We start from the raw sequence: 143,213 nt of genomic DNA, 5'->3' as shown, positions 1-143,213 counted from the left end.
GCTCCGCCCACCCTTGATCCTGGTTCTGTTAACAGATGTTCTCCACCTCTGAGCCTGGTTCTGTTAACAGATGCTCCGCCCACCTCTGATCCTGGTTCTGTTAACAGATGCTCCGATCCTGATCCCTGGTTCTGTTAACAGATGCTCCGCCCACCCTTGATCCTGGTTCTGTTAACAGATGTTCTCCACCTCTGATCCTGGTTCTGTCGGAGGTTTCTTCCTGTTAAAGGGAGTTTTTCTTCCCTCTGTTGGAGGTTTTTCTCCCTTAAAGAGGAGTTTTTTCCCTCCTAGCTTATGTGGGAATTGTTGAATTGTTGGTTTCTCTGTTTAATGTTGTAAAGTCTTGCTGTAAGGACTTTAATGCGTTAAGTGCCATGAAATAACCTGTGTTGTGATTTGGCGTTATATAAATAAAGTTGAATTGAATTGACTTGAATATATTGCAGTTACAGAATTTGTCCACGAGAGGGCTCTGCTGTCCACTTATTTAAACTTTGGATTCTCCTTATTTCCTGTTGCAAACTCTTTCAGTCATAATCTATCAAAGTACACCTGCTGTCATGTTAGATCTTTTTTGTTATTTCTAATAACATTTCACATTTCGCATTTTTCTTTGAAACTTGCAGCTAGTTTTTAGGTTTCATTTAACTGATCCTAAACATATAACCTTTGATTAAAATATACATATTCATTAAGTTTTTTGACCACAATAAATATCAGAGGTATTTGGTGTTCACATGGCGTGGATGTAATGTGTTCAACCGACACCACGTTTTAAGGGATCATTTCATGTCACATAAACATATTTTTCATCAGTGAGTTTAATGTTACAAATGAAACTATCTCACAGAAATACGACTTCTTTTACATGGTTTTGGCGCATGATATCCCACATGACGTATCACCACCACATAATAGTTGTCATGTAAAGTGGTGAGAGGTCGATTCCACATATTTCTGTGTCGTCAGGTTGTTTGAGACGGTCCCTTTCATCTTTGAGATGTTTGATACTCTCTGTTTGAATACTTGCAGGTGGGATTTATATTTCTATCACAGAACGGAATTTATTGTATACGTTTCCCAAAAGATGAATTCTAGTCAGATCTACTGGTCCCTTTATCATTGTTTTTAGTGAACCATCATTTTTTGAACCTCAGTATTTGTGTTGTTTATTTTGGGTGGGTAACTGCAGGTGCAGCATGTGTCCACTGTTGATCCTTTTGAGGCTCAGATCTTAGTACGACTGTAAGTCACTTTCCACTCATTCTTACTTTGTACTACTGTAACACAGAGAACATCAAAAACAACAATCTAAATCATGTATTAATTCATTTTATACAGACTCCTCTAAATGTCACCCTGCTAGCTCAATGAAATCCTTTCCCCAAAAACGACATATCTCTAATACGTCACACAGCGGGTTTATAAGACAAAGACATCTTTATCAGCATGTTAATGTGGAAACTAAGGGGTTTTCTTCTTCTTATGCACTTTGATACTCATGTTAGTATTAATATTAATGACCCTTATGATGTTTATTCAGAATGAAGCTATTCCATGTCCAGCATTAGAGGAAAATATCATTATCAGAGTGTCTGAAGTGTTTGAATTTAGTTTCTTCTCTGTTTTCTCTGGTCAGGTTGAAAAGAGAACTTCAGACAAATGTGGAACTGAGGTGGAGCATGTATTCACACTCGCCTGCTGCTGTATGTGATATGCAGATCTTGAAGAGCAGATTACTGGTAACTGGAAACCACAGTGAGAATGTAAACGTCACACTGATGCTCGCAAGTTGGGAAATAAAGTGTTTCAATTTGGTCCCTTTTTTTTTTTTTTTTTTTTAATTTTCAGTTAATGAATACCTAAAACGAGCCACTGACAGCTCCAGTTATACAGTTATTTTAATTAATTCTGTCTTCTGGATGTAACATCCAGGCAGGATGAAGTATTCAGATCTTTTTGTTAGGATTCCTGTCTGATCCTCCTGTGTTTTCCTCTGTTTTTATCCCGGATCACCTCTCCTCGTGTCCTGTCATTCCCCTATCTGTTTGCTATTGTTTGCCATGTGCTTTTGTTTGTTTTCGTCTCTCCTGTAGTACCCTCCTCCTAGTTCCGTCATCTGCCACGCCCACCTCATGATCCAGCTGGATCGCATTCCACTGATCATCTCCAGCTGGATTAAATACCCCGGTTTCCTGTTTACTCACTGTCAGTCCGTCCGTCCGTCCAGCTACCCGACATCAGTCCCGTAAGTCTGTCTGTCTCTCTCTGCTCTCGGTTCGCTACGTCACCCTGCCGCCTTGCTGAGGAGGACCTCGGGATTCCCCCAGCTAAACCACGCCCCCGCTGCTTGCTGCCTTGTCCGTCCGTCAGCCTGCCAGCCGCACTCGCGGAGGATCCAACTTCCAGCTTGGAGTGGAATAGCGCCTACCCGCGCATTTGGACTCAGACATTTTGTGTGCCTCCTGTTGGTTTTCTATACCTTGGAGAAATAAAAGATTTGGTTCACCTGAGATTCCACTGTTGTGTCTGCATTTGGGTTCGTTTAAAGCACACCTCATAACACTTTTACTCAGTTCAAAATACCAACACTTAAATTTAAAGATACACCAAGTAAAAGTCATCTGATGATTTCTGGGAGAAGAAAGAAGAAAAACATAGTTCTGATGAACAAATCTGTTTTTAGGTTTTGGACTTCTCTAATTGTTGATGAGATTTTGGATTTGAACATTTATTGAAATGAAATCGTGAGAAATTTAGACGGAAAAATCATGATTTGATGGAGCCGTTAACGACTCGGACATTTGAAATGCTGCGATGATGACTGCACACTGCTTTATGTAAGACGTAAGAAGACAAATAGGTTGGAAACCACTGATTTAATTTTTAACTAAACTAACTTTAACAATTAAAAGCGATTGTTTTATTATCCATTGTGTCAAATCTTCTTCTTAAAAGTAATTAAAGTTTTTAAATAGATGAAGCAAAGTGGATTTATAAAGTAGCATCAAATGGAAATACTCCAGTAACGTACAAGTTCCTCAAAACTACACTTAAATCCAGAACTTGGATAAGTGTACTTAAACAAAGGATTATACAAAGAAAAATACATTTGAAAACCATTAAAACTCACACAATAGTTTTAGCTTGCTCTGAAAATCAAAGACATCAGGAAGTCATATTGCATCTTGAACTGGGAAAGAAATGTTAATTATGCAATTACAACCCCCATTTATGAAAAGGTTGGGATGCTGTGTAAAATGTAAATAAATTTAAAAAAAATGCAATGATTTGAAAATCTCATAAAACCATATTTAATTGCATATAGACCAAAGACAACATATCACATGTTGAAACGGAGAAGTTTTAGGTAGGTAGGTATTTACTTTATTAATCCCCGAGGGGAAATCTTTTTCGCTACAGCATCATACAGAAGCAATAAGATAATAATAGAAATAATAGAATAAAATAAAATAATAAAATAGAATAGAATAGAATAATAGAAAAGCAATAAAATAGCAGTAAATAGCAGTAAAAAAATATAGAATGCACAGTATATACAGTACATTATATATCTATATATATTATATACAAACAAACAAACCAAGAAACACAGTGAACAGTGTTATTGTACTGTGATGGATTTTGCCAGAGGTGAGTTATTGTAAAGTCTTATTGCAGTGGGCAGGAATGATCTCCTGTATCTGTCCTTGTGACAGCGGAGCTGGAGGAATCTTTTAGAGAAAGTCCTCTGCTGTCCCTGCAGCAGGTGGTGGAGAGGGTGGACAGGGTTATCCAATATGGACAATAGTTTGTTCAGCGTCCTCCTCTCCACCACCTTTTCCAGGCTGTCCAGATTGTAGCCAATGATGGAGCCGGCCTTCTTAACCAGTTTGTTAAGTCTGTTGGTGTCACCGGCTCCAATGCTGCTCCCCCAGCAGACCACAGAGAAGTACAGTTCACTGGCCACAACAGGCTGGTAGAACATCTCCAACATCTTGCTGCACACTTTGAAGGATCGAAGTTTCCTCAAGAAAAAGAGTCAACTCATCCCCTTCTTGTAGACAGCGTTGATGTTGGTCTTCCAGTTCAGTCTGTTGTCGATGGACACACCCAGGTACTTGTACTCCTCCACCATGTCCACCTCCTCTCCCAGAACTCTCAGCGGTTGTGGAGCCGTCGTCTTCCTCCTGAAGTCGACCACCATCTCTCTGGTCTTGGCCACGTTCAGGAGCAGGTGATTCCTTCCCGCCCACTCCACAAAGTCCTCCACTACTGCCCTGTACTCGTCCTCCTGTCCATCCCTTATACATCCGACCACTGCAGAGTCATCAGAGAACTTCTGCAGATGGCAGGACTCTGAGTTGTTCTGGAAGTCAGTGGTGTAGAAGGTGAACAGGAAGGAGACAGAACAGTTCCCTGAGGAGCTCCAGTACCACTGACCACCGTATCAGACAGCACACTGCCCAGACGGACAAACTGTGGTCTGCCTGTCAGATAGTCATTGATCCAGGAGACGGTGGACGTGTCCACCCCCACCACCCGCAGCTTCTCACTCAGCAGCAGTGGTTGGATGGTGTTGAATGCACTGGAGAAATCAAAGAAAGTGATTCTCACAGAGTCACCGGTTCCATCCAGGTGAGACTGAGCTCGTTGCAGCAGGTAGATGATGGCATCGTCCACTCCCACACGAGGCTGGTACGCGAATTGCAGAGGGTCCAGAGAAGATTTCACCAGCGGCCTGAGGTGGGCCAAGACCAGCCTCTCCAGCACCTTCATCACGAGATGTGAGGGTAACCGGTTGGTAGTCGTTGAGGCCAGATGGAGTCTTCTTCTTGGGGACAGGAACCAAGCAGGACGTCTTCCACAGCACCGGGACTTCCTCCTGCTTCAGGCTCAGGTTGAAGAGGTGTTATAGGACCTCAGCCAGCTGGACGGCGCAGGTCTTCAGGACCACGGGGCTGATGCCGTCAGGTCTTCAGGACCACGGGGCCGATGCCGTCAGGTCCTGCAGCCTTGCGTTGGTGGATTCTCTCCAGCTGTCTCCTAACCTGGTCAGTCGTCACAGAGAGGGGGTGTGTGTGTGTGTGTGGGGGGGGGGGGGGGGGGTCAAGGTGTCGATGGAGGAAGAGCCCTTTGAGATTGAGGGCTCTATGCAGTTCACCAGGGGGCGCAGAGGGGGAAGGGGGGGCAGCAGAGGTGTTTGGGAGGTGTGAGGTGTGGAGGAGACAGATGAGGGTGGTGAACTAAACCTGTTGAAGAAACAGTTTAGCTCATTGTTCCTCTCCAGGTTCCCCCTGGTTGTTCCTCTCCAGGTTCCCCCTGGTTGTTCCTCTCCAGGTTCCCCCTGGTTGTTCCTCTCCAGGTTCCCCCTGGTTGTCTCTCTCTCCCCTTGAACCCAGTAATCTCCTTCATACCTGTCCACACCTCCCTCATGTTGTTCTGCTGGAGTTTGGCCTCCACCTTCCTCCTGTTGGAGTCCTTGCACTCCCTCAGCTTCTCCTTCAGGTGGCGCTGCACTCTCCTGAGCTCCTCCCTGTCCCCAGACCTGAAGGCTGCTTTCTTCTTATTAAGAAGAACTTTCAGGTCCCTGGTGATCCACGGCTTGTTGTTGGGGAAGCATTTTACAGTCCGGGATGGGACGGTGGTGCGTTCACAGAATTTAATGTATTCTGTGATACAGTCCGTCCTGCTGTTGATGTCCTCCCCATGTGGTCCACACAGCACATCCCAGTCCGTGGACTCAAAGCAGTCCTGCAGGGCGTCTTTAGCCTCCTGTGTCCACCTCCTCACAGTCCTGGTGGTCACAGGCTGCCTCTGCACCAGGGGAACATACCTGGGGGTCAGCAGGACCAGGTTGTGGTCTGATCTATCAAGGGGGGGAAGGGCAGTAGTACTGTATGCATCCATGGCATTAGCATACAGTAGGTCCAGAGTTTTATTGTTCCGGGTGGGGCAGTTAACATACTGGTGCAAAGTTGGCAGGACTTTATCCAGACTGGTTAAAGTCTCCAGTAACTAACAAAAATGCACCGGGATGCTGAGTCTGTAGTTTAGCCACAGTGGAGTGGATGGTGTCCACTGCTGCCTCTACGTCAGCTGATGGAGGAACGTACACAGCGATAACAATGGCGGACGAGAACTCCCTCGGCAAATAATAAGGTTTTATTGTTTTATGTCAAATATATGCTTACTTTGAACATGTCTCAACAGTTCAGGGTCTCCATTGTCATGTTTTTCATGTCCTGATGCTCCAGGTGTTTTCAATGATTGACAGGTCTGGACTGCAGGAGGCCAGTTTATCAGCGGACTCTTCTACTAGAGAACCATGCTGTTGGAATACGTGCAGAATGTGGTTGGACGTTGTTCTGCTGAAATAAACAAGACCTTCCCTGAAAGAGACGTTGTCTGGATGGCAGCATATGTTGCTCCAAAACCTGAATATCTCATTCAGCATTAATGCTTCCTTCCAGATGTTCAAGCTACCCATGCCATGTGCACTAATGCATCCCTGTACCATCACAGATGCTGGCTTTAGAACTGAGCTGATAACAAGCTGGATGGTCCCTCTCCTCTTTAACCTGAAGGACGCCAAGTCCATGATTTCATTGCATTCTGTTTTTACTTACATTTTACAAAGCGCCCCAACTTTTTCAGAAACGAGGTTGAACATCTATCACTGGTGGTATTTTTTTTTTTTTTTATCACGTCATTACAGTGGCATTTATAGAAGTTTTGGGGCCACTTGGGGGCAGAAGCAGCAGAAGAAGCTGCAAACACAACACTGGAGATGTTATCACTTTATAAAGTGAATTTGTTACTAAACAGTTGCCCTCATCTAGCTGATTTTCTGGCTTTTTTTTGTCTACAGTTTGGTTATGAGCATGTAAATACCAGTTTCCTATCACGGCTGAGTACACAGTTAATTACTGCTGTGAGGCCGAACCAAACACTGAAGTTCATCACTAACACAGAGCCTTTAGTTTTATGTATTATCATTGTAAATATAAACATGCAGCAGGAATCTTGCGTACCACCAGGGGGAGCCTCGCGTGGTACGCACCATAGACTGGATATAAAAGTGGAAGTAGCTTCAGGGTCTAAAAAACGAGGCCGATTTCCAAACAGAATCTCAGATTGTGATCCATCAGACCTCAGGACAGTTGTCCACTTCACCTCAGTCCATCTTCAATGATCTCGGTCCAGAGAAGGCGGCGGTGTTTCTGGATCATGTTTCTATCTGGTTTCTTCTTTGGAGAGTTTTAACCAGCATTTGTGGACTCAGCGATGAACTGTGTTCACAGACGATGGTTTTCACAAGTGTTTCTTAGCCAAAACAATAATTTAAATTACAGAATTGTGTCAAAGCTGCAAGTGGTGTAGCAGGAATTCATTTCAAAGGACCAACTACAGTTTCGTTTAATGAACTTTAATACATTGTCTCAAACAAGCGGCTCATGTTCATAATTTATATCTCAGGTTGACTTTGCAATGAACAACATATATTTATTCCATTAAACACAGAAGTTTTTTATTGTGAGCTGTAAATTTGAATTGTTGTTATTGAACTCTGTCTGGTGTCATTTGCCTTTTTTAATGACTTAGACACTCTTTTCTTTCTCCTTCTTCATTTTAATTCCTGTTTTGATGATTCAGGGTGTTATGTTTTAAATTGTGCTTAATTTTTTCATAAAGTGCTTCTTGAATAACAAAAACATTGCATGGAGTACAATTATTGTAATTTGTATTTTCTGATTTGATAATTTAGTCTGCAGTCAGTCAGGTACCATGCCATCCCAAACAGAGGGTAGAAGATGATTAAAAGGGGATATTCTAATAGGATATAATCGATCAAAACTGTGAAATGATATTTGTAATGCGACATACAACGTTACAGACTCACAATGTTTGCAAAGCTCCAATCTAAAAGAGCAGAACATCAGAGGATTGAATAAAGTATACAACTAAAATGTCATTAGAATACAGACAAATAACTACTCCAAATACTGTGGAAACATTTCAATGAAACTTTATTTTTTGTTGAAAACAAACAGCGTATTATATTTGAACTGACTAAATGAATGGCATATACAATAGCACAGACAAGAATGAACTGACTTTCATGATTTCTGAAACATCAATCTTCGTATATGAGGGCACTGTGCTCGGATACATGACCGTGTGCAGAGATGTCTTCTATTGTGAAGTATTATCACATCTAGTTTTTACATTACGTTTGGTTATGTTTCATATCCTCCTGCAAGATTTTAAGAAACAACTATGAACTTTCCCTCCACTCCTCCACCCTTCTCTGCTCCTCCTAACTCTTCTGTTTCCTCCCTCCTCTGCTTCTCTTCGTCTTCTGCAGATGATTAATTCATTCATTCCTCCACCGGTCTACATTTGCTCCATCCTCTGTCTTCCCCTCTGCTCTGCTTTTTCTTTTTGTTACTTGCCTGCATCCTCCTCTCACTCTGTGACTCTACTCCCTACTTTTGCTTTTGCCAATGCCGCCTGTAATACTTTAATAACGCTTCTATTGCTGACTTTCAGGTCACCTTGTGAGGCGGAAACTCCTTCACTCTTATTGGCTTTTTTTTTTTAAATTTCTTTATGTTTTGCCTCTGGCGTACCTTCATCTGTCTTTGTGCTCTTTCCGGTCTCTGTTCACTCCATGTCATCTGCCACCCTGATGCCCCTCCCCTCCCCCTCCCCTCCTACTTCCTCTCCCTCTCTCCCTCCCCTCTTCCCCCCCCCCCCCCACCCTGTTGCTAATTATCTGAATAACAGTAAGGTGTAACCTTACCACGGGTGGAGCAGCTCATGCACGTCACTGTGCCTCTTTGTTCTTTGCACCGGAATATGTTGTGAAGACCGATCTGCTTCCCGAGTCTTTCGAGTGATTCCCTTTGGTTCTCCTCAGGTATGACTGGACCATTACGAGGTTTGAATACATCAGAAAACACAACAGCGTAATTCTTCCATTTCTTAATTTGCTTTATGCTTTTGAGAATGCTCCATTTATGATGTTCACTGGTGCATCTTTGATCACACGGGGAGGCCAGGATGTAGAAAAGCAACAAATCCTCTTGGTCCAGATTGTTGACTAAGGTGTTGAACTTCTGTAGGACACGATACTCTGCATGATCAGCTTGTCCATCGCAAACTTTATCAGAACAGTTATTCATCACGTCTGCCCATGTTTTCACCCCTCTTGGACATTTTTTCAGAACATGCGGCCACTTCACACTCTCATAAGGACACTGACTTAACACATCGGGCCACCGCAGGACTGTGGCAGCCACCACCGTCTGGCTAGTATACACTTCACATCTGAGAATGTCCTCCTTCACTGTGTTACCAGGGTCAGTGACTTTACTGATATCAAACTCTTTCTTGTCCCTGTTGTATGGGATGCTCACCGCCAGACTGAACATGGGCCATCTTCTATCAAAGGAAACCATTACACAGAATATTAGCCATTAAAAACATAGTAGCATCACAGTGCAGAAGATGTATGAAAGTATTGACTGATTAAACAAACCAAACTAGACTGTGGAATTCAGTCACATATCGTTCAGGGTATCTGTTATTTCTGCCCTTCATGATGTGCACCACAGGCTAAAGAGCACCTTCAGCACCAGATTCATCCGACCGCTGTTTCAGGGAGCGATACAGGAGGTCCTTCTTACCACGCAACCCCGTATCACGGCAAAACGTGAAATAGACACGCTTTGTGCTGTCCAGGCGTGAAAGTTACACGTTTTCCTGTCATGGACGAAAATAAAACCTACTGCAAGCTTAGAGCCATGTGATTGACCGGAAAATGAAACTTGTATCAAAGACACGTGGTTGAGGATAAAAAACAACCTAAGAAATACATCGTCACCTCCTGGATTTGAACCGTGTCAACCTGCATGACAGAGTGTGACCAATGCCAAGTATAAGTCTAAGTCTGTGTATTCCACACTTTGCCGTGATACTGGGTGGCACCAGGTGCCGTCAGACTCTCCAACTCGTTTGCTTTTGCTCGGCCTGCGGTCACAGAACTGGGCTGAACGTGTTTTTTCACGAACGACCTCTGAGATAATGAAGGTCATGGAGAGAGGTGGAGATTTAGTCCGTAACTTCCACCACTCTGCACTTGTGCGACAGAAGCCAGAACTGACCAGCCTGTACAAACACGCCCCTGTATTGTATTTTTACCTTGTATTTTACTGTGTTGTATTGTATGTACCTGACAGCTGCGACACTTTAATGTCCCTCAGGGGATGTCTGGATATCGTCCTATAAAAGTGAGAATGCTGTATATTCTAGCATCTGTTCCGTGAGTCACGTGTTTGCACAAATTTATCTGAGTGATCTTATCAGTTTATGTCTTTTTCTGTTTTTCCTCTTTATTTCTCAATGTTGTTATGAAAAGTGCTAAATGAGAGAAGTTAATCATCTACTGACCTTTTATCCGGGCCATCGTAGCTTGGTCTATACCTGCCAAAGGAAACAGAAAGACATGTTCCTGCTGTGTCTGCTCATTTACACCGATCCTATAATTTGTCAGCAACAGGATTAATATAAACAGACATTCAATGCGTAATAGTTCGGTGTAATATACTGAAATCTATGAAAATAATTGATTTCTTCTGCAAAGCCAGTTATCGCAACACAAAATGAGATGAAAGATAAATTACTCGTCACACTGGGACTGCTGTTTTAAATAAAAACTCACTTGTTCAACATTTGTTTTACAATCGGTCCAAGTTTGTTCTGGTCCAAAACAGCCGAACTGTTTCCAGCAGACATCCACAAAGTCACCAACACAGCGAGCCACCACAGGACAGACATCTGATTTGTTTTAGTTTTTTGAAACAGCATCAGTGTAGAAGATTAAAGTCAGTTTGCAAAAAAACAAACGTGTCAAACAACATGATGAGAGTGCTCACCTTCACCGCTGCAGCTCACAGGACCGACAACCTGAAAGTTAAAGACCCAAAACCAACAGTCATGAAGAGCGTGCTGAAATCCTTCCTTCTGTTCATGCTGTCTTTCTAATGTGCTTCCATCGAAGATCACTGATCAAAACTAACAACCTTTGTTCTGTGCAGAAAGGTTTTCTAATCTATTATCACAAACTGAAAGTCTCAAAAGTAGTTTAAAAATATTGTGAAACTCACCTACAGTGTCACTAAACACCCTGACTTATCCTGGAGATCATGTTAAAGATGTACATAATAATAATGTTGCTCAAAGTGCATTTATAAGCATTTTCAATCTTGGACTTCAACTGTCCATTATTTTGTATCATAGATTCTTGATTAATCTTTTGCCAATATTAAATTATTTGAAAAAAACCTTCAAATATCAGTTCCTGGAAGCTCACGGTGACGAGTTCAGACGTGCTGCTCTGAATGAGGAACGGCCTGAAACCTAAAATAAAAGCACACAGTTGAGAAACTGAACATAGAAAATGTTCAAATTTTTGACTGATTAACTGATTATCAAATCAATTTCATAAAAGATATACAAATATTAGTCAGTACATGACTAACCTCGTAAAAAGCTCAGCAAGTAAACATATCAAACTTGGAGACAGCTGTTGTCTTACAAGGATGTTTTCAAAGTAAACAACTCGTGACAGTTTTGGGAAACTCAGGAGAATTCATGGTGCTGTTGAGCTCTACAGCTGCTTCTGTTGAGCAACAATGATAGTTTCACTTCAATGTGGCTTAATAACCTTCATATTTATAAAACGAATACGTTTTTAAATATTTGAAAGATGACAGTCTTTATGAAAACAATTGTCTTTCATTCAAACTTTTTTGCCCGTTCAAAATCATTATTTGCCAAATTTGAACCTTTTGAACAAGAAACTGACAAATTCAAATTCCAAAACCGGATTATTTTCTATTTCTTCTGCTCCTTGCTGAGAGATGTTGAGGAGAACAAGTTTTATAATGTTAAGAGCTGAAGTCAGCCAAGTGAAAATCTTTTACCTGCTGGTGGAGAACGACGTCTACCAGAGAGCTGCTGTCGAAGTGAACGCAGTCACAAGGAAGAGAGGTTTTTATAGAGGAGCGCTCAAACAGGTTTCAACCCTCTGGTGGCTCTATGTCCATATTTAAACACCTCACTAAACATATGAGGAAGAAGAGGAGCGAGATATTCTTCAATTTGATCACTTGATCTCAGACTGACTCGTGTTGTCACTTTGCTCCGAACCTCTGCAGACCTGCTGTTGGCTGCTTTGAGCTGAAGGAGGCACTTTGAGTGCTCACAGTTGGAGGCCTTTCACTGATTAGTGACTTTCATTTTTTCATTTGAAATGAACAAACAGCACGATCATTTTGACAATAAGAAAAAAAAACTGTCCTCTGTTTCTGAGATCTGAAGACACATATTGAACTTCACCTACTTGCGCTCTGATTATTTGATTAGTTTGTTAGTTATTTGTCTATTTTCTTTACTCGACCTTTTTTCCTCATATTTCACCCGAACAGTAAGGGCTGCTGTCCTGGAAGTCTTTGCTTCATCTCGGTCCTCCTTCTCTGTTCCCCGATGCTACAGCCTCATCCACATTCAAACTCTTTCTTCTTTATCCTTCTGGTACCTCCCTACTTCCATTTACTTCCATTTATCACTCCCTTACTCGCGTCCATACACCTCCTCCTCACTCAGCTCAGTCCGGAGTCCTTTGCAGCTATAAATCAGCTCCAGTTTGAAACAGTCCATTTATCTGCTGAAATCAAGTCTTTGTTTCAGTGTCACCAAAACTGAAATGAATATAAATAAACAGACCAGATGTAAATGCAAGTTTGATGAACATTAGAGAGAGAGAGAGAGAAAAAAAAGGAAAGTTTTGAACATTGTTTATTCCAGCTGCTCAAAAAGCTGGATTGTCTTGTTTTTGTTTTTCAAACATTGGCTTGGATGTGTTTTTATGACATTTACACTAATATACGACATCATGAAATATGAATGATTGATTTTCTAGGTAACAATGACAAGGAGGTGATGAGGACATGGGCCTGTTAAAACCTCTAAGATGGAATCAGTCACATATTGAAGATGAATATGCCTTGTTTGGTCATCAGACATAATACATGCTTCAGATGAAACACAGCCTGACTGTTCTCAGACCGGGTATGAAGGGTTCTGCGTCTTCTGTCATATAGAACAACTCGGGGAGGAACAAAGGAGAAGTCACGTAAAACATAAATCAATCCATCAAAATCAAAAACTGCTACTCCCACAATGCCACGCGGTCCCAGGATTTCACGTGATGCGGCGTCATGTGATCAGAAGGACGAGCGAACATGGCGGACGTGGAGGCGACGAAGTCTCTGAGCGGTCTGTTGAACGGAATCGCTCAGAAAGTGTATTACAGCAACGGAGAGATCACCGAGGAGCTGCTGAAGGACGAACTTTACCCCGAACTGTCGCAGGACGAGTTCACGGCTCTGCACGAGAAGATGAGAGGCCTGCTGAAGGTGATGAAGCTCTCATGACCTGCTGCTGCGGGATAACATCCCGTTTGAATTCATCCCTGGAATCACTAAGGACTGTTTATACAAATGTGTGGAACTAACAGAACACTTCCAATAATCACTTGAGAGTTTGGACAGTCGTGAAAACGCATCGATGTGGAGAACAGGAGCTGACAGTCAGCTGGTGAAATGGTGTTTTGTGTTGGTGTGTTTTGTGAAGTTTCCAGGGAGGTAAGGTGAATAAATCCTGATTGTCTGTGTACATGTTGATGTTTAGTGGGGACACTCTTCAAACTGCTCCTGCACGTCCCACCTGCGGCCAGCAGGGGGCAGCACGAACTATCCTGTTGACAGTGGAGGAGCTCCAAACAGTCACGTTGCACTTTCTCTTTAGTTCATCCAGTTAATCTTTCGAGTTAAAATGCACACAAAGACCAATCATTTATCGAAGGTCACTTGTTTTTTTACATGCATCAGTTTAGGATAAATATAATCATTTTAAAGATGAATCCTGACAGTGGTATATCCCGCTTCATGTCCTCCTCCATGTCTCAGTCCATCGCCACAGCAGACATGGACCTCGCCCAGCTGGAGATCTTCCTCACGGCTCCAACTGTCTGCTGCTCCACAAACCACAAGGCTCTTTTCAGAGCCACCTTCATCTCCACTAAACAGCTTCTTCGTCTCAACATCTTTCCGTTCAATTAACAGATTCATATTAAATTATTTGATTTATTGACAGTAAGGCCAAATTTGTGTTTACACAGATTTTTGAGCTGCTGTGCCATTAATTCACGTGAAGCACCAGCAGTAATGAATTAATTATTAATAATTACAGTTGCTGTTGTTCCTCACAGATGAGTTCTGCTCCGAGGAAGAAGAAGCAGTGAGTTTATTTTTTAACGTGTTAAATGTGTTGTAGAAATGATTTGCATGGTGTGTGTGTGTGTGTGTGTGTGTGTGTGTGTGTGTGTGTGTGTGTGTGTGTGTGTGTGTGTGTCATAAATCATTGCTACACTGTACCAGTTGAGATTTTAAAAGATTAAAACATGACTAGTGTATAAACAGGCCAAGAGACCACTAGATTTCTACCAAATTAATCCAGAATTGTTTTCATTTTGAGTGACAGAAACCTCGATGTGATGCACATGAAGCCAATACTCTTCCCTTAAAGACGAATACATGGCGACGGGCTGACAGGTGGCAGCAGCTCCTGAAAAGATCAAACAACCGGTATTCTTTACTCACCTGGATTTGAAGAGAACATGTTTCTCTGCTTTCTTCTCTGTACTTGTGCTCTCGTGGATTTCTGAAACATCGTCAGTTGCAGCTCGAGAACTTTTCCATTCAGCATCCAGCAGGTACAGTCCAAGTGCCCACGTGTTCTTGCTCTGCCCATGTGACAATTTATCCCAGAATGCATCTCTCACCATTTTCAGTGGTCATGGCGGAGGAGAAGACCCACAACTGTCGGTCGATTTTTACTACTAGTACGACTGTACTGGACTGAAGTTTAAGATTTTTTTTAAGGCAATGATTTCATTGTCTACATTTTAAATCTGTGGTCAATTTATCAGAAGAGCAGAGTTGAAATGTTTCTCCAATTCTTTTGGAGCTGCTAACATGAACTGCTATCTTTCAAAATGACCGGGCCGTCAATGCTTATTGTTGCCTGCTGAGAACAGCTTCATCTTGAAAAGTCCTTTTGAAATTTGGCTCTGATGTCTCGGCAGTCTTTAAACATGAGACAATTAGTTTTGTGTTTATGGGATGTTTAACTTTGACATTGTACTTGTGAATACATTATTTGCTCGTCTTTATTCTCTGTTGTACAAACCTTTTGTACACATGTGGCCAATCTTAACACTGAGATCAGAAATTATAACAAGAAGAACAGTACAATACAAAACAAAAACAAAAAACAAAACAAAGCAAAACAAAAACAAAAATCAAAGTTCCACTTCATAAATTAGATTATTTACATTTTGGATTTGACTCAAGTTTTGTGTGAAATATAAGTTTTCCCACAGTCCAAACAGTCCAAACAGTCCAAAGACGTGCGTGCCTGGTTAACGTCCCTGTGCTCGGCTTTGCAGGAGCTCCATTAGCAACATGAGAAGATATCACATGCTGTTGCTCTCCTTATTGAATTAGCTTTCTTTTCTCCACATCATCCGCTTAATCTGTTGGAGGTTTTCCTGTCTCGTCCATCTCCCCGTTCCTCTATTTCTAATCCTCTTTACCATCTTAAAACCTCATTCAATTTATGTGTCATCTGAATGATTTCAATTTACCAACAGTCAAACTACTCAAGTAAAATCAAGCAGACAAGTAAAGAGAGCATCCACTGATATGGATCAGTTCTGATGTTGCAGAGCTTTTAATGCTTAAATCCATTTCTTAATGATCTGATAGGAATAAAGCCACATGCTGATTCAGCCTTCATTACAAAAGCAATACAGTGCTATTATGCTAAATAATTTCTGCCATGCACAGATACAGAAATGTATAACCACACACACACACACACACACACACACACACACACACACACACACACACAAGTATCAGATGAGAAACCACAGCAGAGTTATTAAAGAGTCAGTAAACCGCTTCATGCCAGCTGTCTCGTTTATTGCTGGTTTCGCATGAAAGAAGCTGCGTTGCTGTCAGGTCTAATTCTCTACGCTATATGTCACCATGCAAACACACTCATGCTATTTTTATATTTACTCATACATGTATCTGTCCTTGTCTGTAGCTGTTTTGAATTAGTTTGGTGCACTATAGCAACAATTGGAGGTTCTTCAGATGCTGTTTGACATTGACATATATATACATGGGTTTTACTGAGCACTATACAAACAGAGTCACACTGACACAACTTAAAATATGGTTGTTGCTTCTGTCCATTCAGGTGTAATGTTCAATAGAAAAGGCCCCTGAGTCACTGGACCTCATGATGGTCTGTCTGAGTGACAGCTGGGAGCGATACAAGCTGTGGTTTGGAGAGTCCAGCGGGTTGTCTGACACCTACAGAAGAGAGAAGTTACACTTTTTAGGATCATTAAACTTGTCTGCAGGCGTAAGTGGGCAGCTGTGATGAAGCTCTCATAAACCCAAGCAGACAGACTCCAGCTGTATGCAATTCAGCATAATTCAGGTTGTTAATCTGTTTTGGGAGCCAAATCAGAGCCACTAGCCTCCCTTACATGAACACTGTAAAGGCTGTATGTGTTGCTTGATGTCTGTGTGTGCAACTGCTTCCTAACATGTTAACTATAACAACTTACACGAGTGATGATTCGTCAGTGTTGCGTTTTTCTACTTGTTCTGGCCCATATTTTATGCAGATGACTCCCTCATCAATTCCTTCTTGACTCCAACAACACAACACAACTGGGCAAATAGTAAAAAACAACTTTTCCTTAAAGCCTCCTTCAGTCCAATTAATAATTAAGTTATTATCCAGACCCAGAATCTGGCTCTATTTGACCCTTTTAAAAAAAAAAGGTATGCTTTTACTCAGCATGCGTAGGTCCAAATCTGTATTACTGGCGGATGCACAGTTGTAGAAGACAGAATACTGGAACTCTCAGACCAATCATCTTAAATTTTAATGTTTTTGCCAACAATGAATCGAAGATGATTGATCTGTGAGTGCCAATATTTTGTCTGATTTGAACGTTGTGACTACTAACATCAGATCTAGTGAGGTGCAGATTACATTTATTGTAAGAAGCAGGTATTTTACCTCTTCAAATTTCTTGGCCTTGTACTGCTCCGCCCCTTTCAGGAAGTTCAGCAGTATGATGTCACACAGCACTGTACCCTAATAATGAAAGCAATTAGGACAAAACTCTTTAGTTTATAAGAGTAGACGTTCAACTCTAAAAGGATTTGTCTGTAGGCTGCAGCACAAAGAAGGAAATGACAGAAATGACGGACAAAAAAAGAAGCCGTTTAACAACGTTTACCTGCGATAGAAGCACAGAAATCAAGGAAACATGGCCAAACAGGAAGTAACATAAAACAGGCAAACAAAATGCTTCTGAAACGCTCCTGGTGGGATGTGAAGCCGTGACGGACACGTGTTCAGTGGAATATGCGGGAAAGGGTACACGTCATGAATTTCTTGTAGAGCCCAAAAGAAGCCCAAAATACCCTGAAAGCGTGTTAACCATGTTTTAAAACTGAGTCAAATTCAGGTAAGTTTCAGCAAGAAAAGGTGAATTATTTTAAATTTAAGTCCAGCAAAGATCAAATTGTACTTGAGCAAATTCTTAGACATTGACATTAAAGAAAACATTTCTGTTCAATTAATCACTTCTGAAAAAGAAAGCAAAGCCACTAAATGAAAAATAATGAATACAAAATGAACCTTTATGCTGGTTTTGCCAAGTATGTAAGTAAAACTCACCACTCCCACCGACGTGAAGGCTGCCACCATGTTAATGAGTGTCGGGATCATGTTGAACTTCCCTGCCTTCACAGAAAGAGCAGTCGTTTATAACAGCAGGTTTCAGTCTCCTGGAAGCAGCGCTCTATCAGTGTAAAAATTATTTATTTAAAGTATCTGAAATTGTCAAAAAGCGTAAATACAGATCCACGTCCTTGTGGATTTATTCATAATGGATTTGCCAGTAGACACATTTAAAGCTTAGTCATATTGTACTTCTCTCTGAGTGAACAGGTTTAATTCTGTTTGAACTGATTATTAACGACTGTCCGAATCTCACAACCTGACACACACTAAAATATATACTCACATTTCCATTGACCAGAACATCAAACCTAATAGCGTAGGCTTTAACCAAAGTGCGGTAGTCCGTCCCATTTTCCATCTTGTAGTATTTGGCAAACCTATACAGTCACACAAATCACACCACCAGTCAATTTGGACGTAATAGGAAAAACAATGATAAGTAATCACACTATTACCACATGTTTATCTAATATTGAACATGTTGGAGCCCCACGTGGAGTCTTTGCTGTCAATAAATTCAGCAATGAAATCATTTTCACCTTTTTATATCATAAAAACATTTTCATAGAAAAGGATTTTCCTTTTATGTAACTATATTTTTTTGTCATGACACTATTTCATGTCGGTTTCTATTTCGTATCACTTTTCAAAACATCATTGCCTTCCCACCTGCCAGTCAGACAGGCTGCTCAACAACTGCTATCAGTTAGCATCTGTTAGCTGGAGCAATAAGAAAAGGCAACTAGAAGTAAATAAACACAATACAGACAGAAACATCTTTAGTAACCCTCTTTGTAAAGGTTATGTATGGATTTCATTATGAGCACATTCAAGGTTGTTTTTTTGAAACGCTTTATAAATGGTGATAATCATGCTTGGCAACTTATAACAAAGTTTCTAAAGTATTTTAATGGTTGACATTGTGTATTTAGAATTAACAATGCTTTATACGTCATGCAGAAGTATAATACACAATTATATGTAGTTGTATAATCCTTTATTACTATTATTTTGCCTATTTTTTTATCTATTATTAGGCAAACAAAGTTGACATAAGCCGATATAGAAGTTTTCTACCTGTTAGTTACATGAAGTACTGTTGTCATAACATTAAATAAAGTAGTGCTGGAATAAAGTTCAAGTGCTTCTGTAACTCATTCTTCATTTCCTTCATTGGTGTATTTGAAACAAGTACCTGAGGTTTAATTTTCACATTTTAAGACAAATCACCATCCATTTCTCGTTGGAATTTCTGCTGCATGACAACTTCTACATTGTTCTGTTATTACAGACATATCACGTCGATCCTGAACTTGCTCAATGACTCACTTCCGCTTGTATCCTTATAATAGGGCAGCAGTTGTAATTATGGCTGGGAAGGTCACATTTTTCTGAAAGCTCCAGTGTTTTCAACAGGCAGATTCCTAGTTATCTTATAGACTGTGTATTTCTTGTGTAAAAGTGGAAGTTGGGGGATTAAATGTTGTTGCTAGAGCTGCGATCATAAGTGTCTGCCCTGACTTTCATGGCAGTCCAATCTGTAATTGTCCGCTAAATACCTGAAGTTGTAGCCAGGTGAGACGGCGTTCTTCTGCGACATGGCGTCCAGTCGGGTGAAGGAGTACGAGGGATTACAGTGGTCATCTGACTTGTCCAGATCGCACATCCAGCCGATCTTTATTCCGATCACTCCCCCCTCACGCAGTAATCAGGAGAAGAGGCACATGGATGAGTGTGTTTGAGCTCGACCCGAATTCAGATTTATTTATTGAAGTTATATTTACATTTATTTGTCCTTTCTTTGCCCACTTCTTCCCTATCGTCTTGCTTTCCCCCATCGTATCTGCATTATAACTAATCAGTATTTTACTGGTAACTGATTCATTCACCTGAAGTCCAGCGTAGATCACGGGTTGGCTTTTAAGGACGGGACGCATCTTTGCCCCCAAAACCCTTAAAAACATCCGTTGTCTTTACCTTGTCTGCCAGTTTGGTGAAGTTCTGCTGCGCGTAGCGGACGACGTCTCCCACCCTGAAGATGGGGCAGTACGTGTTGTTCACCATGTCGAAGTTACATCTTTTGATGTAGGCGTCGGTGATCGTCGGAAGGAAGTTCCCTCTGCACACATACATCATCAGCGTGTCAGACTCCATCGTGACAGTCATCACCACCGTCATGTTTAACTGTAAGTGTGTCGTACTTAGTGTAGTTGAAGGTTGGGAAACGGATGCTATTCTTAATGAAGATGGTGAAATTTTCCACTTCCATCATCGGGGTACTGAGGAGATGAGAAAAGAACCATAATTATTCTACAGCAAGTCTTCTATTTTCAACATACTATCAATGTACTTAGTATACTAATGATATATTATTATTGTAAGTAAAAAATATGCTGTACGGTTCTGGGTAGATTATAATTCCCTTTCTGAGACCACCGATAAAATAATTTGAGTAATATACAATATAAATACACAAAATTACAATTCAAGTGTTTTAAATTCAAAATATACTGAAGTACTACTGGGAGTATTTTTAATGAGTGCATTTGTAATACACTTTTGTTGCACTTATATACATCACAAAATACAACAATGTGCTCGAAGTGTATTCATTTGTTTCTCCAAATAATCACAATTCTGATCATCTTCCCTGAAGTGGGCTGAAGGCAGAAATCACAGGTGCCTTAAAGTCCAACGAGAACAATCTGCAGTATAGATATGTATCACCATGGATACGTGAGTCTGGGTTGAAGTACATATTATGAGCTGCTGTTAGGATGAACCTGTATGCAGTCATTTGGATTTGCCTACCAGCAGTGTTGGCAAGGTCACTTTTGAAATGAAATGGGTCACATTACTAGTTGCCCCATGAAAAATGTAAGTAATTGGTTTATCAAGGTATTGTAACTTTGGATTACTTTCCGAGTCCTTTCTAACAAATGTTTTCAACTGGAAAATCGAGCTAAAAAGTCCTAAAAATATATATTTATTAAACTCTGCTGTGTAAACCTGCCCGGATGGGCAACAAATATGAAGCTACATGATGTGTCGAGAGGTATTTTATTTTATTATAATTAGTTTACCTGCACAGACGTTTTCTCAGGTTTGACGTTGATTATTTCGATGTAAACAAGCTTTACACCGTACAGTGATTTGAATGAAAATATTTTCGGAAGTGAAAATCGGTGTGGTTGCTCAGAGCAATGAATGTGGATTATACAGCAGACAAGAGACGATGAGAATTCAAAAAAGAATCTGAATGCAAACTGCCAAATGGATGAAAACTGTCCAGACGTAGACAGAGACGAATCTTAACACTTCTGTTGCAAGATGCAAAGCAAGAGAATTCATGTTTTACATTCTATATTTTACCAAAAAGAATCTATTTGGATGTAACCTCTTTGTTCTCACCAGCATTTTGAATAGCAACTGTATTTTAATAACAGTAAATATAATAGATTACATTTACTTCTTTTTTTTTTAACTTCATTAATAACTAAACTCTGAACATCTTCCACCACAAACTAAAAACACACCTCTCCAGACTTCACCTTGAACAGGAGAACTTTAGTATCTTAAAATGACACTTACTGATAGAACTTTGTAGTTCGGCTTTCTGGAAGAAATGATATTTTCTTGATTCTTGTTGTTCTGGTTTTGTACCCTCATGGTTGAAATGCACTTATTGTAAGTCGCTTTGGATAAAAGCGTCAGCTAAATGTAATGTAATGTAATTGCATGACTTTGTTTCATGGCTGACTAGTTACTCCCCAACACTTCCCAACAGTACAGAGCCATTTAGCAGCGCCTCACAGAAGGTCTTTATCTCACACACGGTCTCAGCTTACGTCTTGATGGTGTCGATCTCGGCGGGACACCAGCCCTTAATCTCACACATCTTGATGGTGGTGTTGAAAGGAACACATCTCCCAGTGAGAATTCCTGAGCAGGAACGCAAACAGGAAAACCAAAAGGTAAATGTGAGGGTCAGAAGTAATAAAACAGTTTGATCTAAATAATAATAATAATAATAATTATCACAAAATGTTTCACATCACATACTCTGAAGCAGAACTGAGAAGAGAGGAAAAGAGACAGACGGGAGGTCTCACCATAACTTCCTGGCTTTTTGAAGTACTTGCTGCAGTTGCTGTCCTGGGTACAAATAAACTTCTTCTCACTCTGGGTAACACACAACCCCACACACACATTAAAGCTGCATCGTACTTATTTTATGATAACAAAGCATCAAGTGAACGTGTGTAATTAGAACGAAGGCACTTTGAATGACTGACCCACAGCAGTTTCTTTCACCTCAATGTTTTACATCCCTCAAATTCCCCCAAAAGGCTCACAGCTACATTTGCGTTCCCTCGATGTAAATGTTGTGCTTCTCTCAATACTTTTCTTCTTCCATTTCTTCCGAGCCACATCTCTATTTCCACTCAGCTGCTTCGGTCCATGTGAACAGTTGAGGCTTTGTTCACTTTGACATTTCATTTAAAGCCAATGTTTGGTGTCTATAATATGCAGGTTTTGGTGTTATATCATTGAAGGGCTTCCTACACTGGTCAGCAGTTCTCTTGATACCAGGGGAGGATTTATTAATAATATCGTTATGTCTTCCAAAGGCCGTGATCACCCCGTGCAGGCCGACTCATAAGTACCATAAATTGGGTGATTAGAGCCTGAACCTCCAGACAAGTCTGTCACTGTCCTCCAGCGTACAGCTTGGATGTCGGTGTCGGTCTGCTCCTTCTTCATTCATAAGAAACTGACAGTCTGCTGCGTCACAGCGGTCTTAAAGGGAGTGAGAGGAGCTGGTTTGATTGGCCACGATTACACCTTGTAATAATTTATTTCGTATCCCCCTCGGTGCAAAGAAAAGGGCTTTTAGTGTGTTCAGCTATAAAACGCTGCCAGTTTAAGTCAACACTCTGAAGATACTTCGGGAAAGAGATGATGTGACACTTCACGTGATGCATTTAAATAAATGTTAAATAGTCTGCACTTATATACTGCTTCATCCCCTTAGTGGTCTCCAAGCGCTTCCCACTGTTTCTCATTCACACACCAACGTAGCTACCGTGGAGCCGTGACTATTTGGATCTGCGGTGCCTCTATGACAGTATGTGTTAAAACCATTCAAAAAGATTGTGTCCCAGCTGTAACGGTAACAATCACATGACAGAAATAGTTACAACCACAGTACAGTTGTGACACTTCAAGACTGGAGTCATAATTAAAGCTACAATCTGTCTCAAGTGAGCAACTAGCTTGTGAAGCATTTATCAGCCAAAGACACTGATGTTTTTCCTCAGAAGTTGGTGGAGACCAAACCAAAGGTTAAAGCAGAGTGAACTAGCGTTCATCAGGCCAATAGAAAATAACCTCGATTGAATACTGATGCTCGCTGGCTGCATGAAAACACTGTTAGTGGCAGACTCTGACCTCAGGGCAGTGTCCTTGGACTTGATTCTCTGTGGTGATCAGTTTCGTGATGATGCAGAAGACCGAAGCTCCCTGCAGAAAACACACATTTATCCCATCACCACGTCTGCATGCTACTGTCAATCATTTATCCGTCCACCCGTACATCCATTGATCCATACGTACCTGTGTAGGGGTGACGTAGTCGGCAACATCCATCACCTTGTCATTGTACACTCCAAATCCTTTGACTTTGGTCATCACCGAGGATTCAATCGCTGTGTCTCTCACCTGGTAGGCCTTCTCATAGACGAACACCCACCTGAAGGACACACACAGCGCTGAATGTAGCTGAAGTGTTTTTTTTTATGGTTTGTGGAAGCCGCTCCCACACTTTGGTCGTGCTTCTTTTTTTGTTTTGGAAATGTTTTTATTAATCTGATTAGATCCTTGTTCTTTTTCCCCACAAATTGTACAACGCAGCCAGTAAAGTCAAATAATCAACACATGTACCGTTTTCTCAGGAATGATGGCATGTTTATTTCAACATACAAACTTCTAATCCCGTCATGTGTCCATAAAACCAGTCTATCACATGTCTGCTTGACGTGAGGCAATGTACTTTTCCGTTAGAAATAACCACGCGGAAACTAACGTGTAGGAATGTGGTGTTTGATCACGGCCTCTACGGCGGCGCTGCACTTCTTAAGGTTTATAAGGCTGTTGGAGGGCTGAATGACCCACGAACACTTCAGGGCAGTTGGTGTGCAACGTAACTTGATGTGGCGGACCCTCGGGACCCTCAGCGGAGGGAGTGTGTCCGGACCGGTTGGTTAATCGGGCCACACCCTCCTCACCTGCTTTCAGGTTTCCTCGGTGCTCCAGCTTTCTGCCGGCTCCCTTCAGGGGGTTTTCAGTTCGCTCCTGAGTACGTTTATTTGTACCGGCATGTTTGATTTTCTTCTGTTGAACTTTTTATCCTTCTTCGATTAACCCGAGTTGGGTTTGCTTCTTGTTGTTTGTTCTGTTACAGCCCTGTTTTTAAATTTTAAATTTTACACTAAATAATTAGTGTGCCTTGTGTTTGGGTCCAACCAGCTCCTGAAACCTCACAGTGTGATTGTAAATACATAAGTACAACTTTTTTAAATGCTCAGGTAATTATAAAACAATGTAACTTCAAATTTTGGGGGGGATTCGCTTTTTATTTATAAGTATTTGAACCCATTTTTTCCCAGGTTCAATCTGAACAAGAGGTACAGCTAATGTTAAAATACCTCGTGACCTGACATTGTTACCACAAATGTAAAACCAGAGAGAAGGTAATGTAATTCAACTCTTAAGTTGAATGAACTCAGACTTCCCAGCATGCTTTGTTTGAGAGATTGAACACTCTAGATCAACCGTGCGTTCCAACATCCAAGCTACCAGACTATTTAGTATGCCAGAAAAAGATTTAGTATGTCTCAGTACATAGCATGTTAGACGTAGGATGCCAAAAGTACCAGGATGTTCTACCACACGCGCTCGTACTTTGCAGACTGCAGGTCAGCGTGATACGCTGGCTGTTCTGACCCACAATCCTTTGTGCAGCGGAAGAAGAAGAAGAGTCATTAAAATGAAGCGTACTCGTTCCAAATTTCATCCTTTTTCTTTTTACTTCAAACGTCGCACTACGGATCGCGACGGATATGACAAAGTGGGTCAAAGGTCAAGGCGCATTTTGTACTCATACTACATGCAACAGTACATACAGTACTTTTTAAGGTAAGCTGCAGTCTGTACTAAAAGCAAAAAGAAATAGTATGCATTTTGGAAAGCAGTTTTTTTTGTATTTGATGGAAACACGCACCACTGAAAGCTGCTTGTCTTGAATTCAAGTTCTATCTGTTTCATTTCATAATAATGAACATCTTGTAATTTATGACTATAAATATAGAAACCATATTTTACAGAAAACATGAATCTATCTGATGTTCTTTTTTGTGGCAGTCATCAGCTGGTTGGGAGATCTTATCTTACAGGCCTCATAGTCTGAGTCATCCCATCAAATCATTGGAAGGCGATCTGTCTGTTGTGAGGGACGTAAAGGACAACGGTCCTTGCTCTTCACATGTTGCCAGTTTACTGTCAGATGAAACTCAGTTAAAACGAGTCCATTAACAGCTAGTAGAGCCACGAATAAAGACCAGAGCAGCGTGTACTACAATATTCACTTTTGTATGTAAATATATAATAGAGCACCAAAAAAAATACATAGTATAATACATGTAAACACACATATAAGGCAACCTGATCTTCAATTTATGATATGAATCCTAATTTGAATGCACACACTACTAATTAATATTATGATGTGTAACCAGACGTACTAATACAAACAAGCCTCTTTATTATCACATTTATATATATATTTTTTTTTAAAACACTATGCCAGCATAACGTGATCAGTTGACAAATTATATGTATTTAAGGGCGTGCTAATGAAATAAGGTTATTCTATGGAAAAAAGAAAACAAGAATTAGTCTAATCTGCTCTATATTTCTTGACATATTGAGCTTTTAGCTCATAACACAACACTTTAACTATAGTTGGTGAATAAATTTCATGAACTTCAATATTTCTAAATAAAATATAACTCAGTATTTTAATACTAAACACACAACACTTTGCAAATCACAAACATCATATCACTTACTTAGTATTCGGTAATCAGGGTGTGTAATTTATGATATTTAATGCCCAATCTATTACTTTAGATTTAAATATCATTTAAATATACTTTTCTGGAACAGGCAGCTGCTGTCATTTCATTTAACCTGACTAATGTAACTACTCTATCATACCAAACACATACTCACCCGATGAAGTAGGAGATGATCAGAAGCTGGACGACGCGGTTGATGATGCCGATGGTCCAGCTCTTCACCACCACCGACTTGGTGGTCTCATAGGTGAAGAAGTTTTTTATACAAGACCACATCCTAGTAGTGTGCAGGGGTGAGGAAATACATACAAGATGTCGTTTCAGTGTCTTCTGTGTGTGATGTTAATTATAGAAATTGAAAGAAAATGCTGGAACTGAAGTCCAAATGAAGCAGCTGTTAGTCTATGTCCCCGTATGTGGCTGACATCTTAATTATTATTCAGTTCTGAAGAAAGGAAAAAGAAAAATATTTGTAGTCCAGTGTGGAGAGCCGTCACCACAGATCCAGAAGTTCTCACTGTGAAGCGGTTTATAAAATCCCCAAAGCTCAATCAGTCCAATTTTCAGCTAATGGCCTCCTCATGTCACTCCAGGCTTCATGTGTAATGATAAGTAATGATTCAACCAACAAAAAGCTTTCTGTCTTCACTCCCTGTCCTTCCTCTTCTGTCTTCACCCATTCTGCCCATCTCTCTCTCTCTCTCTCTCTCTCTCTCTCTCTCTCTCTCTCCTCTGACCCTGCGGTCCATCCTTGTTCATCTGAATACTTCCTGAAAGCCGTCCTCCTTCCTCCTGCTCTGTGCCAGAAGGACGTTTGTGGTGAAATTTGTGTGTGCCAATGTCTGAGAAAAAAACTCATTCAAGACAAAGCTGTAAATGTTTCAAGTCTACAATTATATATTTTAGCTTTCTCTCTGTGTATTTTAATTATTTTTAATAAGTATGTGTAACCGGGGAATCATATTGTTGTTAAAATGTATTTAATTTCATTTAGATCCAATAAAGGGTAACTCACCTGCATTTTCCACCGAACACGGCCCGTCACGGCTTCACATCCCACCACGAGCGTGTCACAAGTGTTTTGTCTTACTTGATAATTTGTTCATGTTTGCATGATTCCTGTTCTTGTTAAACAGCTTCTTTTTTGTCTGTTGTCTGTTTATTGTTGTCATTTCCTACTTTGTGCTGCAGACAAAGTTAATACAGCCGGCTGTGTTTTAGTCATTAACAACATTAATCCTATTTATTGCGTAACTATGTCACATACCGGGTTGGTAGCGGCGAGCCGCTTCTGGGACGCTGACAGCTGGTGGGAGATGAAGCATCGACTTTAATGACGGAGATTCAGTTCGGCAGCCGCGTTGGAGACGGAACCGGTGGAAAACATCCTTCAGACTGTCTGAGGCGCTGTGTCGATCAGATATTACAAGCTATTCATTGACTGTTTCTTATGAACTCCTGAGTTCATATGAGGTAGTGGCTGAAGTTGCCATTGGTCAGCTGAATACTGCAACTTCCTCTGTCAGTTTCAAATTAAAAGCCTCATTTTAAATTAAAAGCCTTCTCGGTCCATACAAGAGAAATAGGTTCTGACCAAGTATTGTCACTCTTGATTAATGAAATAGTTGTGAAGCCTTGATAAAATAAATTCATGTTGTCAACTTCAGCAGTATCTCCAATAGGATCTTTTTTTCCAATACAGAAATTCTGAATGTGATTCTTATTGATTTCCTGATATTGGCCAGTCAGACATGTGAATAAACGGAGTACTGGAACTTATTTTTTTTACCTCAAACACTTTTATCATTACCCACAATTGTGTTCAGCAATTACTCACAATAACAAGGATCTTAATATGAACTCAGTATTAGCAGGAGTTTCTCCTACATAGTCAATATAATGCAGTTGATCAATTCTGTATTAAATATTTAATCATTCAAACTACGTTATATACACCATGTCAAAGGTGAACCACAGTGAGTGGAACAGAACTCATTTAGCAAGAAAGGCTACTGGCAGCCCCGATGGTCAGTCTGCACATCCGAAGACACACCGCAAACCATATCAGGGATATAATGTTTCATACTGATTCAATCATATGCCTTCAGTCTAATGCCATCCAGACTCCCGGACAGCCTCCATTAAACAGCAGTCACTTATGACGAGTTGATAATGGACTGTCATTGGACGAGAACCAGGGAGTTGTAAAATACCACTAATCCCTTCTTTCTCGAGTTAGATGGGGGGAAGAAACATATAATTCGGGGTAAAAGGAAAAACAAGATGAAAAAAAAGGGGACAAATAGAGGGATGGGAAGTTTTCTAAAAGGAAGAAGAGAAGGAGGAAGCAGTTCAGGGAAAACTGAAAGAGGAAAACAGATGGGATGGGGAAAGGATGGAAGTCAATAGAAGGTAAAGGAAACGAGGGGCTGTGACAGGTTAAGAAAACAAGAGAGCAAAGAGATGGATGGAGAGCCTGTTTACACATGAAATAAAATTGGAGCTGAACAAGACATTATCGACATCTTGAAGTTTTAGGTGGAACAAGGCAAGAAACTCTTGGTGACCAGAGGATCCCCCTGAGAGATGAATCATATCTGAGTGTTTTGATAGGACTGCTGTTTGTGATCCACTATTCTACATTCAACTTTCAGTATTAAGAAGAGGCATCCTGTACTCTGGAATTCATTCAGAGGTAAGAAATCTTTCATTTCCTTGTTTTCATTATCTGTGTTTCATTATTATTATTATTATTATTATTTTATTGTCTGTTTTTGTTCTTGTTTTAGACAGTTTTACTTTTTGAAACCTTGATAACCAATAATAACTATTTTGCAGACTTAAAGGGATAGTTTGAATTTTTTTGCATACAGTGATATTAGTTACTTATTGGTAATAGCACAGACATAAAGTCTGTTAGTCAACTAATTATTACTTGTTTGTTGTTGTTTTTCAGTGGCGACACTGGATTAAATCTAAGGGGACGAAAAATGAGCAGCCAGGTGACGATCATCTCTGACTGACCGGTAAAGAAAAACACATGCCTACCTCACTCCTATAAAAGGTAAAACACATGCCTACCTCACTCCTATAAAAGGTAAAACACACGCCTACCTTACTCCTATAAAAAGGTAAAACACACGCCTACCTCACTCCTATAAAAGGTAAAACACATGCTTACATCACTCCTATAAAAGGTAAAACACACGCCTACCTCACTCCTATAAAAAGGTAAAACACACGCCTATCTCACTCCTATAAAAGTTAAAACACACGCCTATCTCACTCCTATAAAAGGTAAAACACACGCCTACCTCACTCCTATAAAAGGTAAAACACATGCTTACATCACTCCTATAAAAGGTAAAACACACGCCTACCTCACTCCTATAAAAAGGTAAAACACACGCCTATCTCACTCCTATAAAAGTTAAAACACACACCTATCTCACTCCTATAAAAGTTAAAACACACACTTATCTCACTCCTATAAAAGTTAAAACACACGCCTATCTCACTCCTATAAAAGTTAAAACACACGCCTATCTCACTCCTATAAAAGGTAAAACACACGCCTACCTCACTCCTATAAAAGGTAAAACACATGCCTATCTCACTCCTATAAAAGGTAAAACACACACCTACCTCACTCCTATAAAAGGTAAAACACACGCCTTCCTCACTCCTATAAAAGTTAAAACACATGCCTATCTCACTCCTATAAAAGGTAAAACACACGCCTACCTCACTCCTATAAAAGGTAAAACACACGCCTTCCTCACTCCTATAAAAGTTAAAACACATGCCTATCTCACTCCTATAAAAGGTAAAACATACGCCTACCTCACTCCTATAAAAGGTAAAACACACGCCTACCTCACTCCTATAAAAGGTAAAACACATGCTTACATCACTCCTATAAAAGGTAAAACACACGCCTATCTCACTCCTATAAAAGGTAAAACACACACCTACCTCACTCCTATAAAAGGTAAAACACACACCTACCTCACTCCTATAAAAGGTAAAACACACGCCTACCTCACTCCTATAAAAAGGTAAAACACATGCCTATCTCACTCCTATAAAAGTTAAAACACACGCCTATCTCACTCCTATAAAAGGTAAAACACACACCTACCTCACTCCTATAAAAGGTAAAACACATGCCTATCTCACTCCTATAAAAGTTAAAACACATGCCTATCTCACTCCTATAAAAGTTAAAACACACGCCTATCTCACTCCTATAAAAGGTAAAACACACGCCTATCTCACTCCTATAAAAGGTAAAACACACACCTACCTCACTCCTATAAAAGGTAAAACACATGCCTATCTCACTCCTATAAAAGTTAAAACACATGCCTATCTCACTCCTATAAAAGGTAAAACACACGCCTATCTCACTCCTATAAAAGGTAAAACACACGCCTATCTCACTCCTATAAAAGGTAAAACACACGCCTATCTCACTCCTATAAAAGGTAAAACACACGCCTACCTCACTCCTATAAAAGGTAAAACACACGCCTATCTCACTCCTATAAAAGGTAAAACACACGCCTACCTCACTCCTATAAAAAGGTAAAACACATGCCTATCTCACTCCTATAAAAGTTAAAATACACGCCTATCTCACTCCTATAAAAGGTAAAACACACACCTACCTCACTCCTATAAAAGGTAAAACACATGCCTATCTCACTCCTATAAAAGTTAAAACACACGCCTATCTCACTCCTATAAAAGGTAAAACACACACCTACCTCACTCCTATAAAAGGTAAAACACATGCCTATCTCACTCCTATAAAAGTTAAAACACACGCCTATCTCACTCCTATAAAAGGTAAAACACACACCTACCTCACTCCTATAAAAGGCCTATCTCAAACACACGCCTATCTCACTCCTATAAAAGGTAAAACACACGCCTACTCCTCTCCTATCTCACTCCTATAAAAGGTAAAACACACGCCTACCTCACTCCTATAAAAGGTAAAACACACGCCTTCCTCACTCCTATAAAAGTTAAAACACATGCCTATCTCACTCCTATAAAAGGTAAAACATACGCCTACCTCACTCCTATAAAAGGTAAAACACACGCCTACCTCACTCCTATAAAAGGTAAAACACATGCTTACATCACTCCTATAAAAGGTAAAACACACGCCTATCTCACTCCTATAAAAGGTAAAACACACGCCTACCTCACTCCTATAAAAGGTAAAACACACACCTACCTCACTCCTATAAAAGGTAAAACACACACCTACCTCACTCCTATAAAAAGGTAAAACACATGCCTATCTCACTCCTATAAAAGTTAAAACACACGCCTATCTCACTCCTATAAAAGGTAAAACACACACCTACCTCACTCCTATAAAAGGTAAAACACATGCCTATCTCACTCCTATAAAAGTTAAAACACATGCCTATCTCACTCCTATAAAAGTTAAAACACACGCCTATCTCACTCCTATAAAAGGTAAAACACACGCCTATCTCACTCCTATAAAAGGTAAAACACACACCTACCTCACTCCTATAAAAGGTAAAACACATGCCTATCTCACTCCTATAAAAGTTAAAACACATGCCTATCTCACTCCTATAAAAGTTAAAACACACGCCTATCTCACTCCTATAAAAGTTAAAACACACGCCTATCTCACTCCTATAAAAGGTAAAACACACGCCTATCTCACTCCTATAAAAGGTAAAACACACGCCTACCTCACTCCTATAAAAGTTAAAACACACACCTACCTCACTCCTATAAAAGGTAAAACACACGCCTACCTCACTCCTATAAAAAGGTAAAACACATGCCTATCTCACTCCTATAAAAGTTAAAACACACGCCTATCTCACTCCTATAAAAGGTAAAACACACACCTACCTCACTCCTATAAAAGGTAAAACACATGCCTATCTCACTCCTATAAAAGTTAAAACACACGCCTATCTCACTCCTATAAAAGGTAAAACACACACCTACCTCACTCCTATAAAAGGTAAAACACATGCCTATCTCACTCCTATAAAAGTTAAAACACACGCCTATCTCACTCCTATAAAAGGTAAAACACACACCTACCTCACTCCTATAAAAGGTAAAACACATGCCTACCTCACTCCTATAAAAGGTAAAACACACGCCTATCTCACTCCTATAAAAGGTAAAACACACGCCTACCTCACTCCTATAAAAGTTAAAACACACGCCTACCTCACTCCTATAAAAGTTAAAACACACTTCTTTAAATCTGCTCTACTGTATAAGCAGAACGTTAATTATTCATAAGACACCATCCACATAATGTTTCCAGAATACAAAGTGACCACAGAATGGATTATATGGGAGACTTGGTACTGACCATACGTCACATTGCTTAGCAGGAAGACTATTTTGAAACCTATCAAAGTTCTTGGTCGGACAATCTTAGCTCCTCCTTTCACACAGGGTGCACTTGGTGATATCTGAGGGGCTTTTTGTGAGTAAAACATGTCGAAAAACAGTCAACTTTGTGCACTTTGTGACCATACAAGAGTCTTTGATTAAATCATCCACTGTCTTTATGATTCATGTCATTTCTGGGAGGTAACTTTTTTTTTAAAAAGGTGCATTGACAAGACACTTGTGAATTTTTGTTGCAATAAAAAATAGCACCAGTATGAGATGTATGTAGGGACGCTGACTTACACTGAGATCCTGAAGACTGAACCTAATCATATTGTAACTGCTACATGACCAGAATCCTTAAACCTAATGTTTCCCCGACCCTAAACCAAGTATTCACCATAAAATGGATAGATTTACATAAAACGGCTACTTACAATTACAATCCTACAAATGTGGCAGGTCCCCACAACATGAGTAATTCCAATACACACACACACTTTACAGATGAAATTATATGGTAAGTGATCTGTCAGAATGGAGAGATAATGGAGACAGAGAGGGAAATACCAAAGAAGAATGGCCAAAAGGATTTGTATTGATTTTGATATTTACAACCAGAAAGAGAGAAGCTGCTTTTGTCCTCTGCATCCCATCATCATTAGGTCAACATCCAACATCATCCCCATCATTTTCACTGAAAGCATCGTCGCCTTCCATATGTTTGAGCCACAAAGATCACGTCAGGACACTTTTATCTGGGCTCAGCAACCACTTTGTGGGAGCTGATGGGAATTTGACTTAGAATAAAGTACAGGAAATGTCTGATGGGCTGAGGTTTGTGTGGAGTGCCATCTCCTCTGATGAAAATAAAGAACAGGTATAGTTTATAATGCACACTGTGACTTATTCACATCGTTTATAGTGCTAAGTTTCTCTGAAGGGAACGAGGCATCAGAAGCAGAGTGCTGCTGGAACAACAAGGAAGTGAAGATGTATTCTGTTTAGCCCTTCACTTCACATGTTCAACTGTAATATTAAAGTAAGCATTAGTTTTTAACAATAACATTAACAGCATCTCTACTCCTTATAACATCCCAGCTATACTGCATTTATGCGACTTAATGGGACCTTTTAAATACCATTTACTTCAAGAAAAACATCAGCTCATGTTCATGAGGAGCTATCAGAGGAAAAAAGGTTGGAGACTACTGGTTTAAACTCTGAGACCATCAGAACCCCAATCCAACATTTAATCCCATGAATCTATATCCATCTACACTATTCCCCTTCAAATATTGAACATTTTTCATCCATCTTATTTGATGGCACGATAGCCAGTTTTAAGTGTTGGGGGCCTTGAACCAGAGCTGAGAGGGAAGAGGTCATGATTTCTGTGGTGAGTGGTGAGGTGACAGGGAGATTTGATGGGATGAGATCAAGAACCCAGGCTTGTTGGAACCGGACTGTGTGAGGTGGACTTGGCTGTGGTGAGAGCATCTTTGTACTGTTATGCCAGTTTTCTTGTAGAGTCCTTAAGGGATTTCAATTAGTTGAAGGAGGTGTTCTGACTTACAACAATATGCACAAAGGACCCAAATATAATTCCCTCCTTTATGATGTAATTTACCTCTGTGATATAAACCTACAAAGTAATGATGTCCAGTGCCTTCTTACTGACCTGTAGTTCACAAAGCAAACAGCAGATGGCAGTCGAGCAGATGAGTAGGCTCAAGTTTACCCCGCAGACAGAGGAAGAAGAAGAAGAAAGCTTCTCCGCCCATTGTTTTTGTCCGTCGCCTCTGTTGCAGACTGAAAGGAGAGAAATATATTCATCTCATAAAGCTTTTATTGTGTAAATAACCAGGTACGTTCACAGCATATCTATCTACCTATATATATGTGCAGTGTATGATCCGGATACGGCTTAAAGTCCGAGCTGGACATGAAGTTGATGGTGAAGCACGTCAGTGTCCTGTTCGGGTGTTCTTGTGAAACGTCGATTATCGACAAACAGACACACTGCAGCTCTTCTGTCGGTCATCAGGAGGTTCGTCGTCCTCAATGTAATCCGGTAAAGTGAAGTGGTCTCTGCACGACCGTCCGGCCACATGACGGCGTGTTTCCGTGGAAGTGGAAACAAGTAGAGGCTCAAATGTTCGTAAAGCAGAATTTAAAACCGTCATTGAAGTTTATTTTATTAGTTTGAGCCGAGTTTAAAAGGCTTGTAGGCTGTAATAAAATCATGGTGGGTAAAATCAAATCCTTGCCAATGAGAGACTGCTCTGTTGGGGTGCAATCAACAGATTTGACAGGTGTGACTATGACGAGGCTGCAGCAGTGATGTAACTGGATTCAGGGGTTTCCTGTACAGTTCATGTGAAATCAGGGATTTGGCACACAGACTCTTACTGGAGCTGCAAAGGGACTACACTTTATTATAATATGGAAGGACATATCACCAGTTGATTGCATTTTCTTCTTAGAAACTCCCTCACTCGTGTTCATCACACATATCAGAACATATACAGTAGACAGATATTGCACAGTTGACAAAGAGATTATAAAGTTTTAGGTGACTTTAGATTTTCTCATTTAAACTCCTGGACATCCTTTCAAAATAACATTATTTGTATTATCATTATTTAAAGAAAAGGAAAGCTCAACCTCTTTGTTATTAGGGCTGCATTATCATATAACTTAAAGCATGCACTAACGTCTAGCCATGTGTATGTATGTTCTAGATTTGTCACCATGACAACCAAGCGCGGACTGATAACAGATTCATTCAAGGTGGTGAAGAAAGCCAAGAGAGGGGGGAAACGAGAGAAGAGGCCGAGCCCTCCTTCACCACCGAGAGGTGAGCAGCTATGTGAGCAGTTGGTGTTTGCTGTGTGGTTCAGTGTTTGTTTGCAACATTGAAAAACGGTACAAGATACAAGATATGTATTTGAAATCAGAAAAAGGCTCAGATAGATTTTTCATATTGTGTTTGTTTCATATTCTAACATACTCTAAAAGTATGTGCTGAAATATTTTCACATTTATTTATTTTGTTAAAACTTTAGAGATGAATACTATAGTTTATAATTTAAATGTAGTTTTGTTAATCTTGATGTCTGTGTTGGATCTCTGATTCTTTGTTGTGATTCAGCAGTGACTTCAATTCTCTCTGAATCTTTGATTCGATCAGATGTCGAAACCGAAACCATCCGAGAGGAGGAGCTAAAGAAACTCAGACAGTTTGATCTGAACTGGAGATTTGGTCCCTGCACAGGTAACACACCTGCTTCTGTTGAACCAAGCAGCAACCAGCAGTGAAGTCACCTGTTGGTTTGTGATTGGCCATTATTAAGCCTTGAGTTCGGAATTTGTCCGGCGCCATCTTGCCAGTCCTGAGCAGAGCAGGAAGTGACTATATTTGGGCGAGCTGGGGGAGGAGCCAGCAGTGGATCTGACCGATCTGATAGGAAACCTGACGGTACTACGTCCCGCCCACCGATAGCTGTAACCTGACTGCACCACAGGCCTGTCAATCAAACAGACACGCCCCCAAAAACAGGTCTTCTTGAATCTTCTTTTCTAATGAATGAGGGATTATTTTCAGATGGACCTCCAGAAAACTAATAAGAAGGAGTGACTTTAGCTAACAACACCGAGATAACTGATGGACACATTTGATTCACTTTGGATTTGATGAGAGAAGTTGAATGGGAGTCTATGGAGCCGGAGGCTTTTTGGAGCCGACCTCTAGTGGCACTCGCTGGTATTGCAGCTCAAGGCTCTTCTGCATTGGCCTCATTTTTTAGACCCTGAAGCTACTTCCACTTTTATATCTAGTCTATGGTGCGTACCACGCGAGGCTCCCCTGGTGGTACGCAAGATTCCTGCTGCATGTTTATATTTACAATGGACCAAATGATAATACATAAAACTAAAGGCTCTGTGTTAGTGATGAACTTCAGTGTTTGGTTCGGCCTCACAGCTGTCATTAACTGTGTTCTCAGCCGTGATAGGAAACTGGTATTTACATGCTCATAACCAAACTGTAGACCAAAAAAAAGCCAGAAAATCAGCTAGATGAGGGCAACTGTTTAGTAACAAATTCACTTTATAAAGTGATAACATCTCCAGTGTTGTGTTTGCAGCTTCTTCTGCTGCTTCTGCCCCCAAGTGGCCCCAAAACTTCTATAAATGCCACTGTAATGACGTGATAAAAAAAAAAAAAATACCACCAGTGATAGATGTTCAACCTCGTTTCTGAAAAAGTTGGGGCGCTTTGTAAAATGTAAGTAAAAACAGAATGCAATGAAATCATGGACTTGGCGTCCTTCAGGTTAAAGAGGAGAGGGACCATCCAGCTTGTTATCAGCTCAGTTCTAAAGCCAGCATCTGTGGTGGTACAGGATGCATTAGTGCACATGGCATGGGTAGCTTGAACATCTGGAAGGAAGCATTAATGCTGAATGAGATATTCAGGTTTTGGAGCAACATATGCTGCCATCCAGACAACGTCTCTTTCAGGGAAGGTCTTGTTTATTTCAGCAGAACAACATCCAACCACATTCTGCACGTATTCCAACAGCATGGTTCTCTAGTAGAAGAGTCTGCTGATAAACTGGCCTCCTGCAGTCCAGACCTGTCAATCATTGAAAACACCTGGAGCATCAGGACATGAACAATACAACAAAGGAGACCCTGAACTGTTGAGCAGCTGAAATCCTCTATCAGGCCAGAATGGGACCACATTTCACTTTCAAAACTCCAGAAACTGGTATCCTCAGTTCCCAAATGTTTACAGAGTGTTGTTAAAAGAAGAGTTGATGCAGGTCAGTGGTGAACATGACCCTGTCCCAACTTTTTTGAGACATGTTGCTGGCATCAAGTTAGAAATACGCAGATTTTTTTTTTTATAAAACAATACACTTCTCAGTTTCAACATTTGATATGTTGTCTTTAGTCTAATATTGGTTCATGGGATTTGCAAATCATTACATTCTGTTTTTATTTACATTTCACACAGCGTCCCAATGTTTTGGGAATTGGGGTTGTATGTTTGCCATTAATGTTGGAAGTTGCTGCAAAGCTCAGGCTGTAAAATATGGCAGCTCCATGTCTGTGGGGACTCTGCATTCATGTGTGTCCTCCACTGATGTTCAAAGCATTTTTGTATCTGTATTCTGCTTTATTTTTGGATCCACGCTTGTGGAAAAGTAAAGCTGTTGTGCTGTAAAAACAGGTTTTAATCACACAAATGTCTCCTTTCATCTCCGTCTGTCCAGGAATCAGCCGGCTGCAGAGGTGGGAGAGGGCAGAGCTGCACGGTCTGAACCCCCCCGAGGAGATCAAATACCTGCTGCTGCAAACACACTCTGACCCAGCGGATAACCTGAGGTAACACACACACACACGTGTCCCTGGAGCAGCAGGAGGTTTGTGGGTTTCACAGAATATTTGAAAAGACCACATGAGCATCCACATAAAAACTTCCTGGGAGAAATCCGATTATGGCAGAAAATATACCACATTTGTGGCATCTAACACCACTGCGTTAAATAATACCTCCTTTTATCCTGCTTGTATACACGGCCAGGTTATTTTCTGATTATGGAAATCAGATTTTATAAATCATTTTTGTGCAGAAAACTGTGAATAAGCTGGTTGAGTGACACTCGGATGCCGTGTAGCAGGCGAGAAAACTTTGAGTGTCATTCGAAGTTTGGAGAGAAATTACACGGCAGCTGATCTTTGGAACGGAATTCTGATTTGAATAAAAAGCTAAGAATCAGGCTCGCAATTTACACAAAAACAAACACATATTCTCATTTTAACAGAAAAAAATCAAACATGTTTATCTTGAATATGATTTTATACATGTAATATTAACACAGCATTTCGATGACGTCATAACCACAAATATAATCCAGTGGACTCTTCATTACATTGGTACCTCAAATAAAGCAAGGAAGTGCTAAGGTTTAGAGGTTAACTGTATATAAGTATTTAAAGAAAGAAAAAATAACATTTATTAAATAAAAGTTCATTTTGTTTGTTTCTGGAATTGAAAATGGAGAGTTTTTCCTTCTTGACGCCTTAATTGGTTATGGAGATAAATTAATTTGTCCTTAAATGTTATATTTTTCTTTACATTTCTTTATCTAAGACAAAATAAAGTACTTTGGAAAAGTTTTATTTTTTTAAGATGATGGTTATGTTGCTTTGTATAAATGGTTTGAGCACCTCGGGTCGAATTATTTCTTTGAACCCTTTAGGCAGATCTCAGCTTGAAAACTCTTTTTGTTCTGTTCTTCAGTTTTATGACACTTTTAATAAATATTCTGACTGTAATTCTGCATATTTTTAAATTTTCAATCGATTCTGCCATAGTTTGTGTCCTGCTCAGTGTGTAGGAATGATGTCCAGCACTCACTCACCCACATTCATACTGATAAAGCGGACATGCGGTTCAGTAATGATATCATTCTTTTCCTTTCAGCCTATGGAGCGAATATCCTCTCTGAGGAAGATCTTGTGAGAAAGAAGACAAACTCCAAGGAAGGTCTGTTTTAAAAAAAATTGTATTTGTATGATAAAAACATCAGAGGAAAAAAATTCTAAAGAGAAACTTCTGCAAGAGCAACCATCTTCTTCTAGGACAGAGATAGTTGTGTCTTTTGTATTATTTTGTTTTATACACTAAATGGTTGATTATTATTTTTAATAAACACATTTTATTCAAACACTCTTCCGTCTTGTGATGAATATTGTGATAAACAGATCTCTGTAAACAGTGTAGAAATGAAATAGTGACAGAGACACCCCCATACTTCGCCCCCTCTGGTATCTCCTGTGTGGTTTGCACACTGACATACATTTTCTCCAGTCTTTTTTTAACTGACCTAACAACACCGTCTCTGTTTTACTCTCAAATACATGAAATACACGAGGGACAGAATGAGTGTCTGAAAACGCTGCTCAGTTCTGCGTTCATGAAAGGTTCAGATGAATGTGTGCTGGAGGTTAAAGCGACATGAATACAGCTGCTGGAACATGATAACACACATTCATGTCGGAGATGTCTGTTTCTTTGTAAACTGTATATTCACAGAGAAAGCAGTCATGAAAAGCAATGCTGCGTTTAATATATTTCATTAGATATGCTGCTGATTGTGAACTTGAAAGCAGTTTTAATTTACACCTCTGATATTCACAGTTGGATGCGTTACGTTTTTTGTTTGTGCGTCCGTCCATCTGTCCCCTTTCATGTGACGTGAACGTGATATCTCATGAACTCCTGAAGATAATTTCTTTAAACTTGGCCAAACTTGGTCCCACGGTTGACCCAGTTAGATTTTGGGGGTCAAAGGTCGAGGTAACTGTGACATCAGGTCCCCCATCAGTCTGTACCGTTCTCATCAACAAATTTTCTCAGGAACCCATCGAGGGACTTTCTTTAAATTTGGCACAAATGTTCAATTGGACTTGATAAGATTGTGGTCGTCAGAGGTCAAAGGTCAAGGTCATTGTGACGTCACGTCCACCCAGTACTGTAAATGTGATATTTCACAAACACCTTGAGGGAATTTCACCAAATGTGGCACGAACATTTACTTGGATCAAATAATGAACTGATTGGGAATTTAGGGGTCAAAGGTCACTGACCTCATCAAGCATGTTTGTGGCCATGACTCCAGAACTCATGCACTAATTATGACAACATTTGACAGAAATGTCTAAAGCATAAAATGGTGAAGTGATGACATTTGAGGTCAACTTCATTGTGACATCACAATGTTCTCCATTATTCAGGCCCATAATAACTCAGGGACAGGAGGGGAGATTGAGGCCATATTTTTGCATTAGACAGATATTTAATTGGTGACACTAATCTTAGGCGTCCAGCTCGAAACACTGTTGATTGTGTAGTTCTTAAGTGCTGTCAGGTTTAAGATGAGTGTGAAGCATGTACGTTTTAAAATGTGTAGTTTCTTTGCAGCAATATTCAAATTTGAAGCTCTGTCTCCTACCAAGCAGCTTCATTGACTTACTTGTTACTTTTTGAGTCAGATGTCAGGTACTCGTATATATTTCTGTTATATCATATTTAATAGAATATTGTTACTATTTATTGATATGTATATAAATATATACCTCATGCATTTTATTTTACACTATTTTATTGTTTATTTTTTCTGTACAGTTATATTGTACTATACTGTATATAATAATATATACCCTATGCACATTACTCATAACGTAATCCATATCATTAATGCTCAATTTCCATGTAATATACAATAAATCCTGGAAATTTCCAATTAACAATAAATAATATAAATAATGTTAACACTTACGTGAAATAATGATCCATTTTTCTTTACATTTATTTGTACATATCAAGGTGTATTTATTCATTCACTTTGTGTATATAGCTTGTGTGTGTGTATTTATACATGTTTTTCAGTTTTCTAAAAAATTATTTGTTTTTATTCTATTATTTTTTATAGATAGATAGATAGATAGATAGATAGATAGATAGATAGATAGATAGATAGATAGATAGATAGATAGATAGATAGATAGATAGATAGATAGATAGATAGATAGATAGATAGATAGATAGATAGATAGATAGATAATAGATAGATCAGGAATGATCTCCTGTATCTGTAATGATCTCCTGTATCAGGAATGATCTCCTGTATCTGGAATGATCTCCTGTATCAGGAATGACATCCTGTATCTGGAATGATCTCCTGTATCGGGAATGATCTCCTGTATCTGGAATGATCTTCTGTATCAGGAATGACATCCTGTATCTGGAATGATCTCCTGTATCTGGAATGATCTCCTGTATCTGGAATGATCTCCCATATCTGGAATGATCTCCTGTATCTGGAATGATCTCCCGTATCAGGAATGATCGCCCGTATCAGGAATGATCTCCCGTATCTGGAATGATCTCCTGTATCAGGAATGATCTCCCGTATCTGGAATGATCTCCCGGATCAGGAATGATCTCCTGTATCTGGAATGATCTCCCGGATCAGAAATGATCTCCTGTATCGGAAATGATCTCCTGTATCTGGAATGATCTCCTGTATCTGGAATGATCTCCTGGATCAGGAATGATCTCCTGTATCGGGAATGATCTCCTGTATCTGGAATGATCTCCTGTATCTGGAATGATCTCCTGTATCTGGAATGATCTCCTGGATCAGGAATGATCTCCTGTATCGGGAATGATCTCCTGTATCTGGAATGATCTCCTGTATCGGGAATGATCTCCTGTATCTGGAATGATCTCCTGTATCTGGAATGATCTCCCGTATCTGGAATGATCTCCTGTATCTGGAATGATCTCCCGTATCAGAAATGATCTCCTGTATCGGGAATGATCTCCTGTATCTGGAATGATCTCCTGTATCTGGAATGATCTCCTGTATCAGGAATGACATCCTGTATCTGGAATGATCTCCTGTATCAGGAATGATCTCCCGTATCAGGAATGATCTCCCGTATCTGGAATGATCTCCCGTATCAGGAATGATCTCCCGTATCTGGAATGATCTCCCGTATCTGGAATGATCTCCTGTATCTGGAATGATCTCCCGTATCTGGAATGATCTCCTGTATCTGGAATGATCTCCTGTATCTGGAATGATCTCCTGTATCAGCAATGATTTCATGTATCAGGAATGATCTCCTGTATCAGGAATGATCTCCTGTATCAGGAATGATCTCCTGTATCTGGAATGATCTCCTGTATCTGGAATGATCTCCCGTATCAGGAATGATCTCCTGTATCTGGAATGATCTCCTGTATCTAGAATGATCTCCTGTATCTGGAATGATCTCCTGTATCTAGAATGATCTCCTGTATCTGGAATGATCTCCCATATCTGGAATGATCTCCTGTATCTGGAATGATCTCCCATATCAGGAATGATCGCCCGTATCAGGAATGATCTCCCGTATCTGGAATGATCTCCTGTATCAGGAATGATCTCCCGTATCTGGAATGATCTCCCGGATCAGGAATGATCTCCTGTATCTGGAATGATCTCCCGGATCAGAAATGATCTCCTGTATCGGAAATGATCTCCTGTATCTGGAATGATCTCCTGGATCAGGAATGATCTCCTGTATCGGGAATGATCTCCTGTATCTGGAATGATCTCCTGTATCTGGAATGATCTCCTGTATCGGGAATGATCTCCCGTATCAGGAATGATCTCCCGTATCTGGAATGATCTCCTGTATCTGGAATGATCTCCTGTATCTGGAATGATCTCCCGGATCAGAAATGATCTCCTGTATCGGAAATGATCTCCTGTATCTGGAATGATCTCCTGTATCTGGAATGATCTCCTGTATCAGGAATGACATCCTGTATCTGGAATGATCTCCCGTATCAGGAATGATCTCCTGTATCGGGAATGATCTCCCGTATCAGGAATGATCTCCCGTATCTGGAATGATCTCCCGTATCAGGAATGATCTCCCGTATCTGGAATGATCTCCCGTATCTGGAATGATCTCCCGTATCTGGAATGATCTCCCGTATCTGGAATGATCTCCCGTATCTGGAATGATCTCCTGTATCGGGAATGATCTCCCGTATCTGGAATGATCTCCTGTATCAGGAATGATCTCCCGTATCAGGAATGATCTCCCGGATCAGGAATGATCTCCTGTATCAGGAATGATCTCCCGTATCAGGAATGATCTCCTGTATCTGGAATGATCTCCCGGATCAGGAATGATCTCCTGTATCAGGAATGATCTCCCGGATCAGGAATGATCTCCCGTATCTGGAATGATCTCCTGTATCAGGAATGATCTCCTGTATCTGGAATGATCTCCCGTATCAGGAATGATCTCCTGTATCTGGAATGATCTCCTGGATCAGGAATGATCTCCCGTATCAGGAATGATCTCCTGTATCTGGAATGATCTCCTGTATCTGGAATGATCTCCTGTATCAGCAATGATTTCATGTATCAGGAATGATCTCCTGTATCAGGAATGATCTCCTGTATCAGGAATGATCTCCTGTATCTGGAATGATCTCCTGTATCTGGAATGATCTCCTGTATCAGGAATGATCTCCTGTATCTGGAATGATCTCCTGTATCTAGAATGATCTCCTGTATCTGGAATGATCTCCTGTATCTGGAATGATCTCCTGTATCTAGAATGATCTCCTGTATCTGGAATGATCTCCTGTATCTGGAATGATCTCCTGTATCTGGAATAATCTCCTGTATCTGGAATGATCTCCTGTATCTGGAATAATCTCCTGTATCTGTCCTTGTGACAGCAGCTGGAGGAGTCTATTGGAGAACGTCCTCCTCTGTCCCTGCAGCAGGTGGAGAGGGTGGTCAGGATTATCCAATATGGATAATAGTTTCTTCATTGCATGCATATTTGCAATTTTGTCTCCCTGTGTACTTATCTTTTTCCTACCTGTCTTCTTAAACTGTTGTGACAGCTAAATTTCCCCCTAGCGGGATTAATAAAGTCTTATTTTATCTTATCTTATCTTATTGGCCAAGGTGTGAACACATGTAAGGATTCCTTGATATTCTTCGCAACATACATTAGATTATAAGTATATTATATGAGTGTGGGCAGATATGAACGTGAACTGCGATTTGACTGGTTGGCATCTAGCCTATGGTTGGCATACAGCCCCGACGCGGTGATGCAGCCGGTTACACTTTATTCCGCCCCCGGCACCGTCCGATTGGTTGGCAGTGTCGTCAAACACTCAGCGCTCAACGCTGATTGGATGTCACGTCCATCAGTTGAGCGACAGCAGACGCACTGGCCGCTGATTGGTCGAAAGGTCCAGGCTGTAATAAGGCGGATCCATCGTGTAGTTAAAGCTCCCAAAAGGGCGGAACTGCAACGGATTCTCGACTGTGATTCGCCACGGTGCTGCGTCAGTCTGATTCATGCACCTCTCATTGGTTCATTTCAGCTTCGTTGGGTTTCTGCGTCGGTAAGAACCGTTAATCACGTCCGTCACTGTGCAGCAGCGTCAAGCTCAGCAGAGTTAGTTGCGCTAACACCCCGAAGTGAGACGACTTTTATTTCATATAAAAGATTAAAATATACTAGTGATGGTTGTGCACAACACGAGGTAGTCTCAAAATGTCGTTATAACAACACTTGTTCTCAAAAAAATACGTTTAGATTACGTAATAAAATGTGGTGTTTCTGACGGAGATGATTTTATTTTGAAAGTCGTCCCCGGATGTTGTATTTCCTGACGGGTCTGTCTTGATATTATGGGATGCTGTAGCTCGTAGGCTGGCTACTGCGAACCCACAGAGACAGAGACAGCCAGGTTAGGAGACACCAGGTTAGGAGACACCAGGTTAGGAGACACCACCGTGTCTGTTTAAACTGGGCTTGAACCGCATTCAGACACGACATCTGCGCCGTGTGTGTTTGTAACGGCCGGCCGGAGACGGACACCGTGTCCCGGAGACATCTCACCAATGAGCGGGTCTCAGTAGGACCAGCCAGCCGCTTCTCACAGCCTTTCACACGGTTTAATTTCCGCCGCTTCCGTTTGCTGTGAGCAGTTGAAGCCGAGGCGCATGGTGCCGTGATCCATCTGGGTCTTTCTCAAACTGTCGGGTCACCGGACAGACGACTCACGGGCACGCGGACTGCTCCGGTAGGCAACCTGTTCATCTCCGGGAGGATTACCGGCGGGGTCCCGCCACGGCTAACCGAGCGTCCTCGGCTCGTCCCGTCCTGGTCATCGGCTAGCTGGTCGCGCGGAGGCTTTCACCTTGTGGTGACGGTTCACCTGGTTCACCTGTCGTGTGACGGTTCACCTGTCGTGTGACGTAACGTGGCACCAGCGGGTTGCGGCCGTGACCGAATGGCCTCATCGGTCGCGTGCGTCCGGTATCCGTGCCATCCTCTCTGCCGTTATACCCTGCAGGTCAGGCGAGGCTGCTCCGGAGTGTCTGCGGGCCGACGGCTCACACCGCGTGTCGAAACGTTGAAGAGATGGCCGGAAGTGTCGGTGATCACGGACGGTGTTGGGCTCACGGTGGCGGGTTCAGGCGCTCAATGCTGAACATTAGCATCAGGGATTTCAGGGCGATCTTAAAGAGTTAAATGTCGAGCACGCAGGCCTGCTCCGTTCAACCCGACTTATAAGGGCCTTGATACGAGTCCTGTGACATCATGCGGGACTTGAACGCCGTTGAAAGTTTGTAAAATAATGCCGAGCTGCTTTTCTTGCAGCCGGCTGTGGAGGATGGAGGTCCCGGTATCACGATCACCCTTCCTCTTAATGGGGGAGCCTCCTTGGTGCTCTGATGTGCGCAGAAATGACGGCTGGCCGCGACCTGTTTCTAAAAGGCCTTTTAACCCGTTTCAATCGGTACTTTTCGTTTCTCAGGACGTAACAGAGCGTTAAATTGTCCAGATTTGCTCCGTTGTTTGGTGCAATGTGTCTGAGGGCCAAGAAGCCTTTCTGTGAAGAGCGGACTAATACAACCCAGAAATACACATCATCCAATGTGATGCAGCACAGGGAGCTATCCCACCGCCCTTTACTCCTGTCTGTTGGGGATGTCTCTCTGTGGGTTGACACGAGCACGGTTGCTTGGTTGTATTTGATTCCCCAGACAACTATTGCAGTTGCAACACATTCACACCACTGAAATACTGTATTTATTTATTTTATTTTTTTTGGATTGATAATCAGATCAGCTTCAGGCAGTGTGCACCATCTCTCATATACACTATGGGACTAAAAATAACATAACTCTGATGGAAAACGCAAATTTATATTTTTCATAATCGAATCTATAAATGTAAAAAAAAAAAAAAAGTATCTAAAATCCAAGAAATGGAAAGCCATAGTTTTTGTTCTCAGAGGGTTATTATTTAATGTACATACTCGGCACTGAAAATGTTCGAACATTTCTTTCCCGCTTTATTGCCATCAGTATTGTGATATATATTTGCACTGAAAAAGCTTATTGTCCATATTGACTGATTGATCGCCCCCTGTTCTCCACCTCTCTCCTCAGTGATGGATAATGCTCATACCAAGACGGTGGAGGAGGTTTTGGGCTTCTTTGGTGTGAATGAATCTACAGGTCTGAGCTGTGAGCAGCTGAAGAAGAACAGGGAGAGATGGGGACCCAACGGTACAAATGGAAATCTGTTTCTCTTTTCTTTTTTAAACTGTCATAACATTTCCTCAGAACATGTTGACTAATCTTGTGTATATTAAATTACTACATGTATTACCACTACTGTCCCATAACCATCAATATAATTAAATAAAAATAGCTTCTCTGACGCTATACATTTGTATCTATGAAGTGTTTTCTGAAAATGTGCACACAGTTATTGGACAGTGCTTTTAACCTGAATTAAATGTATTATATTTTCAAGATGTCCTTTTTTTGTTGCCTTGTTCCCGTCTTTCTTTTTTCTAACTCCTTATCAACTGCTTTACTTGCAGAATTGCCAGCTGAAGAAGGTGAGTGTCGATCTCCATTCATGCGTATACACTGTGTGTGTGTGTATGTGTGTGTTTTATTATCCTATTTTTGTCATCTTTTTTCTTATTACATCAGCTTCATCACTGTATCACTACTTCATCTCCATCACAGTAGGTCTCTGTTTGTTTCCTCCTTCTGCTCCTCACTGTGTTCCTTGGTGTCCCCCCCTTGCAGGGAAGTCACTCTGGGAGCTGGTCCTGGAACAGTTTGAGGATCTGTTGGTTCGAATCTTGCTGTTGGCTGCATGTATTTCCTTTGTAAGGAATCACAAACACACCCACACCCACAAACACAACACGAGTTGTGTGTTTGTGTGAGCCGCAGACTGTCGATCAGTTTGACCTCGCTGTGTGCACTAGGGGTGTAAAGCTACACGTAATTCACTGTTCGGAATGAGCCTCGGTTTTTGGAGTCACGGTTCCATATGTATTCAAACTTCAAACATTTAAAAAAAATGTATTTTCATAAAATTTAAATATTTGTAAGTGCCTGTTTGGCACAATTATTGCTGCAACACTTGAGGCACTCAAATAGTGTATACTGTCAATAAGAAAAGACTCTGAGCTGTTTCCTCTCTAGTATGAAAGTAAGACAATAAAAAACATTGGTTAAGACAAATACAACTTTCATAATGAACTTTAAAGCCAGCGGTGCAAATTCTGCTGTAAAATTTACACAAAGTAACCTGCCTCGGCCATCTTGTTTGAAAACAGTTATTCTAACTTGTTAAAGCTGATGGACAACAACCTGTGCTGCCAAAACGTCCTTGATGGAGTTATGCTCTTGAATTTTACCTGTGCGAGTGTGTAGAAATCAATCAAGCTGTTTTGACTCACAGGGCGCAACAAACCGAGGGAATTTCACACCCCACTGAATTATTATTATTAATAATAATAATAATAATAATACCGCTGAACCCCTAGTGTACACACAAGATGGATTAAATGGTTAATGGTTACAAATGGATCGAGTACAACATTGTACACGAGCTCTCTCTCAGGCTCGCCTCTTGTGTCGTAGACCCTCGCATGGTTCGAAGAAGGGGAGGGGACGATCACAGCCTTCGTTGAACCCTTCGTCATCCTCCTCATCCTCATCGCCAACGCAATTGTTGGAGTATGGCAGGTAAAGTAAGTGTGTGTGTGTGTGTGTGTGTGTGTGTGTGTGTGTGTGTGTGTGTGTGTGTGTGTGTGTGTGTGTGTGTGTGTGTGGATTGGTTTCTCATACCATGTTGATATTTTAAATGACACTTTTCAGGCAATTTTGCTTCGAAAGAACAATCCTTCTAATTTCATGAATAATGTCGTGTTTAAAAAAATAAGTCCAACCCAATGAAACCAGTTGCTTTTTTGTCAAATGTCAACAAGTACACAGTTGTTCTGCATCGGCGTTGATTCAGTGCATTCAGATAAAAGTGGGGAATTTATTCAGCATCGATGCTCATAACTTCCCTAATTGGCATTCACATGATTGCCTAAGATGATTGTCCGCCGAGTTATTGTTTGGTCATCATCATATTTTGAGGTTGAGTCCAATGAGTTTGTCTTAATTGACACACGCCATCCTGCGCGTTCATCTTAACTAGCTTCAACAAGTTTCTTCAACCAGTCCTCACGTGGGTTGTCACGATACCAAAATTTGTTTGTCGATACCAACACCATCTAAAATCCTCAATTCTCAACAACAATTCTTGATACCAATAAAATTAGTCAGCCCTGATCTCTTTTATTTGAAATGAACCTTTCAGGCACGAGAGTAGGATGAGGGTGGATCAAAACGTGTCTGTGATTTCTTCATGCACCTAAAACTTGAGCAGCGAACAATTTTTGGGCAACAGAAGAAACCCCAGGGTGCCAAATCCAGGCAGGAAGGGAAGCAGGGAGCAAAAGTTGTGAGAAACGTATGCGTTTTCAACGTGCTGTGAGCGGGCGCGTTGTCATTTTGAGAAACTCAAGTACCAGAGTTTAGGTCATTTCCACTGAATGTTTTCCCTCAGACGCCTCCGAACATCACAGCAGAGCTCGATGTTCACAGTCTGACCCTGAGGGAACAAACTAATTGTGCAACACCCTGCAAATGTCAAAGAAAACCCACCTGGTGTCTCCTGACCTGATGCACCTTCTACGGTCTTGGACGGTGACGTTCTGCCGCTCTGAAACAGAAATATAACGTAGAACACCTCGCCCGGCTCGTTGCCTCATCACCGGAGGCTTTCTGAAGCATTTCAAGGGTCTCCCAAGTTTGACACAGAAATCGCAGACGTACTCGGACCGGTGGTCCCAGAAACATGTGCAACTCGGGTGCTGATGTTGATCAAGTGCCGAAACTTGTAATATATTTTTATGGAAGTTGTAGCTTCTCAATGCACACCACGACTCAACAAGAGCAGTCTCAGAACGTTTTGATCCACCCTCATATGGAGCCTTAAACTCATCAAAAAACAACAACATTACTGTTATGTTAAACAATAAAATAACTTAAAAAATAATCAACTTTTATGGTGGCGGAACATTTCTGTCACTAATTGTTATTGTTAAATTCCCATGACATGTCAGAAAAATACAGGGATTGCAGTTTTAGTCCAAATCCCCAAATTCTAGAAGACGCAGGCCAGATGTGGGACAACATGAGGTTCATCCTGTGTTTGTTTCTTTTTTGGTCTTGTGTTTCCTGTTGACCTAGTTTGGGATTTAACAAAGGGCCAATCAGGGCAGCTGCAGGTTTTTAAAGCCATTTGGATGTGCTTCTGTTTCCTGGATTCAGCCTCTGTGTTTGTCATGGTCTCTGCTCGCTGGTTTAATTGCTCACATACACAGTGAGGTTGAAACTGAACGTTTTGATCTTTGCAGATGGATTTTCTGTATTCTTCAGTTTTGTTTCTGTCTCTTTTTAGAAATGATTACCATCTTATGAAACTAAATTTTCTGCACAATCCACTGACACTTTGTCTTAAAATGAACTGAGGAACCTGTTCGTTAGTGGCAAAATGGGCTTAGGTGTCACTATATCTTTAGTTTTAGGTGTAATTGTTAACTGCTTAAACCCTTGGCTATTTCTTTTTTCACAGATTTCTGCCTAAAAACAATCCCAGATGCAGTCAGTAACAGCTGCACAACTGAAAGTGAATAGCTGTGAGCTCTATGGATGATTTTCCTCTTGTGCTTGTCACCTGGCCAGATTTACAGTTTTACATCCGCTTCATCAAAAATACATTAGAGTAAATAACAGCTTACAACAATGAGACAGTAGACACTGACGTTATTAAACCTAAAATTCATCAAATGCAAAAGAAAGTAAACGCTGCAATGCTGCTGCTATTTCAATCATCAGCGTCCTAGCTGACCGTGCTTCCCTCTGCAACCTTGGAAAAATGGTGGCAGGTTATGATTTAATAACCATTCAGGCTCCAAAGTGGAAAAAGGTTTACACAATATGCACCTATCAAATGCTGACATGCTGTTGTGTCCTCCAGGAACGTAATGCAGAGAACGCCATCGAGGCCCTGAAGGAGTACGAACCCGAGATGGGCAAAGTGTACCGACAGGACAAGAAGAGCGTCCAGAGGGTCCGAGCCCGAGACATTGTTCCTGGAGACATCGTGGAAGTCGCAGGTAAGGAGAAGAATTAGATTAAAAGAAGCATCTGGCACAATTTCACAAGGAAGGAGGAGACGAATACTCATTACAGGAGGAAGAAAGTTGGAAGCATAAAACAAACTTTACCCACCATAAGAAAAACCAGGCAGGCAGACAGGAAGACAAGGAACAGTCTGGAATGAACAACTAGCAAAGGAAAGGGGCCCTGCCATGCTGAGGCCTGGGACACACTGCCTGTGTGCGTGGCGTGTGCGTGGTGGTCGCTGAACGTCTTGACTCTAATTTCCGTGGCCATGTTAACAGGTGACAGCAGCCACACAGCCTGTGCCCTGCTCACCAGTCATGCCTTGCGTCTGCGGTGCATCATCTAGACAGGAAACGCTTATTTGATCACATGCACAATAAAATCATAGCAGGAACCCGATGTAGGCTGGAATCATATCACCGTGGTAACTGAACAGGTTTTCCTGGCGCCCTCTCAATAGATCAATAGATCACACGACTGCTTTTTGGTTCCAAACTTTTACTTGTCGGACCTCAGAAGACTCTGGAGCAAAGAAGTGAAGCAGGAAAACAGACTGAAGGTAGAATCAGAGCGCTGCGTCACCTTGTGGTTACTTCAGATTCTGAATGTGCCGGTTTTACAGTTTCATCATTTACAGTGATTCACTCAACATGTCTGGGATGTCAGATACTCACAGTCCCTGTTTACTCTTTAAATGTGACTTGAAAAAGTTTGTTCCCCTCTTCCAAGAAAAAAAACACTTTAGATTTATGCACACAGAGAATCCTCCAGTAATATTTCATCGAGTTTAGTGCAGGGCTGTCCTTATTGTTAATATCTGTATCAAAAGAGCTTCCAAAGCTGCACTGATTGATCTTCTTGGGCACGACAGGATGAGCAGCACAAGTTGACGGACACACGCCTGGTGTTGGTTTTGTTTTTGTGAAGTTGCTTTAGCAAACTAACGGGTCGTCATCAGCACGGGGCTGTACGAACAGAAAATAAATAAAAGACTGCTGACAGTAGAGATGGGTTTCAGTGGTTATTCAATCTTCATTTCAGGAATATAATTCGATTTTTTGTTCTGAATTACAAAATTTAAATACAATACATTTTTCTTTTCTATGGTCAAAAAGGGAAGTGCGAAATAAAAAAGTTTGTTAATCACAATTGTCTTGATTTGGCGGATACATTTGTAAGAAAAGATTCATTTGAACTCCTAAAACTGACACTGTGGAGCCCTGAAGGGGTTTCCAGCGCACGGTTGTTTAGACGTGGTTGAAATAACATTGCGAGATCTGTGTTTAGTCGTTCCTTAGCAAACATCTCGAGCTGCATGCCTGCCGCCTCTGCCCTCTGCGTTGGCTCATATCGTCATGGAAACCCTGCAAGAGGCTCACAGCCTTTTATGGCAAATATTGGATCGGTGTGCATCTCAATGCCAAAATCTCTGAATATCTACTCCAAAACCTTCAAAGGCGTTGTTAAATACAAGACCAGACTAGGATTACATTTCTGTTATGACCTTGTGTATAAATCTTGTTGAGTGGTTTTTTTTTTTAGTGTCACCGCCATTTTTAAGTGCCCTGGAGTGTTTGAGAGCATCGAGAGTTTGAAGGTGCTTGTCTGTGTGTGCCCACATTTTCATTCAATGCGGTGGCTTTTTCAGTGAGAGCGCTTGTATGGAACTGATTTGAGAGATGAAAAACTTAACCAGGTCAACAGCACGGCTTTTCACATCGCTCAGTGACTCTCAGCGTGTTTTCAGGTGGTTTCCCAACATTTTCTTGAGCTTTTCTCTTTTCTGAGACAGAAACGGACAGATGTGGTCAGTTGGGACCTCAACCCGTTGACCCGCTGTGTTTTTGAACATTTAATGGCTGAAATGAGTCTTGATAAGATACAAATAGATTCTATTTAAGTAAACACATTCAGTTGCATCCACAGAAACCTTTCTATAGTTGTGTGGATGATTGATGTAATTCACCAAATCTTAACTATCACAGCTAAGGGCTTAACCCCAACGTTAACCCCAACTTTAATCTTAACCCCAACCTTAACCTCAACTTTACTCTTAACCCCAACGTTAACCCCAACTTTAATCTTAACCCCAACCTTAACCCCAACTTTAATCTTAACCCCAACGTTAACCCCAACTTTACTCTTAACCCCAACGTTAACCCCAACTTTAATCTTAACCCCAACCTTAACCTCAACTTTACTCTTAACCCCAACATTAACCTCAACTTTACTCTTAACCCCAACGTTAACCTCAACTTTAATCTTAACCCCAACGTTAACCCCAACTTTAATCTTAACCCCAACCTTAACATTAACATTAATCTAATTCTAACCTGAATCCTAAAGCCTGAAGTCTTTACCCTCAAAATGACCACTTTGTTGTTGTGAAGAGCAGCCAAAATGTCCTCACAACGTATTTGTCCTAATAAAATGTTTGCACAACTATTGAAAGACACACACACACACACACACACACACACACACACACACACACACACACACACACACACACACACACACACACACACACACACACACACACACACACACGATTTTATCTTGACCCAGTAAGACAACTAATCCTCTCGACACCCACTGATATTTCAGGCTGCTCGGAGAGAGGAAATAGGGTTACTGGTGTGTGTGTGTGTGTGTGTGTGTGTGTGTGTGTGTGTGTGTGTGTATATATATATATATATATATATCAGTGGTCCAGTGCCCTTATGACTGTAGTAAAAGTGTTTTTCTTCCAGAGCCTGGGAACTCTGACACGTCTCAGCAGGAAGGAGCTGTGACCGTGTATTTGGACCTATGAGGCTTTTTTTGAGTGCATGTTTGGATTGTTAGCTTGTGATAGTAATTTGGGTCGATAACTGCTTTTAATCCATGTTCTTTTTTTTTTTGTTTAAACCAACACTTCTTTATCCCATATCTTTTTTGGGTAGTTTCACTGAGAGGTTTTACACACAGTGGTGTTGATGGGGGACAGAAAAGAGGTGCTTTGTCACTTTCTCCCTTTTGATTACTCGCTTGCTTCCTTTCGGCCATGACTGCCCTCTCATTATCACACTGTATTATTATTATCAACCTAAGAGCTGCCAGCAGATTTAAACTGGTACAACATTTCTGTGTGTGCTCTCTGAGAAACACTTGTTGGCTTTTCTCCTCAGAATAAGTAGGTCTGGTTTTGTGCTCATCAGCAGCATTTTAAGGATCCTCCTCTCTGGAAACCGTTAACACAAAGTTCAGGGTTTGTGGGGGAGAAAAATGCTTTTAAAGTTGCCGTCGTTGCCAGCTTGATGCGGACCTACTCTAATGATCCATCATATTGCACACATCCCACAGCCCAGATGTTGAACAAATGAAAAACATCAGCAACAGCAAAACACATTCGAGACTCTTACAAAGAACTGAAATGAAATGGGTGCACATAAAGGAAGTTGGTAAATAACAATATTTTGCTTCTCTGGGCAACTGAGTAAAATATGTCTGTATTCTGGATTATCAGGAAATATCCACATTATATTCACAGTATCCTTTTTTCTTTTATTTCACTTTATTAATCCCGAGGGGAAATGTCTTCACTACAGCAGGGGGTCTCTCAGGGGGGAGCTGCTGCAACAGACTGCCACTAGCGCGGCGCCAGGTAACCTGACCTGAGGTGCATGTTTTTGGATGATGGGAGGAAGCCGGAGAACCCGGAGAGAACCCACGCAAGCACAGGGAGAACATGCAAACTCCGCACAGAAAGGCCCAGGACCGGATTTGAACCCGGAACCTTTTTGCTGTGAGGCGACAATGCTAACCACTGCACCACCGTGCCGCCCCATCCTTGTTAAGTCCTCTGTCATTTGATCTGTCATTTGAAGTGAATGGCATCACATCAGCTGTTTTTGACAGCCACCAGATCTAGTTAACGAGGTCACTCTGTGGATTTTACCAGTTGTTTGCCAGGTGGTTGAACCTCATGGAGAAGCAGGTTTGCAAATTTCAAAACTAGTTGTGCTTTATGTTTTTAAAGCACAGAGTCTGTGGAGATTTAAACCTGTTGTTTTGATGTTTGAGCGCCTTCATTAGACGATTGTAGTCTTTAGTTTGATAAAACGGTGACAAACATGACCAGAATTAAGCAGCTGGTATAATAAGTGAATTAGGAGGATTCTCTGTCCTCGTCTGATTTACAACCTACAGTCTCGTCTGGCTGAACGGGTTCGGTTGGAGTGGTGATGATCTTAAATGGAGAGTGGCTGTTTCAACACTGCGTGCTTTTTAATGTCAACTTATGTGTGTACAATCTCACAATCCTCAGGGAGAGTAGCAGGAGAAACTGAAGCCAGACCTTTTATTCTATATAAAAATATGTTTAAATCAAAATTCGGAATGGAAAAAAACTGATTGTATTTACCGACTTTCAGAAACTGTTTATTGGTGGTGGAGGAGGTGAAACCATTGTAAATAAACAAACATGGACACCATCACCTTCATTCTAATTTAAGATGAATACACTAAGAAAAAGTCAAATTTAGGATGGTTTTTTTTGTCTCTCGACCCCCAGTCGGTGATAAGGTCCCGGCTGACATCAGGCTGACGTCCATCTGCTCCACTACGCTCCGGGTGGACCAGTCCATTCTGACGGGGGAGTCCGTGTCCGTGCTCAAACACACAGATCCTGTACCGGATCCCAGAGCTGTCAACCAGGACAAGAAGAACATGCTGTTCTCCGTGAGTGTCAACAACCACATTTGTATTTTTGTTTCCATAAATTCACTTCCTGACATGTTTTCCTCATCGTTGTGGGAACACGCCTCGAGTTGGGGAGTGCATTGGGGATGTTTGAGTTGGGGGCCGGGTTACACTCCAACCCCCTCTGAAAAAGATCTGTAGAAACAAAATGTGCTGTAAAATATACTTTGGTTGTGGATTTTTGTCTTGCATACCTGTACATGATAATGGCCTTGACAAAATAAGTTGCATACTTTGATGAAGGAAAACATTGACAGAATAAAAGCCACATACACATACATCAGCTCCTGGGCACGATCTCACACCAAAAACAGCTTTACACGAGAAACATGAACTACCAACACTGTTATTTACTTGTAACACAAAGTGTACACAAACAGTGAACTGGTTTCATACAAAAAACGGATTTAAAAAATACCTGATGATAAGAACATCGATCACAGACATTTATTAGTAATGTATTATTGTTATTAACAGGCAAAGCAACGACATCTACTATGACATGTTCCCTGAGTCCAAACAAAACACAGTCAATGAGCCATAATTCACTTTGAATGTAACTTTGAATTCAATTCAATTTGATTTATATAGCGCCAAATCACAACACAGGTTATTTCATGGCACTTAACACATTAAAGTCCTTACAGCAAGACTTTACAATATTATACAGAGAAACCCAACAATTCAACAATTCAACAATTCCCACATAAGTTAGGAGGGAAAAAACTCCTCTTTAAGGGAGAAAAACCTCCAACAGAGGGAAGAAAAACTCCCTTTAACAGGAAGAAACCTCCGACAGAACCAGGATCAGAGGTGGGCGGAGCCTCTGGTTCTGTTAACAGATGCTCCGCCCACCTGGAAGACTAATTTGAGATGCAGCTCAGCATTTTCTATCAAGTTTAGTTCCTTCTCGACGAGGTAGGAGGAGGTACGAGGTTGTTTTATTTGACACCTGCATCTCCACTGCAGCTCTAAAACGGAGCCCTCTGCAGCCTCTGACTGTTAAATGTCCTCGTAAACCTGATGAATTGCTGTTGTGTACGAGTTGAACTATAGAAATAAGCTTGCTTTGCCTTTTTAGCCAAATCTTCATCTTTGACAACTGAGAACTTTGTCTCTGTCTGTCTTTAAACATAACTTTCAATAGGACTCAAAGTTTGAATATTTATGCTGTTGAAGATGTCCACCTTCAGTAGGAGCCAGTGGGCTGAGAGCCACAGACGGGTCATAGAAATATATGGAATAATGTCTGTCCCATAAAGGGATGGTTTGGATAGTCTGGTTTGGCGTTGTATGAGGTACTTGTCCAGAGTTGATGTTACGATGCGATACGATACGATACGATATGATACGATATACTTTATTGTTCCGATGGGGACATTTTTCTTGGGCAAGTGTTGCTGCATTTGATAGCAGCTGCATTTTCTGCCTTTTCGGACATATCATAACACTTAAGACATGTTGCACAAATGGGACTACATTTCATAGCTTAAAGAACGGCAGTGTCCACCAGCTTCAAAGCAAAATATCAGTGTATGTATGATACGACATGTTGCATATTCTAAAAACACATTCACCATCTTAGGCTCCACTTAGATCACACAACCAGTCCGTCCTAGCAGGAAGCCTTGTTTAACATGTTGATTGAAAAGGGCACAAATGAGTTTTTTAAAACGATCCAGTTCAGATTCAGTTTGTCTCACATGGGATGGAGCAACTAAAATGCTCCTCTGAACACAGACTGCTCATACAAGAGCTGAAGGGACTGGTAATCTTTCTCACCTATGATCTTCACTGCAGTCTGGATAAGTCTGGGTTTTAACCGTGCTGATTTCACGCCTGTATTACAAACCTCATCAGACTCTCCAGAACTGCTTGATGAATGAGGAAACATCCTTTTTTTCATTGAACCCGTACACACTGATCCTTCTCAGAAAGTACATCCTTTGATGTAACCTGGAGCATGTAGACCGTCAACATGCTTATTCCAGGTAAACATGTTATCAATGTACACACCGAGAGGAGCAGACAGGACGAAGATGAAGGTCAGCACGTCACCAGTTTGGTGTAAATTAAATGAAATGATTTGGAATGATTTAAATTACATTTAAACACGATTTCATTGCTTTATGTCATTTATGATGTCATTCGCACTCTTCAAAACCAACAGACCCTTTTAGTTTTTACCTCGTGTAACACGGGAGTTGCTCGTCTGCTGTCGCCTCAATTAGTGAGTTATTGTGTTACTATGGCGTTGGATCAGAGATGGGATCCAAACTGGTGTTGAAACACCTCTTCTCTGCTTTCTGTGTGATTCACAAAGGGCAGAGCTCCATCTCTCACACACACACACACACACACACACACACACACACACACACACACACACACACACACACACACACACACACACACACACACACACACACACACACACACACACACACACACACACGCGGTGCAGAGTGGATATGACGCGACTCAAATCAAAGACTGGAAGTGCAATTAAGTCCTCTAAAGGACGATAAGATGAATTTATTAATGCAGAGATGCCAAATGTTCTTGGGCTTCCATTAATATACCGTACCTGGTAAAGTGTGTGTGGGAGCCGCCGCGGTACACTGGGATGACATGCAGTGTGTGTCCTGGTAGTGTAGTGGACAAAGCGTCCGCGGTGATATCTCAGTCACACCTCAAAGGCAGCTGAGTCAGCAGGTGGTCTGTGGTCAAAGAACAACGGCCATTGATGTTTTATTTAGCAGCATCTCTCTGACAGACTGCAGACCTGCAGGTTGTCTTTGGTGCCGTGGTTATCGGAGCACCGCAGGACTGTGTGACTTCAAACGGCGATGTGGACAGATGCAGTTAGAAGCAGCTATTACAGGAGAGGAATCAACACAGTGAGATGACACATTTTAATTGTTGTGATTAAAAACAAGTGAACAGTTGGGCTTTGTTCACACCTGTGCGTCTTGTTTCATGTGATCGTAGTTGGACAGCTCCACCTACATGTGTGAACGTACCCAAGATGCTTTGAGTTCCGATCGTCTGGGTCGCCTTGTTCCAGCAGTGTGTGTGGCGCTGCGTCGACACTCTGCTGTTCTGAAGAATATAGCAAAACGAGCTGGGCTGAGAATGTGTGGGTCTCTTCATAGACAATCGTTTGCAGTTGTTCCTACTGGGCGTAGACCTCAGGTTCATTTGAACCAATCGGCACCTCTGAAACCGACCGGCACTCTGTCGTCCACCGAAGCGTTTTTCCCGAGTGCAGCACGTTTCAGTCGTTTCCAGGTGTTTTAATGCATGAAGAGGTGCTGAGTGTTTATTCTGTGCCGAGCGCTAAACGTTCGGTGACTTCAAATATTAACGTCGCGCTCGTCACTGTCCCCAGCCATCCAACCAGTGAAGGAGAGGCGGGACAAACGTGGTTAACCACCGACACCGCTTGCTGATTGGTCGGCCCTTCAGAGTGGCCGTGGAGACGCTAATACGAGTTCACAGATTGTATTCAGAGAAGAAAACTGAAGCTGTGAGCGACGGTCGGAGCAGCCAGGCGACAAAACAGAAACACCAGCAACGCTTACTGACGCACGTCACAAACAAAGACCTATTTATATTTAATATAGACTATTTAAATGATATGACTTTGAAGATACATGTCTTGCAGCTAAAAAATTTCAAACGGGGAAGGAAACCATGTCTTTGCATTTTACTGTTTTAATGCAAGTGCTGATACCATCTCACATACGGCTTTTAGCTCGCGTGTAAAATACTAACATTGGCATTCAGCATAAAAATACTGAGATATGATATTTCGGTGATATTGAAGCAGCTGTTTAGTGAGTAAAAAACACAGGATGTCTACCTGATGCTTGTTTTACTGAAGCCTCTTCTGTTTTTTTTGTGGTTTACCTTTTCTGTCATTTCTGACACACAACAGAGCCCCAGTTGAAAAGGAACCACCACAGCACAGCAGCGCTGGAATAATCCCATAATTTCAGCCTGAGCCGACGTGATTGGGTCGAGCCAGACCGGGTTTGAATTAGAGAATTACAAACTGGTGTTTACAGAAATGCACGTTTTCCCACAGAACACGTTTTAGACGGAGTTTCAGCTTTTGTTGCACAAAATGAAGGAAGGCAAACAGTCAGGACCTGATGTTCTATTATATAAAGGAATACATCAGACAGATCTGCATCATCATAAACACAAGTATTTATAACAAGTGGCATGCACATCAAAGAAAAGAAGTGCAGTTGTGATACGCAACGGTTTATTGTATTTCTTGAAGAGCACATCAAAGATGCTCTGATGTGATCAGATGTGATCGGATCACCGAGCTGCACGTTGATACCGGATGTGAACGCCGCCTCGGGCAGTGAATTAATCCCCGTCGTGACTTTTGCCCAGGGTACCAACATCGCAGCAGGTCGAGCCATCGGGGTTGTCGTGGCAACGGGGGTGCAGACGGAAATAGGGAAAATCCGAGATGAGATGGCGTCCACTGACCCCGAGAGGACCCCGCTGCAAAAGAAACTGGACCAGTTTGGAGAACAGCTGTCAAAGGCGAGGACCTGTGTGCATTTTAGAATAACTTTGGACTTCAAACTTGTTACTGCTTGGGACAGTTTATGAGTTTAAGTCTGATCATCTATGTGTTCCTTGTTGTGACCTGCAGGTCATCAGTTTGATCTGTGTGGCGGTGTGGGCCATCAACGTGGGACATTTCAACGACCCGGTGCACGGAGGCAGCTGGCTGAGAGGAGCCGTCTACTACTTCAAGATCGCTGTTGCACTGGCTGTAGCTGCCATACCAGAAGGTCAAACATCATACCTGCCTGTGACACACACACACACATGCATACACACATGCATATTTTCAGTTTTTACAATTGGTGGTGCTTTTGTGTTTTTGCAAGGACAACAAAACAGGTGACTTTTTTTTTTTTAAACAGAAAGCTGGCAAAATGTTGGCATAGGAAATGAAATTAAAAAAAACCCTCTAAAGGTGCCCTTGAGCAAGGCACATGAAACCAGCTGCTCTTGTTGGATCATCAGGAAAAAAAACTGGTAAAGGCGATGAAGCGTCACCAGATATAGACATGGTAAAACAACGTTGCTCTCCCATTGTTTCCTCTTCCAGGTCTTCCGGCAGTCATCACCACCTGCCTGGCTCTGGGCACCAGGAGGATGGCCAGGAAGAACGCCATTGTCCGCAGCCTGCCGTCCGTGGAGACGCTGGGCTGCACCTCCGTCATCTGCTCCGACAAAACGGGAACGCTGACCACCAACCAGATGTCGGTCTGCAGGGTGAGACGAGGCAGGAGTGTCACATCACACTGATAAATAAGCAGCTGACGCCCACTTCATTTCAAAGTTACTCTAATGGACTTTTACTGATTATAAACTAACAGCTAACGTGTTGTCGTATTAACGTCAGATTAAGAAAGGGTTGAGATAACAAACATTCAGTCTAACAAATACATAACTAGATAACCAGAAAGTTGTCTTCATTGTAGCATAATATAAAAAAGCTTCCATTAAACTAATAATCAACTGCTGTGATGTGTGTGTGTGTGTGTGTGTGTGTGTGTGTGTGTGTGTGTGTGTGTGTGTGTGTGTGTGTGTGTGTGTGTGTGTGTGTGTGTGTGTGTGTGTGTGTGTGTCTGTGTGTCTGTGTGTGTGTGTGTGTGTGTGCGTGTGCATGTGTTTAGTTGTTTGTGGTAGACAGTGTGTCAGGAGAGCGCTGCAGCCTGAGTGGCTTCTCAGTCACTGGATCTACTTATGCCCCTGAAGGGGAAGTGTGAGTGTCTTTAACCTTTAACCCTTAACCTCAACCTTTAACAATTTATGGATTATTAATAATTCATCTTTTTTGTTGTTGTCACCATTTGAATACATTTGCTCCACTTTCCCTTTTGATTCTTCTCATCTCCGTCCTCATGCTTCCAGCTACAAGGACGGTTCGTTGGTGAAGTGCAGTCAGTATGAAGGGCTGGTGGAGATGGCCTCCATCTGTGCTCTGTGCAATGACTCATCACTGGACTTTAATGAGGTACGAGATACAAACAATGCAGCAGCAGCAGCTCAGACTACCAGAGATTACCGTATATGGTTCGGAAACATTTACAACTGGAGTCTGATTCCAGGATTTTTTTTTTTTATTTTTTTTTTTTACTGAACTGGTCGGTAAAAAGCACAGTCAGCATCTCTGAATCTTTCCTCTGTCCGTCCGATCCAGTCCAAGGGTGTATTTGAGAAGGTTGGCGAGGCGACGGAGACTGCCCTCTGCTGTCTGGTGGAGAAGATGAACGTGTTCGACACCGACCTGCTGGGACTGAGTCCGGTGGAGAGAGCTACAGCCTGCTGCTCTGTAAGTGTAGGACGGCCTGATGGCTGCGTGTGCACGAGTGTGTGTGTGTGTGTGTGTGTGTGTGTGTGTGTGTGTGTGTGTGTGTGTGTGTGTGTGTGTGTGTGTGTGTGTGTGTGTGTGTGTGAGAGAGAGAGAGAGAAAGAAATACAGGAAGTTAAAGAGAGACTTCTGTGAAACAGATGATTCACTGGTCGTTCTGTCTGACCTGCTGAATCCTTCTCCACGTTTGTTCTTGCTCTTATGTCTCGTTACCTAAGTGACCACCAAGCTGCTGGGTTTTACACTCCATAAGTCTGTTCGTGAATGTCCTTTCTATTTTTATATCCGTTTCCTGCCAATAAAGCTCACTGGGCCGCGCTAAAGATGAACTGTACATATGATATTTGTTTCCAGGTGATTAAGCAGCTGATGAGGAAAGAGCTGACGCTGGAGTTTTCCCGAGACAGGAAGTCCATGTCTGTCTTCTGTTCATCTAATAAACTCACCAGGTCTTCGTCTGGAGCCAAAATGTTTGTCAAGGTCCGTTACACGCCGCTCGCCATCACACGTTTGGTTTTCCGGTCGCTGTTGAGAGACGACGTTGTCACCGTGTTGTGGTTCCTCCTCAGGGCGCTCCGGAGACCGTGCTGGAGCGCTGTAATTACATCCGGGTCAGCAGTTCCGCTCGTGTGCCGATAAGCCCGGCGGTTCGGGAACAGCTCCTGTCGACTGTGCGGGAGTGGGGGTCCGGCCGAGACACGCTGCGCTGCCTCGCCATGGCAACCAGGGACACGCCCCCTGACATCCATTCCCTCAACCTGGAGAACTCGGCGACCTTTGCTGACTATGAGGTGATGACGACGATATAAAAACAAATGTCCACATCTTTTTTTTTTAAAGTCTGACATGAGGTTTTTTTTAGGTTTCAGGAAAGGAAACTGGAAAATCGCCTCATGTCGGTTGTTACCAGTGTCTCTCAATACAAAATGAACTGTTTGTGATGCCATATAGAGAGAAATTGAACAAGCTCTCTTCGCCTTCCCTCCACCTCTTTTATTGTGCCCAGTCGGACCTGACCTTTGTGGGCTGTGTGGGCATGTTGGACCCCCCCAGGAAAGAGGTGCTCGGCGCGGTCCGAATGTGTCGGCAAGCTGGCATTCGAGTCATCATGATCACAGGTGATATTTCAGACACACAACAAAATGGACGTCCCGCCCCCCCCTGAAAGGAACTAAATACTAACTGGAGTTATGTCCACTATCTGCTTGTTATTTACTCTGTTTCTGTGCATCCGTTTCCTTTCAGCTCCGTGTGAAAGTCGCTCGGGTCAATTAAGGTCGCGCTAATCTGTCTGTTTCCCAGCTCTGCTGCGTGTCTGTGTTTCATGAAGGCAGGGCCCATTATTTATTAGATATTAGGCCTCACAAACAGTATTTTTGGGGCATGTCTGTTTGATTGACAGGCCTGTGGAGCAGTCGGTTTCTGCTATAGGTGGGCGGGGCATAATGTCCTCAGGTTTCCAATCGGATCGAGTCAGAGTCACTTGCTCCTCCCCAGCTCAACCAAATATGGTCACTTCTGTTGGACTTGGGCTCCTGCTAGTACAAAGCCAACATGTGTCAGCCCCCAGTCCTGCGTGTTCTTTAATGAGGCAATAGGAGAAGATGTCAGGCTTCACGGTGTTTATTTAACAGCCGCAGAATAATCAGTTTACAGAGCTCTGGGTCCAGACTATGTTTCCCTGACTGCAACAAAGTATGTGTCAGTTCACGAAGTCTGACTGACTGTCTCTCCCTGACCATCTTTTTGTAGTAAAAAACACAGTGCCATCTGCAGTTGAGCTGTCCTCTGTTGATTTGTTGAGGGGAGTCGTCTTTAGCAGCTTGGTCCTGTTTTATGACTCAGAAGAGATCAGAAAAATAGGAGGTGAAACTAACGGTTGTAAATCAACCGTTCCATACCGTACCTGGTGGCCTTATTGTTTTGCACAGCAGTATGCTGACCACATCAGTATCGCTGACCTATATAGGCACAGCCTGTTGCATACGCCTGAGGAGTAATAATTGATTAATATGAGATTGCATATAAGAAATATAATATGGCATACATATATTGTATTATTGTAAGCAAAGACTAGCTTATAATAGCACACTTCCTGCTCCAGAATAGCAAGATGGCGACGGGTGAAACGCCGAAGTGGAGGCTCAGTTATCGTGACCGACCCGTCTCGACTATTCACGTCGCAAACTCAATTTCAGAGTACGTAGATGGGTTGTTAGCAAGCGGCATCCATCAGTGATGTCATCGTTGGTTTGTGAACATTATGAATCCTCCAGTTCAGATTCTGTCCGTCACCATCTTGATAGTTCGGAGCGGTTTGGAGCAGGAAGTGACCATATTTGGACGAGCTGGGGGAGGAGCCAGCTGTGGATCTGACTGATCTGATTTTTGAATCTTCTTTTCTATTGAATGAGGGATCATTTTCAGACGTGGAAGCTACATAAACATAAACAGTCTGTGGTTGCTAGACTGGGAAATCAATCGATATCACGGCAGGTTTCGTCGCTTCTTTCAGTTGTTTGAAATTAAAAGCTCCTGTCCAGTGGCCCTGTTTTTAGGAGCATTACCGCCACACAGAGTGGATCTGAACGTCTGCAGTGCTGTTATTATATTCTCCTAACAGTACTGAGTTTTCAATTCATTTCAATTGAGTTTTATTTATGACAAAACACCACATTTACCCTCTCATGGCACAAATCTGAGATTTTACAATATCGTAGCGAGAAACCCAACAGTTCCCACGACAGAGAGTGGAAAGGAAAAACTCTGAGGCTGGAAGCCATCGGCCTCAACCTGCAGAGGTGAGAGGACAGCGTAGAGAGAAAAGAACAGCATAGAGAGACAAAAAATAAACACAAATCAGAAACACGAAGCTCCGGAGAGACCTGCAGAAAAAGACACAACGCTAATGACATGCAAAGGTGGCATATGAGTGTATGGAGAGCTCAGTGCTCAGCCTGGGCCTGTAGCAGGAGGTCTAAAGGATCTCAGGGTCCCCTGAGTCAGTCCAAACTGTAACCTTCATCCAAGAAGAAAGTTTAAAACCTAATTGTGAAAGTAGAGACGATGTCTGCCTCCCAAACCCACGCTGGTTCCACAGGAAACTCTCACTCTACGTTCCTCATCCTCACTCACTCAACACACATCCTGTTGTATGTAGAAAGTTCACGTGCAAGACTTAAAATGAGCTGAACTCTGTTTGGAAACTTTATCAGAAAGCCTTGTTTTTAAAAAGCTCTCGTTTCTTCAGCTGGTTGAAGCATTCATGACTCATCGGTCTTCGCTCTCCTCCAGGTGACAACAAAGGGACGGCCCTGTCCATCTGCAGGAGGGTGGGCATCATCACGGAGCAGGAGGAGCAGGAAGGGACGGCGTTCAGCGGGGGCCTGACAGGGCGGGAGTTCGACGAGCTGCCCCCTCACCTCCAGCGTCAGGCCTGCCGGACGGGGCGCTGCTTCGCCCGCGTGGAACCGGCCCACAAGAGTCGTATCGTGGAGTACCTGCAGAGCCTGAATGACATCACTGCCATGGTGAGACCTCGTAGAGCAGCATCACAGGCGGTTTGATAACCAGTACAGCAGCACTCCTCTAATCTCTTATTCTCCTGCGTCCCGCCGCTGCTTCCCCGGTCCAGACGGGTGACGGCGTGAACGACGCCCCCGCCCTGAAGAAGGCGGAGATCGGTATTGCGATGGGCAGCGGCACAGCGGTGGCCAAGTCGGCGTCGGAGATGATCCTGGCTGACGACAACTTCTCCACCATCGTGGCTGCTGTGGAGGAGGGCCGAGCCATTTACAACAACATGAAGCAGTTCATCAGATACCTGATATCCTCCAACATCGGAGAGGTGGTTTGGTTAGTAGGTTTAAAAAACACTGAGTTCACACAGGTGGCTGCAGAAGACTTATTTCTAAATTCAATTTCTCAGTACTTTTTTGGAACAGAGAGGAAGATTTATTTGAATGGATAATCCAAACATCTTCAACCTGTCCCTCCTCCTCCTCCTCCTCAGTATTTTCCTCACAGCGGCGCTGGGCATGCCCGAAGCTCTGATCCCAGTCCAGCTGCTCTGGGTCAACCTGGTGACCGACGGTTTCCCAGCAACCGCTCTGGGTTTCAACCCTCCAGACCTGGACATCATGTCTCGTCCTCCCCGCTCCCCCAAAGAGCCGCTCATCTCCAGCTGGTTGTTCTGTCGCTACCTCATCATCGGATGTGAGTCGTGAGCTGGGTGACATCATCGCATAACAACATAGAACTGGGATCAGCATAATCATCAATAACATCAGCATCGCAGCTATTAGATCAACACTCAGAACAACAGGGTCTAAATGGATCATTGTAGATCAAGTACACCCCAAAACACCTGTTTGGCTAAAAATGAATGAAATCCTAAAAAGGTATGCCATAAAGATCCAAAGATTAGTGTGTACCTCCTGACCCTGGTGGTTTTGTCTGCAGGTTATGTGGGAGCCGCCACCGTAGGAGCTGCAGCCTGGTGGTTCATGGCAGCTCACGATGGACCCAAACTGACCTTCTATCAGCTGGTAACGCTCTTTATTTCTTCTACACAGATCTCAAATGTTAAAGGATATCTTCTGTCAAAGAGCTGTTGCTTATGGATTAACATTTTAACGGTACCACAACTCTTACCAATACCGCTTACTGACCCGGAACTGTCACAATACACTTTAACCAATAATACTCTTATTGTTTATTTTTGTTAAGCTTTAAGAAAAAGAAAAAAATAATAATAATCAGAATGAAATTACAATATGACTAGAAAGTGTGTCCTTGTCTGTCTGTCTGTCTGTCTGTCTGTCTGTCTGTCTGTGTGTGTGTGTGTGTGTGTGTGTGTGTGTGTGTGTCTGTGTGTGTGTGTGTGTGTGTGTGTGTGTGTGTGTGTGTCTGTCTGTCTGTCTGCGTGTGCGTTCATGTTATTTACACGCGTGTTTCCTCCACAGTCTCACTACTTGCAATGCAGTGAAGGCCACGCTGAATTTGCTGGCGTGCAGTGTTCCGTCTTTGAGTCCCCGTATCCCATGACGATGGCTCTGTCCGTCCTGGTTACCATAGAGATGTGCAACGCCTTGAACAGGTGCGACCAAAACAAACACACACCAAACTGCAGTCTGTTAAAGAGCCAAAGTGCCGCGGAGGATCCAAACAGCTAAAATCCAAAATAAGTGGAAAAACATAAAAAAGTCACGAAATGAATTAAACTGCAATTAAATGCACCAAAAATAATATTAAAAATGAAGTTAGCCATTAATATTTGATCAAATGTGTCATAACTTGATGTCTCTGTATCGATTTGCTTCTTTATTTCGATACGTTTTTACTGATCGCCGATCTTATTTCCTTATTTAGCATTTCATTAATGTATTCAGTTTTTGTGTTTATGTAAAACAGCAATATCAATGTCACATTAGTTCATTCATATATTTACGCCTTCAGTGGTGATTTTTGCAGTTTCAGCCCTGCAGACAGGAACGCTCCCGTTTTATTCAACATGTGATCAGAGTTGAACTTCAGCAGAACGTAACTTGTTCTCTTGTTGCTGTCCAGTCTGTCGGAGAACCAGTCGCTGCTGAAGATGCCGCCGTGGTCGAACCCCTGGCTGGTGGGGGCCATCTGTCTGTCCATGGCCCTGCACTTCCTCATCCTCTACGTGGACCCGCTGCCGGTAAGGACGCCCGCACCGCTGCGTCTTCCTGAAGGGTTCGATTCCTAATCAGGTCAGAAACGTCATTCGGTCACGTCTTTGTGTCTCCAGGTGGTCTTCCAGATCCGCCCTCTGTCGTGGGTCCAGTGGGTGGTGGTGCTGAAGATGTCGCTTCCCGTCATCTTCATGGACGAGGCCCTCAAGTTCTTGGCCCGCAACTACATCGAGCCGGGAAGCCAGGTCCAGGTCGGAGGAAGCCGCCTCGCTGGTTCTGTTGATGATCTCAGTGACGTGTTTTATCTGACGCTTGTCGTGTTCCCTCTTCCAGACACTCGAAGAGGAGGAGGAGGAGCTTCAGAGGTCGGGGGCCGGCGAGGGATTCGTCGACGCCGTGATGTCGAAGCTGCGCCGCTCGCTGAGGGGCGTGTCCTGGTCCTTCGTCTTCATCGCCGCGCCGCTCGTGATCTGGATCTTCAGCCTGGACTCTGACATCACCAACATCTTCTGGGAGTGATGGGAGGGGGGGAGGGGGGGATACCGAGAGGGCTGCGTGAGGAAACAGTGAGACAGGTGGAGTGTGGGGGAGAGGCGAGGTAAGACGAAGACACCAAACACAGAGATGGTCATTATTTTTGGAGTGAAACATTTAGCAGACAATCAGAGAATAATTAGAATAAATTGCGAGGCAGGTTTCAAATGGACGCTTCCTCAGTCACAACGGTGCTACGAGCAGCTGTTTAGATCACATTTCCCTTCAAATCTCTCCGATAACTTTAACTGCACTCGCACCTACTTCGTCCTTCTGCGGCTGCAAAGGCAGTCGGTTTCGTCTGTCCGACACTTTGCACACAATAGCACCACAGACCAGACTGAAATTAACGTGTTTATTCAAAACAAGCAAGAAGAATAGAAGCCAATTAAAACCATGAAATTAAAATATAGACTGCTATCCAAATAGTTTTTACTTTAGACTCTTCGCCAAATCGGAGCCAGGAGACACGCGATGTGAAATCCAACGCAGGTCATCGGAGGTTTCTGGTCGCGTTTAACTTCCAGAGAGTTATTTCTTATTTCCGTACGTCGTTCCCAGGAACTACGACTGTAGCTACGTAGCTTCAAACATTCGCTAACTGAGGTTGCACCGGTGGAAGTTCACTCGTATGTAAATCTGTTGCTAGGAAACATCTGTATCTCGTCATCGTAGCATCACGAGCTGCGAGCTTGAAAATATTCTAGTTTTAAGGAGGAGAAAACAATCCGAGCTCGCCGGAAAAATCGTTTGGAAATGTTGGCTTGAATATGTGTTTAAAAGTTAGTAATATTTAGGTAGTTTAGAGCGAGAGGGAAACGTCCGACTAATGTAGCCTACCAGGTGGGGATTATCGTTAAGATTATTAGCAAAGCAGCTCGTCATTCAAGATGTGCTGCTCAGTATACAGCCTCACTTCACAGACTCTTCTTTTTCTTTTTTGCTTGTCAGTGTGAACAGTTCAAATATCAGCAGGCTCTCTGAGCAGCGGTTCCAGCCGGCGCTCGCACCGCGCCAACATTTAGAGACGGCTGGTTTGTGTGGTGCAGTTTCAACCCGGTCCGAGTAGAAACGCGCCGAGCACGTAGTCGCTCACCGAGTTTGTCGTGTCGGGATTTTGTGTACAAGAAAACGCTAAAGATACTCGTCACTCTGAGAAGAATCGGCCCGGCCAATCAGAAGAGAGGACGATCGATATCGATGTGCTTTAAAAAAAAAAAAAGACACAAAACAGCCTGCTCTTGCTTTAAGTTCCAAAAAAAGAACCCTAAAAGGAAATGAAGAAGTATATTTTTGGGTTTTTTTGGTGACTAAAACTACAAAATAAGTGTAAAATACGGGAGCTGTATGTTTATTACCTTCTTACTCTGAACACGGCAGTGCTTCTGTTGTCATGTTCTTCGCTTCCTTTCTCTCCCACGAGCTGCCTCTCTGTCAGTGTGGTGGAAACCATTCAATCTCACGGCCGACGCTTCGACACAGAAATAATCTAAACAGAGCGACTGACAGCCGGCAGGTGTTTCACTGAAACGATCGGTGATTCGTCTGCCGTCCTTTTCCTGTGATGTCACCGTGACATCACGCTGTGTTTGCCATTGAAAGGATTTCTTTAATTTAATTTAGACTTCGGTAACTGTCGGTGTGTGTTTCATGATGACAGGAGTGTCGGGGTCACTACAAGGAGGGAAAAACAGATGTGGAGAAAAGGTCGTAATTTGTATTTACATTCAGTTTTGATTTTATGAAAAGGAAAAAGTGATGACGAGGAGAATAAAGTCACTGCGTCTGATGTTCGGTCACTTCCCTCTGCAGCATGTGCCTGTCGGACAGCGTGTACACTCATCTTCTTTTTAATTCTCACATTTCTCACATAATTGCAGTTTTTATTCCTATGACTCGACACTTACTGATTTTCTTTTTTTTTCTTGTAAAATTGCGACCATCTTGTAATGTGGTTTTTTGTTTTTAACTTCTAGTTGCAACTTAATTCTTGTAATTCAGTGAATTTTTCTTGAAAATGACCTCTTTATTGAGATGTTATTCCATTACAGCTTATTATTATCATTATTATTATTATTATTTTCAAAATCGTCTATTTTTTCCTAAATGTGGCCCAAACAGCAAGTCAAACACTTTTTATACCGTTAAATAACAGAAAAGTTTTTGTTTGTTTTGTTTTGTTTTGGTCACTATGACTCCTTATTATTTGTTATTTGTCCAAAACCATAGATTCAGTCTTTGTTTGTTTGTTTTTGCTCAATTTTCAGTTTTTACACATGATAGCCTGAAAATTGCAAAAATGACTGAGGACATTTGTTGCAATAAATTTTTGTTTTGTTTTAGTTTTTTGGGCCTGCACTAAAGCAGAAGAAACACATGTCGATGGCGTTGTAGCAAGTATTTATTTGTACTATTTATTGATACTTAATTTTTTCCGCACTGTCCTGCTGTGACCGCCAGATTAAACACTAATGTTCCATGTTTGTTTACACTCTTTGTTCTTTTGTATTATAATTGTCATCAGCTGACGTCCATGTTTTGTGGAGTAGAAGGGAAGCGTTTCAACATCCTCACCAGTTTAAATCAAGTTTGAGCTGAAGAACTTCATAACTAGTGAGACTGTTTTAAAATACGTCTCTCGCACTCTTCCTTCCTGTTTCCTCACCTCCAAAACTTTTTGCTGATTTTTTTTCCACTTTTGTTCTTTGGTCATCCTGCTGTCGAGGGGTGTGATGTCATGGAAACGATGTAACAGGATGAAAACAACAACAAACAATAAAGTTAAAAATTTCAAATTGAAGCGTGTCGTGCTTGTTTACACGTGACGGACGTCGGTTCCATGAAGGATTCAGCACTTTGTGGTTTGTTGATCAAGTAAAAAACGCAGCTTTTCATTTTCTCAATGTGATATCTTTGAGTTTTGGACTGTTGAATATGATCCAAATACACTTTCATGTTCAGTGTGTTGCTGAGATTTCTCCACTGATGTTTTTATCCTTGCATCTCGATCGCTGCAGGACGTGAAGGCGGCGGAGAACGTGAACTTCACGCTTCAGTATCTGACGGCCTCTTGGTGGAGACATCATCACACCGAGTTACTGCCCGCGTCCCGTGGAAGCATCTTCACGCACCACAAGCCAGGTCAGTGAATCTGTCACGGAGAGGTCAGACCTCGTAAAGTGCAGCAAACTCATCTTGTGCAAAATAAATGAGTGAACAGGACGCGAGCGACTGAATCCTCCGTGAACGATGTGACGGTGTGTAACGTGATGACTCACGTCGCTCTCTGCCCGACGCCAGCCGGCCGCCTGACAGGCTGGCAAGGTTGTTGGAAAATGCCAAAGGTGTGAAAGTTCACCACACGATGGAGCCAGAGAGCAGCTGTCAGGACGTCACACTGACACACTTCACTCTCAAATTTTAAAATCCTCAACTTCTTTTCCCCCCAAAATATTGAAATCACAGAAACTGGAGAAAATAAACAATCGTTCTCATTTCTGTTAAAGAACACGTCGAGTCTGGGCGTGTGTGTGTGTGTGTGTGTGTGTGTGTGTGTGTGTGTGTGTGTGTGTGTGTGTGTGTGTGTGTTCGGGGGAGGTTAAGGGGAGAAGGGGGTGTGTGTGTTAAGGGGGAAGGGGGTGTGTTAAGGGCACCGGCCGCCTGACAGGCTGGCAAGGTTGTTGGAAAATGCCAAAGGTGTGAAAGTTCACCACACGATGGAGCCAGAGAGCAGCTGTCAGGACGTCACACTGACACACTTCACTCTCAAATTTTAAAATCCTCAACTTCTTTTCCCCCCAAAATATTGAAATCACAGAAACTGGAGAAAATAAACAATCGTTCTCATTTCTGTCAAAGAACACGTCGAGTCTGGGTGTGTGTGTGTGTGTGTGTGTGTGTGTGTGTGTGTGTGTTCGGGGGAGGTTAAGGGGAGAAGGGGGTGTGTGTGTTAAGGGGGAAGGGGGTGTGTTAAGGGGGAAGGGGGTGTGTTAAGGGGGGGGTGGGCAAGACTAGAGCTCCATTTATAGACATACTGTACATAGAGAGAGGGGTAGAGTCAACGTGTCGCCGCACCAGAGGGAAGGATTTCATACATTCACACTGCAGGACCGAAAAAGAAAAAGTCAAGTTTAAAACAAGAGTTTCCTCCTGTTGGGACGCAGAAACAGATTTAAGTCGTCACCTTTTTAAGGACAGTTCAGCTTCTGGTGGAGAAGTTCTCGTGAGGTGAGTCATCTTTAAAACGCTGGCTCAGGATTTAGGAGTTCCTCCTCACTTTGCCCACAAACATGAAGTTGTGTGTCTGAGCGGGAACTCTGGAGGTGAAGTTGGGTTCATGTTCAACACAGGAGACATATGACATGTGATTATACATACTAACATTTATTCAGAGGGGAAAGCCATCAGTGAATGGTGGTATTCACAGACCTGTGTAGGTATATAACACCTACAGTCTCTAAGCTCAGGTTTACTCATTTGTCCACTTTAACCAAAACATTTTAAATGTACATAACAAGAAAATCCTTCAGTCTTAAATAAAGGAAGGAAGTAGCAGCTGCTGTCGCGTCTCAGGATTTAAATCACTTCAGACAACGTGTCTCACAACGCTGAGAAATGTCTTCAATGCGTCATAACCACTAACATTATGTAAATGTTTCTTGGCGTCTGGATGATGCAAATGTAAATATTAGTTTATTGATTGAATCTTGTTTCCTGTCAGTGAGGGAGGGGGAGAGGTGGGGGACTTATTGGGATCCTTATAACCGACGTTTTGGCTGATGAGTTAGTGTTGAACATGATCGGTTTAATATCCTGTGTGTGTGTGTGTGTGTGTGTGTGTGTGTGTGTGTGTGAGAGAGAGAGAGAGAGAGAGAGAGAGAGATTATCCACAGGTATTTTGCTGACTGACTTCAAAGGACACTGCTTTGACTTCCATTTGTGTTTCTGACTCTTCGTTTCCCCCGACAACCAAACGTCACCCAGATTTACACAAATGTTTGCGTCGCTGTTCTCTGTGAGGACATTAATTGACATAGTGCGCGCTGGCCCGTTGCCATGGCGATCACCATCACAGGTGAATGCTGAACTCCCCAACCCTCATCTTAATCCAGATTTAACCCTAAAACCCTCAAACATGCCCAGCGTGTCGGAGACGTGTCCTCACGTTCAGGGTTTAAAACTCAGTCTCACAAACATAACAAAGAAGTACACACACACGCACACACACACACACACACACACACACACACACACACACAAAACACAACACTTCCTGTACTTACTTCAAAGTACAACAACAAACAGCAGTGCGTGCTCAGTCCCTCCAGGAGTGTTTTTTGTGATCTTTGCATTCACGAAAACTTGATTTAACAGATTTATCAAAGACAACGATGCAGTTTGTGGAGTTTTATTGAACTATTTTTAGGTTTTTTTTGTGTTTTTTTGTGCAAAACTGTGGGAATATTCAATTTAAGGAAAAATAATGCAATGTTTTCACTTCCCGTGGTAACAATCATACCACACAGAACAGAAGTTTTCATTTTCTGGATTTAAAGAATCATGGAGCTCAAAGTTACAAAAAAGTTCAGAGTCAGAAAACTGATGGAAAGTTTGCAACATCTTCGGTAATATTTAATGCTTTTAATGCTTTTTAAATAATCCTAATTCAACACATGCTGTCGGCACTAAAACGAAGTGCAACCTCTTCCAGTCGCAAGTGTGTATATAATGTAATTAACACATATTCTCTATGAACCTGGTCACCTGATCAGCAGACGCTCAACCAGCAGCTGGTTTGTTTTGATGATTGGAGGATTGAAGACGTTATTTTTGTTGATGAAGTCAGTTTTGGTTGGAAAGAACGACTTTGTGCCGTTCAGCAGAACTTATGTTGAGAACTTTTATTTTGAAAAAATTTGATTCAATTTTGCAAATTGCAAGCTGCCACAAGTTATTACTGCGATTGCAACATGATGATGTCCTCGAGGGACTGCAGACTGTCTGTAACCTCGTGAGGACCAGGAGAGGACTTCCTTTCAGTGGAATAAGAACATTCAGGATGAAATGAAGCACAAATCTACAGACGACTGACGGCCTTTAAGGTTATCTCCATTTTAGAGCTTTGCGCTTCGGTTTGTGACTTTGACTTTGGTGGCACTGCTGTGTGTGTGTGTGTGTGTGTGTGTGTGTGTGTGTGTGTGTGTGTGTGTGTGTGTGTGTGTGTGTGTGTGTGTGTGTGTGTGTGTGTGTGTGTGTGTGTGTGTGTGTGTGTGTGTGTGTGTGTGTGTGTGCGCGCGCGCGCTGCTATTTCAGTGATCAGCAGGACTCTGGGTGTTCAAATGTGGTTTACACACATTGACTAACTGCTTTCTAAAGCTACACACACACACACACACACACACACACACACACACACACACACACACACACACACACACACACACACACACACAGTTACCACATAGAACTTAATTTCAGCCCCACAAATATTTACACACTCATAACGGAGAACACTGGTTCCACTGATTTGAAGTTCAGCCCTCATGTTTCAGTGATCGTGTGTGTGTGTGTGTGTGTGTGTGTGTGTGTGTGTGTGTGTGTGTGTGTGTGTGTGTGTGTGTGTGTGTGTGTGTGTGTGTGTGTGTGTGTGTGTGTGTGTGTGTGTGTGTGTGTTTGTGTATTATTCATGTACATGAACATAATTTTGATTTTTCATTGGCAAAGCTAACTTTGGTCAAATGATCAGAGGGAAAACTCTATTTTCTAACAACTGGAGTTTTGAATTTTCAGCCCCGGCGATGAAATTTATCAGTAATAACTCTACTAAATAAGTAACGGCTGAGATCAGGCCGACAAGCAACAGCAGTCAGACCATCACACGTTGCTCAGAAAGTAAAGGAAAGCAGAACAACTCCCTGCTTTCGTTCTGAGCAGCCAGCCTGCTTCCTCTCTCAGTTTAACCTCTAGTGTCGACTTGTTTACAACCAGCAGGATCACATGACTGATATTTTCTCTGTTGGACCTGTTTTTTAGCGGTGAAGCCACATTTGTAGGTTTTATGTCATTAGTGATACAACTGAGTTATAATAAACTGTAATTCTCTTTTACGCAGTACGGTTTGTATCATCGCCCTCTACTGTCTGACTGTGAAACCCTGCTGTACAACAATAAAACAATGAAATAGTAAAACAATTTGTTTGCAGCTGAAAGTTACGTCCCTGAAACCGTCCTGCAGTTTGGTGAACCGGTGTGTGCCTCCTATCTGCAGCTGTCATGGCTCCCAGCCTGGCGCAGGCCTACCGGAGGAGGTGGTGGATGGCGGTGACGGCCATCATAGAGAACCTGCTCTTCTCTGCCGTCCTGCTGGGCTGGGGCTCGCTGCTCATCATGCTGAAGAACGAAGGCTTCTACTCTCACGTTTGCGTGGGTAAGACAAACACACGTCTCCCTCACATCATTTAGATTTTTGCATTTCAGGTCCACGTTTTCATTTAGGATCTCAGATTGTTTTCAATTCAAAACATAAACTCTTTCATGAGTACGTTACCAAACGGAAATGTAGTACATGTGTTGTGTATCGTTTGAACAACATGCAGCTCGAAGTATTTTGAACCTTTTGAAATGTTGTTCTCTTTGAACAGAGTGTGGATACGCAGCATACATTTGTAGTGATGAATCTCAGCTGACACAAATATCAGACAGAATATCCTCTGGTTTCTGTGCGGCTGTGAGAGCGCTGCTTTATTAGGAGGATACAACTCAATGATGTCTGAGCTTTACTACCATGAATAATGATAAATAAATGGTCGATGCCTCTAAAACCTCGACACCAGCGATCCATCACAGAAACAAAGGTCTGTCGAGTGAGCCGCTACAAACGGGACTATTTCTTCAGTTGAAAGTAGTTTCAGTGATTCAGTGCAACAATAAAATACTAAATAAACAAGGAAATGATGCATGAATGAAAGGATGACGTCGCATTTATAAAAACACGACACAAAAACTTCTTTCATAGAAACAGAAGCAGTTGGCCATATTCTTCACATCTTGTTTTTACCTCTTGCATTGACCTCTGACCTCCCACCTAGATGCAGTGTAACGAGCTTGTGTTTTGGATTCTCTACTTCCTGACTCGTTTCTCCGTCGACCCAGAAAATGCGACCGTCCACGCCAACGTGACTCCCGTGGAGGCCGGTGAATGGCGGAGCTGCGTGGAGCAGGAAGAGATCTTAAATCTGGGCTTCACCATCGGCTCCTTCCTGTTGAGCGCCGCCACGTTGCCCCTGGGGATCCTGATGGACAGATACGGGCCACGCCCACTCAGGCTGACTGGCAGGTATTACCCACAATCCTCTGAGAATTTGGTTTGGATCATATACACATAACATATTACACTCTTCAGCACGTGGTGTCACTTCACCTCCCACCGTATTCTGCGTTTCCTCGACTCTGCCGAGGAATTATTTTTGTGGAACACTTGTATGTCTGGATCAGTTAGCAGAAATATACTTTATTATATGTACTGAGGAGAGAGGAGAGTCAGAGACAGTCTGCACTCCTTCGTCTTCTCTGGTCTCATTGTCCTGCTGCAGGATGAATCCTTCTCCCCCAAGATAAACAGCAGAGCGTGATGAATGGAGTTACTCCTCGTTGCTCAGTCAGTCTGCTCACATTTCACTGTGGGTTTGATGAAAGCTGCACGCTTGTGGATAAAATGAGAATCTGAACGGAGATAACGATTCTCTGTCATCATTTAGTTTCACTGTAAATGATTTTTGCACTCATTTAGGAAAACACAACATAAAAATATGATGGTGCCGTTTGTAGGACAGCACATTAACTTTGGACAACAGAAAGGGAACACTTTTGTTTTTAGCTTTAATGCAGCAGCTTTGTGAATGTGACACTGAACATGAACACAATCACCTTCAGTCTCTTTTCTGTTTTTACTGACAAACTGAACACGACATTTTTTCTGTTTCTTTACTTTAACACTGGTGTCTCTCTCTAACTTTAACTCGCTGGGTTTCCTCACTTCTTCCAGTTTCTGCTGCTTCGCATCACGTAGTGCGATTCTGTATTGTCACTGGTTGAAGAAGAAAGTAGGAGCACTTGTTTTGATGCACTGGATGTCCCTATTAAACATGCGACAACGATCGCACAGAGCAGAGGTCTCCAACCGTGTGCTGAGTATCAATTTGTCATTGTTAACATTAAATAAGCTCATTCGGCTGGTTTGGTGGAGCTCAGCTGTGTGAATAACTGTTACAGTGTCTGAGAGCTACATGAGGCATAGAGGTATGAAGAGATGACGTTTTTAATACGACTAATCGAGTCATGTGATTTACAGGAAGATGAAACTTCGCAAAAGCGTGTGGTTGGGGTTACTAGATAAGCACAAGGTTAGTGACAAAAAACAAGGTTAGGGAAAATTAATAACAGTAACTCAATAAAGACGTCGTCCCACATGACAGTTCACTATAACAAAACGTGAGATAGCCACGCTTTGCACTGTCTAGGTGTGAAAGTTACACATTTTCCTGTAGTGGATGAAAATGAAACCTCTGTTGGTCACATGATCCCACGTCACGTGACATTTACGCTCTAAAAATGTGTAACTTTCACGCTTTGACCGCCCAACGTGTCTATTTCACGCTTTGCCGTGATACTGAGTTGGGGACTGATGTGCTCTTGACATCCTGTGTCTTTGTGTATTTCAGTTTCTGTTTTGCAGCTTCCTGTTCGATGATCGCCGCTGCTGCGTACGACCCTGAAGGTGAGACAACACGCCGCATCGTCAAAACACACCATCGCTCTGTTTGGTCACGGTGACGTTTTGCTCTCCTGCTTCACCGTGAGACCGAGGGACGCTGAGACATCTTCACAAAAGACTTCGAACAGGACGAAGAAAGCGAGCAGTCAAGTGATGAAACACAGTTTAACAAAGTAACCTGTAAGAAAAAAAAATGTCACTCAATCTGCTGTGAAAAGAAGTGACAGCTGACATCTCTCGGTGTTCTTGTTCTCATTTGGTCAGAAAACGTTCAAAAGTAAAAATTAATTAAAGTTTCATTATAGCTGATGGTGTTTTTCATTTGTTCCGTCAGCGCTCTCCGTCCTCATCTTCTTCGCCGTCTCCTTCAACGGCTTCGGAGGAATCTGCCTGACTTTCACCTCTCTCACGGTACGATTAACACACACACACACACACACACACACACACACACACACACACACACACACACACACACACACACACCTGGGAGACACCTGTACAGTGAACCCTCGTTTTTCGCGGGGGTTACGTTCCAAATAGAAACCGTGATAGGCGAAATCCGTGAAGTAGTAACCTTTATTTTACAATTGAAATAGATAGAACTGGACATTAAATATATCTACGTTACATATAGTTGTAATGTGATTTCAATGCACGATGCAAATCCGTGAAGCAGCGAGACCGTGAAAGGTGAACCGCGTTATAGCGAGGGTTCACTGTATAACCACAGATACCAACTCACCCTGAAGGAGCTCCTTTCACCATGAAGGACCAGGAGTTCGACTCTCGGCTCCTTCCACAAAAAACACCTCTTTTTTTTTGTTGAAAACTGCTCCACACCTTCACTCACATCTTTACATTATTTGCCTCCACCTCATCCAATATTTTCATATATATGGGAACCTTGTTTATTGCTGACCTGTCAAGTCAACTCAACTTGGCGTTATTTGTAAGGCATCTTTCATAAGAAGAAGAAAACACCAGGGATAAAAACAATAATTAAAATTTTAAATCAGAATGTTAAACATCAGCCAGATAAAAAAAAAAAAAAATGACAGGTGTTTAGATTTCTAGATACCACAGTTTAGGGCAGAGAAAGAGAAGGCGCTCTCACCAGACTAATTGTGGGACACATGAGGAATATTTAAAATAAAAGCAGAGGAAGTCAGGTTGATGTGAATCAGCCAGATCACATACTAGATGTGTCAGTGGGTTTTGGAGCCAACAACAGTAAAAATCCCAAAAATCAGATCCAGCTCGTACAAATAAAACCTCTAGTTATCTTTTGTAATCCATTAATCACATTAATCTGTAACTGGTTCTTCACCTGACACATATCAAACTCCAACATCTCATCTCTGTTCATCAACATACATATCTAGAAGTTTTGTCTTGCAGTGGCTTCCATGTAACTTTACTTCATTGAGTATACACTGAACCATAAATACGCAAATAGACCCCCTCCATCCCCGCCCACTCCCACGCCGCCTGCCTGCAGCCTGAACTGGCAGGTCAATTATATGGAAAGATTCACCCCACATGTTGAAGGGTTTGGTTCCTTCCTGGTGTGTGATGTCAGAAACCCTGGCTGCTCTTCTAAAACAGAAAGTCTGAGCTAAAAGGGGAGAAAATGGACTTAAGTTCACCACATGAACACAAACACGACTCCAAATGGAGGCCGGTGTCGTCCTGTGTCTGATGTATGTGTGAACAGAAAAATGTTTGCTAACAATACTTCACACCAACTCTCTTAAAGAGATTGTTTGTCAATGCTGTCTTTGCAGCTTCATGCCTCCACTGGCCAAAAAAATCGGTTACTGCACTCTGACATTGTATAACGGAGGGTGATCAAACTCAGCACAAGAACAAAAGATGTAAAGCGTCTCCGTGTCTCACCAGACACAGCGGACAAGTTGTCAGTATAGCGTACATACATGATCAGTCCAGGGGGAGCTCATCAGTTTAGACCAAGCGGCAACCGGCAGTGACGTCGCCCGTTGGTTCTGAATGGCCATGATGAAGCCTCCGGTTCCAAATTTGGCCTGCACCATTCTGCTAGTTCGGAGCGGTTTGGAGCAGGAAGTGACCATATTTGGATGAGCTGGAGATCTGACTGGAAATAACTGGTGGAGACCAGTATTTGATGAGAGAAGTTGAATGGGAGTCTATGGAGCCGGAGGCTTTTTGGAGCCGACCTCTAGTGGCACTTGGTGGTATTGCAGCTGAAGACACTTCTGGATCGGAACCATTCTTCAGACCTGGAAGCTACAAACACTTTTATATCCAGTCTTTGTTTTAAACCTCCTGAACTGCAGTCAGCAATAGAGAGAGACAGGAAACAGGGATAGTGACATGGGACAAAGTTCTCTGCTGTCTGGATGTGAACCAGGGACTTCACAGCAGCATGATGCACTGCGTCGTTCACCAGGATGCCCCAAATCCTCACGTTTCCATCTGTCTCGCGGTCAAAGTTCAAACACCTAAACGGTCCTCCTGACTTCTGTGATTTAGGGTGAAATTTGTTTCTTTATTTTGAGTCCGCAACGTCTACCGGACTGCTTCGCCAGTTGTGTATCAGTGACACAAAAGCACATGTTTGGCAGTGTGTGTCTGTGTGTGTCTGTGTGTATTTTTGAAAGCTGCACATGCTGTTCTAAATTCTGCTGCAGCCTCTCAGCCAATCCAAAGCCTGGGAGGGTGTCACACCCCCCCGCAGCCTGTCCTCTGGTCAACCCAATGTCTCTCTGACTCTTTCTCGGGATCCCCCCCCCGCCTCCACACACACACACACGTCCTGACCCGGACCATGTCCTGAACTTGACATAGTCACTGTGCCGTCATTCCTGCTCAGTTGTTTAGTGTTGCGTGTGTCGTGAGCGCGTACATCTGTCACGTTGTCGGGGCCCACCGCTCATCCTGGGGCCAAAATGTCAATCATTACATTCTCGTACAAGGACTCGGTTTGAGGTTACAGCAGGTTCAGATCACTTCAGGTTGAGCTGATGGTTCGGTTTAGAGTCAGCGAGTTGATGTAATGTCCTCTGAAGTGGCGGAGACATGACGGCATGTCGAGTGTTATCTGGTTGATAAGTTCTTGTTGTAACTACCTGATGTAGACGGTGGCCATTCCCAGTTCATCTACAACCTGTTTAGTGCTGTCGACTCTGATAAAGCAGTTTATCCTCTAAGAAATTTATAGGTATTTTTATCTTCAGACCTATTTTCATACCCAGCGGGAGAGGCGGGGGGGGGGGGGGGTGTTGTTGTTGTTGTTGAAGAGGCGCTGATGCAGTGTGACCTCGGTGCCAATATTAAGGTGAATGTTCACCTTCTCCGGGCTTACAGCTGGTCTGAAGAATAAACCTCATCCAAAACTCCAGATAGGTTTTGGTGGATGTTTTACATATTTATTCCCACTTAACATAAATAACTTAAACAATGTTTTTTTTTTAATTGCAACCATCTGATTCAGTTAAACATATGAAAAATGAAGCTGTTGAATTGGATGTGAATCAGGCTGTTGGTGCGCGTCGTGACGCAGCAGCCGATCTATAAAACGTCAACTCAGGTTCACTATAAATCAAATCAATCAGAATTAAATGACACATAAAAAGGTAACAATTCAAAAGCCATTTCATCGACTCATCTGGTTTAGTAACAGAGTAAAATACCAAACTACCTCAGCCACGCACGTTTGTGCTGAGCTGGACGGAAATAGACAAAAGTGGGTTTTTTTAAACCCAAAATCTCCAGCTGGGTTCTGATCAAGAGGTCAGATTGTCCTTATTTATTTATTTATCTCAACAGAGAGTCTACAGTGTACTGAAAACATTCTCACAAAGACAAAGTTTATCCTGGTCAAAATATTTGATGAGCATGTTCAGGTGATGACGGTGCTACAAAGAAAAAGTAAAGAATCAGCAATTTTCTTTTTTTTTTTACAATTAAGCACATTGTTGAACATGAAACTCAAATTTTAAGACAGCCCAACTAATACATAAAATATTCTCTGTAAAGAGCTCATGGAGGTCAGGAGGGTTCATCCTCTGGAGACCACCAATGTTCCAAATTTAACAGCCGTCCATCGGATAGTCGTTGAGGTATTTCAGTCCGGTCCACCTCGGTGTCCTAATATGAGTCCACACTCTTTGATTGACAGCCAACGTCAACGTTCACTGCGACAGCAGGAAGCGCTGCGCTCGCTCTACGCCGAGGTACAAAGTCAGAGTACGTGAGGCGGCGAGACAAAATACCGACCTGTGAATATTTCACGTCAAAACTGGACTTACTGGCAGTGATGTGACTTCACTTCAGTTGTAAAAAAAAAATAGGTCGCCTCATTCTTCAGAAGAAAGAGAGACGAACAACACACGATGTCAGCAGGAGCTGTTTGTGACGTCCGCTCAGAAGAACCAACCACCTTGGGAATGGTGTCTTTATTTCTCTCCTCCGTGTCCGAGCACTTCTCTTGACCAGCTGTGTGGATGGAAACAGAGCCAGGAGCTGTAACTCTCTCTTTAGCTCCCTTTCATTTGTTATAAAAAAAAAAAACATTTCCGTCACTTCCTTTGTGAACACTAAATATCTACATGTGTGAAACAGGTGTTTGAACGTCACGTGTCTGACCTCTGACTGACCGTCACACGCACGCTAGCTTATCTCTCAAATGAGGCTGTGATGGCATCCTAAACAAATATTCATACTAATTGTGCTATGTTTGAACTCCTTCAGACAAAATTATGTGTTTCGGTCCAAATCATCAAACCTTGAAATCATCACTCATCTAAAACGGATGTAGATGTTTCTACTGTGGCCCAGAACGGTGAACCAGACGCTGATCTAGAGAGACCGCTGCAGGTTCTCCAGCGGAGGATCTGCAACCTCGCCGCTTGTTGCCTGAAAATCGGCCGCGCCACGCCGCTCCTTTAAAGTGACTCCTGAAGGCCGCCAGTGGGAACAGAGACACGTGCAGCGAGCTGCGTGATTGGTGGAACTCCAACTGTGTCTATAGTTAGAGTGAAAGTCTGCTGACACACACACACACACCCTCCAAAACCTACCATCTGTGTGTGTGTGTGTGTGTGTGTGTGTGTGTGTGTGTGTGTGTGTGTGTGTGTGTGTGTGTGTGTGTGTGTGTGTGTGTGTGTGTGTTTATTCCTTCTTTGGGAATTTTATCCAGAATAAACACCAACCCGTGGTCCTCCTGGGGACCAAAATGTGGTCCTACTGAGGTCTTTTCTGAGGTTCTGGTCCAGGTTCAGGAGTGAAGGAAACTGTAAACCACCGATGAATGAAAATGTCCTCAGTGCGGTTGGAGTGTGAATTTGTTGTGGTTCAAGGTTTGGGTTTGTGGAAGTGCTGTCCACAGTGAAAGTGTGTGTGTGTGGTAATCAGCTCAATTTTCAGCCCTGACTTGAAGTGCTTGTGGAAGAATCAGCAGCTCCACCTGCTGGTTAAATGTTTAAAATGCAACTAAATAACTGGAAATGTATTAAGTTTATTCAATGACAGCAAGTTAGTTTATTCATTCTAGTCAGTTTTATGTTGTTTTCTCGAAAAGATTTAACCAGGATAAAGATCATCAGACTTGAACCATGTGTGATTAATAGGTTTAGATATGTTAATATAAGTTTATTTATGTATCTAATATTCTTTTTAATCTTTCTGTCGTTCTTTCAGCTGCCGAACATGTTTGGGAACGTTCGATCCACCATCCTCTCCCTGATGATCGGCTCCTACGCTTCTTCAGCCGTCACCTTCCCTGCTGTCAAGGTGCTCACACACACACACACACACACACACACACACACACACACACACACACACACACACACACACACACACACACACACACACACACACACACACACACACACACACACACACACACACACACACACACACACACACACACATACATACACACACACACACACACACACACACATACACACACACACAACAAAGACTCTTGACCCAGCAAACATTTAGACACTGAATAACTGTTCCAGACGTTCCTGACGTTACTTATCCGTCAGCTGGACGTCCTTCAAGACGACGTTCTGTCGTGAACACAAACCACTCAATGCTGATTTTGTGCTAAATTTTATATACACAGTGTGAATTCAGTAGCTTCATATATATTATATGTCTAAATTAAAAACTTAATATGCTCAAAGTTTTAATGGTCTAACTAGTGGAACATGTAATTCACAAGATAACCACTGTTGGCCAGGGACTGATATTTGAAGGGTTATTATGTGTGTGTATATATATATATATATATATATATATATATATATATATGTATGCATGTATGTATGTATGCAACCAGCAGTGACGTCACCCGTTGTTTTGTGAATGACCGTTATGAAGCCTCCAGTTCAGATTTTGACCGGCACCATCTTGCTGGTTCGGTTTGGAGCAGGAAGTGACCATATTTGGATGAGATGGGGAGGATTTGACTTGATCTGATAGGAAACCTGACGATACTACGTCCCGCCCACCGATAGCTGTAACCTGACTGCACCACAGGCCTGTCAATCAAACAGACACGCCCCCAAAAACAGGTCTTCTTGAATCTTCTTTTCTAATGAATGAGGGATTATTTTCAGATGGACCTCCAGAAAACTAATAAGAAGGAGTGACTTTAGCTAACAACACCGAGATAACTGATGGACACATTTTATTCACTTTGGATTTGATGAGAGAAGTTGAATGGGAGTCTATGGAGCCGGAGGCTTTTTGGAGCCGACCTCTAGTGGCACTCGCTGGTATTGCAGCTGAAGACACTTCTGCATCGGAACCATTTTTCAGACCCGGAAGCTACAAACACTTTTATATAGTCTTCCTCTTATTTAACAACGATGCAACAACTTTGTCATCTATGTATAAACCTTAATTACATTGATAGTTCTAATCTTTAATTAGTAAATTCTTATTAAATTCTTTATTTCTTAGTGTTTGCTGTCACATTAACGTGCAAAACTGTTTTTTCTTTGGCAAATCAATATCCTGAAAATGTGAACAGTCGCTGTGCTCTCATGATCAGCTAAGTGCAAAGTTTGTCTTTAGTTTGTTTCACTGGCAGCAGTGTGAACAAACCTGGTGGAGCAGTGTTAGTTGGATTGATGTGTAGATGGAGCTCTCCTCTCTCCACCCTGTTGAAAATAAAGGACACACCGTTCACCACATGGTGGGACGTGTGTCACTATTTAAACATGTTTTTATCTCTTTCATTCATCCCCCTCGTTCCTCTTCCTCCTGTCTTCCTCCCAAACCTTCCTCTTCCTCCTCCAGCTGATTTACGACCTCGGCGTGTCCTTCCGGGTCATCATGTGGGTTTGGTCCGGTATGGCCTGCATGGTCTTCCTCAACTGCCTTCTGAACTGGCCCGGTGAATCCTTCCCTGCACCCGAAGACGTCAGATACACGTGAGTTCAAACACCCTGCTGCGTCACAGTTTACATGACGTACACACACTCGACTGTAGACACCAACACACACTAACTCCAGTTATCTGTGTCAGCGTGTCACTGCCTGATGCCTTCCTGTCTGTCAAGTTATAGAAGGCACGTTCAATTATCTTTAAAACTACCAAACACGAAAATGTCATTGAAAAAGCCATGTACAAAAAAAAAAAAAGTGATTGTAGGATTGAGACTGAGAACTGGAGATACCGGCCCCAACACAACAACACAAACGTTTAGAAAGCACAATAACGATAACTGTTTGATGACCAGGTGAAAAAAAATCATGTTATGATCATTTTGCATAGTTTTCAAATCTATTTTAAAGCTCTGAGATTTGTCATGTGACATTGATGCTCATAGATAATGTGAGCAAACACGATAGACGAGATTTGAGTGATTCTCCTCCGTCCCACGTTTCCACAGCACTGCCAGCTCACATCCTCTCTATGCCATCACTCAGTCGGGTCAGGGCTGGGGTCAGAGGTCAGGTGGGTCAGGGGTCAGACACACATTGGGTAGTGGCATGTGTTTGGCACTTTTGTGAAAAACTCGTATAAATATTCAGTTATTAAAAGATCATTTAATCATGATTTTTGGTGACAAGTTGACCATTACTGCACCGAACTTTTCATTTACGTCAAATCTAATATAAAGAGTTATGAAGTACACTGAGCACACTGCATGTTGAACCTTTTCTATGACTTTTGACAACAGATATTCAGTAATCCTGAATTTAATCCGTCAGTGCCCTCAAGTCTCGGCAGGTTTCACTTCTTTTAGACGGCGTTAAAAAATGACGTCCCTCTCCATCATTTCATGATTAACTGCTGGGCTCCTTTCAGATGTCTCGTTACACGATCCATCTGTTGCTCTTCTATCTACAGGAAAAAGGTGAAGTTGAGTGGGCTGGTGACAGAGGACAAGATGACCGGGGACAGGTACATCACCATGGTGACCGTCATGGAGGACACGATGGGACCCAAGCAGCCGGAACCGGAGCAGCCGGACGCCCGCAGCACCTCCCAGGGTACTTTTTCCTGCCTTCTTAATGAGACCATCGCTTGTCTGGTGACGAGGTCGTCTTGGTACGAAGCAATTACTTTAGTAATCCTTATTATGGCAAAAACTAGTGAACTAAGTTAAGAGGAACAGCAGCTCATTATTACTTTAAGATGCATAAGTCAGTTAGTCTGGAAGATTTCACAAACTTTTAAAGATTCTTCAGGTGCAGTTGAAAAAAACGTCAATTGCTGTGATGAAACTGAACTCTCACGACAGACAGGAGGACCAGCAGTTCTCTCAGAGAAGTTCATCAAATCTACCAGCATCAGAAAATCACCTCAGATTAGAGCCCACATCAAACTGTGGCAAAGAAAAAAACAGCGCTGAGGGAGGCCAATGAGAGAAACATCGGCTTTGTCCAGGAAACACAAGGACATGAGACCAGTGCACATCTGGACTTTGGTATGATGAGTCCAAAAGTGAGATTTTGAATTCCAGGTCTGCGTCTGTGGTTCCCAGTGTGAAGCTTCGAGGACGAGCTGTCATGGTCATAAACTCCATCCCGTCCGGTTTGAGCTTAGCGGGACCGTCGTTGTTTTTTCAGCAGGACGACGAGCCACAACACTCCTCCAGTTTGTCTGTTTACTGTAAATCCATACATGTTATTTCATGTCTTTAGTTTTGTTCTACACACTAGAAAATAGTATACATGTAGAAAAACCTTTGAGTGAGTAGCGGTGCTCAAACCTTTCACTGGTACTGAGCAGATTTATGTAAAACAACTAGTATAGAAGTTTTTTTCTTGTCAAGCAGGTCTCAGATCACTTCAGTATCTAAACTGATGATAGTTTCACCATCAATGTTATTTGCTTGTTTAAATTGTGGGTTTCAGAGCATCTTATTTATATGACAGGGAGGTCACAAACACGTCTGTCTTCCAGCCAGGATATAATTAAAACAATATTGACATGACTGAAATGTCTGAAAAGTTATTATGTCATATACAGTACGGGTTGAAGGTTTGGATGCACCACCTCATTTTCTTTATTCTATTTTCAACAGAGAGAAAAAAAAAAATCTGAACTATGAACGAACACTCATGGATTTATGTTGTAAGCCCCCCCCCCCCCCCCCCTCCAACACACACACCTCCCGCTTTGATGAGAGTTTTAAGACTCTTCATTCTCTCAGACAGCTCGGAGGCTTTTCCAACAGTCTCCAACGTATGCTGAGCACCTGCTGGCTGCTCGTCCTTCACCAGCTCTTCCCCACCACCTCGGCTGGATCCGGGTCGGGTGACTAATCACTTTTGGTCAAACACTCGTGTGTCTGGCTCACTGACGGCTGCAGAACAAACGACGGTCCCACGAAGCCCAAACCAGACGGCATGGCGAGAATAACTGCAGAACACTGTGGTCGCCGTGGTGATAAAGTCCAGATTTCCACTGGTCTAATGTTCATTGCTTATGTTTCTTGGTCCAAGCAGTCCTCTTCTTCTTCATGGTCTTCCTCGGTAGCGGATTCTCTGCAGCAGCTCCAATATGAAGACCTGATTCACAGCTTCCTGCTACCTGAACTATGGAAAGCATCTGTGTGGGCTCTGTTTTTTTCCTGCCAATCATTGGTGATTTCTGAGGCGATGTCTTCGGTATTGTTCCTCATTGTGGAAAATAGTGAAATAAAAAGAAAACCCTGGAATGAGAAGGTCTGTCTGGAGTTCACCTGGGACCGTACGCTGAATTAATCACATGTCCTCCCTGGAAGCAGCATGAGATCCTGTCAGAGGACTTTTTTTATTTACAAGTCGATTTCTTTCACAGTGCAACTGTGTCTGAAGTGTTCAGTGAAACTCCCGGAGGCTTCAACTGAAAGTGTCAGTCACCTTCGATCGTACTCCGTGTGTGAGAGGGTTACAAACTGGTTCCTAGTTCTGCCGGTTGTGAATTAGCATACAGGACACGGATGATTCAGTTACCTCCATTAGAACGAGGTAATTATGGAACACCAACTCCAGGTCTTTGATGGGTTCTGCTCTCGGCAAAATACCGCAAAAAAACAAAGAGAAAGTTTCCCATCGAACTGACCTCTCGGTGAACTGCGACAGTTTAGTTTGATTGCTGACTGTAACTCTATCTGCCAAACTAAAGGCTGCGTTCACACTTCACGTTTGTGCTTCTGCAGCCTCGGTGCCACTCTGTCGTTCTGTGTGCTCTCCCATCTTCCTGTGGAGTGTCATCACCATGGCGATGACCCAACTGAGGCTGATTTTCTTCATGGGTGCCATGAATAAGATGCTGGAGTTCCTGGTCACCCACGGCAACCCTAACCGTAAGAATGATAACCTACATACAGTACATATATATATACATACATACATACATATAGATCCCTTTTTTTTTTAAATTTAAGATCAACATTGTGGGGTTTTATTTGACAGAAGATTAAAGATGAAGCAGTCAGAATCATTTTATAGTGAGAAAACTTTGGTCCAAACTGACTGCACTGATGTTGCTACTGATTTTGAACATGTTAAACCATCTGTTGTGTTTCCTGACCTGCAACCTTTGTGTCTTTTAGCCTCAGTGGAGCTACAGAAGGAGGTGGAGGAACAAGGTAACACCCAGGATGCTCATTGGCAATTTATGAGACTAAAATCCTCTGAGACTCGATTTAAGACCGAGTCCTGGTCGGGTCCCGACGGGCTTGAATAGAAGCAGATACCTGTTTCTTATTGATACACGGTCTTTGGACTTCCCTCCATCTCTGTCCTCTCCAGTCGGTTTCTACTCGTCCATCTTCGGTACCCTGCAGCTGCTGTGTCTGCTGACGTGTCCTCTGATTGGCTACATCATGGACTGGAGGTTGAAGGAGTGTGAAGAGGAAAATACAAACACACAAACGGAGAGGAGGTACGAGAAGGGTTGAGTAGCATCTCTTTGGGTTCAGATACTGAGCTGCTACATGTGTGCACCGATATACAGCAGACAGACAGCTGTTTGTTGCGTAAGATCACCTCACCTCTTCCTGAGCTGCAAGCCTCTTCTGACCTTTGACATTTGTCCCCCTCAGCCAATCAGACTCCCCAAAGAGAGAAAGAAAGGTCCAGAAATTGACCAATGCCATGAGAGCTTTCGTCTTCACCAACCTCCTATTGGTCACCTTTGGAATCCTTTCATTGATTGACAACCTGCCTTTACAGGTTAGAAAAATACTGCACAGGAATACAACGATAAAATATTCCACGTATGTTTATACAGAATGAAGACGCAAAAGCATTTCAATTTACAGACAGAAAAACCAAAGCACATAAACGTGAGACGATCATTTCTACATCTGTTTGTTGTTCTGTCTCTTTCTCTTAAAGGTGGTGTCGTTTGTTCTGCACACCATCGTGAGAGGATTCATCCACTCCTGCTGTGGAGGTCTCTACGCAGCTGTGTGAGTAACACCACCAGGATATTAGAATTTGCGGTATATTTATATTGAAATTGGGATGTTTAACGTGAAAGATGTTGCTTGTAGTGAGAAAGCCACAGCAGAGTGTCACCTGGCTGCAGTTCCCTTCAGCTTCACAGAGATTTTAAGCTTCTGCCAGCTCACTTTTACTTCTCTTTTTAAACAGCACCGATGAACCCACAGCACACAGCACAAAGCGTGACTAGTGGGCAGAAAAGTGGAACAAATAGCAGCTAAAAAGCCACATAGTTTGTTCGGGGGGTTTTCAGACAAAATACAGGAAGGTGAATATTGGATATATTTTGTAGCGCGGCCAAACAAACAACTTCAACTGGAAGCTTGTGTTTCTGTGTGTCTGCTGGATGTGAAAATGAGCAACTGTTTGCTCGGTGCTGTGTTTACAGTATGTGGCCAAATAATATCAGTTAAATTCAATCAATGTCAAACAGTTGAATGTTTTGCCATAAAATAACAGGTCGCAGCATGTGACTCTTTATAAACTACAACCATGAAAAACAGCAACCCTACTTCAACGAGCAAGGAACTAAAAATGGATCAAAAAGGAAAACATGTCTTTTTATTTTCCCACATCAGGTATCCAGCCAACCACTTTGGGACACTGACCGGTATGCAGTCGATGGTCAGTGCTGCATTCGCCCTGCTCCAACAGCCACTGTTCATGGTGATGGTGGGGCACCTCAACGGAGATCCTTACTGGGTAGGGTGCACACACACACACACACACACACACACACACACACACACACACACACACACACACACACACACACACACACACACACAGTGTTTTGTGACAGATTTGGAACTTGTACTTACACGTCTCTGCTTACAACAGATCAACGTGGCCCTCCTCATCTTCTCCGTGGTCGGCTTCCTGTTGCCCGGTTATTTATTGTATCACCGGAGAAACCTGATCCGAGCAAAGGCAGCGCGTCATAGGACGGCCGTCGGCCAATCAGACAAAGAAAGTGTTGCTCTGACCCAGTCAGACAGTGGAACGGCCAAAAGCAAAGCCAATGGGCATCCGGCAAATGGACACGCAACAAACGGGCTCACTGTTTGAGGTGAAATGATGAATTAATGTGAGTTAGTTTGTTTTTTTTGTAATGATCATTGTGTAGTTTGGGAATATTCAGAGGACGTAAACCTCCTTATAGTATGAAAACAATGACAACCAGCACGAGCAAAGCAGAAATAACATATTGGATAAAGTTCCAATTAATTCTTTTGAATGAATAAAACACAGATTATAGCCAGTACCAGAGGCCCATGGGCCGGCCATGGAACAGGAAGGTTGCATTTATAACTCTTTAATTTAGAGAATATCCCATCATGTAAAAGTGTCTCAGGGTTCCCGGTGTTGTCTCACATCGTGACGACCTGGAGATTAGTCTGAGCTCTGCTTCTTCCTGCGTGGAGCTTACTTGTGTATAGACGGAGATCCTTTTTTCCCCACTAACACCCTATAATGCCCCATAAGTAAGATTATGTATTATATATGATGGACTGCATGCTCAGAAAGGCAATAAGTGACAAAAGAACATGGAAACTGGAGGACCATACCAGTGTGTCTGCATGTCCTGTGGACTATAAACCACACACAGTACTTCTGCTCGAGTATTTCCAGACATCTTTCAGAGCATAACTTCCCTTTTTAAATGAATGAATAGGTTTGAACTTTGAGATCATAGATCTTCCGGGGCCAGACCGTCTGCTGCAGGACTACTTGATCTTATTGTGGCTGATGATAGTTCCTCTCGCTTGACGTTTGGGCTCAATGTCCTGCTGCACAATGAATGTGGGACCGACCAGATGCCTCCCCGATGGGATTCACTGGCGGACAAGAACCTAAATATCGAATGTGGCTAAAAGAAGAAGCAACGTAATAAAAAATAAACGTGACAATAAAAAAATGTGCTGGTAGCATTGAAAATAATCCCCGTGAGTAAAATAGTTATCGCAAGAGCACCTTGAGATAACTGTTTTGTAGTGAACTCTACAAACTTGGCACACATGACCTCCATCCATCTGTCCCACTCTTGTGAAGGGGAACACCTTTCTGCACAAACATTCACGTGGAGAGGAGCTGGTGGGGAACAAATCCAGAGCGAAAAGGAGTCACACTCATCAGGGGGCTGCAAACACAACGCTAAATCAATCCAAATCTTAGATGTTATTGAGTACCTGTCTGCCATATCAACCTGGAAATTTAGCTTCTGTCTGTTCACAACTTAGTTTTTCTGCCCACAAGGTGTCAAAATAGAAAAAGGACAAATTTAAGAAGAAATATTTCTGATGTTAAAATGCTTATTAAAGGAGATATTTTTGGAAAGCTCTTTCAGCTCAGCAACAGCTTCTCTTATACTTAAATTGAATTGAGTCCATCATACAGCACCAGTCATATGTCAGAAAACTTTATATATGGAGCCACAACAACACTTTGACAGCTTGTTCCTTTGACAATCACGTAGCAGCTGACTTTTTCCTCAGTATCTCTGTTCTATTTGGATTTCAGTTGCATTCATGTGATTATTTAAGTTGAGTCGAGTAAAAATCGATTTAAAGATAAGACACCGACACCGTAGCCCGGCTGCGCCTCACTATCGCTCACAGCTTCAGTTTTCTTTGCTGTAATTCTAGTCTGTAAGTCCTGCTGGCGTTAACATGTGCACAGACACTCTGAAGGGTGGACCAATCAGCAACCAGCGTCGGTGGTAAAGTGCAATGATGTTGAAGTTGGGCATTATTTTTCTAAACGTAGTTGCAGCAGTATGCCGGTCAGTGCGGATTGGTTAAAGGCTGCTCCGATGGTTTTAGAATGAATGGGAAGTCCGGGTCAGGTGGTACCGGGCCACCAGCACCAACACACTACTTTGAATAACATTCGGGTTTCGTTAAAGCAGCAGTGATTCATGTTGTTTTTCAGTTTGGAAACACTCTTTTTCTTGTTGGTGGTGGTTTTGTCGCTGCTGCACTTGAGCTTGATACAATTTATTATGACATCACGATCAGGGAATACTTTTAGCCAATCACAGGTCTGTTCAGTCTTTCTTTGAATGGTAAAAAGGAAGAGTCGATGTCATGGGAATCAGCTTCTTCCACCTCAAAGAAAATAAAACACTTCTCTTGAATTCACCTTTAAGTGACAGAGAATCAGAACCTTCAAGGATGTAGATCATAAATTATACATTTCATTGAGATCTGTCACCAACAGTTCCTCCTCCTCTCCTCCGCTGATGTTTGGAGATTCTGTGCAGGCACAGACTTGGAGCAAAAACAAAGATTGAAGAAAGACACTGAGGAACAGATGTGAAGGAGTTCCTTTAATAAAGACGAACAGTGTTGGAGTGTAAATAGAAATGTGACTAGTAACTAAACCTGCTCTGTTTTACTGTTGCTACTCATGAATCACTTGAATGTAGGAAAGCTCGTGAGACGTGATGCAATTTAAACTGTTTTGTTGTGAATACTTGCAATGCACTATATAGCTTTCAGTCAAATATGTTCATAGAGAGCTTGTACAGTGTTGATAGAAAAATGTAACAATAAGATTTTTCGAGTGATTAATGTGTGATAATGTATGTGTCAAATAATTCAGTGTGTGTTGTGTTTGTGTTTGACTCACTTAGGTTGATAGGATGATAAAAAGTGTCTTGATTTAAAGGTACAACGCAGAATATATAATGCGATCCAATACACACTGGCCTCATAGATTGTTATGACAGAATCTATAAAGAATTGGACATTACATGCTTCAGAAAGTTGTATTTATTGTATAAGCGTTGTATTGGATTCCTGTGGTGTTCTTATTGTGTCCATGTGGTATTTTATTGTTCGTCAGTGATAATGAAGACCTGCTCATCACAGCTTTTGCTTCACCATCACGTATTTTGGTGTTGAAGAGAGCTGAACCTTTATCCCCCCTCAAAAAAAACACCACAATTCATCTTTAAAAAATGAAAGACCAGGCAGAACATATATACATTATATATATGAAGGCTTGTTCATGATAAATAACTCTTATGAGGACTTGTTTTGTGTTACATTTATTTGGTTTCTGGCTTGATTTGCAATGTTGTTTTTATTTGTAGTGGAAGACTATAACGAATTAAAAATCACAAATTTAAGATTTAAAATAAAGTAGTTGTGTTTCTGTTCACTTTTTTTTTTTTTTTTTTTTTTTTTTTAAAGGGAATTTTTCTCAGTCAAAACAAACTCTTGTATTTGGCAGCCATGCATCATGATCCCAGGCCAGTTTATGACATGAATAAGACTGAATACATTTTCTCTGCATCTATTATCTATCTACAGTAAAGACCGGTGACGTTCACAGTTATTCCAGCTGGTCAAGCTGTTTTAGAGGGTGATGACCTGCACTTTAACAACACTGTAATGAAAATACTATGACTTGCATGACTCATCACTTCCTCAAACAGTCACCGACCCAGAGGGTTAACCCTTTCATGTATAGAGGTCACTACAGTGGACAGCTATTCAGATGTTGTTTTCTTGTGTATGCATGGGTTTTGATGGCATAGTTGCACATCAGCCTCGTATGGGATGATGCAATAGCGTTCACTGTAGTGTCTGAGGTGCAACTATGCCATCAAAACCCATGCGTATACAAGAAAACAACATCTGAATAGCTGTCCACTGTAGTGACCTCTATGTTGTTCTGGTTTTGTACCCTCATGGTTGAAATGCACTTATTGTAAGTCGCTTTGGATAAAAGCGTCAGCTAAATGAAATGTAATGTATGAAAGGGTTAATGTCTGTGGTAGTTAAGCTCGTCTCACCGTCCCAGGGCCCTCCAGTGATTTCACAATACGTCTATTAAGGACTCCCAAAGCTACGAATGTTCGCTTTCAGCGCCTTTTACACGACCCACGCGTAAGTTAATTACTTTACGTAAATTAAGTTACGCACATTAGATGAAGTAAGTCCACGATGACCCTGTGGTCACCTGGGACGTGAGCAGTGGTCTCCCAGGTGGATCTGCACCCCCGACTTCCTCTCTGGGAGGACTTTGAAACACATAAATGTAAATATGTCAATATGACAGCCCGTCTGGTCATGTTTTAGGGAAGTGCAGGGTGGATTTGATCTATTTTTGTCAAATCTATTTGGATGGTGAAGCAGCTTCAATAATGACATGTCAGATTTAACAGACTGGAACAAAGTGGTTGTTGTTATTCCGTTAGATTTGAGTGCTGCATTTGATAAAGTTCATCATGACATTTTAATCAGCACACCTGAGAGCGGATCCGTCTCGCTAGCGTCGTTCTCGGCTGGTTTTGCTCATATTAGTCAGAAAGGAAAACATTTGTTTCAGTGGTTCTGAGTCACAGACGTGTGAACATGAATGCGGTGTTTCTTCTCTTTACGCAGTACATCCTCCCTCTGGGCAACATTATTAATCACGTGTCAGATATCGCTGCTACGCAGATGACACTCTGAGACCCGCGTTGTTTGACTGCTCTTTTATTTCCTGTCTCACTGACGTCACTACATGGGCGAGTAAAAACGAGCAGAAAAACAGATTCTACCGTGAGATCAAAGTCAGACGTAGTTTGCAGGCGGATGTTGCTGCTCCATCCAAACCGGTCAAAAACAAACGTGATTTTAAACTCTGGCGTAAATTTGATCAGCCACTTAAATAAGATCACCAAAACAAAATGAGATCATTTGAACTCAGAGTAATGTTGACATGCTGAAACGGGCTTTTATCACTGCAGCTCACGTCTAACTGGCTTCCTGAAAACTCTTTCAGTGAATTGTAGTTAATTCAGAACACTGCAGCCGGGATTACAATTGATTTGAATCTGTAATCTATAAAGCCTCACGTGACTTGGACAGGTTACCGAGGCTGAAGCGATGATGACGTTGCATCAACAGGTTGAACACTGCTATAACATTAGTTTGCTGCTCCCGGTTCAGTGCTGGTTGGGTGGGATTTGACTTTTGAAGCCCTGTGATGTCATCATCTGACTCTGTTCATGTTCTCTCTGAAGGCTGACATTATTCATCATGGTAAGGTTAAGATCACGTTAGCCTACTTACACTGATTGGTTAGTGCCAGATTAGATCGGCCGGAGGGAAGCGGGCAGTAAACTCTACACTGCTGTGATGAGTTGTTTCACTTTCAATCAGTTGGTTCCCACAACGTTCACAGACAGAACCGTCTTCCAGCCGATCCCATCTGGCACCGGACAAAACAGCACCGGCAGCTTGGTGAGAAGTGACGGTCCGCAAGAAAAAAGATCCCAGATGATACACACTGAAGGTTCACTGAACAATGTTGACATTTTCCTAAACCTTTAAGTTCCAGTAGATCATTTTTTCTCCTTTCCGTGCCGGCTGAACCTCTCCTAGAATGAATTAGTTTGTTTTCATGCGAGTTATTAATTAATATGAGTGGATGTAGATTGCCGTCTACATGTGGATGGAACAGATGGTGTACAAATAACTACACTCGTGTGTGTTGCGGCTTTACGGACATTTGGGACTGTCAATTGTTGTACGGACATGATGCACAAAGACAATGCGCCAGATGGTTGTTGTTGTTGTTGTTGTTGTTGTTGTTGTTGTTTTGTCAAGTTGACTTAGCAGCACTAACATTAAACTATCTGGCTTTTCCACTGCTTCATATGGACGTGCACACATTGAAAAACAGTTGTTTTTGTGCGGTGGGAAATGGGTCATCACAAAACCAGCCATTGTTTTTTTTTCAATGCCATAACTGCTCCTTTAGATTAAGGGCTTTAAGAAGTCACATGTCAACTGCACACACACACACACACACACACACACACACACACACACACACACACACACACACACACACGCAGTGCACCACAATACAGCCCCATGTATGTTTTCCGAGGGATTTTAGATTTGGAATTATTTTGGAGATTGTGTTGGATCCTGCACTTGTACAAACCACACACACACACACACACACACACACACACACACACACACACACACACACTGACTACACAAAGGGTAGATTAAAATGAAAGTAAGGTCTGTGAGGATAAACCCACACAATCAAGCTCCTTATCAATACACACACACACACACACACACACACACACACACACACACACACACACACACACACACACACACACACACACACAGACACACACTTGTTTGTCTCACTATCGCCATGGGGACAATGTATTGACATAATGCTTTCCCTTGACCATTAATCTCAACCTTCACATTTAAGTGGTTAAACTTGAACCCTAACCACAACCTAACCAAGTCTAAACCAGGTCTCCATGGTGACGTCAGCTCCCGTCAGTGAGTGTACATTCAGGTTAAAGGGTTAAAGCCCCCACCAGGATGTAACCCCCCCCCCACACACACACACACACACACACACGTTACTGTGTCAGTGTGTCACACCAGCAGATGTAACACCTCCCGACCAGACTCCATCATAATAAACTCGTTCTAATGTCAGCAGCCTCTCGGGCAACGAGCTGCCGCAAACTGCGCCGGGAATTCAATTTAATCTCGATTTGAGAGCAACCATGACGCTCCCTCAGGAGGGGGGGGGGGGGGGAGGGGGAGGAGGAGGAGGAGGAGAGGGAGGAGGAGGAGGAGGGAGAGGAGGGGGGGAGGAGGAGGGAGAGGGAGAGGAGGGGGGGAGGGCTCGCGGCCGCGGAGGCAAATAGAATGCGGTCGTGGCTTGATTGACACTTGAATCGTCCAATCAGTGTTATTTCTGTTGCGACAAGTCTTCCCGTGAGAGCGTCGGAGTTTGTAGTACTGACAAACATGTCGGCCTCAGGGAGTCTTTTGGCCACAGACACAACGGGTATATGAGAAGACTACACGGTTGTCTGGGGGTTGTTTTCACTTGGCTGTCTTCCTTTTGGACCTTCCGCGTTGGACGAGCGGCCTCGCAGGGAGACAATGACAGAAAACCACGCCGAGCGAAGCTAGCTGTGAAGTAACGGGTGGCTAGCTCGGAGCTAACCTTTCTGTATGAGGACGAGCTGCTCTCTGGCTCCGACGGAGAATGGTGGTCGGAACTATTGGTCTCTGCTGAATATTAATCACCCGGGAGGAAATAACACGATCAGGACTGATCGTTTTTGGACCCTGAGCCATTTGGAAACCCCCTCACAGGTGAGCCTGCTGCTAGCCAGGGCTAACCTGAGGAGCTCTCGGCTAGCTGGTGCTAATGTTTCATAGACAGTCATGTAGATCAGCTGTAGATCAGATGTAGATCAGGTGTAGATCAGCTGTAGATCAGCTGTAGATCAGATGTAGATCAGCTGTAGATCAGATGTAGATCAGCTGTAGATCAGCTGTAGATCAGGTGTAGATCAGGTGTAGATCAGCTGTAGATCAGATGTAGATCAGCTGTAGATCAGGTGTAGATCAGATGTAGATCAGCTGTAGATCAGATGTAGATCAGGTGTAGATCAGATGTGGATCAGGTGTAGATCAGATGTAGATCAGCTGTAGATCAGGTGTAGATCAGGTGTAGATCAGATGTGGATCAGCTGTAGATCAGGTGTAGATCAGATGTGGATCAGGTGTAGATCAGCTGTAGCTCAGGTGTAGATCAGATGTGGATCAGATGTGGATCAGCTGTAGCTCAGGTGTAGATCAGGTGTAGATCAGCTGTAGCTCAGGTGTAGATCAGCTGTAGATCAGCTGTAGATCAGGTGTAGATCAGGTGTGGATCAGATGTGGATCAGCTGTAGCTCAGGTGTAGATCAGGTGTAGATCAGGTGTAGATCAGCTGTAGATCAGGTGTAGATCAGGTGTAGATCAGCTGTAGATCAGGTGTAGATCAGGTGTGGATCAGGTGTAGATCAGGTGTAGATCAGCTGTAGATCAGGTGTGGATCAGGTGTAGATCAGGTGTAGATCAGGTGTAGATCAGCTGTAGATCAGGTGTAGATCAGGTGTGGATCAGGTGTAGATCAGGTGTAGATCAGGTGTGGATCAGGTGTAGATCAGATGTGGATCAGGTGTAGATCAGGTGTAGATCAGCTGTAGATCAGGTGTAGATCAGCTGTGGATCAGGTGTAGATCAGCTGTAGATCAGGTGTAGATCAGGTGTAGATCAGCTGTAGATCAGGTGTAGATCAGCTGTAGATCAGGTGTAGATCAGGTGTAGATCAGGTGTGGATCAGGTGTAGATCAGCTGTAGATCAGGTGTGGATCAGGTGTAGATCAGATGTAGGTCAGATCCAGCTTGTGTAGCTGGGAGTTCCTTCAAGTAACGTGACTGATCTCCACCTTGCTTTCATTTGATCATGATGGAGTCGCGACCAGCATCACAATCTGAACCCGGAGTTTAGACTAGAGCTTAATGTGCTGCACCTCATCCAAGCCCGCTGGTGTTAGTGTCGTCCTCAGTAGGACACGGAGGTGTCTCTGTCCCCACCCCGGCTTCAACACGCTCCCTCGCCGGCTCAGATCATTCCGGTCCCCCTCGATCTGACCGGCGACCCGACCCAGAAACCACTGCACGGTTTTTACACGCAAGCCGATTTAAAGAGGAGGGTCCGGTTCGAGAAAATGGGTCGAAATGATGACACGTACTTTCTGTCTTATCACACTACCGCCACGCTAAATACATAGTGAGCTTTGTCAAGCGATGCTCGGTCCGTGAGATCCCTCCGCGGAGCCGAGTCGGGTCCACTGGACCCGTCAAAGCGAGACCTTCTGGGCCGTGTGAGTGAATCAGTCCGGGTTCGTGTTTTTGGTGTGACCTGGCTCAGCCCTCCCTATCGAGCATCCTCTGGCTCTGCAGACACCGTGTAGACCCACGCTGTAAAAGTCATATTGAAAAGCGGAGACTCCTGCTCAGGGAACATGGTTGTTGGTGTCCGCGGGTTCAGGCGTCGTTTTGCCTCTTTGGTGCATTTAATCAAGGCACCGGCAGCCTCGGCCTGACTGCAGCGGGCCATACACACCCAGTATTCATGTGGAGGTGCAGGAAGTCTTCAGACCCTTAAGTAAAAGGAGCAATTCAGCCGTGTTAAAATATTCCACTACAATACATGAAAAGCCTACAGTACATAGGTATTAGCATGTAGTTATATGTAATACTGAAGCATCAGTGTGAGTGCAGCATGTTAGTGTTGTAGCTGGTTTGAACTACTTTCTATCCAGGGACAGCAGATACACGAGAGGATCATCAGATGATTACTGGAAGAGGGAAGAAGAAACAATACAAAGCTCTCATCCACAAATCTGTTTTCAGCTTTTTGACTTTTTCCTCTCATCTTAGATTTTTGCTGAGATATTGGATCATTTGAGCATTTATTGAAATGAAACATGTTAAATAAAGAAATCACTGTTCGGTGGAGCTGTTAACTACTCGTAGACATCTGAAGTGTGACGCTGCTTTTTGTAAGACATCAGAAGCCAAAATGGTTTAACACTGTGTTGTATTTTTTTTTAAAGGGTGTTACATTACGTATTGTGTACGTATTTAATTCATCAAAGAGATGTGGTGGTGTATAACGTCTCAATATTTCCTTCTGAAATGAAGTGTGAAGTATCAAGTAGCATCAAATGGAAATACTCAAAGCACGAGTATCTTGTGTAAAAGTGCTCGGTTACTTTCACTGGGGAGATGTCATTGTGTTTGGGAAGTTCCTAGCTTTATACAGCACCTGGGAGCGCAGAGATTCTTCCTGATGGAGTCCCAATGCACAGTGCAGGAGATTGAGTGGACTATTGATCACATCAAACTCATTGTTGAATGAGGAAATATCTAATAGCTCTGTGGAGCTTGAAGAAATGAAGCTGTGTATGTTTAGAAAAGCACCACAGTATGAACATGTCGGGCTTTTTGAATGGTTTACACACAAATTACATTCCAAGTTTTTACAGCATATCAAGGCAGGTTTATATATTAGTTATATTGCTCAGTATTTGGTATCATAGCAGCTGGACTTAATGTTTAACTTTTATACGTCAATAATGTGTCCAAGTTAAGGTTGTATAAATCCCCCTCACACCTCTACATTGACCTTAGACTCATTAAACCATGTCTTGAATTCCTATCTTGAAGACATGGGCTTGAAAAGACTGCTTGACTCTCTGATTGGTGCGACTGGCTCAGATGGTCGATGTTAAGGTTGGCGGTTCATTCCCCACTTCCTCCTGCTCAAGTGTCCTTTGGCAAGACATTGAACCCCCAACTTGCTCCCGATGGCCGGTGAGCACATTGCCGTGTGTGTGTGTGTGTGTGTGTGTGTGTGTGTGTGTGTGTGTGTGTGTGTGTGTGTGTGTGTGTGTGTGTGTGTGTGTGTGAAGGGCTTCCAGACCATTACCGTAGCTAAGTGCCAAAAATGTACCTTACGATAAAGTTAATATAAAATGAATGTGGACACATTATCAGGATTTTATTGGCCTGAATCTGTAAATATCACCAACTGAGCAATAGATGCTGCAGATACAACAGAAGGAAATACCACATTAAAAGTAGTTCCACCAGTCAAATCTGGAAAACTTCTCTGTGCTTTGCTGAGTGATCAAATTCATAAAATACACAAACAATTAATGAATAAATTAACAGTACAAATGATATGTATATGTCAACTGCAAAGTTACATTTGAAAAGTTATGTTGAACGTTCAAAATAAAACATGATTAAGGGATTTACTTCTTAAGGCAAAATTGCACATGCAAAAATTCATCCAGTGTAATTTCCTCCGACTGTGAGATAAATTAGAGGCCCAAATGGTGCAGAGAGAACCTCTGGCCAGATGCTGATTCATGTCTGCTATTGACTTCCATCAGTTCTGGAGAAAGTGTCAACAGAGTGAACATGTTTTGGGATAAACTGGCAGATGGGATACTTGTTACTTTATCCTGTTTCGAGGCTTCATCTCCTGATGCAAGACGCACTTCAACTGTTTTGTGTCCAGGTTGAAGGGCTAACTGCTCTTTTGATGGGTGAGCTGACAGGTGGGTGTGTCTGGTACCGACAGGAAATCATCTTCTAATTCAGACTGGGACTCTTTTGGCAATCTTACAATTTAATTCTGAGTGTAAAAAGAAAGCGGCGCTGTAGTTTCCACTTCAGCACACTGACCACTAAACTACTGTCGTTTACCCACCGAGCTGGAAAAGAAGCATAACTGACAGTCACGCTAACGGGTGTTGATGAGAGTCCGTCTCTGACTAATAGACAAAAGCAGAGGATTATGTGTAAGAGTGTGCAGCTTGTTCCCTGTATGCAAATAATAGATAAATGAAAGTGTCATTTTCTGGCCACCCACGCTGATCAGGTTTCTGGTTGCTGTTTGTTTTGTTGTTCAGTCGGTATCATTTGTCGGTGCTCCACCAACGTCAGTCTGCCGGTGATGGTTTACCAAGTATTCATAAAGGCCTTTACCTTTTTCTCCTGTGTTGTTCAAAGCTAATTAATAGAGCTTTCAAACCAAATAGCGCTGACATCTTTTTAGAAAATGATCTCCAAGATAAGTCGAGGATGTGCCGTCTCCGACAACTTTATTTCAACGTTATTTGTTCTGTCACAATCATGCTATTTTAGTTGGCAAATAATTGTCATACTAATGATTGTGATTAACCGTTGAATTAGTCTGTTCTGCTGACTTTGTGGCACTATTGTAGTGTAATAGTCCTTATCATGGATCAATAATACAAAGACCAGGGCCATAAAAAAAGCAAACATTACCAGGGAGGTTTTTGCTGTGCAGGATGCAGCAATATGAACAGATACAATAAGTGGTAAATGACTTGATGAACGTGTCTCTGTATGAACTCCATTATTAATGAGGAACAGATGAAGAACACTGCAGATGTGGGGGACGTTAATTGGACCAAAGACTTTGTGTCGGACGAGGTTTTCTCGACGCTTGTAAAGGCTGCAACATCATCACGGACATCAACACGGGCTGAGTCAGACTCAGGAAGAAGGAGGGCAGAACGATTAGTGCTGATGAATGGGGCTGCAGTAACAGATAAAGAGTAGCAGGCAGGTCCATCCATCACGCCGGCCTAAACAGATGCACTCCTCTGCTTATTGACCGAAGGGTTGAAGTCTCACAACCATAAACTGAACTGTTTACAGGGATGCGTCCTCGCAGCCGGTCTTCGGCTCTGCAAACAGCTTTCTGTGGGTAATCTGCTGAGCTGCGATGAATCAAAGAGGCAGATGGCAGCTTTATTGAGACGTTGCTGTTGCAGAGTAAAAGTGCTCTTGTGGACGACATGCAGCGCTCTTTAAGAAATCTGTCGCCGTGTGTTTCTCACACTCTTAATTACAAACACGAAAAACTAGTTTTGTTGTATACGTGTTGAGACAAATGAAATGCAAAATAAAAAAAACTTGCGTTTAATTGTAACCGTCAATACTTAAAGCCATTTTACTGAATACATTGAGATGTGGTTGTCATGCTGTGGTGTCGGGATCACACGTGGACACAAACATCACAGGAAGAGTTGGTGAGGAGATGTGGCGTTGATTGGCAGATACAGAGGGGATTGAAAACTATTTGTTTTTTTAAAATAGGAGCAGAGTCATCTGTGCTTCACTATTAGCGGGAAAGAAACCAGATTCTGTGGCCTTAAACCGTGGATACATGAAGCTTTAACCACGTTAATCTGGCGTGAACATCCACCTCTCACAACCAGATCTGGCAGGTGAGAGATAGCAACCACTGCAGACGCTGTTCCCTTCCAGGTGACAGCAGATTTGAAGTCGAGATTTTTGGATGCATTTTACATTTAAAAACATTGAAGACAGTGAAGAACTGAACAAAAGCAAAGCCGTGTGTAAGATGTGCAAAACGGAGGTGAAATACTGAGGAAATGCCACAAATGTCCCAAAGCATTCAACAAGGCGTTCGCCAGATATATATATTATAGGCTGTCGCCACTTTCATATGTAAAGATCTTCGCCCTTACAGAGTTAATGAAAATGACAGCTTCATTAACACACTGGAACCACGTTACAGTTCACTGACGCTTCTCTAAACGTTTTAGAGAAGTAATCACAAACCTGTCGCCATAACTCTCACAACCTTTTTCAATTTCTGATTAGTGGCTGTTTACTTTTCCTTAATATGTAGTTTATGTTTTTAGCTCGGTGATCTTCTCATACATGTTTATTTAGTGTTTATAACAACCACTTTGGTCGATTGCATAGAAGCACAAATGACTGCAAAGTGTTTTCCAGAGGTATAATTGATGTTTACATTTGCTGCCAAGTCTCATTTGCATGAGCTGCCAGCTGAATAAATACAATAAATTCTAAAAGATGTTGTTTATCATACATATGTACACATAATTAATTTATAAGTGCATTAATGTAACTGTTTTGGGGTCTATTCTTAATAAACGTTCATATTTTTAATGATGCACTAAGTTGGAGGGGTTCCTTGTACCAGAATCACTTCTTTGAGATTCTGTTTCACAGCCGAGCAAAATTGGTAACGTAACTGAAATATCTCGAATCGATATCCAATCGAGACCCTGTGAATCGGAATTTGGTAAATTAGTGTCAATACCCAGATCTAGAAATAAAAGTCACTGTTGTGTCCTCAGTCAGTCTGATGGGCTCAAGCTTCATATCTCAGTGAAAGCTCAGCCTCCACTCTGATGCTACTTACTTACAAATGACACGGATCATAACGTGCTTCACAGTAGAATACAATGAAAACATGCAGAAAGTGCTCAACATGAAAATAGAGATAAAATAGATTAAGTTCAACACCTTGCAGTATTAAGAAGAGATCCAACAAGTCCCCATCGAGGAAAAACTTTCTTTCAACAGAAACAAAACTCTGACGTGGAGTTTCAAAAAAGACAAAAATATTCCTTAAATGGATCCTCAGATTTTACTAAGTAGAAAATGGTATTGCAAACAACCAGTGCTTCTGGTATCAAATCAGTATTTGTGCACTGCAGTTTTATTTTTTGCCTAATATATGCTAATATCTGTTCATACAAAGTGTGTTTTGTCTGTGCTAATTAGTGTTGATTGGATGGCTTTCACAAGAACCTAAAGATAAAGAAATATTCAAGTCCAAATAATAATAATGGCAAATGAACATATTCCTTATGGAAGACGGCCAGCCCGTCCAACCAAAGCCAACCAGAAGAACTCATCTCAGAAAGTCACCGTTCTTCTGCACGTTCCTGTTATTGTTTGACAATTGTTTGACCCGTGATGCAGTAAAAACGACACAAAACCAAACGATCACATGAAAAAAAAAAACATGACTGTGATATTTGAATGAAAGTAAGAAACCAATTAAATCAGTTTTAATGCTCATGAAATGAAATGTCCAGCTATTGATAGGACTTCCTCGGTTGTGAATGGAGCAGTGTGAGTTGGAGGTTGCTGTGTTTGACCTCTTGGTAATATTCAGCCCAGCAGTAATAGTTGTATTAATGTTCTACCTACAGAGCACAGACTGATCTTTTTTCTTTTGCACTTTGAGTTTTCGCGCAGGATCTACATCCCCTTCCTGCTTCCTCCCGTCCAAACGCAGGCTCGGTTCCTAAGTTGGGTTCTTGGTCCCCTGGGAAAGTTCCCTCCAACATTTGTCCTCCAATTATTTGGCTGTGAGCAGCGCTGATAAGGAGCTGTTGGAGGAAGTAGTGTTTCCACTTCAATTGTAGTGTAGAAGGAGTGATTGTTGGGGCTCGGTTAAAACTTAACTATGTATTATGTTCATCAGTGTCAACACGGATACATTAAACTGTCAGTTAACTGTGCCGTGTTGTTTCGAAATATTGGACAAAACTAAGATACCACACCTTTGGAGTACATAGTTTTAATAAATATTGCCGTACTGGAGTGTCTGGTCGTTTCAACCCGTTCCTCCTGTCGTTTCTACTGTAGGTGCAGCATCCTGACCGACCAGCACACTGGACTCACTTGGTTTGCGACCCCGGAGAACCATATCCATATCCATCATCCATATCCACGGAGAGATCCGTCATCTCCACCGAGGAGGCCTCGGCTTGGCTCCGGACGGGGAAATGTGATCGCGTGCTGTTTCTGAGGTTAGAGAAGCATACTTCAAATCAGAAAACCTCCAGATACAACTGGCCTTTGGAAGCTGGATTTTCCAACATTACAGCCACTACGTTTCACATTTTTGTCGAGGCTGTTTTTAGGACATTGCTCCAGAGAGGCTGTATCCTCCAAGGGATTGTTGTAAGAGGGGGTTATCCAAGCCTCAGTGGTCTCTGCTGGGAAGGAAGCAGAGGGAAGTCCCTGGAGAAGAGGGCCAAAAAGAAAAAAGGGCCTGTGGCTGGGATGCTGACGGTTACATAACCAGCAGGCGCGGCCGTCCACTAACAGTGGAACAAGGAACCCGGTGGGGGAGCTGAGTCCATTCAGCCGTGGCTGACTGATATACGAAATAACACCATTATCTGTTCACGCATAACTCCCGACGCTCCAGATCCAAACCGTCATTTTTAGCTGTTTCCTCCAAAACCTCCTGTACATGGATACTGATGGATGTTCTACTGGATTCTACCCTCGACGTTTTGGAACATGCCGCACAATCACCTCCTGCTCTTCGTCTTCCAATCGCGTCCGCGGTGCAGCCGGCCGGTGAGGTGGTTTGAGGCGGCCACCGGCGGGGTTTAGGGATGCCCCGACACAGGAAAACCAGGCTACTCCATTGGCCCACTTACAGACTGCTGTTTCTAATACAGGTCCTGGACTGAAGGCCGGTTGTCGCCTTCCCGAACGCAGAGCGAGACATTTGTGTTTGCAAGACTCTTGGTCACACTGCTGCCCTCACGTCTTCTCTCCGGGTTCTGAGAACGTCACACCGGACTGAACATTTGTACGAGTGCAGACTTAACCTTCAAACAAAGCCCATGTCCGATACCTGGACCCGGCCTGCACTGTTTCTAACTTGAGGAAAGTCACAGGAAAGAAAACCGGAAGTCGAGTCAGATTATCATCCCAGGCCTTTTTTCTTTCAAGCTGTCACCTCCGTTTTTCTTTCAGCCTCATTTCACCTGCTGTTGTTGCTGTTGCTTCTTCCATGAGCGTATCCTCCCGAAGCAGCTTTACCTCTGACTCCTCTTGTAACTCACCATGCCCCCATTTAAAGACTAATCAAACCGGTTGTAGTCACATCAGGGGCGAAACTCTTCAGTTTGTTTGATTTCACTGCTCTGAATCACTAACAAACTGAAACACACGGGTCCAAATGCTTTTTTTTAAAATATAATTTGATTAACAGGCTCTTTTTTTATTTGCACTATTCTGCCTTTGTTCTCCTTGTTAGACAACAAGCTGATTTACTCTTTTTTTACACTGATTGTACTGTTGTGGAAAGAGACTCATGAGAATGACCACTTTCTTTTGGCTTGTGTTTGTAATTGCTTGTCATGTTTAGTTGAACAGAGCAGATCCAGCGTTTGCATATTTGCCTGCGACAGATTATTCTTTGAACACCTTCCTCTTTACAATCAGTGGCTTATTTCTTCACCCCGCCTTCCCACCTGCTTTTGTGGCCGACAGGGAAACGCAGCTTTTACAGCAGAGATTTATAAGCTCCTTTTAATCTCTCACACACAGTAGATCAGGATTGACCTAAGAACCCAAGAAAACAAGCAGTCCCCCGTCCTCCCATCTGAGTGGGGCGATGCTGAGGAGCGTTTTCCTCTTTTGCATCTGAAAGAGGAACTCCCCCTCCGTCTCGTTTGTAGCTCTCTTTTCCTCCTCCCCCCCCACCCTCCCCAATCCATCCTTTCTGCCTCCACTCAACAAATCCACTCGGCACACCCAAGGGAACATTTAACTGAATGACAAACACCTTGTCACAGCAGTGAGTGAATAAACACACACACACACACACACACACACACACACACACACACACACACACACACACACACACACACACACACACACACACACACACACACACACAGGAGGTGATGGCAGGCAGCAGCAGTAAGAGCGGCGGGCGAGGTCCGTCCTCGTCGCCCCTCCCTCACGCCGTGGTCCCGTCCAGCCGACCCCTCCGACCCTCCCGCTACGTGCCGGTGTCGGCGGCCACCTTCTTCCTCGTTGGCTCCACCACCCTCTTCTTCTGCTTCACGTAAGTGACCACCGTGCAGGACATCTCTCTCAGACAGGCCTGTTGATGAGCTTCATTAACACCAACATTGCTGCGGTTGCTTAATTTGATTGGTGACAATTTGAGTATTTTAATATATTTAAATTAAAAAGGAGTCAAATGACAACTTGTATGTGTAATACAAGTGAAAGGAGCTGCTCGTACGGACAATCCCACAAAAACTTGTGAATTCCTCAGGTTGTTTTTTTTATTAGGTTTTTTTTTAGCTCATAGACCACAACTTTATTTGGTTTATTCTCACTGCTCTCATTATGATTATTTCCAACAGTAAGCTGGCAGCTCTTACTTGAAATGAAAACCCTCTGATAAACACGCAGCGCATTACCTGAGCAGCAGCAGCCAGAAGAGCTGGCTGGTTAACTTTGGTTAAAGTATTCGATCGGCAGTCATCACGAGGACGCAAACAAAACTATGAACAACGGCTCCTCTTTCTCCATATCTGCTTGATGTGAGAAGAAGCATCCATCAGGTTCGCCACTGAATGAAGTGACAACATGTTCTTCTGTTCACTGCTTCTTCCAATAATAAAAATAAGTCATCAGTGAATGCAGCTTTAAGCCCAAACATACAAATGTGCATCTTGATCCAAGTTTCCTGGATCACTTTTCCAGTTGAATCTGCAGAGGCAGCAGTAAAAGAAAAAGGGCTACAATCATGAGTTTCTACAAAGACTTGTATGTTATTAAGAAATGATCTGAGTCTGTTGGTGGCCTTCAGCAAAACAAACTAAATATTTCTGATTACTGTCAGACTGATGGAACGAGAAGAAATGACATTATGATGGGGAGACACAAAGCTGTGTTAAATGCATCTGTATGCAGCTGGATTGAAGCAGTCAGCTGCAGCAGAATGATTAAACGTGCTGGAAGTATTTTGTTAGTGTGAAACCAACTGAGCAGGCCTCTCCTCCCCGCCTCACAATCTCCCAGTAGCTCGCTGAAGGTTCAAACAATATGTTTACCACATGTTGACTTAGTCGGGCGCCCAGGATTTAAAAATGTTTTAAGCTGTTTGAGAAAACGACACCGTGTGTCTGCTCTGCACCGTGTGAGGTTGAGCTCCGTCCTGAGTGAGACACACAGAGGTCAGAGGACAGAAACGCAACCTGCAACGTGTCTGCAAAACGCTGAGCTGGAAGCGAAAGGGTTGCTCACAAATTTGTGTGTGTCACTGAGTTAGTGAGAGATCACCGCTGTTCGGCTGGATGCCGCAACTTTTCAAATTAAAAGCTTCACACAGGGTCCAGCAAGACACTAGGTTTTGACCGAGATATGCGTTTCTTTCAGGAGGGGCGGGGGGTCCCAATCGAAGGGGAAACGCTGGATTCCCCTCTTAAATCTTATATTAGAACAATTTATTGGACACTTTTATAAAATAGCTTGGGAGTTGTGTGCACTGTTAAAAACACAGAGACGCATACAGAAAAAAAACCATGCACATGCTGTTGAATTTAAACTGTTGTGATACAACATGTGTGAATAGAATCAACATGTTTTTGTTCACATAAAAGAAGCTTATTCGACAGGTTTGGGTGGAGCTCAGCTATGTGAATAAAAAGTCTCCTTTAAACTGTGAAGCTGCAGTAAAGATCTCTAAACTTAATGAAATGGCAGCCAAAGAAATCTTCTTCATGTCCTGCTGACATTAGGAAGATTGTCCCCCAGATCACGGTTGTAGGCCAACCACAGCGCCCCCAACAGGATCATTTTTGCTGGCACAGACGTAATCTAATAATGGATGACAATGTAATAACATAAATTATGCCCAGAAGGCAAAAAAAACAAAACCAGCAACCAACCAATCAGGATGCATCTGTCCTGCGAGGGTCAGAGGACGTCCGGCTACGACCTCGACAGTTCTGTTGTTTGTCGTGTGACGCAGAAGCTTAAAAGAAACAAACGGTAAACAACAGTGTGGACTGAACTGAAGTCATTTTGGCAAGTAAACCGCGTTTTCACATTTCTTTGCCTCAGTGTGGACTTTTAGCGCCGCAGGTGATTCTGACAGAGTCCAAAGTCAGCGGTGTTACCGACTGTCATCTCTAATCTTTGTGACACTTCACTCTGGAGTGTGTGTTTGTCTGAGTGAGAGTGTGAGATGTCCAAAAAAAGTGGTGAGAGGGTGAAATGTGAGAAAGTACCATTGACAGGTGTGTGTGTGTGTGTGTGTGTGTGTGTGTGTGTGTGTGTGTGTGTGTGTGTGTGTGTGTGTGTGTGTGTGTGTGTGTGTGCAAAAAAAATCTAATCTCTGTGGTGTGGGTCGGGGGGGGGGGGTCAGCATGGTGGGCAGTCAGCTCTGTGCTTCAGATTAGGGAGGAGAAAAATAGGCCAACATCTGTCACCCTGACAAAAGCCCATCATCCGGTCTCTCACTCTTTCTTTCTCCCTGAGTCTGTCAGTGTTTGTATCCCGGCAGGTTGAGATAAAAAAAAAAATTAAAAAAAATGGTGTGCTTGTTAATTAAAGACTCTAAAAAAATGTTAAAAAAATAACCCAACTATATCGGCACAAAGCTATACTATATACTATACTATATAAGCACAAAGTCAATCCAAAAACACTTTTATGAAAGTCCAGAGACTGCTCCTGTTGCGCTGGAACGGTAAGTAGCAGCGTGATGTGCTCGGAGCAGGCGGAGGCTCGAACCTTCACCAGGAAGTGTTACAAGCTTTGTCTCTGGATTAACACCACCACCTGACTTCCACTCGTTGTCAGCGCTGGTCCGACGCGTCTGCTATTCCTTTGGTCACCTGAGAGTCGAGCAGACTCGTGTGTTTGTTTGAGGGTGGGGAGCTACGATTGTGTTTGTTGTGTGCGTTTTGTCATTGTTGGAGAACCCTGTTGCCATGGTGCCGCAGTTCAGGTGGTTCACAGCGACTGTTTTCCCCCAGAAGGTCTCGGTGTTGACAGTCTGACCCTGAGGGACTACTTCACGGTGACACAACCCCGTAAACATCAAAGAAAACCCGGCGGGTGTCTCCTGACCTGACGGCCTCCTTCGGTCTTGGGGGGGGGGTAGTCTTGAAATTACTAACATTTATTCACATAGCTGGGCTCCATCCAAACCAGCTGATTAAGCTTCTTTTATCGAAACAATGTCAAATTAATACTCAACAAACTCAACCAGTAGCTTGTTTTTTTTTGATGGTCAAAACATTTGTGACCATTATGAGGTAGCCATGGCAACCAAAATAGATTTTAATACTCAACTTCTGATGTATATTATTCCTCTGAACCATGGAGCTCCATTATTCCACTCCTGAGTCTGTTAAACCCAGTGGGTCCCTCTGTTGCACTGGGCGACACATACATTGTGTATTATTTTCCCTCAATCTCATACACACTGTCCTGCTGCCTCAATATCTCAAAAGAGCACTAAAAGTGTACTTAATCCACTGCTGAAAATAATCCCCACCAAATACAGATTTTCAGCAACTACTGGTGTGTGAGCCATTTTCATGTATCTGCGTCTTCAGTAGGAACCTATGAGCTCGCTGCTGACAGCCACAGACATGGTGGAGGACAGAATAACATCAAAATACAGCAAAGCCTCCGACCTCATCCTTTACAGGATCATCCTGCGCTTCGAAAGGCACGAACCTACAGAAACTTTAAACCAACTCTAAATTCAGGCTCATGTGAAGTCATGCGCAATCAAATCAAGCCAACTTCTAGTTGACAAATATAATGAATACAAAAATCTAAAAATCAGAGCATCACTGAACGTGTGTGTTGGTTTATTTTACATCAAAGGACCACCGAGCTCTCAACCTCACTTTCACTACAGCTGAACCGAACAGTAATGTGACAGATTCTTGAAGGTCCTCTTCCTCTTCCTCGTGTTTCAGGTGTCCGTGGCTGTCCGAGCGCTTCTCGGTCGCCGTGCCCATCTACAACGGGGTCATCTTCCTATTTGTCTTGGCCAACTTCTGCATGGCCACGTTCATGGACCCCGGCATCTTCCCCAGAGGTGTGTGTGTGTGTGTGTGTGTGTGTGTGTGTGTGTGTGTGTGTGTGTGTGTGTGTGTGTGTGTGTGTGTGTGTGAGAGAGACGCCTTGCGCATGAGATTATGTATTTTTTTTGTCTGCAGCGGAGGAGGATGAGGACAAGGAGGATGATTTCCGTGCGCCCCTCTACAAGACGGTGGAGATCCGGGGCATCCAGGTCCGGATGAAGTGGTGCTCCACCTGCCGGTTCTACCGGCCGCCTCGCTGCTCGCACTGCTCCGTCTGCGACAACTGTGTGGAGGTGGGATGTTCCTCACCAGCACAAACTCCGCTGCATCCACATTATAACTAATACGTCAACAGGCTGATCTGTCTTAATGTGCTCACACCTCCACCTTTGACTACAGAGGCATCGGAGGACACGCTGAGGAAGCAGCCTTCCATTGCAGTTTAAACTAACTCAATAATAATAAAGTTTATTTGTATAGCACCTTTCATACAAGAAATGCAGCTCAAAGTGTTTTACAGCAAGAAAATGACGTGCAGTGTTTCACCTGAAAACACATGTAAAGGAACATTTAAAAATATAGAAAAGAAATTGGATGCATAAGAACCGATAAAATGCAGAGTAACAGATAAAATGAATGTGAAACGGATAAAATCCATCGAATTAAAGTTAAAATATAATATAGCAATATCCATTTTAAAGGCGCGGTAGTTCAAGTGCAGGAGAGCTTCAAGAGTAGCTAGTTAAAGGTTGATGTAAAGAGATATGTTTGGATCTTTCTTTTGAAAGTATTAACTGAGCAGCTTCCCTGATATCTAACAGCTAGTTTGTTCCACATCTTTGGAGCGTAGCTGACAAAAGCTGAATCCCCCAAATTTAACTCGGCTTCAGCTGAAATATTTCAATCAAGCTGAACTAAATTTGAGTCTGAACAGCAGCGTGTTGAACAGAACCCAGAAACCGTTTCTGTTTCCTTCCAAAAGAAAACGAATCCAAAACAAGTTCTCTGTCTGCTGCCAGATGGACTCCTCCTTTCACATAATGACGACCTCGTTACGACGGCATCACTGAGAGCTTTCCTTTGTTGTGAGTGTGTGAAAGTGAGAAATGATCTGTGCACAGCAGTGAGTTCTGATGTTCAGGCCTGTCAAATATTCAGATTTTCTCTCGCTTTTAGAGATGTCCTAAAATTAAAAGAATCAGGGACTAAAAAAAAACCTCAACAGGAACATTTCTAGGAGCAACATCATCAGTAAAGTAGCTGAACTTCTGTCTCTTAGTAGATGAAGGCAGAGCGAGAATCACAACGTTCCTTGTGTTGCCTTTTCATTTATTTCCCCGACATCGCTCCAAAAATACGGTGGACACTGAACTCAAACAACAAAACTAATTCCTCAACAGCTGTCCTGCTGGAAACCCTCTTTTAAAAACGCTATTCCTTTTGTAATCGTACATATGAACGCCTCTCGGACCGCTCGTCTCACCGCAGTGTCCCACTAACTGTCCCCCGTGCAGGACTTCGACCACCACTGCCCCTGGGTGAACAACTGCATCGGCAGGAGGAACTACCGCTACTTCTTCCTCTTCCTCCTGTCGCTGACGGCTCACATCATGGCCGTGTTCGGCTTCGGCCTGCTCTTCATCCTCTACCACCGGCAGAACATCGACCGGCTGCACGCCATCGTCACGTATCCTTTCACATCCCTCCGTCTCTACATGCTGTCGTGGTTTCTGTTAGGTTGTTTCAGATGAGACCACGTGAGGAGTTACTCAGTGTGTTGTTGGAGCATTTCATTTAGCATTCGGACATAATTATGAGAATTGACTAAAGGTGTCACAAACTGGCTGAAACAGATTTTCTTGGTTCGTTTTTGGTGTTTTGTTTCCCTGAAGGTTGAGCAGCTGTTTGGGAGGTTTTTCAGTTAAAAGGGGAAAATGTGCACTTTGGACATCGAGGTAGTGGAATCACAGGAAAAGATGTCGGTATTGGTGCAGAGCAGCAGATGTCCACGATGAATGCTCCTTTTTATTTTTGTGTTTCTGGTTAAATCTAATTGAATATATGAAGGTCCTCTATCTATTTGTTGAGTTTGATATCCTGAGACCTTCCTTGACCCCCCTGTGCTCTCAGACTGGCTGTCATGTGTGTCGCCGGCCTGTTCTTCATCCCTGTTGCCGGGCTCACCGGCTTCCACATAGTGCTCGTGGCCAGAGGCAGGACAACCAATGAACAGGTGGGAAGCTGGAAGCATGAAAACATCCCAGAAGCTAGTGGCAGAAATCCTGTAGTTGACTGTGGAAAATGTTCAGTGAAACATTTAATGTACAACACGTGGAGACAACTTGTCTTTGCTTTAAATGTCGTCATTTAAATGTGTTTGAAAGTCCTTTTATAGTTTGTTAATTGCTCCTCTTGTCTTTTAAATTCATGTTTGTTTATTCTTTGCTGGTATTTTCTGTCTCCAGGTGACAGGGAAGTTCAGAGGAGGAGTTAACCCTTTCACCAATGGCTGTTGGAAGAACGTGTCCCATGTCCTCTGCAGCTCCCAGGCTCCCAGGTGGGTTTACTCTCTCGGATCAGCTGTTCACAGTCATTATACAGATTTGTGTAAATGCAGATGTCTCTACTCCATAACCACGTCACCATATTGCTGCACGCCTCTGTGTGGGCCATATGGTGTCATTCACAATAATATTATGACATCATACTGTTACACCACGCGACAGTATGATGTCATCAGTACATACAGCATCAACAGGCACGACACCAAAGCATCTACATGTAATACAGAATCTGTTGATTACAAACTTTAGAGCTGAGATCAGTTTTGTTCAGTTTTTGCTGAATCTTTAAAGGAAACCTGTTCGTGCTGACAGAAACCAATTTTTGCAATTGTATATTCTTGAAATTGGCATTAAATTGATCATATGAATTATTAATGCAATATTTTTCTGTATTGTTTCATACCGTCAATAGTATTGTTATTGCACAAATACCCTGCAAAAATTGTGATATGGTTTCAGGGGCACATTTCGGATCCATTTCTCAGTTGGAAACTGATGCCAACAACTCTCTTGTTGAACCTTTTAATGTCTCCTGGTTTCATTTTTATTACCAACATGGAGTAGTAAAAACCTGCCGGTAAACATTGGCAGCTTCTCGTTCCCAGCTGGTGACAACTGTTGCTCTTGAAATGACTAGCGTGAGCAGCAGGTGATAAAACCTGTTCAATGAGGAACAGCCGCACTGAAACTTACATTCAATTAGATTCCAATTATACGGCGATAAATCACAGCAAAAGCTCTCTGAGATATGAGCAGCGGTGGGAGGAAGATAAACTGCCCTCTGGAGCATCATACTATAAAACTATCCACACATTTACTTACACTTGATTTTTTGTTGTTGTTTGCTTTCAAAACTGTCATTTTGCTTCATAAAAACCACAGAAGTACCTTGATAGTGTAACTGGTAACCCCTGATGTGGGATGTGATGAGTGGATGATGTACATGTGTGTGTGATGGCTGCTGTTTCTAATGTGGACGCTCTGTGCAGGTATCTGGGCAGGAAGAAGTGTGTGCAGAGTGTGTGTGTGCAGCCTCCTTTTCTGCGGCCTCAGCTGACCGAAGCACAGCTGGCTGCAAAGATCCTGGACAACGGCATCCAAGGAGACCTGCACAGGGTGAGAAGAGCAGGACGCGCTGACGTCTGCGCCTCCAACAGCGCCTCCTTTTCATTCTGTTGGATTCAGTCAGCAGTGGAAGAGGGAGGGAAATGACTCAGGCCGGCTTGTAAACACGTGTTATGCAAAGGCACTCATTCAAATGTGCACTTGATAAGTTTGCATATAGGAAGGTCCAGATGGCAGCAGGAGGTTTAACGACTGTTTGAATAGTGCCGTGACATTACATCAGCCAACACGCCACAAAAACACGTCTCGGCCCGACAGCCTGCGACGCTCCACAACAAAGAACACGACCGGCGAGAGTTCAGATCGTTGTCTCCGTTATTGGGTCAGGATTTATGTCACGTATAAATATAATGTTCACAATCAATAGCATCTCGTTCATTGCTTATTACAGGAAAAAAAAAAAAAAAGATCAAATTTGCTGAATAGTTGTAATCTGATTTTGCTTGTGTTCAGAGATGGTAGAAGGAGGGAAGAGCTGGTGGATGTTTGTTGTTGTTGTTGTTGTTGTCTCCTCTCAGCCTCTGAGTGACGTCTGCGGTGACGGATTGAAGCTCTGCAGGAAGTCGTGATTCTGTTCCTACTTATGTCCTTCAGCTCCTTTTCATTACTTCTCTTTGACTTTGTCATCGTCATGAGCCTCAATCATTTCATTGATGAGACCAACTGCAGGTGTTTCTTCTCTTTTCATGGTTATTTATTTAGCTTGACTTATACTGGACTTTTGGGGCAGATATTAGTGAATATAAAGATTCTAATATTATTATATCTACAGATATTATTTATATATGAGCATACATTTGTTTGCGATGATCCCTTAAACAATTTTGATACTTGTACCAAACATGTGTGATGTGTGTTTTCCGGTTTATGTTCTAGCACGCTTGACATCAGTGCATTAAAACACTGGAAGTTAAAAAAATTATAATTCAATTCAATTTTATTTATATAACGCCAAATCACAACACAGGTTATTTCATGGCACTTAACACATTAAAGTCCTTCCAGCAGAACTTTACAACATTATACAGAGAGACAACAATTCAACAATTCCCACAATAACTAGGAGGGAAAAACTAGTAGTAAACTAATTATAAGAAACTATTAAGACTAAACCTTCTCGTTCACCCCGAGCAGCTTCACTGCACAATGTTGTGTAAATACAGAAAGTTCAGTCCAATATGAGCAGACGGGTTTACCGGTCGGGTTGTAGTTGTTGAGGAGAGAAGCTGGTCTATCTGTGGAGAGCTGAATAAGTAGTGTGCATTAACACGAGGTGGTGTGTTTCATATTTCAGACAACTGAGTGGGATTCTTTGTCTTCTTCCTTCCTTCCAGTCCAAGTCCAGTCTGGAGATGATGGAGAGTCAGTCGTGTGACGCCGAGCCTCCTCCTCCTCCGAAGCCGGAGCTTCGTTACCCCGGCATCAGCAGAGGGAACGCCGAGGGTAAACGCCGCCTCGCTTCCTGCTGCAGCTCTGGACTCTCACCCGCCGCCTGAGAGCCGACTTCTCACTGTCAAACCTTCTCTTCCTGCAGAGTGCAGCCTGCTGAACAAAGCCCCGCCCACCCCCACCATGTACAAGTACCGGCCCACGTACAGCCCCGGCAAGAACCACACAGCACTCACACACGCGTACGCCAACCAGGTACTACACACACACACACACACACACACGCACACACACACACACCAGCAGATGATCTGCAGTCCATCATATACGCTCCTATATGAAGAGTTTGGAGAGTGTGTGTGCTTCTGAACTTCCATTTTGTCCCCGCTCCTTTAATCACTGATTTCACTCTAATGCATCTCCATTTTTTTTGTTTTCCCTTTTGATTTCCTGTCGCCCGTCTTGGTTTGGTTTCTCAGTGGCTTTCTGTTGATCAGTATCAGTAAGTGATGGTTCTAAAAGCATATTTTCCCTCTTATCGCCATGTCTTAACTCTGTTTCTGTGCCTCTCCGTTTGCTCTGGACATGGGTGAAATACTGAACGGAACCATTTCAGATGGGTTAGTGGCTGCATTTATCCGTCTTAGTAAAATAGAAATATACGGCTGACAAAGAGAAAGTTATTATTTGATTAAATGATGAGTTGATTCTGCTCAGTATTTGTACCCATGTCTGGTCCGCTCCCTCCCAACCTGTCAGTCTCTGTAAAAACAGTTTCATTCTTCATTTCTCTTAAGTTTGTTTTTCCACATTAGTTGTCCTGTCTGACTCTGAACTGTTTCAGTGGATCCTGTAGATTCTCCCGGGTCGGTCTGAAGGACCCGTTCCTCTGAAGATCACATCTCTTCATCCCCTCCATCTCTTCATTTAGATGTTTCGCAGTCTTGTCATCTGATCTTCCTCACGCGTAGAACGTATGTCCTGAAGAACCAGATAGATGCTGCACAGTGAACTGGCAGGTCTCAGGACTCGGACAGGAAGCTCAACTCATTTCCCTCTTTTTGTCTGATTCGTGGGTTTTTGGAGACATCAGGTGGAAGTTTATTTATCCTTTCTACCTCTAAAAAATACCTCCAAAAAATGTATCATGTTGATTATTTGTTAAATGTAATTTCAGACAAATTTTTTAATGTATATTTTAATAGTAATATTGTACCTTAAGTGTAATCATTTGAGCAACCTCAGCGTTCCTTTGCGACTGCTCGTCTATTGTCGTGTGATTGACAACCTTTAATCACCGACATCGTAATTCCAGTTTAGTGTCATTTAATCACCAATCACACTGAAAGAATGTAAATCTGAACATATTAATTATCTAATGGGGAGAAAAGGAAGACTCGCATGATAACTGACTAGAAGACATCTCAGTCAGGACCTTCATCGGGGTAAATGTTGGATGGAAAAGGAATCAAAAAAAGACAACATCGATTGTACATTTGGGAAATGAAGTGCGCTTCCTCGTCAGTGTGACGTTTGTTACATACAGAAGCTTTATACAGTACAACACCTCTGTTCTACATGAAATCTGCCACCAGTCTGTTGTTCAGGTGCCCTGATGCACACAGAGCCCTCACATCTGAGATGGAGTGAAACCTCTGGCTCTGTGCTGCCGATGAGTGACGGCAGGAAGCCCGATGAAGGTCCAGTGATAGAAGGGCCGCCGTCGTTGTTTAGTGTTACGGGGTTTTTCTTCATCTTAGCACTGTGCTGTCTCCAGATGTTCTCAAAGAAATTAGTGAAATCTAAAGGACCAGCAGTGTCAGTAGAGCAGCCGGGTGTCATGTCAGCATGTCAACACTAGAGGGAGTTTCCTGGTTAAACTCCCACAATGCTCTCTGCCCTTATTTGCTCAGCTTCTTCTTGTTTCTTTTCCCTCCCACCTCCCACCTCTCTCCTTCACCTTCCCTCCTCCTCTCTCCCCCCGCCTCCTCCTCCAGTTGAGTCGAGGGGAGAGTGTTGGCAGTGCCAGGGACTCCTCCTCCTCCACGTCCTCCCTCCTCCAGGCCAGCCAGCAGCCGGGTTTCCGCTCGCAGCCCAGCCTGGACCGGAGAGACACTTCCTCCGACAGAGTGGGGGGCGGGGGAGGTGGGGAGAGGAGGGACGGGGGGAGAGAGGTGGGAGGAGGGGGAATCCCGGGCTACTCCCTCGGCGGGCGCTCGTACCCCTCCTTCTCCGACCCCACCGTCCTGTCGGGAGTGGCGTCCCGCTCTTCCAGCTCCACCCACACGTCGGCGGGCGCCGCCCACGTCTCCGAGGCGACCACCACCTCGGCCAGCTTCAAGAGCTTAGCCAATCAGACGCCCCCGCCTCACCACCCGTCTCGAAACGGGAGCCTGTCCTACGACAGCCTGCTGGCAGGTGGGGATGAGTTCGACAAAGGGGTGGTGTCGGGCCCAGCGGCCCCTGAGGTTTCCTCCGGGAGACCCTGTACGCCGGCAGGAGGCGGCTTCAGCTCCCCCTTCCGGTCATTGCAGCAGAGAGATGCTGAGCTGCACTCCCAGTCCTCCCAGTCTCCCCACCACCACCACCGCACCTCCCACCACCACCACCACCACCCCTTCCTCCACCGCTCCTCCTCCTCCACCACGTCCTCCTCCCCTCCGCCTCCCGCGGAGAGAGAGCGCCTGCTGGGGGAGCCCCACCCGGGGGCTCACGCCCCGCCCGCCAATCAAAGCTCTGGCCCCCCCTCCTCCACGGCCCCGCCTCCCCCACATCACCACCACCATCACTCCCACCACCACCACCACCACTCCTCTCACCATCACCACCACCACTCCTCCTCCTCCTCCTCCACCTCCCGCCCTCCCCGCTTCGCCGCCCCTCACGCACCCCCCCACCACGCCTACCCCTACCGCACCCGCTCCACCGACACCCCGCTGGGCTCCTCCACCACCTCCACCACTCACCCTCCCCGCTCCCCACACCCCCCGCCTCTGGGGAAGTCGCTCTCGTACTCGAGTGCCGCCGCCGCCGAGATGCAGTACCGGCTGGTCCGCAAGGCCTCCGCGTCAGCTGGAGCGAACGCAGCGGGGGTGGGAGGAGGAGGAGGAGGGATGGGAGGAGGAGGAGGAGGAGGAGGAGGAATACAAGTGCCGAAGTGAGTATGACTTTCACCTTTGAGGACGATTGGTTTGCTGCTAACACTGATTAAACCGCCTGCCCGCCTGAGAACCTGACTACCTGATTGACCGCTCCTCCTGCTCCTCTTCCCTTCTCTCTTCCTCCTCCTCCTCCTCCTCCTGCCAGATTTCCTGTGAGTTCCTCTTCTTCTCCCTTTTGCTTGTCTTCCATTGGTCTGTGAGGTCTCTTGCTGTGTTGTGCTGTCGTTGTCTGCCTGTTTGTTCTCGTCTTCTGCATCATCTCCACCTTCAGTTTGTTTGTTTTCTTACTTCAGATCTTTGTCTGCAGAACAAATGAAATATCTATAATAATATCTATAATATCTATAATAATATCTATAATATCTATTATAACATCTATAATAATATCTATAATAACATCTATTATAATATCTATAATAATATCTATTATAATATCTATAATAATATCTATAATAACATCTATAATATCTATAATATCTATAATAACATCTATCATAATATCTATAATAATATCTATAATAACATCTATAATATCTATAATAACATCTATAATATCTATAATAACATCTATTATAATATCTATAATAATATCTATTATAATATCTATAATAATATCTATAATAACATCTATAATATCTATAATATCTATAATAACATCTATCATAATATCTATAATATCTATAATAACATCTATAATATCTATAATAACATCTATAATATCTATTATAACTATAATATAATAACATCTATTATAATATCTATAATAATATCTATAATAACATCTATAATATCTATAATAATATCTATAATATCTATAATAACATCTATCATAATATCTATAATAATATCTATTATAATATCTATAATATCTATAATAATATCTATAATATCTATAATAACATCTATTATAATATCTATAATAACATCTATTATAATATCTATAATATCTATAATATCTATAATATCTATAATAATATCTATAATAACATCTATTATAATATCTATAATAATATCTATAATATCTATAATAACATCTATAATAATATCTACATATGAAAAGCAGGAACTAATGGAGCTTTTTCTTATGAATAAACTTGTTGCAGCAACTGCTCAACATGATACAATGAGTTCATGTTATCTTACTAATAAGAGACTTACATGAATTCAGATGTTCAGAAACAAACATTTAGAAAGACAGAATAACAACGGTTGTGAAATAAAATGTGAAATACTATTTTAAAACTTATGAAACTTCTAAAAGGAGAGCGCTGATGTAACGTACGGCGTTCCTGTTGCTCTTCATCATGATCTGTGTGTGTGTGTGTGTGTGTGTGTGTGTGTGTGTGTGTGTGTGTGTGTGTGTGTGTGTGTGTGTGTGTGTGTGTGTGTGTGTGTGTGTGTGTGTGTGTGTGTGTGTGTGTTTTTCCCCTGCATAGTTAAACCTCCTAATCAGCGGTTGTTGTGATGAACTCTGATATTCTGCTCCAGACTAGAAGCTCCAGTGTTACGTGTCAGCTGGTACTTACAAATATATTAGTTTGAATTGAGCGTCAACACTGCAGCCCAGAGGTCAGAGGTCAGCTGGAGATGAGCAGCTGCTACAAGCACTTTTTAAGCTCCAGTAACTTTCCCAACCAACTTGTTTTGGTTTATGTAAAACCACCTCTGGTGTGGACAGAGTCTGGTTGAGGAGGAGGCGTCTCCCCCTCCAGGACTGATAGTAAACATGTGACTTTAACACCAGTTCAGTAGTTTAACGGCTCTTAAATCCTTCTGCTGGAATTTCTGCATTAATTATTCAACATTTTCTTTCACCAGAGAACAGAAACACCCGTTCAGCATGATTTCATTTGTCCGTTGTTGTCGTGATGAGCTGGTTGTTCTCTCCAGACTGCAGCGGTGAAGTTTTGCATCACACCTTCTGCTTCTTTTCTGTCCTTGTTTTCCTGAAATCAGGGGTGAGCTGATCCAGATGAAAGCTCTGAGTCGGACCAACGGCGGCCAGCCCTTCTCCTCCACCTCCTCCTGCTCCGCCCCCTCCTCTCCCTCTCACCCAGTCAGTGGTTCTGCCCGGCCCGGAGTCGCCTATTCCAGCGCCGCGTTGACGTCGAGTCCCGCCCACAAGCCCCCGGCCGGCGGGGTGAAGAAGGTGACGGGCGTCGGCGGCACCACCTACGAGATTTCTGTCTGACTGTGAGCGGCTGTCAGCCCCCAGCTGGAGGACCAATGAGACGACGCGGAGACGCTGCCGTCTCCTTCTGAGGCGGAGATCTAGACTTGACAGGTGGGGCGGAGCCATTGTGTCTGGATCTCGCTCCTCATTGGCTGCTGAACTGTACTGGACTGTCCCGCCTCCACACATCCGCCTCAATAACTGCTGGTGAAATGACAAGAAGGCCCGGACTAATGAAGCCAGAACTTCCTGGGAAGACGCTCCTTTTTTTTTTTTTTTTTTTTTTTTTTGGATCTCAGTGGACCAAACAGAAACCATTTGGCTCATTTCTGTGTTTCATCATCACTGTAGCTCAGTAGGTAGGACGAGGCGTCAGGTTTGGGTGGCTCGTTATACAAGTAGAGAAGCAATGCATTACCACTGCCAGGGTTGGGCCTGGATCCCCACCGGGACCAGGACCCTCTGGAGGAGGGCTGGGCCTGGATCCCCACCGGGACCAGGACCCTCTGGAGGAGGGTTCGAGGGCCGCAGGTTTACAAAAAGGTCGCACGAGCACTTTTGGACTCGAGCTGCGTTTAGGGGACAAATTTGGCATTTCACGTTTTAACATGTCACTATTTTAATGTTGACATCTATATCACGGCAGGAATGAACGCGCAGCCTGTGTAACCCGATCAAAGCAGAACCAAAGGGCTTCACGTGGAAAACGGTGATCAGTCAAATCACATCAGATGAAGGCAGAGTGAGTTTTTAATACGAGCTGTGGCCCCCAGGTGTCAGTTAAACCTTACTTTTAATAAGAGCGTGCGCCACATGGAGCTGCGTGTGGGAACACGGGTGGTGTTTGTGTAGCCAGGTGTTGTGTGATGCATGAAGTCAGTGATGCGGCCCGGGCAGAGTCCCTGTAACCTGTCGTCACACTTAAAAAAACGCACACTCAGCGTGCGGTTCGTAGGATCTGTTGTGGACTCGTGACAATCTGCCAGCAGCCAGACAGAAAGTCAGCCGGGAACCTTTTCAGTCCACGCGGCTGCCTGACTTGACTTGCCTTTTTTTTTTTGACGCGGGGGAAGGGGGAGGGGGGGGGATGTACCATTGGAGGGGTAAAAAAAAGCCGCCTCCTCTGATTCATCTGTTGATTTATTCCTAGATGTGAATATGATTCCATGTTTGTACAGGATGATGTGATATTTTTTTTTTTTATGTGGATTTCTTTTTCTAAAAAAAAGTGGCGTTCATACTGGACTGCAGCATGCACTTCTTCTACGAGCCACTATAGGCCGCCGTGTCGTCTGTTTGAACAAACAGGAAGTGAGGAAACTCCAAAGTGAATATGGAAACCATGTTTTGGCCTTTTGTTGTTAACGGGCTCCTGAAGACAGGGCGGAGTTTTCTAGAAAATGAATTCCCTGAGCAATTGCCTTTTTGTTGTCATTTTTTTTCACCTATTTAATTTGACATTGTTTTATATGAATTTCTATGGAACTATAGCTATTGATAAATGAAGAGTTTTTAATATTGACTCAAATAAGAGGTTGTGTTTACTATTGTGTCAATTTCAGCATCTAGATAAAAAAGAGAACAGCAGCCCGACTATCGATGTTCTGTTTCCTCTCAAAGAGTCGGAGTTACGGTGTCCTAAAGATCTGAAGACAGCAGGAGTCGCTGCGACTCTCGAGGTGATCCTAACCTCAAATTGTATCTTCTGACTTGTGTAAGTAGTTTCCTATGAAACTTGATCCAACGTGGACTCGATCTCTTCTCTGTGATAGAGTGTGAGGGCCACTGTTGAAAACAGATTTCAAGAATTAAGTCTTGGAGAATTTGAGAGGGGAAAAAAAAAAAAAAAAAGAAGGAAATTTCCAAGCAGATCAAGTTCAAATGTTATGAGAAAATAGTTGAAAATGTAAAAGGATAACTTCATGAAGTTGTTACTTTTTACAAAGCAAAGATGGCTTCATTATTATTGCACTTGCGTCCTAAAAACATCATTTTGAGAATTAAAATGGTTCAACCTGGACACGAGCAGACAGCTTCAGTCCATGTTTCAGCCTTTCTTGGTGTGTTCATGTTGTTATTTTTTTTTCTTGCGAAATGTTTGGACTTTATTCTGAAAATCTGTCCCGGTGGCTCCGACACTCTAACCAGTAAAACTGCAAACGCCAGCTGTGAATTTCATTCAGTTTCATTCCATTTGTGAAGGTGCTCAAAATATAATGAAAAAGTTCACGGATGCTCCTCTTCTGTATTTTTGGATCTTGTGCCATCGCGGGAGATCTGAAGCTCACGAGATGTGTTGGTGATTATAAAAATGTTGTGACGTGGTGGTGGACGCTTCAACACGGTGCACAAAGTCTTCCTTCTCCCAGTGTTTGCTGAAGATTTGACCTCCAGCTGTGGCTGTAACTTCACGTGTTTTTACAGGATGACGGTTCGTTGCACCGGTTCAAAGTAAATCTGAAACCAATGACACCAATAATCAGTTTTAGCTTCTTCATTTTTCTCTGAACCGTCACAGGTCTGCAACACGTTCCACATCGGCAGCGAACATCGTGACTTCTGTGTTCGCCTTCAGGTGTCCCCGTCTCACCGGGTTGTCTTAATCCGTCGCCGGCCGTGGGACGGATGTGAGGTGTGCGAGCACACATGAAGCGCTACGAGAGAACATGTGACCTGTGACATCACGGGAGACGAGAAAGAGGGTTTCATTTTAGCGAGGTGTGATTGGCTATAATCGGAGGACACTTATTGTCCCCAGTGAGGACAATGAGGAGGACAATGAGGACATAGTCCCCACAGTGGGTTTAGTGGGCTGCAAAGAGTCGTGTTCAGACTTCTTCAGCTGCGTTTGATGACAGACGAGAAACCAAAAGTCAAATCAAAGAAATGACAGACGTGTGTGTGTGTGTGTGTGTGTGTGTGTGTGTGTGTGTGTGTGTGTGTGTGTGTGTGTGTGTGTGTGTGTGTGCCCTTTTCTCTAGAAGAGGATTTGTGGACATTTAACTGAACATTTATTTTGCAGGTGCACGAATCAGAAGTCTTTAAACAGAAACCAACATCTGAGTCCAGATGTTCGGTACCGGAGGCGTACTGGTTCCTGTTGGTTGTCCGGATAGTATTGACCAATCACAGTTGAGCGGGCTTTGGTTGCGTGCAGGTAAACAGTCCATGTGCGCATCGGACAATATCCATCTCAGAACCATCGGCTGTCGTATGATTGTAAAATGTAAATACAAACAGAATGCGACGGTTTGCAGATCACATAAACTCGTATTTAATAGAAAATAGACACAAAGCAAATACTTAAACTGAGAAATTGTAGTTTTTTTTGCCAAATATATGCTCATTTTTAATTTGATGCCAATATTTAAAGAAATTCAAAAAAAAGTTGGGAATAAATATTTACTTTGTATCAAGAATGAACTGAACTGGTGGTCAAAGGTAGTCATGACAACATTTAATCAAAAAGTGTATTTCACACTTGTCAGAGATGTTGTGACAAACGTGGGAGGAGCCAGCAGTGGATCTGACCCATCTGATCGGAAACCTGATACTACGTCCCGCCCACCGATAGCTGTAACCTGACTGCACCACAGGCCTGTCAATCAAACAGACACGCCCCCAAAAACAGGTCTTCTTGAATCTTCTTTTCTAATGAATGAGGGATTATTTTCAGATGGACCTCCAGAAAACTAAGAAGAAGGAGTGACGTTAAAAAAAATAATTGATATAGTTTATATGTTGGACTGATGTTTAGGCGACCTCACTGCTTTAATCCATATTGTTCTACTGATAAATGATCAAACGAACAGAAGTCATTTAAAAGCGGGTGCTGGTGGTGATAACACTGTTTGCATCCTTCAGCTTTTTGTTTTTTTCCAGTGGAGATGTGATGAAGCTGCTGAACTCCACCTGCTCAGCAGGTTCAGTCAGAGATGAGCAGCTCCAGACCCACCTCTCTCTCTGTGGAGATAAAAAAAAAAAAAAAAAGAAGACATTTTACATGTTTACATTCATCGTGCGACTCCGACTGAACACTGATGTTTCTCTGGATCCGCTGGATGTGGAAATAAGCAACTGTTTGCTTAAAGTTTCCCATAATGAGGTGACGACATGTCACCATTGTATCAGAAGGGCGCGTCGAGACCCCCTAGTGGTCAATTATATCAATTAATGGATCTTGTGGCCCATTTTCTAACGCCGACATTGATCCGCGTCGGTCGCGTTCCAGTTCCGACCCGCTGATACGAACTGCTTGTAAAGGTTCCAGAGGAAGTGTGACGGTTGTGAGTCTGAGGAACGACAGCCGAACCACAACTCTTCACGTGTACCTTGTTTTATTGCATGAATAAGAAAACAGGCCGCTGACAGCGACTCCTCCGGACATGGACAGGAGCAGAAACACAGCAGTCTGAGAGCAGCTGAAATGAAGGTCAAATCTAGTTCAAATATATACACAGAAAACAGCTTTAGTAACAACAAAAGTAGTCCGGAATAAACTCAGTGTGTTTAAAAAAAAAACTAAACCTAAATACTTTAACAGTTTACTGCTGGAATGCAAAACAAAAATAATCATAATAATGCAGGATAATTGTATTCAGTACCTCAAACATTATTGTATCATACGATCCAAGAGAGCAATCTGATTTTTAATTAATTCATATAATAGCAATTTATGAAAAACTAAACGATGTGTGAATGTCTCCGATGACGTGATTCATTCTCTGGAAACATGCAGTCAGTTCTTCGTCATGCTGAAGAGGAGGCTGAAAAATGGGAAAACTTCAAACACAAATATTCGTTTCGTTAAGTTTAAACAGTGAAAACAAATAACTGCAACCAAAACGAGGTCTGGGAAAAGTTCAATGTGAAGAAGACACAAATGAGGAATGCAGGCGACGTGATGTGTTCACGGAGCTCATCTCAGTTTGACAATCAAAATAAAATACTAAATAAAAACAACAACAACAACAAAAAGAATAGCATGAAATTGGTGGAATGTTAAATCGCTGAAGGTTCAACGAACACGACCCGATATTCAATCTCATGTTTAACACTGCGATCAGTTAGAACTTAGTTTACACAAATATACAGTTAATTAAAAATCTACTCTGAATTAAATTAGTAGCATAAAAAAATGGAAATAAAACCAACAAAGTAGCGTCACATTCACTGCTCTCCTGGTTGATTAGTGAGACCGAATGAGTCGCTGGACTTTACAGCTTGAGGCCGCGGAGACGTGCTGTGGATACTCGTGGTGGCAGCACTTCCAGGCCCGACATACTGGATCAGGTTATAGCATTAGCACCCCCCCCACCCCCACCCCCACCACCACCCCTTCAAAAGCTGGTCAACTGCATCTGTTTGCTCCTCCTGCAAAGTGTACTCGGTTTCTTCTTCTTTTATTTCTCTTTATAAGGTCCCATATTCTACACTTAAACCTGGTTATTTGTAGTTTGGGATTTTGAGGGTTTTTAAAGGACCTAAAAACATCTCGGTGTAGTTTCTACATCTGCAGGTTGTTTGGTGTCTGCGTCTTTAAGCCGCATTGATATCAAAGACCCTCTTTTGATGACACGTGACGGGAGTGTCAAGTTCGTGACATCACAAACTCAAAGAGGGTCCATCGGCTCGTCCACGCGGCTGAATACGGGCTGAGACACTTCCCAGTATTTATGCGTTTAGTTTAATATAGACCGGCTTTATGACCCAAAAAGATTATACAAGTGAATTTATACAATATGGGACCTTTAAATGAGTCACTGGGCTGAATTAGTGGATTAAAGGAGGTTCACGGTGAACTACTGTGGCAGTTTAACTCTCACAGCGGTCCAGGTTCTGACCGGGTTCTGACCGGGTTCTGACCGGGTTCTTGGACTTTCCCTGCAGCTAAATAATAAGCAGGGTGATGAGTCAGCAAACTGAACACTTTGAGAAGGAGCACGTAGACGAGGCGGAGGAGGAGTGAGCCGACCCGGACCTTCAACTTCCATCCAGATATCCCAGCTGAGGTGACACCCGCCGTCTTATTTGTCCTTCTTGGACTCAGGCTCCTCCCCCTGGGCGTCCTGCTCAGGCTCCTCCTCCTCGGGAACCGGGGGGAACTGGGATTGGCAGATCTTGTCTCCTCTGGTCTTGGCGAGCTTCTTGGATTTCTGGTAGAGTTCGTTCAGGTTGAACTCTCGGATGATGTTCTCCTGGTGGAGCGAGACAGATGGTTGTTTATTTGAAGTTCACCACTTCAATACAAAAAAACAGTAAAACGTATTCGGCATGGACAAATAAATAAAAAATGGAAAATGAATTAATATTATGAGAGAAAAAAAAATCCCTGAAACTCAAAATGAATCAAACTTGGTTTTTTTAGCTGCCGTCAATGTTGCTTTCTGCTGTAGTCATGACAACGGTTTCTTGGCTCAGCGTCATACTGGTCCTGGTGTCAACTAGAAATACCGCCGGCCGGTCACATGCCTCCGCTGACCGCTCCAGATGTAGTTCACAAGCACATCTGTCCAAACTAATACAGATTCTGTTTTTATGTTGATGTGAACTCAGTGACCTTTAACCTTTGACCAACAAAATTTTAAGTCACTTAATCTTTGAGTCCAAATGAAAATTGGTGCCAGATTTGAAGAAGGTCCCTCGAGGCGTTCCCGAGATAAAAGTGAGAATGGGAAAGTTAAAGTGACCTTGACCTTTAACCTTTGATCACCAACATCTAATCAGTTCATTCTTGGTATCAAGTGACTGTTTTTTCGCCGAGGTTGAAGAAGTTCCCTCAAAGGCGTTCCTGAGCTATCACGTTCACGGGATCAGGACGCACCGACGGACAGACGGCAGGACGACCCCAAATTATAATGCGGCGCGGAGGAATTATAATTTACTAATGGTACCTGGACCTATTTATTTATAACAATAACTTAATATATCGAGTTATTTTACTTGTGTTACTTTGGCATTCAAACCATTTGGTATCTGTTGACACACGGCGCGTTTCCTTCCATCTGCAGCCTCAGCAGAGATGGAGATCAACCATCAACTCCTGGACCTTGATTGGTCATCCTTTTTTTTGGGACAGATATTAAGTGTAACCGCCCAGCCTGACCTCAGTGAAGCTCCAGGACACGGCTCTGCCCTTCTTGTCCACCTGAGGGCGCCGCATCACCTCCTTCCCGCCCTGGAACAACACCAGAGATGGCAGCTGCTTGGACAGCGGAGACGCAGACACTTTGTACCTGAAGGAAAGTCGGGGAGAACGTGTGAAAAGTCCTCTTTTTTTCGACACTCGGGGAAACCAACGTCTCCGGGACCAAAGAGACGGAACACGTCTTACTTCTTGGAAACCTCTCCGTAGCGTCCGATGTCCACTTTGCCAAACTTCAGGCCAGAACAGTTGTACCTGAAACACGAGGACAGAAGCACCCGCAGTCAGTCTAGTTCACGCCAGCGAACTGTGTTCTTTCACTACGTGGACGGACGTCTTTACTTGAGAGACAGATCGGCGTAGACGGAGGCGAAGGATTGGCACTCCGGGGACCAGTTGGCAAAAAACTCCACGATCCAGGTGACGCGGCCGTCTCTGTCCAGCTCATCCTGCGAGCACACGCAAAAACAACGGACTCATCGTTAAATTCAAATTCATCTTTCCTCTCTCGGTCAAGCGCTCACCGCCGCTTTTACTCACATCGATGGTTTTGTCGCTGAAGTATTTGATGTACTCGGGTCCCATGTAGAGAGGAGGCTTACAGGTCATCAGGAACACTGGAACACAAACGCAACAGGAAGAATTTCACCACGTTTGTCTTTGATGAACTTACAGAAGAGGATCGACACGACGGAAAAGTGGGCCGGACCTAAGCAGAGCGTCAGGTAGAGGAGCCCCATCCTGATGTCCAGCCTGAAGAACAGGATCACGTTGGCCACTTTGCTGAAGAGGATGATGTTGCCCACATGTTGCTCCACGGTTACTGACAGGAAGAGACACAGAGGCACGTTCATGTCGGTCCGAGCTTCGTTAAAAACAAATTAAATCAGCAAACCCCTCAGCAGTACTGTCTCGAAGACTCTTCCGGTATGGGAGTTAGAGGAAGATGAAGAATGATATTCAGAATCCCTAAAATGAACTATTTGGAAGTCAAAGAAATGGCTTTTTTTTTTGTCTCGTCACGATAGAAACGTTTGGGACCAATACGGCAAACAGTCTGACCAGCAGGCAACGGTCAGTGAACGATGCATATTTAGATATCAAAAGAATCACGTTTGACCTTTTGAGAAATCATTTATTTAACAGAATAATTTAAAGAAACGCAACATTTCACTCACTCGCTCTTCGGTTCTTCATCATGACGATGGCGCTGAGGAACATGAGGATCTCCACCTCCCTCTGAGAACAAAAACAAGAAATATTAACGGTGATCAGCTTTCATGTCGACACGCTTTGATCCAAGATGTCAATGTTTAACTGATAAGTACGACTGATGCCTGAAACTTAGTGTAAAAATACTTCACAGAGCGTTTAGAGCATCACGGAGCAGAGCTGGTAATTATGAGCATGATGGCAACTGAAATTGATGGACAGAGTTTCATCTTGCATATCTATTAATTTGAAGCTTATTGTATGCATTGTGTATTTCTTCAAATCAGCTGTAGGTTGTGGCCCCTCCACAAGTATACTATGTCTCCATAGTAACATGCAAGCATCCCCTTCCGTACAGCTACAGCTCTCCTGTGTAAAAAACTAAACAAAGCAAAAATCTGCTCTCCTCTCCTTGCTGTTGCACTCCTGCGACCTGCTGAAGTGAAATGACGTCAGGAACAACTCAAATTGTCAACAACATAAATGAATAGCTTATTTATAACATTTGCATCGCGCCGTACTCCGTATGACACCTCTGTAGATTGTTGTGAACAATAACTGAAACGCTGCGACTTGTGCGTCTCCGCCAAATAAGCTCAAACAACATAAATCTCTGGTTTTGTGAGCGCAGTCTGGCCTGACTGTCTCCTCGCTCTCCAGCTGAGGTCATCCGGCCCGTGCCGGCCAGCCTCCCGGTGCCTCGCGACTGTGGCGTTCACTGACCGAGTCCGGTCCCGAACAAAGCAAATGGACTTGTGTGATGAGTGTACAGACCCAGTCGAAGTCGCAGGGGTTGCCGTCCTCCCGCTGCGTGTCCAGATGGTCGCAGACGCCGGGCGTTTTCCGGACAGCGAGAAACGCTACAGACATGAAGAGAGACGCGACGTAGTAGGGCTTCAGCAGCCACTTGTACACCTGCGGCAGGTGGTACAGGAAAGCGAACAATGGCGTCAGCAGAGCCATGTTTTCTGATGAACTACCGAACAACAATTTAAACGGGAACTCAACCCCGAAAAGACCGAGGCGGTCAGCGGAGACGCTGCTAGCTGGGTATGAATGGCTCTGTGCTAAACCAGCTTCCTGTTCGACGTCGTCAAGGTGGCTGGAAATACGATTTCCGGTTCAGCTTTTTCAAAATAAAACGACTTATAATTCTATGTTGTGGGTCGTTTTAACTCTATATACCAACATACAGTATTATCAAATGTTTTGTGGCTAAATTTGATTTTGTTTTTTAATATTGTAATACATCTTTAAACATCGTCGCGTTTTCTGGCCTTAAACGGACACGTATGAGCTTTTTACTACGAAGCCAGAAGACGTAACTTCCGGTTTAACCGTCGCTCCCTCCGGCCAGCTTGGTTCATCTTTGGCTTTTGCAGTCGGCAAAAAATGTAAAGAAATCCTGATGAAAGGGCGGAAGATGTCCGGAGGTCAAACAGGACGAATGTGTTCGAGCAGGCGCTCATTGGTCAGCCCAGGGAACTGGTCGCTGCTGATTGGTTGGCAGAACACGTGGTATCCCACCGGAAGTGATTCTGTGCCAAGCGAAAATTGGGATGCATTTTTACAATTAATTTAAGATTCAAGATGTTTAATTCGTTTTTGCTTGTTCTGCTGAACTTTTAGTCCCCTGAATTTCATTTCAAACAATTGTACTTGTATACGGTTATACAAGTACAATTGTTTGAAATGATTTTGCTGGAAGGCTCCCTTTTATTAATAAATAAATACAATTTAAAAAGAAGGAGAAAAGTAAATGAATGTTGGTAAATATAAAAACACATAAATATATTAATATAATATATGTGTATTTACACCATGAAAAGTCTAAATTAGGTTCTAGCGACATTATTTTGCCCCCAATCAACCATCCTTGCCCCACTTCTTTTTTTTTAACAATAACTCCCCGAAAGTTTGTTATTTTATAATTTTCTTTTTATTTGAATTTGACATATTTTACAGAATTTCTTTATTTACACAGAGGAAGACAGTGGAAACATGGCGAGGTCTACCTTCAAATTCAGGGGACGAAAAGTTCAGCAGAACAAGCAAAAACTAAAAGTTCCCTAAAAATGTCTTTCTGTTGACGAAGACAAACTATAGTGAACAAGTGAAACACACACTGAGTCAGCAGGTGGAGTCTGGTTGGACATTTCAGAAACATTTTTCCTGTGACGCTGCATGTAAACCTTTCAGAAGGAATCGGAGGACAGAGTGAGACTGAATTGAAAACACATTTGAAACGGTCTCAACTTTAAACACCAACAATGTGCGGGATGACGTAAGACCGGTGTTTTTCTCGATTTGTGGTTTATTATCGGGCCTCAATGGAAAGAGAGATCTTTGTTCAGATAAATATAACAAAGAACTCGGAGGAAGTTTGACATTTTTTAGAACTGCCTTCAAAAATCAGGAATCTTATATTTAAAAGCCGGTAAACTAAGAAAAACAAAAACAAAATTCTCGCTCTACTTGGTGCGTTGCAATACAAATAAAAGTTTCAGTTTTATGTGGGAAGTTGTCAGATTTTGATTTGTGTTGTTCAAATCCCTCAAAGAACAGAGAACAAGGTTTTTCTATTAACATTTTAAATCTCATTTGTGAACCTTTGGCAGTACCAGTGAAACATATCCACCAGCCGACGCTGAATCCCCCGAAGAAGGCTTCCTCCAAACACAATCCTGTACACTTTATGCATCACGGGTAAATGAAGCTGCTCTGCAGCATTCGTCACACGCATCATATCACTGCACAGAGACCTGCGCATCATGAAGGAACAATCTCTGTTTTTACAGCCTTCAGGCCGAGACCCACCACGTCAGGGACCAACGATGTCCCAAGACATCATCCACCCAGGCACAACAGGAAACCAAAATGAAGAGCAATCATCCGCCATAAACGTTCTTTGTGAACAAATATCAACTCTTATTTTACAGCTTAAAGATCAGCTTTTGATTTTGCACATTTTTGTCAGCAAAAAATTCCATCCTTTTACTTAATTCAATTCTAAATCCATTTTATTTACAAAGCATACGAATCTGGAGGTCCATAGTAAGGTTAAGAGCTTACAGTGTTAAAGAGAGAAATCCAACACTTCAAAAGGTCCCACAAGAGCTTCAGTGGGAAGAAAATACTTTGAACAAGAGGAAACCTTCCAGAGAATGTCGTGAAAAATAGATGGAAGGTTTCTTTTATTCAACACGGGTCTTAAAGCCACGTGGAGGACGGCACCGGAGAGGACGAGTCAAGACCACGAGGACGAAGACCCTGCCGCTGTCTTATCACTTATCAGACTTTGAACAGGGTTTCAATGTTAACTTTCCCAGCAGTGTTTAACCATCATGGCGACAGAAAGGGGATTAATATGCTACCCAAAATGTTTCAGAAAGATATTGTAATAAAATAAATGATAATCTCGGCATATTCATGGCGTTTATGATGTAATAAGCTTGTGAAAGGAAAAATTATAAATTGAATAAATAAAAACTCAAGCTTGGCAGTAAGTTTTTATTTATTTAGAAATACATACTTTTTTCTTTTTTCTATTAATAACAATGTTAATTTCTTCTATTGCTGAACATTTTTTGTTTACCTTTCTGAATACTTATTTGAGCCTCTTTTATTTGCACATTTCCAATGAATGTTGTACAACACAAGCAAACAAGTGAGATAACCAACACATTCCTTCCTAAATGTCTCACAAAGTGACCTCTAGTTCCGTCTGTGTCCACGAACACACGTCATCAAATGTCTTGTTTTCAGGAAAAGCTATTTGCACTGTAAGTCAAGGCACGGAACTCATGTTTGTGGGTATGCGGCGTTTCTTCCCGGATTCAAATACAACGCTGCACCACTCTGGTAGTGAGGTTTGTAAACCTGCATCGACGCAAATGATGCAGCTGAGAGTGACTGTTGTGGTCCCTCTATGACGCGCAGGCGCAGTGAGGGCGTGGTGGAGCCGACCTGGACCAGCTTGTATACAAGGGGGACACACAGAGACAGCAGCAAGGGGTTGTGGGTGATTATTGAAGTCAATAAACTGGCCTACATCTCCCGATCACAGATTTGGTTTTTTTTAAAGATTCCGGCCGCGTCAAAAAACATTTCCGGCCAAAGCCCCGGAAGCTCGATGTTGACGACGGACGCTCTCAGCTCCTCTTTTCTTACATGAAACCTCCATTCATCTGCATGTACAAATACAATTGTCGCTTGAAAAAGTAAATTCAATAGTTTGTTACATATGTCCATAATTATACAACGCATGTGTCACAGGGCGAACATTTTACTTTGATTTTGAGTGATTATAAGTCTATTAATAAAACCATAGAAGGGATGTTTATTGTTTATTGTCATCAGGAATCATGGACTTGCTGAACAAACAAATTAAGCGTCTGTTGTTTTTGTAATGTTGATCATCTTTTATTAGAAAACAGGTTCACGTTTTTTTGTAACGTGGGTAAACTAGATTTGTCTGTTCATGGGCATGTTGCGTACACAGTTATTGACGAAAGCTTTTATTGTGACATGTCGAACAGGAAGTCGTCCGTGTCTCTGTCGCGCGCTTGGTCCCGAGCTGTCTCATCATGGTCGCCGTCCCAGCCAGCGGCTCGAGGAGGAACCAGGACGGGATTATCGGCAGCAGACTCCGTCGAGCTGCCAGGAGACATTTCTGGCGTTAGTGGACTCCAGGACTCGGCCCGCAGACTCGTCCCCGTCCGGACCGACGTGAGGAGAGAGGTGAGCCGTCGACCGAACCTCGGCAGCCCCGCTCGTCATCGGCAGGTCCCGTTGAACAGCCTCCCGGTTTATGATCGTGATGACATGAGAAAGACGGCCGGCCGTCCTCCGGGGGTCTGGCGGCGGTACAAACAGAAAGAAAGGGGATGTGGCTGGATGAGGCCTGTAGTTAGTTGTTAGCCGGCCGGTCCGGTTCGGACAAACAGCTCGATTTTGATCTGCTGGGTTTCTGGCTCCCCGCCGTGAGGTGATCCCTGCGGCGGGGAGCCTCATGGCGACCGCTCGATGCAAACCCGGCCAGCTGAAGGAGCCCGGGACAGAGGGACCCGGGCTGTCTTCAGAGGGACCCGGGTCCCCCGGGCTGTCTTCAGAGGGACCCGGGTCCCCCGGGCTGTCTTCAGAGGTGGCTTTCAGTCCACAGAATCAGTCCTGCTCCGGGAACGTGGTGATATTTGCCGGGGACACGGGTTATTGACATCCACCTCCAGCCGCAGTTACACACATGTTGTGTTTATTTTGTGACCAATAATATTCTTGTTCCACTTCCACAGCAACCTGTGTGCAGCCCTCTCCCGGTACCGGCGATCATTGTCACAGCCTCCAAACTAACGGGATGACGGAGGGAACCGAGCCTCCTCACGTACACACACCGTGAAAGGGGGGCGTTCACGGGCTGCAGGAATTTCGACAACCGCAGTGGCAACGACTTGGAGAATCGGAGTGACTCAACTTTTCGACCCCGGAGCTGGTGGGGGACTCGAGAGTCTTGCTCATTGGTACTTTGGCAGCGTGGATGAATGAGCCGGAGAGGATGACTGAACTCTAGTGTTCACTTCAAACGAGATGAGTCACAGTTCAGTGAAGTTCATATTTTTCTGTAATAGTTGAGCAGTAACCTGAGGTCTCCTGGTCGAACCTGGACAACAGATGTCATCACAGCGGGATTACTGTGGAAAACATACATTACCAGGTTATTAGGTCACCGATATAATCTGCAGGAGACGCAGGGATCATTCTGACATCACGATGGTGGACGGCACCATCCCCTGGTGCCTCAGGACTCCCGTGGTCTAACAGACGTTCGGCTTCCCCTGTGGGACAGAGCAGAGCATCTGTAGCGCGGTGGTCTGCCGTCGCCATGGACTACCACGCTGAGTGTTGCTTCTGCGACTCCGAGGAGGGTCACGGCGGCCCGGACGAGCCGCCCCTTCACAGCATCCACGCGCCCAACCGGATCCGCCCGTCCTCGTACCGAGCCCTGAGGAGCGCCGTGTCCAGCCTGGCCCGCATCGACGACTTCTTCTGCGAGAAGATCGGTTCGGGCTTCTTCTCTGAGGTCTTCAAGGTACGTTGACCTCGTCCACAGCTTTGAACTACAGCTCGTCAGTGGCTGGACTAAAGTCCTCTGACCGGTAATGACAAACCCAAACAGTCGGCGGTTGGTCGGCGCTGTCCGGCGGTTTGAAACGTGTAATCCTCCCCGGGAGGATGGAGGTCTGTAGATGAGTTGATCGAACACATGGAAGTTCACAGATTAATAACATGGCGTTGGCCCCTGTGGACCTCAGTAAAAATGTCAGTGTCATTATTTTCCCAGACAACCAGGACGCCAGAGCAGAAATGATTCATTAACTGACAGAAAACAGTTGGCAAGGTCGACAAACGGCTCGTTGGACCGTTGGTCAGACGGACATTTTCAACACGGTTAGACGATTATTGTCCACAATAATTGTGCGACGTATTGATAATGAAAATAGTTGTTAGTTGCAGTCTTATTCCTTCCACGACGCACTAATATAAACTTGCCAATGTGAGTGTTAAGCTCCGTTTTGTTTCTGGAGGGGTGAACGTGTTTTGATATCCTGGTGTGGACTGAAATCTGAATACACACAAACCCACGGGGCCCCGTGTCACCGCGGGTTTCTGAGGGTTAAAACTTGGATTTAGGGTTAGGGTTACAATTAGGTGAGGCTGAGGCATGTAGTTGTGATGGTAAGGGGCTGAGGGATGTATTACGTCAGTGGAAAGTCCCCATGGCGATAGTGAAACCAGTTAGTGTGTGTGTGTGTGATTTCAGACTTTTGAAATATATTACAGAAAGCGTCGTGAAGAAAGATATTAAAATGTCATCCCTATTTCTAGGAAGTGAATGTGGCACCTGAGCTTTCTTGTAAAGGGACTGTATGATTTAAAAAAAAAAAAAAAAAAAAGATATTCTGGGACTCCGTTAGAGTAATTAACGCTTCATTTGTGACAGATCAGCCGTGATACGAATTGTACTAAAATCTTCAGACAAGTAAAAGGGAAGTTACAAATGTCACGCCCAAAAACAAATGTGCGAACTCCTTTTCACAAGAACAAGTGGATCCACAAATGCTCAGAGATTAAGTTTGTGTATTTGCAAATTTGCTCTGTATTTTAGAGAATATGACTTTACGCAAACATAAAATACAACTATTATAATTCAGTAAAAACCTCCATCGACCACCAGCTGGTGACTCAGCACAGGATCCACATGCAGCGCTATGGACTATAAAACGGCATGTTAAGTGGCACTTGGAGTATTTGCTCAGGGTGAGTTTATACAACATGAATTCCAGCGCACATTCATCTGCTCTTATCTGAAATAGTTTTACACACCCAGAAACAGAGACATCAAAAAACAATCTTTCACCGGGACTGTGAAAGGCTTGATGTGCTGTCACCTTTTGTTTTCTAGAAATATCTGTTTATTCAATGAAACTTCATACGTTATACTCCGAGTATGTTAATGTTTACTGTGCTCTTCAGTGTTTTAAAGCTTTAGTTCTTCAGTGTCGATAGATATGAAGCTTTTTAATGAAGTTTCATGTGTTCTCCTTAGGAGTGTCACAAAAAAGTGATTCATTTGAGTGTCGCAATATTATAATTTGTGATACTGTATTGATTCTCCAAAACACTATTTCATTTTATTTCTTATCTTTGCATGTGAACCATAAATTAAAAATAGATTTAACAGTGCAAAATATCGCCTTGCTTAGAGTATTGCAACATATTTAATGGTAACGTCTTCATAATGACGAGTTATTATCGCCAGATACTCACCGATACACAGATGTAGTTCTCTTTTTCACGGTAGGTCTTGGTGTATCTGAATCCCACCCCCCACCCCCCACCCTTATTGTGTTAGCATTTAGCTTAAAGTAAATGAAATTACAGTGTTACCGCACTTACTTCACATAAAGCACAAAAACAATAAAGGTCTCAATTATATGCAATCAAATAAACTATAAACAAAATAGAACTGAATAAGAATAGAATGAAAACTAAAAAAACAGACCTGTAGTGATACTGTGGTGAGTGTACAATGTGTATTCAGTTATAGCCCAATATACAACCCCGTTTCCAAAAACATGGGGATGCTGTGTAAAATGTAAACAAAAACAGATGTGATGATTTGCAAATCATGTCCAGCTATATTTAATTGAAAATATGCCAAAGACAACATATCAAATGTTGAAACTGAGAAATATTTTTATCGTTTTATGAAAGATATATGCTTATTTTGAATTATCACCAAGTTATGAACAGAGCCATGACAATTCTTCTTTTACCAACACTCTGTAATCGTCTGTAAAACTGAGGAGACCAGTTGCTGGAGTTTTGAAAGTGAAATGTTGTCCTATTCTTGCCTGATATAGGATTTCAGTCACTGCAGTTCAGGTTCTCCTTTGTCGTATTTTTCTTTTCCTGATGCACCAGATATTTTCAATGCGTGACAGGTCTGGACTGCAGGAGGCCAGTTTATCTTCTCTTCTACTACGGAGCCATGCTGTTGGAATATGTGCAGAATGTGGTTGGACGTTGTTCTGCTGAAATAAGCAAGGGCTTCCCTAATATGTATGTATCACATCTTCCCAGATGTCCAAGCTACCCATGCCATGTGCACTAATGCATCCCTGTACCATCACAGATGGTAGATTTTTTTAACTGAGCACTGATAACAAGCTGGATGGTCCCTCTCCTCTTTAACCAGGAGGATGCAACGTCCATGATTTCCAAACAGAATCTCAGATTGTGATCCATCAGACCTCAGGACAGTTGTCCACTTCACCTCAGTCCATCTTCAATGATCTCGGTCCAGAGAAGGCGGCGGTGTTTCTGGATCATGTTTCTATCTGGTTTCTTCTTTGGAAGGTTTTAACCCGCATTTGTGGACGCAGCGATGAACTGTGTTCACAGATGATGGTTTTCACAAGTGTTCCTGAGCCCATGCAGTGATTTCCACTCCAGAATAGTGTGTTTTTAATGCAGTGCTGCCTGAGGGCCCGAAGATCACCACCATCCAATATTGGTTTCCAGCCTTGTCCCTTGTGTTCAGAGATTTCTCCAGATTCTCTGAATCTTTTAATGATATTATGAACCGTAGATGATGAAATCCACTAATTCTTTGTAATTTAACTGAGGAACAGTCAATGTTGTTGTTTTTCCACAGTCTTTCACAGAGTGGTGGGTCTCTCCCCATTTTTGCTGCCGAGAGACTCTGCCTCTCTGAAATGTTCTTTTTTTGTTGCCAGTTAACTGAATTAGTTGAAATGTCCCAACAGGTGTTTTTTGTTGTTGTTTTTTTTAGCATTACGCAACTTTTCCAGTCTTTTGTTGCCTGTAGTACGACTTTTTTTTGTTGCCTTCAAATTTAAAATTTGCATATGTTTCTCATAAAACCTCTCAGTTTCAACATTTGTTTTGTTGTCTTTGTTCTATTTTCAATTGCATATGGGTTCACAATAATTTGCAAATCATCACATTGTGTTTTTCTTAACATTGCACACAGCGTCCCATCTTTTTTTGGAAAAGGGGTTGTAACTTGATATACTGATGTATGGGGGCGGTTAAAAGGAGAATGACTGGAAGGCAACTGATATATGTGTATATATAAATATAAAATACATTGCAATGCAAACTTATGAAATGGTCTTGTATTCTGCTCAACAAACCCAGAGTCTAACTTTCAGATGTCCTACCTCATCATAAAAACAGCCTCTCGGTTCCTGCTGCTGGAAAGCACCCCGTACCATGATGCTGCCACCACCCTGCTTCAATGTACAGGTCGAATTATCAGGTGATGAGCAGTGACTGGTGTTCAGCAGATATCGTGATCGGAGTTCTGCCCAAAGATTTAAACTTGTGTTTCGTCCGACCAGTCTTTTCCAACACCCTCCGAGTCCTTTAAAAGCTGCTTGGCAAACAGGCCATTGTGTGTTTGTTAGTCAGAGTGTCTTCCATCCAGCTGCTCTACTATCGAGGCCAGGTCGATGAAGCGCTGCTGAGATGGTCATCCGTCCAGCAGGTTCTGTCAACTCAGCAGAAAACCCCTGAAGCTCTTTCAGAGTGACAGTTGGGCTCACGGTCACCTCCCTGACTGAGGCCCTTCTTGTTACTCAGTTTGGCTGGACGGCTGACTGAAGCGTCCTGGTGGTTTCAAACTTATTCAATTTCAGCATTATGGAGGACACCGTGCCCCGGGGAACACTCACAGTGTCAAAGTCAAACTTCATACACGTCATGAAAATACACCTATTAATAAACAAATTTAATGAAATATCCTCATGTAATTAGTCCGATCTTCCTGTGCAGTCTTTCAACTTCGGCTACACATTCACACTGTTGGTGATTTCTTTTCTTTCTTTTTTTTTCAATTTTTTTTTCAACATCCTTCCATCATTCAGCAGCTGCTGCTGTGTTGCTTTCAGTTGGATTAAGTCTTTAACTTCAGTATAGTTTTTTATAATGATAGTTTGCTCCTTGTTTTTAAAATATGTGCCTCTGCTGTCAGTACATGTGTCCATGTTGGTGATTGGTCAGATGCTGCAAACTCCTCCTCCTTTAAGTGAACTAAAGCAGAAAGCCTGAGTTAACAGAGAAAGCTGAAACAACCGTCGTTGTACCGATTCTCTCTGACGGAGAGTTTCAGCTTTGTTGGGCAGCTCAGACAAAAAAAGCCTGAGTATGTTGAACTGGCTTTGTAGAAACACCCCTCAGGAGTCGTTCAAGATCCTCCTGATGGCCTCTCGACTGCTGTTCAACAACATCAGTGCACCGTTCTGATGCATACAATATATTGTATGGCTCAGAGTTCTTTAATAAAGCTGATTATTTATTATATGAGGATGAAAAATTGAAGTAATTAAAACTCCCACAGTTGAGGAGGAGATGTAGCGGCTCTGTTCATGGTGCTGAGTGTGCGTCCGTAAGATGTTGTGAAACACAGCATGCTGTTTTCCTATTGGCTCTGAGCTCTCTCTCTCTCTCTCTCTCTCTCTCTCTCTCTCTCTGTGTGTGTGTGTGTGTGTGTGTGTGTGTGTGTGTGTGTGTGTGTGTGTGTGTGTGTGTGTGTGTGTGTGTGTGTGTGTGTGTGTGTGTGTGTGTGTGTGTGTGTGTGCATGTGCGTGCCTGCCTGCTGCTGGGTGAGGCCTCAGTTATGACCCGGTGGATTTGTGCAGATCAGGAGGAGTGATGGGAAATCCAGAAAGCCTATTAGTGCTCCGCTATTAATACACATGCACACACGCACACACACACACACACACACACACACACACACACACACACACACACACACACGCACACACGCACGCACGCATTTGCAGACCCAGACACTGGTTGTACTTTGCAGACACACATTACCAGTCAATGACCTATACATGATGCAAACCAACTGGAGCTGCAGCCTCAAATGTCGATGACCTTTGACCCCGTGTCACTGGTTGTGGTGAAGGTCGAACCTCCCACACAAAAGAAGTGATTAATAAAAGCTGATCGATAATTTACTGATGTTACTGTTGGTCTACTTTGTAAACACGGTCGTGTTTATTTCTGTAGACTTTAATGAACCTGAAAACACATCCAATATTATTACTTACCTTATTTTTGATTGATTATCAGGTTTATATGATTGTAGATTCTGTTCTCCAAACAGCACATTTAATTTTAATTGAAATCTGTGAAGACTATAGTCGGGAGTTCACTTCATTTTTGGTCTCCTCCCTTTCCTGCTGGGTTACTTAGTTTTCGGAGCGTGTTGAAGATGATGTTGCTGACGTTGTTTGGTCACCTTATTCACATGTAGCGTCGAACTGTCATCAAATTAGTATTCAGATTGTGTGTTTCACATTACACAACAAGTCGTTCAGACACAGAGATCTGATTGGTCAACTGAACATTTGGAACAAATCATGACATCACACCCGGCTCATCACTACAAATATCACTCCACCATAGAATTAGAATAGAGTTTCATCTAATATGTAATATAATGTAGTTTCTACTTGTTATAGATCTATTAAATGACCCATTTGGTGAAGTCGGGTCTCTTTTGGTCCTTTTTGGTCGCTCCGAGCACCCGTACCGTAACACCACGGATAGTCACGCACTTACAATCCTAGAGGAGGCTAGCTGGACCGGTTTGGTTTGAACACATGACACGGAGCTAAAATGTTAAAAACACATGAGTCCATGGATATCTTTGTTCATCACATATCTTTGTTCATCAGATATCTTTATTCATCAGCTATAAATCAGGGCGGCACGGTGGTGCAGTGGTTAGCACTGTCACCTCACAGCAAAAAAGGTTCCAGGTTCGAATCCGGTCCTGGGCCTTTCTGTGCGGAGTTTGCATGTTCTCCCTGTGCTTGCGTGGGTTCTCTCCGGGTTCTCCGGCTTCCTCCCATCATCCAAAAACATGCACCTCAGGTCAGGTTACCTGGGGCCGCGCTAGTGGCAGCCTGCTGCAGCATCTCCCCCTGAGAGACCCCCTGCTGTAGTGAAGACATTTCCCCTCGGGGATTAATAACGTGTATAAAATCAAATCAAATTCAGTTGGAGAC

General features: G+C 42.9%; 9 protein-coding genes and 1 long non-coding RNA gene across 14 annotated transcripts in view; 7 read left to right on the top strand and 3 right to left on the bottom strand.

Moving 5' to 3' along the window:
* The window catches only part of LOC138628782 (histone H3), a 3,998-nt gene extending 3,909 nt beyond the window's left edge, over positions 1–89 (top strand). The window contains exon 2 of the mRNA XM_069712010.1: positions 71–89. The gene's annotated coding sequence lies outside the window, so the exon portion shown is untranslated. The remainder of the gene's footprint in view (positions 1–70) is intronic.
* An 8,660-nt stretch (positions 90–8,749) lies between these two features.
* LOC138628775 (uncharacterized) lies at positions 8,750–12,022 on the bottom strand. The gene is made up of 6 exons (XR_011311488.1): positions 11,991–12,022; positions 11,350–11,424; positions 10,941–10,971; positions 10,727–10,842; positions 10,456–10,488; positions 8,750–9,447 (listed from the first exon to the last, which is right to left on the bottom strand). It is a non-coding gene; the product is annotated as an uncharacterized lncRNA (long non-coding RNA).
* Positions 12,023–13,304: 1,282 nt separating this feature from the next.
* Positions 13,305–14,375, top strand: commd1 (copper metabolism (Murr1) domain containing 1). The gene is made up of 2 exons (XM_069711999.1): positions 13,305–13,484; positions 14,037–14,375. Exons 1-2 carry the CDS (start codon positions 13,311–13,313, stop codon positions 14,187–14,189), a joined length of 327 nt encoding a protein of 108 aa, XP_069568100.1. The 5' UTR covers positions 13,305–13,310; the 3' UTR covers positions 14,190–14,375.
* A 1,706-nt stretch (positions 14,376–16,081) lies between these two features.
* Positions 16,082–26,381, bottom strand: p2rx3b (purinergic receptor P2X, ligand-gated ion channel, 3b). 2 transcript variants are annotated; one of them, XM_069712027.1, is made up of 12 exons: positions 26,260–26,381; positions 23,584–23,719; positions 23,413–23,490; positions 22,080–22,140; positions 21,816–21,909; positions 20,169–20,246; positions 19,945–20,086; positions 19,527–19,663; positions 18,251–18,344; positions 17,902–17,967; positions 17,236–17,313; positions 16,082–16,514 (listed from the first exon to the last, which is right to left on the bottom strand). In XM_069712027.1, the coding sequence occupies exons 1-12, from the start codon at positions 26,379–26,381 to the stop codon at positions 16,395–16,397; spliced, it is 1,206 nt and encodes a 401-aa protein (XP_069568128.1). In that variant the 3' UTR covers positions 16,082–16,394. The 2 variants fall into 2 exon arrangements, with proteins under 2 accessions (XP_069568128.1, XP_069568127.1); XM_069712026.1 differs by having other exon boundaries at positions 22,080–22,149; positions 23,419–23,490.
* A 7,891-nt stretch (positions 26,382–34,272) lies between these two features.
* pold4 (DNA polymerase delta 4, accessory subunit) lies at positions 34,273–39,261 on the top strand. Of its 2 annotated transcripts, none has more exons than XM_069712006.1 (5): positions 34,273–34,383; positions 35,261–35,376; positions 35,710–35,793; positions 37,799–37,910; positions 39,013–39,261. In XM_069712006.1, the coding sequence occupies exons 2-5, from the start codon at positions 35,271–35,273 to the stop codon at positions 39,035–39,037; spliced, it is 327 nt and encodes a 108-aa protein (XP_069568107.1). In that variant the 5' UTR covers positions 34,273–34,383; positions 35,261–35,270; the 3' UTR covers positions 39,038–39,261. The 2 variants fall into 2 exon arrangements, with proteins under 2 accessions (XP_069568107.1, XP_069568106.1); XM_069712005.1 differs by having other exon boundaries at positions 35,261–35,388.
* A 5,546-nt stretch (positions 39,262–44,807) lies between these two features.
* Positions 44,808–70,832, top strand: LOC138628777 (sarcoplasmic/endoplasmic reticulum calcium ATPase 2). Of its 2 annotated transcripts, none has more exons than XM_069712003.1 (24): positions 44,808–44,871; positions 46,583–46,702; positions 47,023–47,040; positions 47,237–47,319; positions 48,083–48,187; positions 50,535–50,673; positions 55,239–55,405; positions 59,837–59,992; positions 60,105–60,246; positions 60,570–60,736; positions 61,141–61,229; positions 61,379–61,481; positions 61,668–61,799; positions 62,193–62,318; positions 62,408–62,629; positions 62,845–62,956; positions 65,133–65,368; positions 65,473–65,693; positions 65,851–66,053; positions 66,300–66,385; positions 66,803–66,936; positions 67,407–67,524; positions 67,615–67,749; positions 67,832–70,832. In XM_069712003.1, exons 2-24 carry the CDS (start codon positions 46,585–46,587, stop codon positions 68,015–68,017), a joined length of 3,198 nt encoding a protein of 1,065 aa, XP_069568104.1. In that variant the 5' UTR covers positions 44,808–44,871; positions 46,583–46,584; the 3' UTR covers positions 68,018–70,832. The 2 variants fall into 2 exon arrangements, with proteins under 2 accessions (XP_069568104.1, XP_069568103.1); XM_069712002.1 differs by lacking the exon at positions 44,808–44,871 and adding an exon at positions 44,916–45,207.
* Positions 70,833–72,086: 1,254 nt separating this feature from the next.
* On the top strand, positions 72,087–93,506 carry slc43a1b (solute carrier family 43 member 1b). Of its 2 annotated transcripts, none has more exons than XM_069711995.1 (15): positions 72,087–72,259; positions 75,300–75,458; positions 76,184–76,367; positions 77,752–77,807; positions 78,139–78,215; positions 83,487–83,579; positions 85,107–85,240; positions 86,164–86,306; positions 88,463–88,609; positions 88,859–88,894; positions 89,058–89,190; positions 89,351–89,480; positions 89,646–89,719; positions 90,332–90,455; positions 90,594–93,506. In XM_069711995.1, exons 2-15 carry the CDS (start codon positions 75,305–75,307, stop codon positions 90,819–90,821), a joined length of 1,713 nt encoding a protein of 570 aa, XP_069568096.1. In that variant the 5' UTR covers positions 72,087–72,259; positions 75,300–75,304; the 3' UTR covers positions 90,822–93,506. The 2 variants fall into 2 exon arrangements, with proteins under 2 accessions (XP_069568096.1, XP_069568098.1); XM_069711997.1 differs by having other exon boundaries at positions 75,235–75,458.
* Positions 93,507–97,495: 3,989 nt separating this feature from the next.
* Positions 97,496–123,321, top strand: zdhhc5a (zinc finger DHHC-type palmitoyltransferase 5a). Its single transcript, XM_069712004.1, has 12 exons — positions 97,496–97,900; positions 105,617–107,846; positions 111,733–111,854; positions 111,976–112,133; positions 113,355–113,527; positions 113,971–114,073; positions 114,306–114,397; positions 115,394–115,520; positions 116,864–116,972; positions 117,064–117,173; positions 118,916–120,075; positions 122,036–123,321. Exons 2-12 carry the CDS (start codon positions 107,683–107,685, stop codon positions 122,268–122,270), a joined length of 2,553 nt encoding a protein of 850 aa, XP_069568105.1. The 5' UTR covers positions 97,496–97,900; positions 105,617–107,682; the 3' UTR covers positions 122,271–123,321.
* A 3,251-nt stretch (positions 123,322–126,572) lies between these two features.
* Positions 126,573–131,707, bottom strand: tmx2b (thioredoxin-related transmembrane protein 2b). Its single transcript, XM_069711993.1, has 8 exons — positions 131,383–131,707; positions 130,575–130,635; positions 130,106–130,219; positions 129,937–130,013; positions 129,739–129,845; positions 129,586–129,651; positions 129,358–129,487; positions 126,573–128,449 (listed from the first exon to the last, which is right to left on the bottom strand). The coding sequence occupies exons 1-8, from the start codon at positions 131,569–131,571 to the stop codon at positions 128,279–128,281; spliced, it is 915 nt and encodes a 304-aa protein (XP_069568094.1). The 5' UTR covers positions 131,572–131,707; the 3' UTR covers positions 126,573–128,278.
* Positions 131,708–135,162: 3,455 nt separating this feature from the next.
* LOC138628787 (dual specificity testis-specific protein kinase 2-like) overlaps positions 135,163–143,213 on the top strand; it is a 21,721-nt gene continuing 13,670 nt past the window's right edge. Inside the window, exons 1-2 of the mRNA XM_069712019.1 lie at positions 135,163–135,348; positions 135,900–136,693. Coding sequence (XP_069568120.1) covers positions 136,487–136,693 — 207 coding nt within the window. The 5' untranslated portion in view covers positions 135,163–135,348; positions 135,900–136,486. The remainder of the gene's footprint in view (positions 135,349–135,899; positions 136,694–143,213) is intronic.

This window comes from Brachyistius frenatus, unplaced genomic scaffold (genome assembly GCF_029030835.1).
Source record: "Brachyistius frenatus isolate BFR_SWC_R1_liver_20210118 unplaced genomic scaffold, ASM2903083v1 Contig_105, whole genome shotgun sequence".
NCBI lineage: Eukaryota > Metazoa > Chordata > Actinopteri > Embiotocidae > Brachyistius > Brachyistius frenatus.
Note: the sequence above shows the minus strand (reverse complement) of the source record. Positions and strands in the feature narration are given on the sequence as shown.

Bases quoted from the DNA above. Each gene is read 5' to 3' on its own strand.
- commd1 (XM_069711999.1), top strand. From the start codon at position 13,311: ATGGCGGACGTGGAGGCGACGAAGTCTCTGAGCGGTCTGTTGAACGGA. The intron at 13,485-14,036 runs GTGATGAAGCTC...TCCATGTCTCAG, and splicing joins AGATGAGAGGCCTGCTGAAG to TCCATCGCCACAGCAGACAT.
- p2rx3b (XM_069712026.1), bottom strand. From the start codon at position 26,381: ATGTGGTCTTGTATAAAAAACTTCTTCACCTATGAGACCACCAAGTCG. The intron at 23,491-23,583 runs GTACGTATGGAT...TGTTTTCTGCAG, and splicing joins ACTACGTCACCCCTACACAG to GGAGCTTCGGTCTTCTGCAT. The intron at 22,150-23,418 runs GTCAGAGTCTGC...TGTGTTACCCAG, and splicing joins TCCAAGGACACTGCCCTGAG to AGTGAGAAGAAGTTTATTTG.
- pold4 (XM_069712005.1), top strand. From the start codon at position 35,271: ATGACAACCAAGCGCGGACTGATAACAGATTCATTCAAGGTGGTGAAG. The intron at 35,389-35,709 runs GTGAGCAGTTGG...TGATTCGATCAG, and splicing joins ACCGAGAGGTGAGCAGCTAT to ATGTCGAAACCGAAACCATC. The intron at 37,911-39,012 runs GTAACACACACA...TTTTCCTTTCAG, and splicing joins GACCCAGCGGATAACCTGAG to CCTATGGAGCGAATATCCTC.
- LOC138628777 (XM_069712003.1), top strand. From the start codon at position 46,585: ATGGATAATGCTCATACCAAGACGGTGGAGGAGGTTTTGGGCTTCTTT. The intron at 48,188-50,534 runs GTAAAGTAAGTG...TGTGTCCTCCAG, and splicing joins CAATTGTTGGAGTATGGCAG to GAACGTAATGCAGAGAACGC. The intron at 62,319-62,407 runs GTCCGTTACACG...GTTCCTCCTCAG, and splicing joins GAGCCAAAATGTTTGTCAAG to GGCGCTCCGGAGACCGTGCT.
- slc43a1b (XM_069711995.1), top strand. From the start codon at position 75,305: ATGGCTCCCAGCCTGGCGCAGGCCTACCGGAGGAGGTGGTGGATGGCG. The intron at 76,368-77,751 runs GTATTACCCACA...TGTGTATTTCAG, and splicing joins CCACTCAGGCTGACTGGCAG to TTTCTGTTTTGCAGCTTCCT. The intron at 83,580-85,106 runs GTGCTCACACAC...TTCCTCCTCCAG, and splicing joins TCACCTTCCCTGCTGTCAAG to CTGATTTACGACCTCGGCGT.
- zdhhc5a (XM_069712004.1), top strand. From the start codon at position 107,683: ATGGCAGGCAGCAGCAGTAAGAGCGGCGGGCGAGGTCCGTCCTCGTCG. The intron at 117,174-118,915 runs GTACTACACACA...CTCCTCCTCCAG, and splicing joins CACACGCGTACGCCAACCAG to TTGAGTCGAGGGGAGAGTGT. The intron at 120,076-122,035 runs GTGAGTATGACT...TCCTGAAATCAG, and splicing joins GGAGGAATACAAGTGCCGAA to GGGTGAGCTGATCCAGATGA.
- tmx2b (XM_069711993.1), bottom strand. From the start codon at position 131,571: ATGGCTCTGCTGACGCCATTGTTCGCTTTCCTGTACCACCTGCCGCAG. The intron at 130,014-130,105 runs GTCCGGCCCACT...TTTGTGTTCCAG, and splicing joins CTACCTGACGCTCTGCTTAG to TGTTCCTGATGACCTGTAAG. The intron at 129,652-129,738 runs GTAAAGACGTCC...CTCGTGTTTCAG, and splicing joins TACGCCGATCTGTCTCTCAA to GTACAACTGTTCTGGCCTGA.